A 134,952-nucleotide genomic window follows, 5' to 3' on the forward strand; every position below is an offset into this window, starting at 1 on the left:
TGACACATGTCCATTTTCTATTGGCTCAATGTATTATTATTTTTGCCTTTTTATTTACTATTAATTATTGATTAATCACTACTTTATTTATGTACATGTTTTAAAATTGTATACTATAAATATGAAATGTAAATATTTTAGATAATCACATTTTGAATATTTTGAACATTGTGAATTTACGATATTTTTATTACTTTTAGTTATTAATTTAATTTATTTAATTATTACTCCCTCCGTCCACGAAAATTTGTCCCAGTTTTCCATTTCCGTTCGTCCCCCAAAATTTGTCCCATTTCACTTTTACCATTTTTGGTAGTGGACCTCATATTCCACTAACTCATTCCTACTCACATTTTATTATAAAACTAATACTTTAAAAGTAGGACCCACAATCCACTAACTTTTTCAACTCACTTTCCATTACATTTCTTAAAACCCGTGCCCGGTCAAACCGGGACGAATTTTCGTGGACGGAGGGAGTATTATATTTGTCTTTATATGTCATTTCAAAATTCATGTGAATTATTCTTCCAAACATTCACGTGAGCTCCTCTTGTGAAAAAATCACGTGAATGAGTTCATTTTATTTATGACTAATTATTATTTTTAATTATTTCTTTATTATTTGCTACTTTTTTATTGTGCTTAAATTTTTCTATATGTATCCCACTACGCATGCAAAACTCTTCACAAACAGACTAACTTTCTTTTCGTTCTTGTTTTGATAAATTTAGTTTCATGGATCCAAATTATCCAGACTATCGCCCTTGTTTCCCAAACCATCAAAATTCCTAAAATTATCAACAATTATCAGAATATCCAAACTTCCAATTTTTTTCAAATCCGGAGTATCCACAAAACCTTGAATTTTCTCCAAATCTAAGCCAAATTCCCACATCTACTGAAATTCCCATGTCTGGAAATATCACCTGCAATTTGTTCGGAGATGTCCAACAAGCAAACAAAAATCAGAGGAGCTCAAAAAATTTAAGTTGGGGTGTGAAAGAAGATATAGCACTTATGTCTTCTTGGATCTAAGCAAGCGAAAATAGTGTGCGTGGTAAAAATTAGAAGGGAGATACATTATGGCTACATGTCCATAAATTGTATCATGGATGCCAAGCAGAAAATCCTGGTGAAATTAACAAAAGAAATATGGACTCTTTGAATAGTCAATGGAAACGACTTAACGAAAACGACAACAAATGGGTGGCTGCTTGCAAAGAAGCCAACGCCCGAAAGAGGAGTGGCATGAGCAACCAGGATGTTGAGAATGAAGCTCATAGCATCTACAAAGGAGACGAAGGCAACGACTTTCAAGATTTGATAGTGCTTAATGAAGTTATGAGTAAAACATCAGAAGTGGAGTGTTCATGATGCAACACATGTATTTCCTGACAATGAAAATTTAGCTAATGAACAGGATGATGGTGGCAACTCAAAGAGGACAAAGACTTCTGAATCCAGCGAGTATACTATCCCTTCAAATCTGGAAACTCCCACATTTGGACATTCAACTAGTTCCCGACCTATAGGCTAGACAAGGCAAAAAGAAAAGGAAAAGACAAGGTAACACAATCTAATTCTATTAATGCACAATGTGCTGTAGATCTTCATGCACTTAGGCTAGCTAAAGATAATGAAAACGAAATAGAATAGGCTCGATTGCAGATAGAACGTGAAAAGCGGGATAAGCCCTCTATGAAGATATACCAAAAAATGTTGATTAAGTTGTTGGAGAAAGAGCACTTGTCCCCAGAAGATCAAGACATGAAACGCAAACTAACGGAGATTGTGTTTGGAAAATGAATGCTTTTAGTTTGATATGAGTTTGGTGTGAGAATAAGTTATGTAATACTCTCCCTGTCCCATTAGAAATGAAACGTTTTCCTTTTTGGTCTGTCCCATTGAAAATGAAATGTTTCTAAAAATGGTAACAATACTCTCTCTACTTTTTCTTCTCTCTTACTTTATACTCTCTTCACTAACTAAAAAAACAACACTACATAAAATCCCATGCCAAAAAGTAAATGTTGCATATTTAATGGGACGGAGGGAGTATTAGTTTGGTGTGATCTTAGTTGTAGTAATATTTGTATGGTGTGCTTTTAATTATGTAATGTTAGTTTTGTGTGATCTTAATTTGCCTCATTTGGTGTTATCTTTGTTTGCACTTTATGTAATATAAATTAGTGTCACATGCATTTTCTGCAAAAGTAAGTGGGATGTCACAAACACTATTTTTTACCACATGCATTTGCAGATATGAGTTTGATATCACATGCAAATACTAGTAAAAATAATTATTAAGATGTCAGTAACATTACTTCTCTATCACATGCAAAAGTAAGTGGGATATCAGAAACAATGTCACATGCATTTTCTGGCAAAAGTGATTGAGATGTCACAAGCGTAATTTCTTTATCACATGTATTTTCTGGCAAAAGTGATTGATATGTCACATGCATTACAGCAATTGTGTCTATCACTTGTCTTGTTGGAAATATGAGTCAGATATCACATGCATTATCCTACTAAAGTTATTGATATGTCACATGCATTACTGCAAATGTGTCTATCACATGTCTTGGTAAAAATATGAATTTTGTGCCACTTGTAAATAGTATTTAGTTTATAAATAACTTGTGAATTCTTTTTGAAGATAACACCAACTACTCACTCCACTTCTAAAAAATGTCTTCCAATGAAAACTCATACACTTTCATCAGATTCAAGTTCTATGATTCAAATATCATTACACTCAATCAATGGGAAGAACGAGTTTCTCAACAAAATCATCAAATTTATATAGTTGTTGAGAATATGTTATCTAACATTCCCAATCTAACTGCAGGGGTTCAAGCTTCTAGAGTCAGAAAAAGGTATTGCAAAGACAGCGTGAGATTGGTGCTGAGCGTTTGATCAATGACTATTTTGATCCCAACCCGACGTACAAACTAGAGGTGTTCTAACGCCGATTTCGCATGCACAAATATGTATTCTTTCGGATAGTAGAAGCTGTAACTGCTAAGGATGAGTATTTTCAGGAGAGACGCGATTCTGCTGGAGACAAAGTGTGTTCTCTTTACAGAAGTGTACATGAGCTATACGGGTGTTGGCGTATGGGACATCATCCTATGTCGTCGATGAATATTTGCGGATGAGTTCAATAGCAACAAGAGATTCTCTAATGCATTTTGTTGATGGTGTTATTTCATATTTTGGTGCCACATATCTTAGAAAACCTACCGAAAAAGATTTGGCTAAACTTCTATATGTAGCAGATCAACGTGGTTTCCCAGGCATGATAGGGAGTGTAGACTACATGCATCGGCATTGGAAAAATTGTCATAACGCATGGGCTGGACAATGTACAGGGAGAAGTTGAAAACCAAATCATTTTGGAAGATGTGGCATCATACGACTTATGGATATGACATGCATTCTTTGGGACTTCAAGTTCGTGTAATGATATTAATGTACTCCATCGATCTCTTATTTTTGATGATGTCTTAGAAGGTCGAGCACCATATGTTAATTACGTAGTGATCATCAGTATAATAGGGCATATTATCTTACTGATGGCATATATCCTGCATGTGCTACATTTGTCAAGTCAATCACTTCTTCACAAACTCAAAAGCATAAGTTGTTTGCTTAACACCAAGAGTTTATTAGAAAAAATGTTGAGTGAGCATTTGGAGTCCTACAAGCACGTTTCGCATTTTTGCAAAGGCCGTGTCTTGTATGGGATAAGATTTTGATGGAAAAAATTATGATGGTTTGTATCATGCATAATATGATAGTATGAAAGTGATACATATCAAAATTATTATGACGCCACTGAGTTTATTCAAGATACACATTCAATAGTACATGAAGAAAATATTGAAGGCTTTTGCTATTCCACTCAACGGATCGAGAGCTTGTCATCATATATGACTAATCGAGCTCAACTCCGCAATAGAGAAGCTCATATTGCTCTTCGAGAAGATTTGATTGAGCACATTTGGATTAGATTTGGCACAAACAATTAAATATGTACTAATGTTTATCTCGTTTAAGCTAGCTTTTTTTTCACTCTTTATTTGTATTTTGGTTTGTTTATTCTATTATCGTATTGTATTTTTTAATGTGTGTAATTTATTATTATATTGTGCTTTAATTATTTGAATATCTAATATTTTATGTTTTAAATTTGAATCATATACTTTTTTATTATAATTTTTAGACATTATTTAATATATTTAAATTAATTATAAATCAAAATATTAATATAAAAATATATGAAAAAATATATTTCATTGGGTTGGATTGAGGTCATTGATGGAAGTAAAACGGTTTATGGAGGTTGAATTGAGTGAGGGTTGTGTATGTAGAGGATAGAGAAATGAATATTTTATTAAAAAGTTGATTGGAGTTGAGTTGGGTGAGGATCACGAATGTAGATAGGCGTTTGTCTTTAATAAAAAGTTGATTGGAAGTAAAACTGTCAATGTCTATATTATATCTTATAATAGGCGTATGCTTTATGATATGAGAACTGACTCATCGCAGCTAATGTCTACCTTCATGCATACGCCACTTAATAGTAGTAACATTCTAAAGAGCATTGTTTGCTCAATTGTTTGAGTTTTGATGATTTTTCCGATGTGCTTATAATTTAAATTGCTTCGGAAGTTTCTTTATTTCTGGTAATGATAGAGAGCATTGGTCTAAACGAGGATCAATCGATATCTCCATAAACGAAAGCTTTTCTTGGCTCCATGGCTTGAGTTATTGACGGTCTCTGGAGCTGATTCTTTTAGGTGAAAATATGTCATATTTTTATGAGATTTTACTTTTAATTACCATTTTATTTTTGTGTGAAGTCTTACAGAGAGTTTTCCAACACGACTCATGCAAACAACGAATAGATACGAATTCATGAAAATGTGTTTTTTATGATGGATTCGAATGTTATACCAATTGCTCTAATGATATATAGTTTCGTTTTAAATGGAGATGAATTCTAGCTGTATAAGGATAACAAAAAGGTTCTTGTCTGGTTTCTACATTCTACCTGGTAAAACTGGATTCCCGATCTGACAGAAAGTATAAATCCACAAGGCAAATGAGAAGAAAAGGACTATAAATAAGGGAACAGGTTGATTTATAGGCATATATTGGTCCAGAAAATAAATACCATAGCTCCACTCAATAAAATCTTAGGTAAAAAGATTACTATAAAAAAATTCGGTCTCCATTGCACGAATAGACATGAAAAGGAACTCAAGCTTATCCACCAGGCTGCTTAACATATCCTGACCCGGATCTACGCAATCAGAGCCTCTGCCTGTTCTTCTTCTTGGCTCCGGACTTGGAAACCTTGAGGCTTCTGTTAACAACACTTAGCCTAGCAAGTGCTGCCTTCTTTAGGTCCGGCCTGTAATGGTTATCAGCCACCTGCAATCACAGGAAAAGGTGTTAATATGACGTGCATAAACATCATTCACAAGGACTCAAGCAATAATAATTAACAAATATGATTGTTTTTAGTTAAGCAACATTATCAACTTGATCTATTTCCTTTATAAAGATCATTATCTGAGAAGAGTGTTATTTAGCACAGAAAAGGATTCTCAAAACTCAAGAGATAAGACCATAAAAGAGAGCTGAGCATATAAACAACACTAATACTCACTCTGTCCCATTCAAGGTGTCCACCTTTCCTTTTTAGTTTGTACCACTCAAGATGTCCACCACTTTCTATATTTGAAAATAAATCCTCTCTCCTCTCTTCTCATTAAAGTATTCAATAACATTTTTCGCTCTACTTACTCCCCCTAACAACTAGTCCTAAAATCCTGTGGCACTCAAGAATGTGGACATGGGTGGGACGAAGGGAGTAACATTTTTGCTAAGACAGTTTGGTCACATTAAGAGTTCTCGTTGATGAGTTTATCACTAGTGTAGACTCAAACTTCGCAAAACACAGAAATAACATAGATTAAGCACTAGCAAAAACAGGGTACGTGTAATATTACCTGATTGACGACAGCCTTTGCCATACGGTTGAATTCCTTCTTCATGAGAGACTTGTTAAGCAAAGTGGAGGGCTTGTTCTGTTTCTTGGTCTTAGTTGTTGCAAGCAGCACAGACTGATCCTTTCCTGGTTGAATGGTCACAGTTTTCTTGTTTGCCAACCCTATTAATTAGGATTCATTAGCAAAATAAGATGTGCAGAGTAGAGTTCAATGTGATGGACAGTGCATAAATAGCCGACTTTCAACAGATATCCATTCGATAACAAATTAGAAAACTTCAGCAAAGGTAGCACCAAAAAAATCAAAACCTCTGAATCTCTTTATTTAACAATAAGCAATACTCCAAGTGTCCGTACAAATGCTAGGTACACACAGATTTGCGATATGAGAAGCCAGAATTTCAACTGGTAACAATTAAAACGGCGTAAGCTTGATCAATTTTATGGCGAATAATAAATCCAAAAATCATGTAAAATAACCAAATTATTCCGAACACAAATAAAAATTTCATGGAAGATGTTTAGCGTATATTTCCATCAATGATAAAACATATCACGCTACAAGGGGAAAAAGTCGAGAAACAAACCAGAGTGCTTGTAGGAGTGCAAGTTGTAGAGATTGTTAGGCTCCTTGCTGAACTTCACACTGGCGGTGCCGTTCCCGAACTCCTTCACCAAAAACGAATTGTTCTTCTTCACGATCTCCCATATCAGCTGCCCAGGAACCGTCGCCATTTCTATTACAATACAAAAAGAGGTAGAATCAAATAAGAGTAATCATTGCTTAAAATCGCAGCTATACAGTGTTGATGAGCGAGAATCGACCTGATAGAGAGAGGAATGGGGAATCGAGGATTTCACAGTGAGGCGGCTTGAGAAAGAGCGACGGAGACGATGTTGTGAAATATATGTGTGATTTGGGAATCGCGGGCATAACCCTATGGGCCTGTTCAGTTTCCATTTTAGTTACGGCAGAATTGAAACATGGGCTGATTTGAGAGTGTTTGGCCCATACAAGTATGACCCATATCTTGGGTTTAGTAAGGAATTATCCCAGATTTGGTTGGGGGTTTAATTTTATTTTATATATTTTCCTATGTGTTGTGGACCAAAATAGCCCTGTCAACAATCTAAATCCAACACTACTCTGCGAAAACGAAAAAATTTGGGGGCGATTTTCACATAATTTCACAGTCCTCCGTCCTACAAAGAGGGACAACCTCTGAATGAGGAAATAGTTCGCCTTCAAGAATACGGAACGGGGCTTCAACTTGTGATCATGTATGCTTGAATTTCACGTTTTCATTGTTCAATTGCCGATGAATCGATTGCAGCTGGTGAGCTCTGTTGAGCTTTTCTAAAGGCTACTTGCTCTTTATTTTCGTAGATTTTTTATCATGCACGTTATTTTGCTGGCATGACCCAATTCGTAATACTAATAATAATTGTTATATCTAATCAAAATTATATCAAAGTAATATAATAACAATAAACAATATTAAAACCTCAAAAGTTATATTATTGCATGCCTAAAATAACAAAACATTAAATACTGGAGTATAACAATTGTCTCTACAAGCATAAACTTAAAAAAATTCAATATCTCAGTCATTTCTGTGTATTCAGAAACCATTAATATTTGGTGTGCCCCATTTGTGACTGTGTTTGTGTCGCACACATTTGGAGCCTACTCCAAGTAGGGAAGTCATGGATCCCATCCCAATGCACAAGCATAGGAGACAAAGTCGAAGTTATATAGAACCATATAATTCCGTTGCTCTATGTGCAGTGTAACTAATCCTTCCGATTCACGGTTGTGTATGCTTTTAAAATTATGAACTTTCTAAACTAGTCTAAATAAACATTACTAGATGCGGACTCTACTATTCATTAATATTAATTTTGTTACCTAGTTTCTTTCTCTTTCTTAATCTATAAACTACACAATAAAAGATAATACTCCATCCACCCTACAATAGGAGTCACATTTGGTGTTTGCTACGGATTTTAAAAAATGTAAAGAATATTGGGTTGGAAAAAGTTAGTGGAATATGTTGTCCACTTTTTTATATTGGTTTTATAATATAATGTTAGTAAAATGAGTTAGTGGAATGTGACCATTTATGGTAAAAGTGATATGTGACTTTTATTGTGAGACTGATCGAAATATAAAAATATGACTCTTATTATGGGACGGAGGAGAAAATATTCAGTGCTCCGGACACACCACGTGACATGATGACGTGGTGTATCCCACTAATTAAAAGCTGACAAATGGAAGTAGTAGAAATATAGAAATTGCACTATATAAGGTATCTAATTGTTATAAATAGAATAAAATTTTGAAATTTAAAAACATTTCAATTTACAATTTAAACTATTAATATATATATATATATAATGATAATAAAAAAAATCATTTTTTTATTTATCTATACACATCGTGTAAGACTAATTTATATAAGTATTTTTTATATTGTGTAAGGTAAAATAAATTTATATAATTATTTTTAGTTTCATGCCTATAGTATTAATATGATTAATTATGATTTAGTTTATTAATTTTTTTTATTTTTAATTTATTTCATATATAAATGCAAAATAAAAAAATTTTAAACTTAAGTTAATATATTGTGATTATTTGAGATACATATACATTACTAAGTCAATTTTTTTTTATTTTATGTAATGGTAAAATAAAATTCTATATATATTTTAATTTCGTGGCTATAGTTCTAACATGATTAATTATGATTTAGTCTATTACGGAGTATTATGTTTTTATTTTTGATTTTTTTTCATGTATAAAGACAAAATGAAAAAATGGTAAATTTAAATAATGTATTGTGAATTTTGAGCTATATATAATACGTTCACATAGGTTTGTGTTAAAATGACAACCCCTCTTAAAGTGACATCGTGACACAACTTATACAGCAATATTATAAACGCTATACAACAATATTACAAACACTACACAGCAATCTATACATTGATGTATAGTGCGTTGGATATTGCTGGACAAGAAAAATTGCTAGATAAAGAGCAACAAATTGCTGGCCGTCTTTTTCAGATTTTTTTTCTTTTTTTTTTCCACGTGACAGCTTATTATTCATCCACGTGTACAAATGATTGGCTAGAAATGGTGATATGATGTTATTTTAAGGGGTGATGGCACCCTAACATGCCCCATTCACATATATAGATATACTCCATATAATTGGGAAAAAGAAAAAGAGAATAGTCTCATCAAATTTTAAAAAGCACGCCTAGAATAATGTGAATACATAATGAAGAAAAAAAGATGAAATATAAATATATGTGTATTAATAGTTTATACTGTAATTTGAATAGTTTTTAAATTTCAAAATTTTATTCTACTTATAAGAACTAGATATTTTATATAGTGTAATATCTATATTTCTACTACTTTCATTTGTCAGCTTCTAATTAATGGGACACATCACGTCATCATGCAACGTGGTGTATCCGGACCACTGAATATTTTCTCGGGACGGAGGGAGTATGTCTCTTCAAAACTTTATAGCAGTACTATTTTTACATGACAGATGGAATATATTGATGCATGGATACAAATTTGTAGGCTTTAAACTTTTGAGAATTTTAAAAGTTTTTTAATTCATGTAAATTTTTATCATAATTAAGAGGTGAAAGTGAAAGGTTTTTGAAGAAAATTATAACTTTTTTTGTTATTTATAATTTATTTTTTACTATATATATAAGTATCTGATAGTTTATAATCACTCATTCACTGTTATTTTTTTCCATTATATTATTCACTGAATTTTCTGCAAAATTTTGTCTCGGTTAACATTGAGTCAGTTTTATGAATGATGATTTTTTTCCTTTGCCTATTACCGACTTTAACAATAAAATAATCTATGTTGTTTGAATCTCTCAGAGAAAAGATTATAATTATCTGTGTGACACGATTTACAAGACAATGTATAAACAAGAAATTAAGATATACAAATCCTTAATTAATTAAATTGGATGTGGAATAACTATTTTGTATGGAGGATTCCACATGAAATGATGATTTTTAAGAAAAAGTGTAGCAATGTTTAGAGGTGCACATGGTTCAAAATTTGTCGGTTTCGATTTCGAACCGACGGTTCACCGCTTATCAAATCATTGAACCTGAACCGGCCCGGATAGGTGTTTGGCGGTTCCGGTTCACGGCCCGAAACTACCGATTTAGGTGGCGGCTCAGAACCTTCGGTTTTGGGGCCAAAACCGGCAGTTTCAGGCCAGTTCGGCGGTTCAATTTATTTTTGTCTTTTTAGTCTTTATTTATCTATAAAATGTGCATAAATAAAATTCACACAATAAGGATGAAAATTACAATTTTATTGATATAAATTTCAACAAGACTACAAGTTACAACTCACAACTTATAACCATTACAATTTACGGACTTGAAGTCTTCAAAAATAAATTCAAATATACTTGTAAATTTTAACGAGACTACAACAAAGCTATTTACAAATTGCAAAAAAGACTTGAAGTTTTGATCAATAAATTTATTAGTATATCCTCTTAGTCGGCAAAGGAGATGTTTCTGCATAACTAAATTGAGGACACTTTTAGCAATTCAACCTTAAATGTTGAGTTTATTCTAACAATCAACAATCAACAACTACAATTATTTAATTGTATTTGAATATTTTTAAAGTTGAAACAAATGCAAAAATAAATAAAGGAAGAATGACTTGAGCTCACCTTAAATTTAAAATTTAACTTTAAGTTGAGGTGTCTTCGTATCCCCAATGCTCAATTGCATTGGGAATCAAAGCCAACATAGTTCTTTTACCCGACTTACCTAGTTGGTGGTAGGGGCATGCCCATATTCGATCGGATGAATTGTCTTCAAATGACATATGAGAGTAGTCACCATTATTAAATTTGTAGACTTTGTTGCAGTAGTCACAATATGCATTAAACTCCAATGTAATATCTTGAGATAGCGGATCAGCACTACTAGACACTATTGGGACCTTCTTGTAATGTTTAACAAATATAGACATAGTAGATGATAACTTAGAATTTTTACTGATTTATGGTAAGGGTGAAGGAGGGAGATGCATGTCCTCATCACAAGAAGAAGACATATTGAAATTGAAGTATGAGAATAAGAGTAGAAAATATAGATTGAGAAGAGAAATCTTTGTTAACACAAGAATGGGGTGATTAAAAATGATGGGGAAAGGGTATTTATAGGAGAACATTGGGAAAAATCTAATTTTTTTAAAAAATCAAAATTTGAAATTTCAGTCGGTTTAATGCCGGAACCGGCGGTTTAGGGCTGAACCGGAGGTTCAGTCGTTAGTTTCTGACCACTTTTCTGCAACACTACACATGAAAACCCTAGGACCTAGCCGGAAAACTTACTTGAACTGTTGAACTGCTGGTTCGGACCGGCGAACCGGTGGTTTTGAACCGCCGGTTCCGATTTCTCAAATCTTTGAACCTGAACTGAACCGAACCGTTCGAACCGCCCAACTATCCGGCGGTTCGAACCGCCGCAGCGGTTTCAATTTCCGGTTTGGTTTGTGCATGTCTACTTCTTGCTTATTGATGCATACATTCTGAATATAGTTTCCAATTAACAACATTTTCTGTATGTATAATTAACAACATTTTCTGCATGTATAGGCTTGTGCTTGGTAGGCGTTGCTAAACTAACTAGTCATCCATACACTGTAAACAAAGTTCAAAATCTGTAGCATATCGTTGAGAAAATTGGAGTTCACTAATACTTTGATAAGTTGATTGGATCCGACATTGGGGAGGTAACAAATTTATTTACACATATCATTATTAATATAGTTAATTTTTTGTAATGGTTTTTCATTTTTTCCACAGAACAATGAAGCGGGCATTATTGTTCTTTCAAGCTCATCATCTCTCCCCAAGAAGACTAGCACTACACATATCACTGAAAGGCCAATTTTTATTCTTCTTCTCCTTTTCTCCACTCTCAATCCTTTCTCCTAAAAACTCGAGCTCCAAACATCTCTTTGTTGATCTTTCATTGTGATCTTGTGACATTTTGCAATGCATTTTTCCGATGCTTTTTTTAAGCGATAAATTTGGTATAATGAGGGGTTCTATCCTTGAACATATCGATATGATTAATTTTGATTCGGCGCACTTCAGTATAAGTAGGCCAACCAGCAAGGATCATGTCTTGTTTTTTTCAAATTGATAGTACAATAGTAAATACTAAAACCGAAAGCAAATAAAATGTATAGTCGAAATACAGCATTAGCTGGTTAACAAAATATTAAACTAAGAATCGATGAAGCCTAAACCAATAAATCCCATTCCGTCAATAGTGGTGGAGGGTGAAGGGATTTCCGGCAGAGAGCGCGGGCGGGTCGTACTCACAGACGATGTAGACACCCCCCTGATTGTTGCAGTAGACGTTGCCGCTGCAGCCGACCCTCTTCGTGTCCCGCCACACCACGTTGAGGAAGTGGCCGCACTCGCAGCCCTCCCTCTCCGGGGCGCAGCGGCACCGCAGCTGCCGCGAGTCGTACATCTTGCTCTCGCTGAACCACCACTGCACCACGTCCTTGGGCGAGAACTCTCGGTACTTCATGTAGAAGATGTTCTCCCCGTACGGGCTGCTCGAGTGCATGCGGTAGTCGCAGTCCCCGCGCCGCTTCTCCGCCCAGTCGTGCGCCGACGCCGCCAGCTTCGCGTCCCACTCCAGCGGCGGCATGCCTGCCGACTCCCGGAGCTCGTTGTGGGCCTCCAGGTAGTCCTGCTGCTCCAGGTTCATGGTTGGTATGTATGCCGCCTGGAATACTGCGTGCTTTTGGTGGGTGGTCCGCCTCCTCAGTTCCGTTTTCGGCGTGTTGTGGACCACCTTCGCCGCTGCTGAGGCCGCCAACACGGCTGCCACAAGGATCACGAGAGTACACACCCTCGTCATCGCTCTTCCCATATTTTCTTTTGGAAGAGGACTTGTTTTTTTTTCTTTCTTGTTTTTAGGTTTTTATTTCCTATGTCCTTCCTCTTTGCACGCCAAATTTTATGGTTACAATTCATTGCTTCTTATTTTGCGGAAGGAAAGAGGTCCATTAAAAATAAATTCATACAACAACTATGAGTAATTCATTATATCCATACATGGAAATAGTGAATTTGGGAGAGGTAGCTAGTAAGAGAAGAAAGTGTCATACACATTCCAATCCCAAACAAGAGGCCAGCTAGCATCAACATCGTCTTCCAAAGCACCATAGCCAACCCACTGATAATCTTCAGCTCCGAGCCATCTCTCCCACTCGCTGCTTTGTTTATCATCTTCGTCTGTGCACCAATTCTTAGCTGTATAATCCTCAATATGGTCGTAAGTCAAGTAGTACGAGTCATCATAAGATCCATGATTATCAGTACAAGATAATAACGGACCTCCTGCATCACCGTCGCTGCTGCCGAACAAGCTCACACACCACGATCCATAGTCTTGCGTCCAAGATTGCATCTTTCGCAGAGAAGCGTAGCTCACAATGTTGTGTACACAGAGGGATATGGGAATCTCACCACTAACTAAATAAAGATGTTATCATAAAGGAATCATGGAATATATAGACGTCAGCGAAAAGAAATCAACTTCTTTTCTTTACCAAATGTACCGCAGCTGTTGCCCCTAAATTATTCCCATTCAGGTAGGAGGAATCTCTCTGTTTAACTATGGGGACCATTATCTAGGCGTTAACACCAATATAATGAAATCAAAATTTTTGCCATGGAAGATTGACAGGTTCGTAACGACCCTACTTCATAGAGGTAAACTGGCATGGCAATACAACCCAATAAAGTTAAAATGACGAGTACAGTTAAAAAGAACACAACATATTTGACAAACTAATAATAAGATACACAACTGAGGCTTGAGAATTCACCAATTCTTCATCAATTGCTCTAAAGCTTGACGATAAATCAATTCACATAAAAGTTTTGAGTATTCTGCAAAGACAAACTTCTGACTCTAGTTTTGGTACCTCACAAATGACAACACAAAAGTTTAGAACAGAGACAATACATAAATCCCTAGTTCCTCAGGGAGAGCGTACTGCGTCTTCATCCTCAGCAGGACTTCTATCCTCTCCAGGGCTAGGGCTGCGATTGCGCCCATTTTCCTCGTAAGGACTCTCATCATACCTCCTACCAGCAGGACTCACAGGGCTACGGCTAGTCTCCTTTGGGCTATCACTATTGTACCCATCTTGCTCTCTCTCCACTCTGCCTCTACTAGGAGAAGCACTTCGCTCTCTTGGCGCATCCATATCAGGCGTTGGACTGAGCTTCCTTGATTTAGTAGGAGAGGCAACCCTTTTAAGATCTGGGCTTTCATCACGAGGGCTTCTTGACCTCTCTTTATAATCAGCATCACGTCCTCTTCTGGCAGCAGGGGACCTTGACCGGCTAAAAACCAAGTATAACATTCAGTAAAATCAGAGGGGATCAAGGAACCGACATCCCATTTTATTAAAATGCGAACAGCTCAAACCTGTAACTGCGGCTTCTGCTGAAGCTTCTACTCCTACTGCGGCCACCACGGCGAGGGGAACGTGACCTCACAGGAGATCGTGAGTAACTTCGACCACGTCCACTACTGAAGCATAAGCAAGACATTAAGAAGAATTAGATGATATGAAATAATGTTAAATTCAACAAGATCTGGTCAAGGCTACAACAGGGACAGGACAAACCAAGAAACATACCAAATTGAAGTATAAAACAAGATGCGAACACGAGTACAGATGAAAAAAATCATGAAGCCAGCAATAATTCAAACCTATTCTTTTTAGGACTGTTTTGGCAGTTCCTCTCAATGTGACCTCTTTCCCCACAGCGGTAACACTTATTCTTCCAGTCTCCAGCTTTACAATCACGAGCCCAGTGACCATCAATGCCACAATTGAAGCAGCGACCAGAACCTGGAGCAGGACCTCTGCCCTCATACTCCCGAACTCCTCCAGGCCCACGTGGTACCTGTATTCATATCATACAATGTCAGAGGCAATAGTGGAGTCCGTGAAATCTATCTAATATACTCCCTCCCTTCCGTCCCATAAAAATAGTCTTCTTTTTTCATTTTGGGCCGTCCCACAAAAATAGTCATCTTCCATTTTTAGTAACTTTTCTCTCTTATGAGGTGAGTCTCATTCTCCACTAATAATACTCCAATCACTTTTTCTTTCTATCTCTTTCTTACGTTACCAATTTTGCATTAAAACTCGTGTCATCCCCAAAGTCCCTATTTTTATGGAACGGAGGGAGCAAGTTTCTAAATCCAGATGGGTCCGAAAATTCAGGCAGGTCATACTGGCAACATTATATTCTACCATAAAACCTATATTGAGTGCCAAAAACTAGACATGGATCATGATGACTTAATCCTGAAAAGCAGCAGCTGTGTTACAAAAGGAAGTTTCTGTATTTTCACAGATAAATGATAAGAAAAAGAAAAGCAGCTTTTATATATCTTAAACGTGGTCCTATAACAAGAGAAGGCTAAAAGTGACTTACACCCTTGGCAAATTCCACAGTAATGCGGCGTCCATCAACATCACGCCCATCCAAGTTATATCTAGCATCATCAGCATCCCGTGGATCACTGAATTCCTGAGCAAATCAAGAAGAAAAATTCCCCAACAAGATACCCACATTGTAATTGAGAAACATGTGATCAACTGAGGTTCCAAGTATTTAAAAGAAACATTCACAAGATTTAAGAGAGATGGTACATACAACAAACGCGTAGTCACGCTTCATATCCACATCACGTACTCTGCGTAAATGTTTCCAGAAACAGTAAGGCCATCAAAACTACTTAGAACGCAGTGCATGAAACTTGGTCCTCAAGATGAACTAAACACCAGTTTGATTGTGGCAAATTCCATAAAAACATGCAAAGACAACACAGAAAATCGCCAAAGGCTTCTAACAATCGGCAAGTAATCCCACCAAGTCCACCCTCTCAGAATTGACCACCAGGTCAGGCATAGTCCATTCTACCACCATTGACCACCAGGTCAGGCAAAGGCTCGGAAACCTTCAATAGAGTCATCAAAGTCAAGCTCAAAGGAACTAAGACACATTTTTTTCCTTGACAAAAAAAACATGATCACAATGATGCCCAGGCAACAAGCATGCCTGGAAAGCAACTACGCTCTAAGTAAGAGGTGGGAGGCGAAGCTATGCTCCATATAACAGACCTCTGATGTATTAAGATGCCAGGATGGAGAATTAACCAAAATCATATATTCTTGGACATGCTTAGTTCATGCGAGATATAGAATAAATATCACGATATACATATTCAAGTAAACGAGAGTAAAGTACGGATTTTCACTTTCGAAAGGATCAAGAATGGATAGGAAGAGTAAACCAAAAGTATATATTCTTGGACAAGCTTAGTTCAGGCAACTCATACCAGATGTAGAATAAATTATCACCAAATACAAATTCAAGGCAAGACTAAAGTAATCTTTTTTAGTTTCCATGCTATCCACTTCAAATGGATAAAGAATGGACATAGCAAAATATTCTGCATATGGTACAGGCAGGGAGCTAGAGGTATCAGTAAATGTGCATGCATCCACAAAGTACAGAAAAAATCAATTCCAGTTTGAGAAAGGACAATGAAGCATTAATCTTAAAAATTTCAATGGAACCCAAACAAATTAGACAGCAAGATGAGGAATGCCAATTAATTACCTTCCATATCTACTAAAAACATGCTCAAGATCCCGGGATCGGGTCCGTGAGGACAAGTGACCAACATAGAGGCGAGTACTGGTCCCATATCTATCATCATAGCGCGGCATTGTAGAGCTGAATATTCAAATTGAGACTTATTAGACCCCAGTGCAAGATGTGGGTGCATTAGAAGGATTAAAGATAAAATAAGCCCCAAAAAAAGTAAAAAAAAAAACACTTCATAAGAGAACAAGAGTGTATATGCAGGAATTTATTACTCGCTTCGTCCCATAAAAATAAAGACACTTCCCATTTTGATCAGTCACAGAAAAATAATCAACTCCAATTTAAACTTATTTCCACTTCAATTTTTTATATCTTCTATCTAGAGTCTAGACCCCATTCTCCACTAACATAGTTCTTTCTATCTCTCTCGTGCTTGACCAATAATGCTACCTCTATTTTTATTGGAAGGAGGGAGTACATCACTATGGTTGGTCCTTCAGAATAAAAAAACACACAAGGGTTTCACCACCCAATTACACCAACTGCAAAGTTTTTCGATTCCGTTTTTTTTTTTTTTTTTTTTACTTTTTTCTTGTTTTCACCCTTGCGATGTAATGACGCAAAAACAAATTATCCACCGATGGAACCATGTTTCAAACACCTTGATGCCCACAGCCATATATTACAACGCCCGAAACAAAATTGAAATTAGAGGGTGAATTTAGTAGCCCTAGTTCTGCAACAGAAGCAAATCCAGTCCCCCAATCAAACATTAAGAGGAATAAATGTAAACCTAACCGCCAGATTGAATGTAACACACAAGCAGAACATCACAACACAGTACAACAAGCAGAAAATTAAAATAAATAACAAATCAATTCAAGAATTTAGTGAAAGTTTTAAAAAAAATTGAATTTATTTATACAAAGAGTTGATAGGAGCATGAAATCCAACCTTGTAATATAAAATTCCGAGCTTCAGAAGGCAACCCTGGAGCGTAACACTGAGGACGAGATCTAAACCCTTTTATAATCGATAAATGACTAATTTAAACGGCTAGGATTTAATGGTTAAATCGAAGGGTGCAGAAATTATAGATCACCTTTTTAAATACTCCCCCTTTCCAAAAAATATAAAAAAATTTAGAATAACATGAATTTAATGTGCAATTAAAATAAATAAGAGATGCATATAAAAAAACTGCTTCCATCTCATAATAAAAGTCAAATAACCCTATAAATAATATTTTTTCCCTTCCCTAAAAATATGAACTTTAAAAATATGAACTTTTAAAATGATACAAGTTTTGATACAAAATTAGTAAAACAAAAGAAAGATAGGAAAACAAGTTTTGATACAAAATTAGTAAAACAAAAGAGAGATATGAAGAAAAATGTGTTAGTGAAAAATGGATTTCACCTTATTAGAAATAGAAAGTTTTTATTTTTAGGAGACGAATCAAAAAGGAAAGAGTTTATATTTTTACGGATAAAGAGAGTAGTATATAAATTTTGTTTTGAAAAATTATTATTGAAATAAAAATAATACTATAAACATAACTCTTATACTGATTTTATTTAATAAGTTGCATATAGAGGTGTCAAGTGGGTCGGGCCGGCCTAGCCCGGCCCAGGCCCGATGACATTTAAGCCCAGCTCTGCCCAGGTCCATGTCAGTGGCGGTCCGAGCCGGGCCTGGGTTTTGGTTTTCACAATGGGCCCAGCATGAGCCCGGGCCCAGTTAGTATGTGGGCCGGGCCGGTTCTGGGCTGGGCCAGGTTCAGAATTTTTATTGTGCTAATTAACCATTAATTAATCTATATTGGAATAGTATAGTATTTTTATTGTGCTAATTAACCATTAATTAATCTATATTGGAATAGTATAGTACTCCAAAAATGATGTATAAAGATATATTCCCAGGTAAGAATGTGTAGACATGAGTTTTATATTGGAATATATATTAATTGACAGGGGAGTGATCAATTGCTAACTCATCCCTTAGTTGCTAACTACAATTAATTTAAGACCATAAGATTTTAGAAATCTTGTGGTCTACAATTTGCCATGTGTAATTTCGTTTTTTATTTTTTAATACTAAAAAGATAATAGCAAGTATCAAATTTAGGGTTTAAAATATAATGTCAATACAGTGTTTGAAATACATCAATACGAAGATATAATAATGTCAACACAATTTCATATTGACATTTTACAAGCATAATATTGACATATTATGTGAGGTGTATTGACATAAATCTGTTCGTAAAAAATACGAAAATTAAAAAAAAAAAAAATTAAATTTTTTTCAAATTTTGACGTCGGAACATATGCATGTAGTATATCGTTGGAATCCTTATAAAATTATCTTTAATTTGATATATGTTATATGAATTTAAAATTTTGGGATTTCTTTTAAAAGTTAGTTATAACTAACTTGACATTAATACCCCTATTGATATTTATTAAAATTAATCCTATAGCCTTATTGACGTTTTTGTTGATCGTATTGACATTTCGTGGTTGATGATCTAGGCCTTTAATTTGAATATCTAATGGCTATTATTGAGTTGTAGTTAGCAATTAAGCATTGAGTTAGCAATATAACACTCCCCCTAATTGATATGTGTATTATAGTGGATTGATTACACACGCATATGCTATATAATCCCACAAAATTAGGAATTATAGTATACTATAATTATGGAACTATTTTTAATTGAGATAAATCAATAACAACTAACATATACGTATAACAATGCAAATCAAATATAATAATGGAAATCAAATCTTATAAGTTTTGATTTAGGTTGAGTAAATAAATTAATTGTTTATTTTTGCATAATATAATTAATAAAATTTATAATTATTCTAAAAACATACAAATATAAAATAATCATGAATCTAATAGTACTATATTAATAAAATGGATAGGTATGAAAATAGTATCCAATCTTCATAGTCTACACATATATACATATACACGTACGGGAATATATACATAGAACAGCTTGAAAACTAATCAATTACAACTATATTTGTGGAACTATATTGGGTAAAGATAACACTTCAAAAATATCACATTTAAAAAAAATAACTTCCCACCAATACCAACCAGTCGATTTTTGGAATCAAGGCACATGATTGTGCCACGTTGAACACCAATAAAACAAATAAAAAAATAGATTTATGTGTTAAAAGGCAGTTTAGGTACCACATAATATTGCAGTTATACTACCCCTAATTTCTTGACGCAATAAATGTCTTTTTGTACGGCAAGTTGTATAAATTCTATTTTTATAGTTATTAGTATCACGTCTATTCTATATGCAGATTAATATATTTTTAAAATATTAATTTTAAATTTTAAATTAATTAAACAAGTTAGAATCAATATTAACAATGAACAATATGAGTAACAATTTTAGTTATATGAGAAACAAAAATCTATACAAATCAACATTGAAGCATAATAAATTTGAAACAAATCACATAATATAATCATTAAACATTAAATCATGTAGTAAGAAAATAAAAATCTATCACAATAAAGAATTAAATACAATAGATAATTTCTCATCATTTTTAAAACTTCTTTATACACTACATTAACTTTAAAATTAAAATCAATCCCATCATTATAAACTAAAATCTTCAATTCTTCAAATTCGTCACTCTTCAACAGAACTCGTAGGTAAAGCCGCCTGCCTCACCTAAAACTACAATAGAATAAGGAACAAAATCAATATGCAATGCACAAAATCAATAATCAATATGTATTAAAATAATCATCCGTAGAGCAAAGCATAAGATGTATGAGACTCATGAAAATACATAATTGAACAATGAACACCACATAATTTTGTGGAGGCTTCCTTAGCCATCCAAATTAAGAAGATAAATCCAAAAATCAACCTGTTAATTTCACCAAAATCAAATATAAATATAGTAGTAATTGTATACTATCAAATTAAAGAAAAGAATATTAATTAGAAAGAGAAATAGAAGTACTGCATAGCCAAACTTGAGAAAAACACCTGAGTGTAGGAAGAAGAATAGCCACGATAATGTCGACCCAGTTGGCTCGTAAATGTTGTAATAATCCGATTCACACTACTAAAAAGGACGGTTCATAAGATGCAAAATAAGGCATACCATATATTTTTGTTTGAAAGTGTTAATGGTATGTTGTTTAATACAGGCTGCCTGCTTAGAATGATCATCTACTGTTTCTGAATGAGCTCTAGCAGTTGCAGAAATTTTAGAAATGGATGCTCTTTCTTGTTCCGACAGCCCTGAGAATATAAATGATCTAAAATTTTCTTCCACATAAATCTCTTAACAGATATTGTGCGAGTAAAAAGTCTTACTCCATACCACAGTGACCTTAACAAATCATAAACAACAATGTATGTGCGTGTGTCTTGGTCTAGCATTGGAGTGGTTAATGTCCAACAACATAGCTCTCTATATTTAACATTACAATTAACAAATAACACAATAGTAAGTGTAGAGTAACTGACCGTCAAAGCAACGAATAATATCTTTGCAACTCTCTTCAGCATAACTCTCGCAGATTCTATCTCAGCATCGCGTAGTTCATTACTCTCACTGAAACTCCTGAAGAGAAGGTTCCAGAAAAATTGTCATGCGGTATTAAGTTATCACTAAAAGCATGGCTTCCACTGCTAGTATATGCACATGTGCATTTAAGAATCTTAGATTTTGAGCAAATCCATACAACTGCATGTCAACAAATGCATGAAAAACATCCACTATTGGATACCTCAATAAAACTGAAAGTGCACATACAACAAAAGATGAAGACCAAAAGAAGCTGACCATCTGTTTATGTCTACGCATGCAGTCAGAAACTAAGGTGGTCACATCAGCAATAAGCTTCTGCGCATCTGTCCTGGACTGTTCCTGCTTATACAAATCTTAATAAGCTCGAAGAAATACAGTCAATTTCATTCTGACAATTAATCATTTATTCATCAAACCTCATAAGCTTTGGAAAAGTCAGTAATGCACTTTGTCTGAACTTCATCAACTTTAGTTGCATGACTCCCAAGCCTGTTTTATTCTTCAGAAAGCTTTACGATAAATCCATGAAGAGATTCTGAGGTATTCATCATGTGCGCATTTTAATATAGGACGACCATTGTGATAAAAAGATGCAAACCTTCTTATTTTGCCAATAATATAATTCTTAGTGTAAATAACCTCCCACTCACTCACGTATGAAACATGGGAAAATAACCAACTAAGTGGATTATATATTTATTAGAATTAATTTCTGAATTTTATATTAATTGCATTTACATCCCTCACCATAAAATGATTATTCAAAACCTTCCAAAACTCCCCTTTCATATATTGTATAGATTCGATATATTTTTAAATCATATTTTATGAAATTTGCCACTAAGGGCTCGTTTGTTTTCCATGTTAGACATAGATAGCCCTCCTTATCTACCCTTATTTCCATGTTTGTATGCCATGTTAGCAATCAAAGTGACCCGGACTTGAATCTCAAAACCCGACACTGTAGGCGATAGTTATTGCAAAAAAGTAGCTAACTCTAACTACCAATGAACCTGCGATTGGGGAATATCAATACTTTAGTGAATTTAACTTACAACATGATAATACTTTAATGCCCCTTTCATTTACTCCATCTCCCTTCTCCTATCGAGAAACAACCAATTCTCCACCCACTCCAAATTCCACATATCAGATCGGCGGTGAAGAAACTCCAATTCGAAAATTTTGGTGGGCATATTTGTTGGGTTTAAATCATAAATTGAGAAGGTTGAATTCAATCTTATCGTCTTTGCCGTTGTTTGTAGGTTGATTCCAATTGAACCGGCAAAATCGAACGCCGAGGACCCATGGCTGACCAAGATGCGATTCAAAAGGTAATGTTTTTCAAACCCTGTAACAGAAGATTATATTGCGATTCGTGTACCGCTGTGATTTTGTAAATAAGTCTCAGAATTTTCCCCTGTCGAGCACCCATCGCCTTTTTTGTTGGTTCCTAATGGCCGACTGCAAAATTTAATATGTGTTTGGAGTGTGTTTATTTGTAATTTTTTTTCACCTAATTGAATAGATTTAATACTGTATACATTGGTGGGATTGGGATTCATTGTATTATGTTGTCGTCTGAGCATGTGTTCATAATGGAAGCTTGAATTCACTTGTGAATTAGGTTAGCTTCAACAGGATACTAATTCAGATTCCCAAAATTTGTATGCCTTTTGTTTAGAGCTTGTGTGCAAGGTATATGTAAACACATTCCAGTTTATTCTGCCTAATTTTGAATGTCTGTTTTGAGCTGTCATGACTTATTACAGATTGGTTGTATAGGTGAAGCTGTGATATTGAATAGAGTTGTTATAATGCTAGTTTGTTCATGAAATCTGAGTAAAATTGGTAATTGCATCTTCATGTAGGATAATAAAAAGGAACTGCCCACCGTATTGGTTTTGCTTGAGGAAATACTAAGAGACCAACGGACAAACCTGCTCCTCGCAAGTATGCTAATCAACTTGGCAGGACCCAATGCACGTAAAAGGAAACGGGGTGGTAGAGATACACGAGAGGAGCTCATTGATTACATTCCTGCTCACGTAAAGCAGTTGGACAGGCTTGTCCGGGTAAGTGACCGATCATGTTTAGACAATTTAAGGATGGATAGAAACACTTTTGGTAGATTATGTCGTCTATTGCGTGACCGGGCTGGATTAATAGACCAAAAATTTGTCACCGTAGAAGAACAAGTTGCTATGTTTTTGTCCATTCTATCACACCATAAAAAGACACGGGTTGTGGGTCACGATTTCATGCGCTCTTCTGAAACTGTGTCCAAATACACACATATGGTGCTCCGTGGGGTGCTTACTTTGCATGAGTTGTTATTAGTCAAACCTGAACCGGTTGATGATGAATGCACGGACCCAAGATGGAAGTGGTTTAAGGTATGTGCCATAACTTGTATGCCATTTTGTCAATGTTTTTATAACAATGTCTTGCCTCTTTCATACTATTCTAAAAAATGTTGTAGGGTTGCCTAGGAGCTTTAGATGGTACGTATATAAACGTGCGAGTGCCCATTGCTGACACACCACGGTATCGTAATAGGAAGGGGCAGGTTTCTACTAACACACTTGCTGTATGTGATCGACGACTTCGCTTTGTATACGTGCTGCCAGGATGGGAAGGTTCTGCCGGTGATTCGAGGATATTACGTGATGCAATAAGCAGGCCTCTCGGACTTAAAGTGCCAAAAGGTATTCAACTCGACATTTTATATAATATAATTGGTAGTCCTTACACAGTTACCTTATTTTCAATTCGTAGATTGCTATTACCTTTGCGACAATGCTTACGCAAACAGCGAGGGCTTCATCACACCATACAAGGGCGTTAGTTATCATTTGAAGGAGTGGGGACCTGGAACCCAAGCACCGCAAACTCAAGAGGAACTGTTCAACTTGAAGCACACTAAAGCTAGGAATGTGATCGAGCGTTCTTTTGCAGTGCTTAAGATGCGGTGGGGAATCCTTCGCAGCCCAAGCTTCTATCCTATCGAGGTTCAAACCGGGTTGATCATTGCTTGTTTCTTGCTTCACAATTTTATTCGTACGCAAATGGAGGTGGATCCGTATGAGGAATTGATAGGCAGTCAACATGAAGACGGGTATGGGAGTGAGAACGATGACCCGGTAGTGCCTACAATCACTACTGTCTCGCCAACACCTGAATGGACGAAGAAGAGGGACGATCTAGCTGCTGCAATGTGGGGTCAGAGGACAAACGGGTGATCGATGTTGGTGAGGTTATTTGTGTTAAAACTTTTTAAATTAAATTCGTGCACTTGTCTATGACGAGCGACATTCTGACATATGGTTTGTATGAAATACTTATTTGTTCTTTTATTAAGATACACTACCTGAAATTCCTAACTCAATTCTTATATTTTTCTTTTTTACTTTTTTTATGCAATCGAGGGAATGTATGAGAATGTACAACCAAAATATCAAGATTACATATCTTGATTATAAATTTTTACTTGTTTGAAAATAAAAACAAATCATTATCATCGTTAACTGTACTCATTGGCAAATATAATGGGAATGATAATGTCATGTGAATACATTATTATATGCTACGTGGCAAATAATAGAATTACAAGCAATTCATACATATGACCTATTGAACTTATAATATTAATTTAAATAATTTGATACCTTTTGGTGACATAATTTATACGTGGCAATGCAACAATTTTGTTGCTTAATTAATGGAAAAACTAAATATTAAAATGGAGTTCATTTACCGATCATAAGGTATGCTTAAGCATTGTATTTTTTTAAATTAATTACTTACGAACTTTGAATAATTTTCAGCCCAAAATTTCATCACGACATAAAATACAATTTTAGGCAGTAAAGGTGAAAATTTCGAACTTATACATAGTTTGGTTCACATAACAACCAAATTACAAAAGATCTTGACATTACAAACCATCATACGAACCCACTCACAAAGCATAACAAGTTAAAATTTGACATGATCTAATGGAAAACAAACACCATATAACACACATGCATACATAATAGGAGATCCATAACCTTAGTACTGCCCTATAATCAGTTGCATAATCCCACCATCTCTAAGGACGCTCAAACCACACAAAGAATTGGACATCATCCGCATCAACGAGCTTGAAATGGCAGCGCACTCCTTCTACCAGTTGGTTATCAGTTTTGAATTGTCCCCACCCGTGCTTCACCCATATCTTTGATCCTTTGTGCTTGAGAGTAACCCGCCATGTCTCCCCTTCCGCCAACAAAAAAACAGCAGCTTCAAGTGCTCCCATTCGGATATGGCGTTGCCAAAAGCGGTAGGGAATCTCAATTGTGCGGTTGATGTTTGTTTTAGTGAGTGTTAGCACGAAAGTGGGATAGCCATCGACATCGAGGGCACCACTGTCATCCTCATAGTCATCATCTTGTGATGAATCAGTTTCCACCTCCGATGGACAATAGTCATCAGAAGTATCGACATCGGGGGAGTAGCATTCTTCTAGGTTGTCGTCCTCAACAACTAATAAGTAATGTCAATGACACCATTAGTATTGCGAGACCAATTAACGAAGACTAGTTGAAGTAAGTATAATGCCAACAAAATAAAACTTACGATCGATATCATCCTGCGGGGGCAGTGGGTGCCCATGTCATACCGCCTCACGTTGAACGTTCCAACATCCACCAAGGTGAAGGTAAGGTAGTCACCATGTTCGATGCCATTTGCATGTACAAATTGTGGCCATCCGGTGCAGAAGTAGAACCCATTAGCGAGTTTCAGTATGCGTACAATGTGTCGAACTCGATTAGGCCAAACTAACCTACAGTCAAACGGAAGGTCCCCTCCATGGATCCCAACAAATTCCGGAGGAAGCCGCTACAAATACATAAAAGGAACATGTTGGCATCATTTTCGTATATAGGATGTTATCTTAATTGAAATAGAAAATATCATACCATTTCCTCCTTGTGTTTTTCTAGGCGATACACCTTCAGAAATGTAGGAAGTCGGTGGTAATCGTCAGGGCCGTTCGGGGGGTAGTTTGCACCTTCGCCTCCCATGTGAACTTTTTGGATACGTGAGTATGGAAGAAGATTGTTTGAGGGTGTGTATTGCGTCACAGGAGGCAGAACTTATAGACCATTTTTCTACTGGTGATGATATGATCGGCCTTAAAGGGAAAGTGGTGGAGAAGGTGGGTTGAAGTTATGAATCTGAGAGGTGGGTGTGAGCAATTAAAATTGCGTCTGAACTTCTACAAACAATGCTTCTCGCCTTTCCGGATACGGTTGTGAGAATTGAATGCATTTTTTAACGTTATAAGTCAATAGGTTAAATTAAATATGAAATACTCCCTCCGTCCGTCATTAGGAGTCCCGGTCACTTTTGCACACTCATTTTATAAAGATGATAATAAATAGTTAAAGTGAGAAATGGTAAAGTAAGAGAGAGAATAACGTTGAGAAGAGTCTTCTTAACATTATTCTCGCTCTTACTTTACCATTTTTCCACTTTTATTATTCATTATCATTTTTACAAAACGAGTGTGCAAAAGTGACCGGGACTCGTAATGGCAGACGGAGGGAGTATATTGCTAATTTAGGGGATGGCATTGTCACTAGTAAAATTATACGGAGTAATAAATATATTCATTACATCACACTTTAAACTATACATTCCAATAAAGTAATTATAGTTTATATATGATCATCATTTTTTTAACAACAATATAATTAGTAGTAGAATCATACCAACACATTCTTCGTACAATAATATTTAAAATTATAAAACAAAGCATGATCATATTTTATTAAAAAAAATCTCCCTCTGTTCCTTGTTATTATTATAAACGTTTCTTTTCGCGTAGGAATTAAAGAATAGTGTGTGTAATGAATGGTGAAACAAGTAAGACCTAATAAAGTAAAATAGATGAAGAGAGAATAAAGTAAAAGAAGAAATTATTTTAACAAAAATTGTAATGACTCAATGAATTTTGACCTTCCCAAAATAGAATATGTCTCTATTAACATGGAACGGGGGGAATAGAAATTAAATCATGACCGTATATAAGTATCCAAATATATTTGTATATATAAGAAGTTCAAAATTTGCAATTTTATGCAATATTTCGTAAAAGTATGTTAATGAACATTTCATCCCTTTAAACAAAAATTCAGATATCAATGTGATAAATTCGATCATAAAATATTATGGTAGATATACTTTTATATATATATATATAGGGGTGTATTCAGATGAAAACCATAATGTATATTAAAACATCAAACCATGTAAATAATGTATATTATACACACTAATAATGTACATTTTATTCATTTATAATGTACTGTTCTAAATATTGTACACACTAATAATGTACATTTACATTATATGAATTCTGTACATTATGCTGACAGTACATTATACATGAATAAAATGTACATTATTAGTGTGTATAATGTACATTATTTTACATGGTTTGATGTTTTAATATACATTATGGTTTTCATCTGAATACACCCCTATATATATATATCTATATATATATATATATATATAGGGATGTAATCAAATCATAATCCATATTTATGGTGATAACCTAATAACCCTCATTTTATGTACGTAAAATATCATTTTATGGAACGGAATATCATTTTATGGAATAAAAGTATAATTTTATGCGTGCTGAAAAAATATCATTTTATCCTGTATAAATTTCATTTTAAGTAAAAATGAAACTTTTGACCCATATATATATATATATTATTAATTTCACCTTTTCAGTGATAACTTACGATGTCGGCTCCATATGTATCTATTTTTTCAAAAGATCATGGTAGATACAGGTAAGTAATATTTTAATGATTCCAAACAAAAATAACCTAAAGTATCGCCTACATAATTGGTGCCACATTTCCATATTCTTAACCGAATTAAGCGACGAATATGAACACATATTATGAACCGATATGCATTAAATTTAGAAGATATGTTTTGGAATGGAGAATATACAGTTGTCCTATTAAAGACTTCCTATTCACACGCCGGAGTAATCGCCATAGTAGGGCGGCGAGGAAACCTAATGTGTGTACTTAACCCTAATAGATTTGACAATTATCTACCATGTTGTTAATGCTCTTCCACCGCATTCAATATTTCTTATGAGTTGTTGTACATGTAATTCTATATAACATGGTTAGCTTAGATCAAGTGTAGACAAACATCCCTCTGAAATATGAACTCTAACATCCCAACACAGGCAACGTTCTTCTACAATGGAAAGTGGATTCAACTGATGGATTCGATGCTCCTCAGAACTCTGATCGACAAGAAGAAGAATTGGCTTGGTTGGGTCGATGCATGTGTTCCAAAATATGTGCTTCGTCTGGCTGTTAGGTTGATAAACTCTCAGTTCGGTTCTGATCTAAATTGCAGTGATATCACGCTGCGCCTCAAGCTTCTTAAGCAACGCTACGAGACGTTCAACGAGGTGGTTGCCACACACGGCGTGCGCTGGGACTTTGTCAACAAAGTCGTACACGCCGATGAAGCAATATGGCAGACCATCTTCAAGGTTCACATTCTAATCTCCTATATTTATATCATGTCATTTTGGCCTAACATAAAATGTGGTGAATGTTTTGTAGAGGAACTCATACGCCGGAGCGTACTACCACCGTGACGAGCCAGAAATTAACCTCCTATCCACCGTGTTCGGTTTGTTTGACGTCAAAGTTGAGGACTCCACCGAGGTCATAACCCTATCCGACAACACGGAGGTCATAGTCATATCTGACTCCGTCGAGCCAAATCAGGCGGTTCGTAGGAACGCAGCCGCTATGTCTGTCGATGTTGATGAAGTTAATTCCCCACCGCGGGGCACACCCTCTCGGGTTCGTCGAAAGCTTTTCCAGGTGAATGAGGGTAATGTGGACCAAATATCCTCCACGAAGTCACCTAGTCGCATGGTCCCGGCGAAGAAGGTTTTAGGATCATCACCGAGAGGTTCATCATGTGCTTCTTGGAGCCCCCTCCCAACTTCTCGTAAAACAGCACCATAAAGGGGTTTGTAGTCGTTCCACTTTGTTTTCCTTAGCATTATAAATGGTGTAATGTTTGTTTTGATGTGCACAGGTGATGCACTTAGTAGGCTATATCGGATATGATATTTGGTATTTTCTATGTTTTAATGATTAGTTAATGGCTATGGGTAGCTTAAGTAGTGATCGACGAGCATGTATCTCGTCGGTGTATTAGTATTTAGGGGGTGCACTTTTTTTTTGATGCGTTTGTTTGTAAGAAAAATGGTGTAGTAACCATTGAATTTGTGCACTTACTAATCGTAATTCATGATCTATGGTGTAGCTTCTTGCTTGATTTGACATGCTTCGTTTGCTAACAAAATTTTTTAATGCAAAATTAAAACAAGCATTTGATTATGATGCAAAAATTAAAGAAGCATTTGATTACAATATTTTTGAATGTGAAATGAAATAAGGAAGCATTTGAGTACAATATTTTTGAATGCAAAAGCCAAAGAAGCAATTGATTACAATATTTTTTAATGCGAAATGAAAAAAAGAAGCATTGGAGTACAATATTTTTGAATGCAAAATCCAAAGAAGCAATTGGTTACAATATTTTTTAATGCAAAATAAAAAGAAGCAATTGCTTACAATATTTTAAATTCAAAATCAAAAGAAGAAAGTAATTGATTTCTGTTTTAATGCAAAAACAGAAGAAGCAATTGATTACATTATTTTATAATCCAAAATCTAAAGTAACGCTTGCTTACTATATTTTTGAATCCAAAATCAAGAGAAACGATTGATTACAATAATTTTGAATGCTAAATCAAAAGAAGCAATTGCTTATAGTATTTTTGAATGCAAAATCATAAATAGCAATTGATTGAGTAAATGGAGCATATTTATAATACTATGCGATTTAAGAGTTCTTAATGATGATTCAAAAAGTGATTCATATAAGTGATTCATATAACATACTGTCGATGTTGATAGTAATGGTGTTGTTAATGAACGTTCAAAAATATAGCAGATAGAATGGTGTTGTTAAGCAGTACAGAAGCAGTACCACATACTGTCGATGTTGATAGTAATTAAACAAAATACAGAGCTTGTCCATACTTCGCATATTACATGCGCAAAAAAATACCAGTTGACATACTACATAAGAGTGCACTGGCACTAGTTACATGGATTGGATCATTGTTTAAACCATGTTAAATAACAAAATACTACCAAAGACATGGACTCCACCACGTTCAAATCTTACCATCTGTCTCCAGAAGATCGAGAATAAAAGTAGGTTGAGCAAATTCATCCAATCCCCTAAACAAGTCCAGAAGCTCAGGCTCCTTCACCAACTTTTTTGCAGCATAAAATTGTTGCTTGATGGTCAGCCCGGGCATACCTTTCAGTTGATTGAAGACCTCGGTCCTCTTCGTACTAAGATCGAACTCATAACCAATTCGAGTTGCGATGTCCTTCAGGCGCTCATTCGTGTCCTCATGGATGCGAGTCATGAGAGTAAGGACACTGTCCATCTTGTCATCAGCCTTCCTCTTCTTTGTTACCTTGGTTGGCACCCTCGGACTAACTTTGACAGGTGCCGAAGTGCTCTCATCAACCATCTCCGGTAGAACACCGGTAGGAAAAACTTCATCGGGGAAGAGTTCCTCTAAAGTCATTGGAGAATTTTCGTTTACACCAGAACCAGACCCATAAATTTTGCGGACTGCATCCCCCGTGTCCATAACCTTAACCCCTTCCGCACGGTCCTTGCCAAAAATCTCTTTCCAGTCAGCGAACATTGGCCAAGACTTGTTCCTCGTATACTTGGCATTGCTATCTTTCTACAAAAGATATTAACCAAAAAACACAAATTACGAATGTATTATCAAAGAAAGCATGTATATATGGTAATAAATATATAAGCAACTAGATTTAACAAACTGAATTTGCATCAGTGGCTCAAATCTGGATTCACAAATCTAATATAAACAAAGATACTAAGATAAACTACGATAAGCAAACATAATCACCAAATCATTCCATTAGTCTCCACCACTTGTCCTCACCCAACATCAGAACACCATTTAACCTCCTCACCCAACATCAGAACACCCTCTAACCTCTACGGAGCAATGTTGGATGACAAAACACTCCCTAAGCAATTTTTCAGATTTTGTTGGTCGACACAGCAAGCGTGTAAACAATGTTATGGCATACGAAACAAGGGTAAATATAGCTAAATGTTACCTGTACAACTTGTGTCCATTGTTCATCATCGATATCTATCTTGTAGTCACCATCGGTATTGAAACCAACACCACTACGGTCAAGTATTTGCATCGGGGAGTAGTAATTCTTTTTCCAAGATTGGATCCTCGACTTGATGTGAGGGTGAACACAAATATCAGTTTTGGGAAATTCATGTTTTAGTGCCTCCAATGCACGGGTCAAATATCCTGCACGATAACCATTTTCCGACTTCCATCCGGTTGCCACCAACTCCTTCATGGATGACAAAAGGATTTGCTCCTCGCGTTGTGTCCACACACGTCTAGATCTGTCTGCTAGCACCCCTCTGCCGGTAATACTATCCGGGTTACCTGCAAAAAGGATATTGTCACATGCCCTCTCGTGTTATCACGGAGAAGGAACTACGAAGAGTAAAAGCTGTTAAATGAATGCATTACCCTCTGGTAATGGACTGCCATCGGTGTCGTTACCACTCTGTTGTTGGGAGGCCATACGAGCAAAGCTGAATTGATGAGAATAGAATAGAACCACTAAGGCAACAAAAAATTAGAGCAATTACACTCTAATCAATGAACTATTATAAATTCTATGTAACTGAAATATACTAAAACAAAGGCTAAACATAAGCTTGGCCACACAACGAAGATGAATTGATTGAAATAAACCAATTGCCCAACTTGAAACCATTAACGAGCTTCAATAAGTTCACATAATGCAAACTGTAATTAATGTAATTCATTTGAAGTCCTATTGTTTGACACTCCAATACAAGAGAGAGCAGATTATAGAAGAAATATCCGACGGCAATATCGTCGTATACATATGAAAAGATATACAATCCATCTACGACAAAGATACGAGTTTAGACTACCTTGAACTTCAGGCGAAGGTCGTCGGCTCAATTGATAGCGTCCACCGTTCTGAGTTTCGCAATTTGGTATAGAGAGTGCAATCTATATTTGGAGGAGGCGTTGAGATGGGGGGGGCGGGAATTAGGGTAGATGAAAAATTTGGGTTGATTGGAAAATTTGGGTTCACCGCCAAAATGAAATGGATGAGGACAATCTCGGAAATATGAAAATGCAATGAGGATAAATTTGGGAATACATGGTTGTATCTTGTGTTTGGACACCTCATACCAAACATAAAAATAAGAAACTAGGGATATGAATATGTACAAACAAACATATGGTAATTATTGCTAACTCTATCCTATAACTTGATTTTTGAGTTTACTATATCTAAACATATGTTGGGCCAACATAGAAAACAAACGAGCCCTAAAAATATGTAATGCAACCGGTGAATCTACGTGATGCGGTGACTAAGTAATGCAATACTATTTTACTGTCGATGCAATATTTGTATGTTGTGAAGCTATTAAATATTTATTAAAGCTAAATTCAGATTTTATGGTATTCATTGATGAATTCAACCATTTTGTATTGCAGGGACTACGCAATGCAATGCAATACCGTCTTACTAACAATGCACTATTTGTATGTTGTGAAGCTATTATATGTTTTTTTATCATTAATTCCGTATCATGTTTTATCAATCAGTGAGATGCATGCGGATGAGCTGAAGCCAATATTGGAAAGAAATTTTAAGACATTCGAATTTAGTATTTAATTTGGTGTAATACCATGCACATGTATCACTGAGACACCATGGTTCTGTAGTTTATGTTGTTGCAAATTATCACCCAAATTAAGCAACCTTTCCAACAACTTAAGCAAATTCTCGCCCAAAATAAGCGATCTTTTCAACAACTTAAGCATATTCTCGCTCAAAATAAGTAATCTTTCCAACAACTTAAGCAAATTTTTACTCAAACTAAGCATTATATCGAATAAATCAAACAACATTTCGAAGCAAGCAATCATCAACTAAGAACATGGTATAAACTAAGAGCATAGTACAGAATGCAACTTCTCAAGATCATGAAACATTTTTTGAAGTTGTTCCATCCCTCAATGTCTGTGGACTGCGAACATCTAATTCTCGACATTAGGGTCAAGAAGTTGTATTCCGTCTTTGGCAATACAATCTGCAATCCCGCCTGCATACGGGTGACCCTTCAAGGCTTTCCTTCCGTCTAATTGGTAAGGAACCTTTTGGGAAACCAAGCGTCACATGGACGTCTTCCGCATCAATATGCAATGATTATTTTCTGCTAGCTTGACGCTGCTCGACGTGATATGCTGATTTAACACAATCCAGTAAACGAGAGTGCCCCGTAGGTCGGTCAATGAGAAATGCAGCAGTGGTCCGAAACCCAGCTCTTAGACTGCATTCCTCTGGTTCGAATTAAGTCTAGCAATCATACCACTAAAATGTTAAGTAGAGCTCCTGAAATGGAGTGATTTTATTTCGATTTCAATATGCTGAATCTGTTCAGCCTCGGGATCAGTTGCCTTATCAGCCTTAGTCTTTCCTTTCTATTGCTTTTTACTGGAATGTGTAAAAAAATGATTAAGTCAGTCCAAGATAGTAAGCAAATTTCTGAAGTAAGCAATGTATCCCAAAAAAAGCACACTCTCAAATAGAATAAGCAAAACGTTCAACAAATTAAGCAATGTCTACAATAAGCAATTAGCAACTTGTCGTACCAAGAATAAGCATAGTTTAGACAAAGTAAGCAATCTTTTGTATAAAATAAGCAAACTTTCACACCACAATTGCAAAATTGAGTAAATTGTCAATCAAATTAAATAAATAAAAAAAAACGCTTGAGTCAGTCAAGGATAGTAACCAAGTTTCTGAGGTAAGCAATGTGTTTCAATATTTAAGAACAAACTCGAATAGAATAAGCAAAACATTCATCAAATTAAGCAATGTCCACAATAAGCAATAATCAACTTGTCGCACCCACAATAAGCATAGTTTAGCACAAAGTAAACAATAAAATAAGCATACCTCCGCACTAAAATTACAAAATTGAGCAAATTCTCAAACTAAGCATATTGTCCAGCAAATTAAGCAACATTTCGAATTTATGCAACATTAAGCAACATTTTCATCAAAATAAGCACATTTAAGAAGGCATTAATTAAGTAAAACATCAGTCGCAATAAGCAACAACAAAACACCGTTAACCAAATCCTGCACACCAGATCAAATAATCTACTTGAAATCGCGCAGAAATTTAAGAAACACCATCGCAATATTTAGCGGACAAATAAACAAATTAAGCAATTTATAGAAAGCTACAAACAATAATCCTTTTTTGACAAGGAGTGAACCATCAAATAGAAAATAACGGAACAAGAACCCAAACAAAGCAAGAAATTACCATTTCGTGAAGATTCTTCGATGTCAGGCTCTGTGGTGTTCGACATTTCTCGTCTTTTAGACATTTGTCGAATTGGTGGTCGGTTGATGGAAGCGGTTTGCGCTATGCTGATGAAATTGCTGGATTTTAGGGTCTACGCTATGCTGATGGAAGTGGTTTACTGTCGCCGGAATTGTTGTGAGCGGTGGGATTGAGTTAGGGTTTTGAATCGGGAATGTGTTTTTGGAGGTTTTTGGAAGTTAAAGCGGCGGAACGGAATTGAGAAAATGAATGATTTGGAAAGAGAGTGGAAAGGTTCGAAATGAGTTGAATGAGCAGACGGATCGTGTAACCCTAAAATCTCGCGCCTCAAATTAGGAGAGTGGGTTAAATACACGAACTGACTAATTTACCCTTTAATACAACAAAAATGCTAAAAAATGCAATCTTAGTTGATGAAATCACAACTCCATATTTGTCTATCTAACGGTTCATATCAGTAGGATGTTAGAAGTGTAAGTGTATAGGGAGTGTAGTGCTCCTAACAACCAATCTCTACAATTATGCAAATCAAAATTATTATAGCACAATCAATTCTAGGATCCTCTATTTTTCTTCAAATTAAATATATGTTGTCCATCGAAAGTGCCAACGTGACAAAAAGCGTCGAGTATGAAAACAACGTCGTTTGAATTGAAAAGGGTAACTTGTCTAAAAATACACGAACTTTCGACGTTTTCTATAACTTTCCCTAAACTTTAAGGTATTCTATATCCCTCAAACTTTTGGAAATTTTCTTATTTTTTGCCCTAACAATAGATTTTTTCCAAATCATTAAATTTAGGCATGAATATTATTTGTTTAAATTTATGGATATTTTTAAATAACAATTCATTAAAATTTTAAAATTATACTGTATCATTTAAATAAAGAAGAATATATAATCAAAATAAAATTTATGTGCAAATTTTTACATAATCATTTTAAATTACAAAAATAAAGCATTACTATATAAAAATGAAAACGATCTTCATTCCATCAAAATGTAATCTAAAGACAAAAATCACAAATATCTCAATTTACAATATCTCTTAAAAGTATTACTTTTTCAAGATATTAAACAGTTCAATATAATTTTAAAAAAATATTTTCTAAAACAACCAAAAATTACTATTTAGAAAAAGGGGTTAAAATTATAATAACTTTTATTTGGCGGGATATTTAGTTTTGGGGAAATTTTTTTTTCAAAAAAACTCAAAATTCATGTATGTACATTCAAAAATGAAATTTAAAAGAAAAATCATAAAATGCTGAAAGTTCGTGTATTTCTATACAAATAACCCTAAAAACAAAAAATGAAAGATTCAAGAAATAACAAATTACAGGATGCAATCTTTTTTGTTACATAAGCTATTAAAAATGAACTGATTAAGAATAAAAAACGAAAAATCATAAGCTATTAATAATGAACTGATTAAAGAAGGATGCAAAATGAAATAGTAACAAATTACACGATGAACTAAAACTACATAAGTACAACCTATTTATATCTAATAAAAATTCAACGGCTGGACATTATGAAACCCCATGGTGACGAGCGAAATTAGACTTGGGGTATAAACACCAATGTTGGAAGAATGACGTTGTTTAGAACCATATGTCACAACAGCTCCAGTGTTTTTGGGATTGATATAAAATAGTCGATCATGAGATGCGTCCAAAGTACCAGAACCTGCTATCGCTAACAATAAGTCACCATTTGTCAAAACTTCGACCACGTCCATACTTAAATATTTTTTGAGTAAGTCAAAGCTATATTCCTTTATCCAAGAATTATCATCCCCATAGTTGTTCATCTTCCAAATAATGACATGATACCAATCTAAAACAACGTATAAACATAGCCGACCCTCCAAAATACATACCCACCTGTTGCCATATCTTTCGGCAATATAATCACAAGGAACTGAAATTCTAGTAAAGAGCTCAGTTTCCAAATCAAAGCAACAAACAAAGTAATCTTCTTCCGAATCCAATGCCAACCAGTGAAGATTTCCATTCAAAAATGCAGCATCACCAAGATACAGTTGACCAATACCTAGTGCTGGCGCTGGTGGTGGTGCGATGGCTCTCCACAGTCCTGCACCTCTTCCTAGAGTGTATACATAACAACTATGGGAATCAATACACAAAATCTTATACTGGCCACTTGTTCTGCTCACTCCAAATCCAAAAAAGCTAGTAATTTTGTCCTTGGATAGAGGAGGGAGCTCGACATACTCACGAGTCATTGGATTGCATATAAATATAGTGTTAGGGGGTGGATCCCACACCGAAAGCAAACCATTAGCTGAAGCAATTTGAGCACACCAGTGAACACCAGATAATCGATGGTCAGAAGGCAAACCAAATCGGAAAAGTGGCTTTAAGGCCTCATCGCGGACAGTGTATCCCATTTCCATGTCCCGATGAACGAAAGTCAGGCCTGGTTTGGGGGTATATGACATCGCAAACTCATCCCCCTCCATTAGATGGCGCCATGATTTAAGAACACACTTGCACGTCATAACGCTCCTAATGGTGAGCCTTCCTAAGATCTCTAACGTAATCTCTTCTGGTGGATTTGCAAACACATCTTCCTTGGTTGTTAACAAAATATCTCTCTGCTTTCGTTCTTTTCTTACAGCTACACGCCTATCTTTCCGTTTCTGCTCTTTTATTACAGCTAAATGATCCTTTTTGGCAACATGTCGATTACTTGTTCTGAGTGCAGTAGGAGCACTTTTATTAATTATGCCACACTCAGACTCACATATAGCAGAATCCCCTTCCAAAAAGTTAGTGATCTTCATTAATACCTGAAAATAATACAGATGCTTATTTATATAGATGATTAATTCTTTTCTGAAAGGGATGCGATTGATTCTATCAAATGTACACAAGAAAAGAAAACATACATAGCAAGAAGCAAAGGATAAAAGTTAAGAGTCTTTGGCCGTATCAAAACAAGCATAGGGATAAAAAGAAAAAAATCAAATCTTGATTCATAATCAAAATAGAAAGGTTAAACAATTCGCTTGCCCTAATTCAGAGTAAAACAAAGCAGGCAACTGCTCATACTTGCATTCATCAAAACAAATATCCCAACATCTAACAGATTCAAATCACAAAAATCAAATCATTAACATCAAATTCGATAGATCTCAAATTTAATTAAGATTTCCAGCCACATTCAACCAAAAAAATCAAATTATTAACATCTCAAATTCAATTACCTTGTGTTCGGAACCGGAGAGAAACTGACGGGTCACCGGAGGGTTTCGAGCCACAACAAGAGATGCAGATGCGATGCGATGCGATGCGGTGCGGGAATAGCACAGCACACCATACCGTGCTTAAAACGCAGAAGACTTGGCATAACGTAGGTTAGGTTTTATTATCTCCATTTTCCCTTTCAACATTTTCGTTCTTTTTTTTTTTTTTTTTTCTCATTTTCCAATATTTTCTCTTTTGAAATTATCATTACATTACATATGATTAGCTAAGAGTTATTTTAGAATTAAGAAAATAAAATTAAAAACAAAAATAAAAAGACCATCCTACTATATGATCAACCAAATATTACTCTATCAGCCTCATACAATAGACCATTTAAGATTACCATGAGTTTTAACGTGTAATCAATAAAGTAAGAGAGAAGGAGAAAACATAGTTAAATTGTGTGGCGGATCATAGTGCTCATAAATAAAGTAAAAGAGACTGAGAAAAATATTATCGTAAATGGATAATAAATATAAACTATTTTTATGGGACTGAAAATGAATATAGAGAGTAGAAGTATTTTTCGAGAAAATACGAACTGAAATATTGGACGGCTATCTACTAACTAAAGTTATCAGCTACCGAAACACATTTGCCTCATTTTTAATCACAATATACATATATATATATATATATACACCAACACCCAAAATAAGTACCGGATAAAACTAAGGGTATATATTGTTGCGACAGCGAAATGCAACACTAAGAAATGGATTAAAATATTGTCTATATATATTAGTTGAATAAATGTTCAAAATGGACATACGAGAATCAACAGAATGTACAATCGCGGAGCTCTAAGTTTAGTCCTATTTATCAGCTGGTTGGTGTTTGTTAATGGAGACTACTTAATAGGTGTGGGGAGCCACGACATGACCGGCCCAGCAGCCGGAGTCAACATGATGGGTTATGCTAACATGGAGCAAGTCACCAGTGGCATACATTTCCGGCTCCGGGCACGGGCCTTCGTCGTTGCTGACACCGCCAAAGGTGGTGCTCGGATCGCCTTTGTTAATCTTGATGCTGGGATGGCTTCCCAACTTGTCACTATTAAAGTCCTTGAGAGACTAAAATCGAGGTATATATATATATACACGTGTATATAGTAGGAATGTCAAACTCTAAATATTGTACAAATTCCAAATTATGATCTGGCCCGTTAGATTATGTCAACAGGTGACAAAATAATAGTGTCAACGGTTGACGATGTGTTGACATCAAAATCTTGAAATTTTATAATATGTTGACATTGTGTTGACACTCTATTGACACTTGTGTTGAAGAGTTTGAAGTTTGTAACACGTAGGGTTTGCATTTTACCACTATCCATATAGTACTCGTATTTATATAGAGTTTGTATTTACTTGAGGTCAGAGCAAGTAGAACTAATTATGAGGACTTGTATGTGCATGGTACCAAAGATATGGAGAGTTGTACAATGAAGAAAATGTTGCGATAAGTGGCACTCACACTCATGCTGGTCCAGGAGGCTACCTGCAGTATGTGACATACTCGATAACTTCGCTCGGCTTCGTCCCCCAATCTTTCGACGCCCTTGTCACTGCAATCGAGCTTAGCATCGTCCAGGCTCACGACAATCTCAAGCCCGGTTCAATTTTAATCAACACGGGTAAAGAAAAAAAGAATTGACATGCCTATATATATTATGATTAACTATTAAAAATATAAAATCTGCAGGGAATGTGGAGAATGGTGGGATAAACAGGAGCCCGAGCGCGTACCTTTTCAACCCTCCAGAGGAAAGGAGTAGGTATCCAAGCAACGTCGACACACAAATGACTCTGTTGAAGTTTGTGGATAAAAGCAGCGGGAAAAGCACGGGCGCCTTCAGCTGGTTTGCGACGCATGGGACCTCCATGAGCAAGGACAATAAGCTCATCAGCGGCGACAATAAAGGCGCTGCTGCTAGATTCTTCGAGGACTGGTTCACTTCTACTACTACCAACCCTTCCTCTTCTTATCATAAAAGGATCAAGGCTTCATGTAAGTCGCCTGACCCGATCATTCCCCTGCTTGCACTTGCATCTCCTTCTTAATTCTTTTTGTCTCCTTTCTATTGGGATGAAAGTTGCATCGAGAATCAAGGCCACGGGAGGGCAGCCGTGCTCCAAGACAGCTAGCCAGAGTGCCAAGGTGAGGAAGAATGACGGGTCGCGATTTGTGGGGGCATTTTGTCAGTCGAACGTGGGAGATGTGAGCCCCAATGTGTTGGGAGCTTTTTGCTTGGACAGTGGAAAGCCCTGTGACTTTAATCACTCTTCTTGCCATGGCAATGATCTGCTCTGTGTTGGCCGCGGTCCAGGGTACTTTGCTACTAATTCCTTGTTTATAATATTGGAATATGAGAAACACTAAAACTTGTTGATGTAGATATCCAGATGAGATCTTGAGCACCAAGATGATCGGCGAGAGACAATTCCACAAGGCCGTGGATTTGTTCACGTCTGCTGATAAGGAAATCGCGGGGAAGATTGATTACAGGCAAACCTACTTGAATATCACAGATATAGAAGTTGTGTTGGAAAATAAGAAGGTGGTGAAAACTTGCCCTGCTGCACTAGGTCCCGGTTTTGCAGCCGGGACTACCGATGGCCCTGGAGTTTTCGGTTTTCAGCAAGGTGATACCGAGGTCAGTCAGACCCAGCTTTCTTGCAATCATACTTAGGTAGTACAAATTTGATGGCATGATTGTAATTGCAGATTAATGAATTCTGGAAGAAAGTGAGGGATGCTATTGGAGAACCTAGCCCATATCAAGTTGAATGCCAAAAGCCCAAAGCTGTCCTTCTTGACACAGGAGAAATGTTTTGGCCTTATGCTTGGGCGGTAATAAGTTACTTATATTATAAATTTATGAATTAATATGAAATGGGATGGGATCATAAATTGTTTGAATGTTGCAGCCAGCAGTTGTACCAATTCAAATTCTGAGATTGGGGAAATTGGTGATACTTTGTGTGCCAGGAGGTCTAGTCTAATCATTAACACTTGTTGATTTAGTTTCAAAATGTGGCTTTTGTTATTGAGGTTATTTGTTAGCAGAGTTCACAACAATGGCCGGCAGAAGACTGCGGGAGGCAGTGAAGGAGACACTGACGAGGTCGGGAGGAGGGGAATTCGACAACGCCACTCAGGTGGTTATAGCCGGCCTAACAAACACCTATTCCCAGTATGTAGCCACGTTTGAGGAGTACAAACAGCAGCGCTACGAGGTGACCCAGTATAACCAATCATTTCATTTCTCACTATGTACATATATTTGGAATTGAAAGGATGGCCCAATGTGAAAAAAACAGGCTGCATCAACGCTCTACGGCCCTCACACGCTATCCGCATACATCCAAGAATTCAAGAAGCTGGCCCAAGCACTGGCAGGAGGCGATAGCCACGTCGTAAAAGGTCCTTCGCCTCCTGATCTCTCCTCACTGCAGCTGAGCCTCTTGCAAGACCCCACCGGGGACTCTCCTCCGCCTGGGGTGAAATTTGGTGACATAAAACACGACACGAAAAGTGGGCCCTTCAAGGCTGGGGATAGGCTTAACGCTACGTTTTGGAGCGCAAACCCGAGATATGATCTGCTGACAGAAGGCACGTTTGCGGTGGTGGAGATGCAGCAGCAGGGTGATAAATGGATACCTGTTTATGACGATGATGATTTCTGCGTTTTCTTCAAGTGGAATGGTCCGTTGTATAGTTCGAATAGCACGTATGGGCTTGCCACGGTCGAGTGGGAGGTGCCGCAAGAGGCGAGCCTAGGGGTGTATCGGTTGAGACATTACGGATCGTTCAAGACTACTAAAGAATCCCCAGTGAAGTATTTCACAGGAGCTTCTTCTGGATTCAATGTTGTCGTGAATTAGTTTTAGTATGTGATGAATAAATTACTTGCACCAAACTAGGGACTGCGGACTATAATAAATATTTTGAATGCATAATATGTGATCAAATCTATGGACCGTTAATGATATTAGTGCAATGTGCTCTTGAAAATAAAATGGCGACAATGCGCGCATTCCTCCTTCACGGGGCTGTTAGCCTGTTACGATTTCTCGTCGAACCATACCGATGATTTCGATCTGGAACCGACGATTTTTAAATCGTTGGCATTACTAACCAGCTGCTAGTTCCTATTCCGAAATTTTGCAGAATTGAAATTAAATTTCAAATGGATCTTGTTTTGGAACAAAAAAAATCTGTGATTTTTTACGATTTTCAATTAGTATTTTTATTTTTTATTTGAAAACATATTTTGTTAGTAAGATTATAAGTTTGAGCTTAAACTAAGACGATTTTCAATATAAACGGTGGTTTTTGCAGATTTTGTTAATAATCAATCCCGAGCTGAACCGTCGACTCTCATTAAAATTGGCATCACGTATTGCTAGCCACATGGCGACGATGATAAATATGGTCATATAAAATTACTAGTACTATAGTATAATATTGGGAAAGTGACCACGAAGGGTAAATTGGAAAATTATGTTTTTGTCTTGTTAATTTGTCATAAACATCTAATAATATCCTTAGTCCAAATTTCGATGCTATTCTTGAAAGAAGATGGAATTTGATATTGTTCGGAATTGGGTGATTCTATACAGCCAAATTATAAAATGGAAGATAATTCAAGAAAACTGCGAGCGAGAATGAAGCTTATATTCTAAATCTTGAGACGATTTTACATTCACATTTTGGAGCTGTCAAATATATTTGACAGATCTATTGATTTATGCCGAAGCTCTGCAATTTTCACGCACATGTAATTTCCGATCATACATTTATATTATTCTTGTTCCCTTAAAAAATATTTGAATCTAATGTTGGTGGTTTTGTTTGTTCAGAAAAAATTCTATGCATGTGCAAGTTTCTGCAAAATTCTTGCATGCGTAAGTTTCTACAACACATATTTCATGATTTTTTTTTAAATATTTGATTTTATGCTGGTTGATGGGTTATTTAACAAAAATTTATGCACAAACTCATATTCTTATGGGTTTTCCTTGCAATTATTCACATGATGATTTAATTATCTATTTTGTTGATACATAACAGAGATGGTGCACGGCCTGGATTTCGAGTGGTGTGGTGTGGATTGTGGCTTAAGAGAGATTGATGTAGTTGTGCAATAGATACATTTTGTTTATTTTTTCCTTTTAAAAAGTTTGGGGGAGCTTATTTATATACATATTAGATATGGATGTGGTTGGTAGAGTTAGCAGCATCCTTACTCAAGGCATGTACTCTGTAGCCACGCCATTTCATCCGTTTGGTGGGGCTGTCGACATAATTGTGGTTAAGCAACAAGATGGGACGTTTAGGAGTACGCCTTGGTACGTACGATTTGGGAAATTTCAGGGTGTTCTCAAGGGCGCGGAGAAGATAGTACAAGTTGAGGTTAATGGTGCTGAAGCTGATTTTCATATGTATCTTGATAACTCGGGCGAAGCATACTTTGTTAGGGAAGTTGATGAAGGTTTGAAGGACTTGGACAATCTCGAAGGTGGTGGTGTATGCAGTAACCATTACAGTAGTTTTAATGACGGTGTAGGTGAATTTAGTGGCCAAGATAATGACATGGAAGACGCACACCTAAATGTTCGAGCGGAAAAGCTAAGGAGAGTTGACTCTGATGCTGCTGCATACGTGTTCTATGAGTTTTCAGATGAACACTCATCTGTGGAGGGTTCACCTAAAATTTCTGAATATAGTCCAAATAGATATGACACTTTAGATAGCGTGGAGCATGCACTAGAATCACAAGAGTCAAATTCCGAGGTAGTTTTGGTGAGCGTGGATGGCCATATATTGACTGCGCCCATATCATCATCCGAGAAGACGGGTGAAAATTTGCAACTAAGCACACCCCAATTCCACCTTGGTCCTGGTGGTGGGACTGAGGAGTACAATTCAGGTGAAGGTAATTGGGCTTCTGATAGCTTGTCTGATATCCATAGAGTTGGAGACACAAGTGAGACAAACAGTTTGTCTTTCAAACACCATCAAGCACCCTATGAAGGAGATGCGGAGCATATGCAAAGTAGTCCTGATAACAACAACTCAATTGATATGAAGAGGAAGGATACCTTTAAAAGTTGCTTGGAGCTCTCACAATTGGCCATCGACTCCAATCAAGAAAATACATGCTCGTCGATTAAGATTGATGAGACTACTGGATGTCCAATCAACAGCTCTCCTCCAGATTCGCATGTGGAAGCAACAACTCAAGGAAAATATGGTTCTGGTATGGATCACGATGATCGGTTGTTTGTTCAAATTCCTAGCAACAATCAGGGATCACATGAGCAAGTGGATGTGAAAAAAAATCAGAGGGACATGGAAGAAGATCATGCTCCTGAAGTTGAATCTTGTAAAGGCAAACTTGTTAGAATAAGTAGAGAAGCTCCGGTGGAATTCCCTAGATTAGATGCCACTACAGGTGAGACATGGTTTAGCATTTTATGTTGAGCTTATGAGTATTTGATTGCATTTTCTGTTTGCTGACAGCGTTGGAGATATCTCTATGTGGAAACTTGCTTCATGCTGGAATGGGATCGCGTGCTGCAGACAACGTCTTTGATGCGAACCTCATATCACCCGAGGAATTTAAAGCTTCTGGAGAATTTATCATAAAGAATCAAAACTTAATTGTTAGAATACAAGGGAAGTACTTGCCCTGGCGCAAAGCTGTACATGTTGTTCTTGGTATAGCAGCTTTTGATTTGGAGTTACCGGTAAACCCGAATGATGTAATACCTGTGGAGTTAGGGATGACAGATGGAGAAGATGATGATAACGGAATGCCTTTGACTCCATCGCGCAGATGGAGGCTTTGGCCAATCCCATTTAGAAAGGTTAAGACACTTGAGCATACTAGTAGTATGTCATCTGATGAAGCTTATCTGGATTCCGAGGCTGTCTCACCCAGCCATTCTACATCATCAACATCCGCATGTCCAGGATCCGAGTCTCCTCGCAAGCAAATTATAAGAACCAATGTCCCTAACACTGATCAAATCGAATCTTTAAATCTTAAAGAGGGACAAAATATGGTGAATTTTGTTTTCTCGACTAGAGTCCTCGGACCCCAAAAGGTTAGGAATTTATAATTGCACAGACATACTCCTATGTGTGTTGATAAAAAATACTAGTACTAGTTATTTGGAGTGGAACCGAACCCTTTGATTGTGATAAACGCACTTTACAATGCGCAGGTTGAAGCTCATATATACTTATGGAAGTGGAATACACGCATTGTAATTTCAGATGTTGACGGGACAATTACCAAGTGAGTTTTTATCAATCAATTTTAGATTTCCATTGAAAAATATTGCTTGATTAGTCTTTTTGGCAAGTTATCACAAATATTATGTCCAATTTCAAATGAATGGAATGGAATTGTTGGATCATGATTAGCTTTCCGTAACAAATGATTTGTATCGAAGTAGAACTAATGTTATCTATTTTTCTTCTTGTATCACTAAATGCGCATACCTATTTGTAGGTCTGATGTTCTTGGTCAGTTTATGCCTTTAGTAGGAAAAGACTGGACACATTCTGGGATAGCTCATCTTTTTTCTGCAATAAAGGTAATTCCTTTTTTATTTTGCTTTGAATGTAAAGATACCAAATTTAGGCATTATTCATGCCAGGAGACTTGAACTACTATAGTTTCTAAGTTTCTTAAAGACTTGAACTATTGTATAACTTAAGGCTAGAGGCTAGAGCATTCATTAGTTATAGTAAAGTTTGTGTTGATAATTATTCCTTTTGTTTCGGAGATTCCATGTTATACTATTACTTTGATCAACTTTCAGTAGGTATGGCATGAGAGACAGTCTCTACCCATGTGAATCAATTGTCTACTCTTGTTTGATTAACTGTTTCTTCTTCAACAGGAGAATGGATATCAGCTTCTATTTCTAAGCGCACGGGCAATTGTCCAATCGTACTTGACAAAAAGTTTTCTATTCAATCTCAAACAGGTTTCACTACTAAACATGAGCTAGTTTTCTTCCAAAGAATCACAACAAGTAATAAGAATAGAGTTGTACACTATAATAATTGTTGAATATCATCTTTGTTCATGTTTTCACTATGTTTTCTTTTATGTTACTCTTTCTTTGAGAAAATGTTTTATCATACATGGTACACACCCTATGACCTATTACTATCATGTAGTTTTAGATAAACAATCCTCTCTTTTTTTTATTAATCTTTCAAATATAAATTTGTCCATATCATTTGCAGGATGGCAAGAGCTTACCAACCGGACCTGTTGTTATTTCCCCTGATGGTTTATTTCCTTCATTATATCGGGAGGGTGATGACTTAACTTTTTTCCTATAAATTATGTAATTATTTTCAAGCTCTGGAGCAAGAAAATGCAATGCATCTTATGTTTGGTTGACAAAAGTATTTTATGGATTGCAGTGATAAGAAGAGCTCCCCATGAATTCAAAATCGCATGTTTAGAGGATATAAAGGCATTGTTTCCACCAGATTACAATCCATTTTATGCTGGATTTGGAAACCGAGACACAGATGAACTCAGTTACCGTAAGATTGGGATTGCAAAGGGAAAGATCTTCATCATCAATCCTAAGGTAGTCATGTCATCTATCCACAAATTCCATTAAATAGCAAGTTTATGAAAGCATGTTGTGTGCATTCTTACAGGGGGAGGTAGCCATCAATCATTGCATCGATCTCAAATCATACACTTCATTGCACACACTCGTGAACGATATGTTTCCCCCGACCTCAATGGTGGAGCAGGTATATATGCCGAATTCAGTTGTAATTTTGTTTCATGAATGTGACAATACTGTTTTTCTATGCAGGAAGACTATAACTCGTGGAATTACTGGAAGATGCCATTGTTCGACCTTGACAATATGTAGGTCGTATTTATGTTCGTGTCGTTGGTTTGCGCCTCTCGAAATTTTGTTCACGGTTTTTGGATTAGTGAGGAGTTGTGGATAGCAAATAACTGTAGGAAACTCATTATGTACCATAGAAATGAAACTCCGACCTAGGGAATTTGTAAGGCTCCATTTGGAGTGGGGAATTCGAAATTCATTTTATAAAGTTTCATTTTTGGTTTGTTCTAGTTTAAAAATGTTCGTAGCTGGAAATTCACTTAGTATATATCTTAAAGAGTTGTTTAAGATAAGGTTGCAAGAACTTTTATTTTCATTTTTATGTTACATACCATCCATTTAAAAACTAAAGAAGTTGTGAATTGTGATGACCAGAAAATCTTATTTTATTTTTTAATCATATAGAGACTTGAACCTCAAAATTAAATCAATTCAAGGATTAAATTTGATGTGATGAAATGAAGTGAAATTGTTCTACAACTTTTAATTTTTTTTTAAGGAGCTGTCAAATGACGTTACCGATTACAAAACAAACCAGGAGCAAGGTAGCACACTTACGAAATACTCCTATAAAGTACTTTGCATATTCCTTTTTGGTCATCCCACTATAAGGAGACATTTTCATTTATGAAAAAAAAATAACACTTTATGTCTTTCTCATCTTTTCTCCTACTTTTTCTTTCTGCCTTTTTACTCATTTTCACTTTATTCTCACTTCATTTAACCACTAAACATCACTACCTAAAAACTTGTGTCAATACTTACTCCATCCATACTTACTTTGTCCCATTGAAGATGTCCATATTTCTTTTTTTTTTTAGTTTGTTCCACTCAATATGTTCATTTTCTATAAATACCTCTCTCCTCATTAAAAATGTTCAATTACCTTTCTCTCTTTACTTATTCCATCTAACAACTTCTCCTATAATCTTGTGCCACTCTAGAACGTGTACATCTTGAGTGGAACGGAGGGATTACATGATACTTTCTCTTTCCCTCTATAGATGAGTCATATTCCTATTTTTTACTGTTCCATTGCAGTTGAGTCATTTCTTTTTTTGACAAAAGATAATGCATTTTTTTTCACTTAGAGCATCTCCAAGGAGGGAAGATATATAGAAAAAGTATATTATGTATTTATCTTCTTAAAAAGTGAAATATACTCTTAAAAAAAGTAACACATTCCAAAGACTAAAGGTATATAGAAAGGTAAATTATTTAAATAAAATAAAATAATGGTACAAAATGCATTAGAAAAAATATAAAGTGTGATACCTTCTCAAATACCTCTCCCATTGGAGAATGGTTTTTCATAAAAAGAAGACAAATATGATAGTTATTAGATTTTACTTCTTCATTGATAGAGAGGTAAAAATACCTCTTCAAAATGAGAAAAAGGTATAATACCTTCTCAAATACCTCTCCCCTTGAAGAATGATTTTTCATGGAAAAAAGGTAAATACATTAGTTATATTACTTTGCTTCTCTCCTTGAAGATGCTCTTATTTTACTATTTGTTTATGTATTCTCTCTTCATCTTTATACCTCTTTTTCTTTCCTACTTTATTCTTTTTACTTAACTCACTTGACACAATTTTTCATAATTTTCCGTGTTGAAAAAAAAATGACTAAGGCTAAAAAAAGGATGAAGGGAATATTTATTAGAAAAAAAAATGACTAAGGCTAAAAAAAGGATGAAGGGAATATTTATTAGGACCATAAAAATGTGACAATAGATAAAACACCCATTGTGTCACAGTAGGTGGTGAACGTATTTTGCGTTGTACGTGACAATCACGTGAGATCAACTGCCGAAGGGTATTAATGGGAAGACACAGAGAAAGAAGGCGCGAAACCAATGCTTTCCATAATGCTTACTCCTCTTTCTCAACAAATCTATCCCCTTTTCCGATTCAATTCTCTCTTTTTTTGCCTTCGCCGCGATTAATTGACACGAATAATAAAACACCAAATATACCGCATTTCGTACGATGTCGTGGCTGCGATTAGCGGTGAATAAGGCCGTCGAAGTCGGTGGCCAAAACAGCGTCAGCCGCGCCGTGCGAAGCTATGCTGACACCGTCGTCAATACCGCTGTTGGTGGTTCCAAGCTCTTCCTAGATGCCGCTGTATTATTCCCCAATCTTTCTACGTCAATGTTCTTTGCTAATTCGACGTGTGGATTTCTAATTAATCGTCTTAAATTTGTTAATCCTGTTCCCTCGCAGTTGATTGACAATATTGAAGAAAACCAGAGCTTAGAAGAATTTGTTGAATATTAGGATCCTTATTTGTGCAGTACAAAAAATACAAGTATTGTCATTTTAGATTGGTGGACTAATTAGATTTCTTTTATTATCGAATCTGACTTTATTTTGCCAAATCCCTCGAACTAAAGCTTGGTGATAGATTGGTATTCTATAAGTAATCATAATTAAATCAATGTGCATATGTTTGTTCCGTTAATTTGCTGGTGCTTTAGGATCAAAGGCATAGTTTTACATCATTCTCTTCAATTTGTTGGTGCTTTAGGGCCCTTGGAATTTCCAAAACTATAAGCTTGCAGTAAAACGACTGGAAGAAGTTTCTGATTCTTGTAAGGGAGCAGAAAGAGTTCAGTTATTAAGAAGATGGTTGGTTTCCTTGAAACAGATAGAGATACTTAATGAGGCTATCGACTCCGGCCATGGTCCAAAGCCAACTTTGGTATGTTTTTGGTATAACTTTCACCTTTTGCTCTATTTTTGAGATTTTTCAATTTTTATGGAAAGGGCTCCTTCTGAATTTTCACTTCTGGGAGCTTAAGAAATCTTGTTTCATGTAAAGTTTGAAGATCCATAGAGTCTGTTGATAGGCTCATCTCAGCCATTTTCTGTTTTCACAAGACATGGTCTGACCTGTATATGTCATAAGAAAATCCATTTAACATGGTCTATGTGGTCACTTGAATGTAGTTTTTCACAGGTTATGTATTATGATCCTGATCGTGGGGGAGAACCGATGGATTTCCGTGATGTGTTCCTTCAGAGTCAAGCACTTGAGGGCATTACACTGTCTTTTGTAAGTGCTAAAATTTCATTTTCATAATCATGAAAACGTATTGTTCTTCTTATTTTTCTTTTCCTGTTTCTCCTGTATATGGGTATCTGTCGAAGAGATATTTTTCATATTTCCTTGGTTTTTTTCATCTGCAAGTGTGTTAAGCCATATGGGTAATGATGTTTTCTCTGTAATAGCTGGACGCCAGTCAAGCTGTTTCTTTTGCTTCTTGTTTCTCTGACACAGATTCTCGAGGAACCCAATCAGGAGGAACTTTCTTTGCTTCAGGGGATATTCAGGTAACTTGAGAGTGTCTCACATGTAGGATAAAAATCAACCAATCACTTAGGAAAATCATGCGATTACTTTGCATACTTTATTTCCCGTGTTATAGAAGAAGAGTTAAAAAAAAAAGAAGCATGAGAACCTCCTCTCCCCTTCTGTTTTCAGGCTCACTCTAATGAGTGGAAAAGAAGCTCTTGATGTGACAGTGAACAGTGTACAAGATTTAGCTAAAGCCTTCTCGACCTACAATGAAGAAGTACTGGTATAAGTCGCATTATCATTGTTAAGTCATCCTTGTAATGGTGGAATATTGATAAATGTGGTGCTTTATTGGACATTATATTCATCTTTCTTTTTCTAATTCCAGGCAAAGAGGGCAGAGCTGCTTCAATTTGTACAAGATGCTATGGCTGGACTGAAAGTAAATGCTGAGATAGTAAGGTGGTCGGGGGTATACCTCCCACAGTTTCATTGATTAGCTTTTTAGCTATAGCACTATACTGTACAGGTAGGGCGAATATTAGGCATGTAACCCCAGACTGGTCACTCTGCAAAAATGTGAAACAAGTATTCTAATTATTGATTTCATTTTACTTTGAAAAGGTTAAGTGAATTTTGAAGACTTCCCCCATAGCAAATTAGACACCTTAAGAAGTTAAGCAACTACAATTCATCTTAAGGCTACTTTAACTCTATTCCATGAGTGCTTTCAACCACTTCAAACAATTTGTTTCTTCCATGATAAGAGATGAATCTATAAAACTACTGGCTATCAGAATTAAGAGAAATCAGTTTGTTGAGAGACCAGGGCTTCATTTACATGACTTTTTATTTCTTTTTTAATCATTCTCGGGGCTATCATCTGGATGCCACTTGTTTTTGTGACAAGTTAATGTACTCGGAGCTGTGAATGCCGCTTTCCATCTTCTTGACTAGAATAACTTCTATCTGCTTAAGATCTTTCTTTAGACCTTTGACTTTTAATATGAAGTTACTATTTTAATTATTTCTTTGTATGTCTTCTTTGCTATCAGAATAGATTCTGAACTCTCAAGTATAAATAAAAGACTACAAAGTATGCAAATCGAGCCTAAACAGGAGGGCGGGATATCATCTAACATGTCACAGGAGGTATGGTGATTTTCCTTATCATCATTAAAGAAGGAATACAGTTATTTTAATTTTCAAGAATATCAATATTGCACATTTGTCTGGTGATTGAGCTATAGTTTAAGAAGATTATCCTAATGGATCATAGCTTAACAGCAGCTATAAATGTGACATATCTTTCAATTTAAACTGGTGATGTGCACACAGTGCAAACTCAGGTTTTGTGGGGGATCTATGCTTATATTAAAGAACTTTAGACACTTACTATCCCAATCTGTACCTAGAAATTCATTCACTGATATTCATTCCCCTCTCATTGGACCTAACAATGCTTACGCAAAAGAAAACAGACACCCTGAGCATATTTTTTCTTCAGATGGCTACTTGAGAATTGTTGTTTTTCAATTCATGAAATTTCTGAAGTTCAGTAATTTTTTTCTGTTCTTACAGCATCTGAATGAAGTGCTCGCACATGTGAGATTGTGTTCCCAATTGGTGGAGCTTCTATCGCGTAAGAAATTAATAATGCAAAATGGGGATTGTCTCGCAGCACACAAACAAAAGGTGCTTCTCATGATTCAAGATCTAATGAAATTACGATATCAGTCAATATAATAATGAGATGAACATGGCTCTAGTTTTAAGAGTTTGTTTGAAAATGAAGAGTTGTTTAAATTATGTCAATATATGTATAAATCATTTAAATCTGTATTTTCCCAGCCTTACTTTTCATCTTATGCATGCATTTGATTTTTGTGCAGGTTGACAAGCTAAAGGTATTGTCAGAATCTCTGGCAAGCTCTGCATCCCAAGCTGAAACGCGCATTTTAGATAATAGGTTCGTGTTTTTTACTGTCTATATCACTTGGACGTTTTTATCATTCGAGTGCAAACACATAGACAATATAATTCTCCAGAATATCAGAATCTTCATCTTTTTATTCTGCACAAAATCTTTAGGAATTTGCGGCAGTGTTATAATATAGTGATTGAAATATTGATTTTCAGCTAGCAGTGAAATGTAGCTCGCCTCCACATGGTAAAATCTCTGCAGAAAAATTGTTCTCTTATGCAATAATATGTTCATTAACAGATTACAAAAAGAAGAAGCTCTTAAATTCCGTCTCACTAAAGCTGATGAAGTACTCCAAATGGAGAAGGTAAAGTGTCTAGCAACAACTATTCGGTGGCTTGCAATATTATGATCATCAATTTCCTTTGTAAATGGATGTGAAGCTTCTTGTATGTTATTGATGCCTAGATGTTTTCTTGTGCTGTGCATAATCTTTATAAACATTCATTGCTTTTGTTTAGTTGTAAATATCCCTTATGACATTGATTTCTTTAATTTTTATTTGCATGCATTAAAACCTGTAATTGTATGATTCCTAAGCCTGTGATTTTCTCTATTCAATAGATTTTCCTCTTTCTCACTCATTCGTTTGTCAAACATTTTGCAATATTTTATATTGCGAAGATGAAATAATTGTTTCCCCATTTTCTCCAGATTTTTATGTTTTGTGAAGTGTTGATTGTGCATTTGTGATTGTCATCTGCTTACAATTAGGACAGTTGCACTTAAAAGATGTCATAAAATAATTTTTAAAAAAAGTTTATACCGTGAACATGTGACATGGTTAACTCAAAGGTTATTTCCCAGGATTTGCATAATGAAATTAAAGCTCTCCAGAAGAGAAAAGATGATCTTGAAGAAGAACTGAAACAGGTAATATTTAATATCCTTTCCCAATCCATCGTAGATGTTTTAAATTCCATATTTCGTCTTGGATATCGGTTTCTTATTCTAGGATGTGATGATTCCAGATATTCAAATAGTGTGTTAAAAATACCTTAATAACTAGAGAATGCTGTAGAACGAACAACACAACCTCGATATATTTTAGCTTTTCAATTTAATATTTAGTCTACTAACTAGATAATCAGAGATGCACCTGTAAGCTGGCAAAGTTGCATATGGATGTGAAAGAACTCTGAAGTGAAAAAGTGATAAGAAATAAAGAAAATTCTTAATGTTGAAGCAGACCGAGAGCTTAAATGTTCTGACTGAACCACTCTTTTGATCCTTCAGACTGATTTCCTTCTTTATAAACATTTATTAAATGAGAACATTTGAATCAGTACTCTCTGTCTGGATAATGAAGATTGTTAGTGAACATGTCTTTCCATCTTGAGCAATAGTTTTGCTCCTAATGAGTTCATATGTAGGTTACGGCCGCTTTGTCTACTGCCCATTTCCGCCTTCACAATGTCAAGGAAGAAAGAGATCAATTTGAAGGTGCTAGTAATCAGGTTGTGGAGCATTACAACGTGAGGGTGAGAGCTCTTCTGCAAGCTGGGATAATTCACAGGCTGAAACAATTGTTTCATTGTGAGATTATGGTGTATTGCATAACTTCTAAAGTGATGATACTACTCAGGATGACGAGCTTGCAATATGTATTGCTACATACAGAGCAGAAGCAAAAGTTTGCAACACCTTCATCAATTTTCTAGAAAGCACCTCGGCTTTCAAGTCAGCATGTCTTGTGAAAAAGAAAAAGCGGGTCAAGTAGGTTCTCTGCTTCTTCACTCGTCCTTTTTCCTGAAATATATCACTAGTTGTAATTGCTATCGCGTGCCAGTCTGACACTAAATATTTTCAACCTTTTGTGTTAGTGATGAGCTGGTAAGGCATGGAGAGTACTTTATGGATTGGGCTACAGGAATTTTAGAGGCAATCAAGGTATGCAACAGTTTGTTTTTAGGCAAATTTGGCTGATCAGATTCCCGGATATCTGAATAATCTTGGTTAATCAGGACGAGATGGAGCCGTGTCTTTCTTCATTCTACGAGATTGTGGACGAAATGTAAATGTATTCCCTTAATTAATTTGGAATATGATCTCAAGTAAAGCACATAACTAATATCCAGTTCTGCCACAGGTTAGATGAGGTAACAAGCAGTGAGGGTAAAAATGATGCAATCAGTTCAAGGAAAATGCTGCAGAAAAGATACCAGACTGTGGAAACCAAGGTAGGATGTATTGAAGAAGTAAGATATGCAGAGTTGCATCTATGGTGCAATAACGCACCTCATCTCTCATTTGCTGAATTTAAATCTCTTTTTGGTTCTTGCTCACCATGTAGATGAAACTTACATTCAGTGTAGTGGATCGCATTAAGACACAGTATTCCATTAATCAAACCAAGGATTCAAGGTGAATCAATGTCTTATCATTTATATGTGCAAAGGTGATCACCAAGGCATGACATGACTCATTCTTACCAGAATAAGTGATGGAAAACTGAAACAAGTGTTGGATGCACTTGCCAAGATGAAACGTGAATTTGAGTCCATCGAGAGGCCAACTTTACTACCAGAGACGCCTCTAAGGGCGCGGATTCCAGGACTTCCTTTCCTGTCAAGACAGTTGTCGAAAGTTGAATACAGCCTTAAATCAGAAAATGAGAACGAGGCGCAAAGAGGGTTGCTGCCATTTCCTTTCAGACCAATTGTTTCTATTCCTTTGGTTCATAGTCTGTCGACCAGAGTCCCGAAGATGAGAAAGGTAGAGCATCTAGAGTCTTGTGGAGGTCACCGCAGTACTTCATCGGATGCAGAGGCACTACTGTCTAAGTTGAAGTGGGAGTTGGAGCTTGAGGATCATAGCAATATGGAGGGGGTTATTGAGTGGGAGTCTGATGAAAACTTTGACAAAGAATCAAGAAAGAGTATATAATAATCATGCAGCCCAATAATCTTAATCTCCCCAAGCTTCAAGGTTGGATGATTCCACTTCAAAGGCCATGTTTTCTTCCTATGAAATTTCACCAAAAAAAACGAGGTTGAAATTTGAGTGCAACATTTTTTTCATGAGAATGTGATATCTCATCTGTTCTTTTATTATTTTAGTTTTGGCTTTTAAGAATTACTCCATATTTGTACATATTGAGGGGAGTTGTGACAATCACATTTGTTTCTTGCATTTAATTATGTATGGTGACAGGAGGTGTAATTTATTTGGACATCTGTACCAATATATTTCTGCATCTATTGAAACGGAAAAAGGAAGAGTGTTCAAACCTCAATAGTATGCAACACTGGTTTTCAACCCACCATCTTATTTTATTAGCTCTCGTGTCTGTCTCGAAAATCATATATTATTTGCATCCTATTCCCATGTATCTCCCAATAAAGTTAAATACTCCATATTAGACTTTTGAGAAATTTTATGCTATTTCGTCTTAGAGAATAACACTGTGGATATCAATATTGATAAAAGTCATGTTCTTTTTGAAATTTGAATTCCATATAATACTTATGTGATATTAAATTCGAAACATCAAAACTACCGTCGAGGCCAACACTAACTTCACAATAGAATCATTGAAAACTACTTTTACTATAATACTTATGTGAATTTCAGCGAATTATTGGTGAATTTTTGTGTGGAATCTATATCTACACTGCCAAAAGGGAGAATTGGATGGAAAGTCAATATTGCCCCTTCTAGAGGGAAAATATAAAGCTATTTTGGAATGAAAATCATTGGATAGAAAATTAGTTCAATTAAATGATAGCTTCTCAATCAAGATTTGGAACAATTATAATATTATGTAGTTTTAAAATTAAATTTATTTTAATACAATAATTGATTTATTAAATATTTTTTATAATCCTTTAGATATTAAAATTATCGTATGCAATATTAAAACTAAATTTATTATTTAGATTTAATATTAAAGATATATAGTATGTAAATATATTTACATTTAAATGTAGTGTACATAATTACGGAATAAGATGATATTATATATATTTAAAATTAAATCTAACTTATAAAGTTTGTATAACTTCTTAATATAAATAGTAGTGTAAATTGTTACATTATTCAAAACAACCAAGATGCATAAAATATTATCGTTATTTTAAGTGATAATATACTTTATATACGTATACGTGCCAAGAAGTAAGAAATTTATTCTTTCTAATATTAAAAATTCATTTAGTCTTTGGCCATGTATATCAAGTTATGCTATGGTATGAAGTTAAACAGAAGAAACGAATAATCAACTAAAGTTTGATTATTGGATAATACAAATTTTTTAACTTGACTTCTCAAAGAAATTTTAAATTTTTAAGATTTAAATTATTCATATATTTAATGTGGATATGTTTAATATTCCAGAAATTTTTCAATTAATTTTTTTAATTAAGCTATTAAATTTTAATTTACCTTTTATTTGGATTAATGACTACCATAGCACTATCAATAAATATTTTTACTCACACATATTTTCTTTATTTGTATATTTTATTCTAATTAAGTCATATTATTTTAACATAGTTACACATCTTTTTTTTTTTGTCATTAATTTTTATTGTTTTTACTCCATTTAAATTATAAATTAAAATTGTATAGATATTTCATTCATTAAGGAGTAGTAAATTCTTCATTTAGAGTTAGACAAGATAAATATATTTCTGTTTTTTTAAATTTTAACATTGATTAGAATTTATATTTTCTTTATATTTATTATATTTTGTATTCATTATTTGAAACGCTTATATTTTGTGCATAGCACATGTGTTAAGGGCATCCGCATCGCAGAAGCGATGCTGTCTCGGTCTCGTCTCAACGAGACAAGACAAGACAGCATCGAGACAGCGTTTCGACGCTGGTCTCGTCTCGACGAGACGAGACATCTCGTCGCGCGACGCGTGCCGCGAGGCCGGCCGCGAGCTGGCGAGACGACGCGCGCGCCCCACGTGGTGCGCGGATGGCGTGACTCCCACTCGCCGGCCCGCGAGTGGGCGTCGGAATTATGACGTAATAATTTTTTTTTTAAATTCGAAAAATTCCAATTTAATAAAAAAAAAATTTAACGGTCAAATGACCGTTGCATCAAACGGTCGAATTTTTATTTATTTTTTCTTTTCTTTTATTATTCTATAAATACTCCATACTCTATTCAACATTTTACACACACAAACACCACTCTCATTCCTCTTCCATTCACTACACTCATCTATTCTTTTCTCTCCAATTGTTGAAAAAATGTCCGGCGATGGAAACTCCAGCGGCGGCGGCTCCGGCAGGCGGCGCTCCGGCGGGCTCGACTTGAACTCGTTCGACGATTGGGCGAGCATGTACAACTTTTTGGGTACTCCCGGTTCGTCGCCGGGCACCCAAGCCTCGACCACTCCGCCGGTGTACCAAACACCACATTTTGATGTGGATGCATACTATCGTCCCTCGCCCCCCCTAGAGGTACGGGCAATCACCGGGATTATCCCAAATTTCAGAGAATTTTTTGCCGTCTGAACGCACTTTGCCCGACTGGCCAATAGGTGGAGGCTTCGGCTCCGGCAGGATCGGCGTCAATGCCGAGGAGGAAGAGGGCGACCACGAGGTTGTGGTGGACGGCGGCCGTCATCCATACAGCCAAAACGAGACGTTGGCTCTGTACGACACTTGGATCAGCGTCTCGTACGATCCTGTCGTCGGAAATCAACAAACCAACAAGTGTTTTTGGAAAAAAGTCACCGAAGTTTACAACGCACGAAGGCCGAAGAACACCTTTGCCCGCAACGTGAAGATGCTCCGCAGTCATTACCGATGCGACAAAGATGTCAAAATTTTTTGCGCGATATTCAAGGCAGAAGAGGAGAATTATCAAAGCGGAGCCAGTGGAGCCGACATTCTGAGAGCGGCGTTGCAGGTCTTCAAAGACGACGTCTATAAAGATTTCAAGTTTGTCGATGTTTGATCGCAAGTCCACCACCTTGAAAGGTGGGCTGGCGGTGTCGAGTCGGGCTCGAAACGCACGAAGTACACGGCGCGTGGCCACTACTCGTCTAGTGATGGCGGTGAAGGCAACACCTCACGTGAGGGCACGCCAACCGATACGCCAATCGATGATGCAGGGGGGTCTTCTTCTGGTGCACGACGTCGGCCGCAAGGGACCAAGGCGACGAAGGCAGCGAGAGCGAGGGGGAGAAGGATAGGGAGGGGGAGGGGCCGCGGCGAATCAAGCCAGACGAGCTCGAGCTCGGGCTCGGGCTCTGGCACGGGCACGCTACAACAACCTAATGTCCATGTACCTGGTCGCCACGATGGCTGACACTTCAAAAATGAATCCTCGCTAATTTGAAGCCCATATGGATGGAATTGAGCATCTGAGAGCTCAACTTAGTATTCGGGATCGATCTAACTTGGGTGCACCGCCGACTTCGGGGGATGATTCGCCGGCGGAGTAGTTTTTATAGTTTAATTTAGAGTATTTTAATTATGTATTTTTTTATTTTTTAGGATTTTAAATTATGTATTTTTTTATTTTTTAGGTTTTTAATTTGTAGTTTTTATTTTATTTAATGAAGTGTGTTTTTATTAATTGAATTTGTTGGAATTAAAAATAAAAAATGAAATTGAATGAATAGTTAAGAGATGGTTAAGAGATTGAGGGATGCAAGTGTTGTCTCTTAGTTAAGAGATGGGCTGAAAAGTATAATGAAGCCCATAAATAATGTAAAGATGAGATGGTTAAGAGACGAATAAAAGACAGTGATGCATATAACCTAAAACTAGTATACAGTGATATTATACAGTTATACTCGGACATAGTAGTTCATATAATTACGGTTACATTTGAAGGCCAATAGAAATGGGCCACATTAGAAAAAGAGGTCAGAGTATTCCCTTTTTAAATATGTCAGATGACATGTGAATAATCTGATGTACTACAGTCAGACCCCTATTTTCCTTCTTTTTACTTAAAAATATAAGGATGCTTTTCATTAGTGCAAGAAAAAAAAAATATTCACTCCGTCCCATGAAAGATGACCCATTTTTTGGGCGGCATGAGATTTTATGCAACTTTATTTTGTGTATTAATTGTAGAGAGTAAAGTAAGAGATAGGGAATAAAGTAGAGATAAAAGAGTTTTCATTTTAAGTAATGAGTCATCTTGATTGGGACAAACCAAAAAGGAAAATGGGTCATCTTTAATGGGACGGAGGAAGTACTAGAAAACAAAGTAAACCTTCTTCTCATAGATCATGACAAAGACTTAATTAGTGTATGGAAGTCATAGTCACTGAGTCATACGCGATTATCACAAAACTCCCAAAGACACAAAACAAAAAAAAGCAATGCATATAAATTATTTAATTTGAATTTTGAACTATGTTAAGACAAGAGAAAGACACTGAACCCAAGGGTAGTTGTATTGGAAAAAGAATATAATCATCATTTGATCGATCAATTAAAATAAAGGAAGATGCCCATGTTTTGACCATAGTCAGCTCTCAGATCTATAACTTATACACAAAAAATAGTTTCGAGGAATGAGAATGGGCAGCTGAAATTTTTGTAGCAGACTAAGTTGTATGATGCCGCAGTAGACACTGCTATTCAAATTAATTCATAAATTATAATACTACTATACTATAGTACTAAGTTACTAACTTAACCCCAAAACAAAACCTGTTCAATTTTTGGGTGCTCAATTTGCTGTGCTTGAGAGAAGTCTTTAATACGTGTAATTATTTATCTGACACTGTGTTTTATCCATTTTTGGAAGTATGTTAATTTGAAATTTGCCACTTCCAATCAAAAAAAAAAAAGAAAAGAAAAGAAAAAGAATATCTGAGATAATAAGGTATCATGAGAGAGTAGTTGGCATCATCCCTCCTTCCTTTAAAGGATGCTCTGTCTTCCCTTCCCAGTATGTTTTAGAAAGAGAGAGAGAGATGAAGAAAGAAGAGAGTGTTACAGCAAGTGAATATGAAGATGAAGATGATGAGTACATAGACATGGAGCTGAGCTCATCCTCAGACAGCAGAGAATTCGAGTTCCAAATGACCGGCGCCGCCACCCTCACTCAAACAGCCGACCACCTCTTCCACAAAGGCAGACTCCTCCCCCTCTACCTCCTTCCATTCACAGCCGCCGCCGATATCTCCCCATCCGAATCATGCCGAGCGAGCTGCGACCTCAGCTCCGACGACTTCTTCTTCGAATGGTCAAGCGACCTCATCAACCACAGCCACCACCACCACCACCCCACCAAAACCTCGTGGCCCAAGAAGATAAAAGCCTACCTCAAATCACTCTTCCTCAAATCCGCCAAGTCCCAAGAAAAAGAAAGAAACACCACTGCAATCGATGACGACACGGCGCAGCAGAGGAGGTCGTTTTCCAGCGCCATCAAGCGGCATTCGCCCGCAAAGTGTCTGTCGTCGTCTTCCTCGAATTCATCATCAGCATCCTCATCTTTCTCGCTCAACTCCAACGAACTGCGGAGGAGCAGCAGCGCCACTGAAGCCGAGGGCTCCATTGAAGCCGCCATAGCTTATTGCAAGAAATCTCAACACATTTCTTAACATTGTGCCTATATAGTTTACACCAGGATTTATGAATTTTACTGTACATCTATATTTTGTGCGATTATTATGGTTATATAATAAAGTTTCTTAATAAACTACTACTATCATCCAATTTTAAATGTTTTGTTACCCACCCGATTTGAGCTTCACACACACCAACGGGACTATGAAATGGCCTGCCAAGCCAAACCATTTCTCGTCCGTTCCACCAAGCCCATGTGCACCACACACAATCGTCTCACTCAACGTCAAATTTTGGTAGTTTTATTTTTATTTTAGTCTTTGTAGAAAATCAAAAATATAAATTTTCTTTTAGTTATTTCTCTATTTTACTATTACCGGGTTTTTCTATACTCCTCAAACAGTTCCTTTTGCATAGTTGCTTCCTACTTTTGTTTCAACTCTCATATTATTTTCAACTTTTTCTCTAAGAGCATCCACAGTGGGGCGGACTATTGTCCGTCACTGTAGCCATGCAGATGACTAATCCATCGTCCGCGCCCTATAGATCGTTCGCGGACGATCAGCATTCTACCATCTATCGTCTGCGGTACCGTCCGCCCCACTGCAGGCGACGCGAACGATAGAAGGCGTTTTTCTTTCTTTTTTTAAAAAAAAATTTCAATTTTTTTTATCTATTTCACTTCCATTTCACACACAATATATTCTCTCCCATCTCTCACTTTCCAATATTTCTCTCTCTAAACTTTCTCACTAAAAAAATGAATCCCGACAACGACTGGAGTACATCGGAGGGCATTAGTCCTGACTCGGGCCTTATTCGATTGCGTTCACGAGGTTGCGGCGAAATGCTTGGCAGAAAATAGAGCGCGAGAGCGAGGCGGCGAAGCAGATCCCGAGGCCTATTCGACGCCGGACATTTGTCCACCGCGAGCACGACGTAGCTCACCAGCGTTTATTCGCAGACTATTTTGCCGACTAACCACAGTGGGGCCCGACCGTTTTTCACCGTCGTGCAGAATGCGGCGAGACGTTTTTCTCAGCATTGTCCGAACTTTGGAGGCTCGTGATGAATACTTCCAGTATCGGAAAAATGGCATCGACAGACCCGGACTTACGCCGTTGCAGAAGTGCACGGTTGCGCTCCAGCAGTTGGCCTACGGCACCACAGCGGATATGTTCGACGAGTACTTTCACGTCGGGAGACAACTGACCGCAAGTGCTTGAAGAATTTTTGTAGGGGAGTTGTGGAGGCTTTTAGCAACACATATTTGCGAAAGCCGACTGCTGTGGATTGTCAGGCCCTGATGAAGATGCACGAGACGGCGCACGACTTTCCTGGAATGCTAGGGAGCATCGATTGTATGCATTGGGAGTGGAAGAATTGTCCGACGGCGTGGAGAGGCCAATTTACTAGTGGATACAAGAGCAGCCACCTGACGATAATCCTCGAAGCCGTCGCTGACCATCGTCTCTGGATCTGGCATGCTTACTTCGGTGTAGCGGGGTCGAACAACGACATCAACGCCCTCAACTCATCCAACCTCTTCACGAGCAATGCAATAGCCGCAGCCCGGCCATCGAGTTCACTGTCAACGGACGCCAATATCATATGGGGTACTACTTGGCCGATGACATATACCCAAGGTGGCCTGTTTGGTGAAGACGATCAGCTGCTCAATCAAATGTTAAATGTTTGAAGTCAATTAGTTTGGGTAAGGATGTGGAGCGGGCATATACCCAAGGTGGCTTGTTTTACGCGCAAAAGCATGAGGCTGCGTGTAAGGATGTGGAGCGGGCATTTGGGGTGCTCCAATCGCGGTGGGCAATTGTGAAGGGTCCGACGCGCTTCTGGTACAAGGACGTCATAGCTGATGTCATGTATGCGTGCATCATCTTGCATAACGTAATAGTCGAACACGAAGGTGGAAGAGTCACCGATTGGGGCGATGATGAAGATGGATCTAGCTCCAGCAGGGCGACCCCGGCCCACGTTCGAGGATTACCGATGGGCTTCAATGAGGTTCTATCTAGACAAGCCTCAATGCGCAACCAACAAGATCATGCTCAGCTCATGAATGACATGATTGAAGAAGTTTGGAAGCATAATGACCATTGAGAATTTGTAGTTTTTTTTATTTCGTACTGTAATGTTTGAAACTTTCAATGAAATGATGTTTTTTTCCCAATTTTTGTAGTGTTTTAAATATTCAAATAAATAAAATGCTTAGAGCGAACTATAGGGCGGACTTTAGGGCGCCCCACTGCAGGTGAAAGAGTAAGAGGATAAAATGCTGATGTGGTGGAGCATAGAACGTCCTATAAGGTGTACTATAGGGCGCTCAATCGTGGATGCTCTAAATTCCACTATGACGAATACTAACCAAGAATTGATATAGTTACAGCAAGCATTTACAACCCAAACGATATACCATAATATAAACAATCAATCATTTAGAATGCCCACTGAGCTACTCTAGAGTATCAGTATGCCTACTCATCTCCTCAACCCTTCATTGACTCATCGTCTCCCCATGTCTGTAACACCTAATTTTCAGATACATCGCCGAGAAAACTATGCATCTTTTCAAATTTAATGTGAATACAAGTAAAGATCCAGTCATCAATAGTAACAAACAAAAAGCATAGACTTTATGCGAGAAAACCGTCAATATAGGTTCAATGAGATGCGCCTAGAAGCCATCCTACACTGCACATGTAAAATGCTTCTAGCCCAATTTGATTGATTAAATCCAGAAATTCAAAAGTGATGTGCCATCTACAACAATTTAATTTCAAGTTAGAATGGAGGAATGACGCTAGAGAGACAAATATTCTTTGAGCCTTGAGGTGATAACCATCTAATAAATGGAGAACAATAAAGGTCTATTCGAAACATGTAATTGGAATTGAAATGGATTATAATTCTATGGAATTAAATTATTACTCTAATTCAATTCCAAATCGTTTGTTCGTGAAACGAAGGAATTGAGTTATAATTCAAAGTGTGTGCATGTGCGCATTTTGGTGTGTGTGTGTGTGTGTCACGTGTGCATGCGTGAGTGTGTTTGTATGTAGTGTGTGTGTGTGCATGCCTTGTATGTGTGTGAAGGTGTCTGTGTTAGTGTGTGTGTATAATACTCTCTCTGTCCGCTAGGAGTCCCATTTTTTCATTTTGGTCCGTCTGTGAATCCGAGACCCGGTTCATAATTATCATAAATGGTAAAAAAGCCTCACATTCCACCAACTCATTCGACTCACATGTCATTCACAACTAATATATACAAGTGAGATCATATTCCACTTACTTTATTTCACTCATTTTTTCTTAATATTTGTCGGAAAGAAATGAAACTCCTATTTGCGGACAGAGAGAGTATGTATTTGTGTGTAATATGTGAGATGTCCAATCTTAAAACTATTTGGAATTCTTATATATTATCTACTTCCTAGTTTTGATATGGAATTCAAATAGTGAAATTGAGAGGAATTGGAATTTGTATTTCGATTTCAAATCCAAAGATTTTGTGATACAGAATATTGGATTTGAAACTAATTAAAGGGCCTAATTCCATGATACCGAACCGAACCGTGTTTCAAATATTAGGCATATATATGTTACCTTTCCTGTAAGATATTGTAACAAAAAGCGAAAATGTAAAACCCTTGGATAACCTATAAGTGGAGATGGTTGTTTCTGCCATTTACCCAGAGATCACCTCCTTTTGAAAGGAAAAAAGTTATTATATTTTTTTCTTTTTCAATGCAGAGGAGCAAAAGTTATTCAGGGAATCTTCTCATCACTTGGAAATGCAGCACCTTTTTTATTTGACAACAAGTACTTGATGGTATTATGCTGCTACTCAGAAAAGGTTTTCATATTTCTGTGTTCCATCTCCATCTCTCAGACTCGCAGAATTATTAACATTTTCTGCTTTTAAAATTTTTTAATTAATTAATTAATCTGCAGCAGTCTAGAAAGCTAAACAGACAAAATAGTCCAGCGCATTAATTAATGAGTTAGTGTTATATATATCATCATTCCAACCATTAGATTATAAGTGAAATAAAAGGGACATGCATCCAAAAAAACTACAGTACACTTAGTTTAGTGGATAATTTCCATTTTGAGGGAAAATACAAAGAACCTATCCATCTCCGGTTTATGCAAAATTCTCTTAATCTATCCTCGCAGTGACGCCTACACAGTATCAGTATCACAAACAGACAAACCAAGCAAAACTCTAAATTTGCAAATTCACACACATCTAAATGCATGCATAATTCACAGTCACACAAGACGGAGGAAAAGTTCGACATTCATAGCTCCAACCAACAAATATTGGGTTTTCATATTAAAAAAAAAAAAAGAAAGTAAAAACTGCAGGACCATATTCCATTTTTGTTGTGGCGTTTTTGGATTGATGCCTTTTCTTTTCTGGCTTGTGTTGAAACTAACATCATGGTCCATATATGAAAACGATTACTCATTTTGTAATCCAGCGAAAACAGAAACGCACCCGTTGAGACTAATTAGGTGGCATTCGGTTGCCATGACTAAGTATCATGAGACTATCCATTCAGGATTAAGTTGTGGGATTATTTTAGTTGGAGGGGAGGCTATGACTAATTATCATGAGACTATCCATCTAGGATTAAGTTGTACGGCTTAATCTTATGAACCAAACATGATACATCTTTAATCATGAGATTTAATCTTGGCAACCGAACACCCCCTACTTTATTAATTAATCGTGCATGTGCCATACTAGATTAAACTAGATTTAACTGATTAGTGTTTATTTGGAAAAAATAAAACAGTCAAGTTTGATCCTATATCCTGCTTATAGAGAAGCTTAAATAGGGCATTGTTTAACCGTTGTTGTATGATGATCTAATCAACTTTAAAACAATTTTATCAAAATAGTTATATCACTCTGAGCTGGGCTTTCGCCATTATGGATTGTGTTAGTGTACTGATTAATTTACAGTAATAACTAATAACCTTCAATTCTATGTATTAAAATTATCAATATTAAACATACAACATGTAAATTTAAATATTAACACAAAGAAATAAATTTATCAATATAAAAAGATTGATAAATTTATATCTTTATATTAATATTTTTAACTTACAAAATTAATATTAATTATTACCGTAACTTAGTTAGTATTTGATCTCACGACTCACTATTATTATAACTTAATGGGCGGAGGTGATATATCCTTAGCTAATTATATTTTCGCAGAAGATCTCCCTTAACTATAAACCCAACCTCTATTGAATAGTAATTCAAGCCCAATAGCCCGAAGCCCAATAGCCTAATATAAAAGATTTGCATTTTTTAAAATATTACTACTAAAATTAGACATACAGACACTATCCCCAATTGCAATTGCAATTGCAAAGCTTCAGCTCAGCCTACAATCTAACATTCTAACCGACTTGGGTAGAAAATCGAGAGATGTCGTATTTGCTGCCTCACCTTCACTCCGGCTGGGCCGTCGATCAGGCTATCCTGGCGGAGGAGGAGCGCCTCGTCCTCATCCGCTTCGGCCACGATTGGGACGAGACCTGCATGCAGGTAATCCCTTGCCCCCAAATTTACTGATTTTGCGACTCTTTTTTTTGTTTTATTAGGGATTTTTCTTGTTAATTGGAGCCGTTGGCAGGCTTAATTTGTGATCACTGTGTGTTTCAGCATGTTTCTAGGGTTTTAACTGCAAATTTGTGTCACCTAGGGTTCGTTCAGGTTGATTGCTTTGGTCGAATTGTAGGATTCCTATTTTCAGTTGACGAGTTTTGACATTGTTTGCACGTCTTAATTTTCTCTAAACATGAGTAATTTGTAATTCAATAGATATTTTGCGGTACCAAACATCGGATTTGGAATTGAAGGCTCCAATTCCAATTCCAATTCAATAGCCCCAATTCCGTGGTACCGAACAGAGCCTAAGAGTTTGTTATTGGTTACACAAATTGATTTGCTGTAAATATGGGGTGGTGGATTTGATTATTAAGTATTAACACACCCTCAATAATCAATACGGGTACCATGTGGAGTATATTTATAAATTACTAATTTATGAAGGTTTTGTAGCTATTGACCAGATGGATGGCCTATCGTTTAAATTTCCTAGTATGATCTGCGATTATCTGACCGACAACCATAGACCTTTATTCTACAAGTGAAGTTGGGTAGGTAATTTAAATTAGCACTTGGTCTGTTATCCACGGTATGTGTTTTTTTGAATTACTTGAATGTATTACATAGCCTTAATTTCCATAATATTCTGCGTATGAGGGTTATAGATACTATGGAATTGTGGATCACTTTTTAATCATTATCATTATGAATCATTAATCCTACTTGGGAGATTAGCTACATGATATATTTGCTCCAAGTTACTTGATCTTCTACATACTAACATACTATCACCAAAAGATCTAGAATGTCTTCTTAAACCTTCTTTATCCAAGTTCTCGACGGCCTACCATCCTTTTATGCTTGCCATTGCCCTAACATTTGGATATCGCCATTTTCTGGTCTTGTTTATGAGGTAGTATTCTCCCCTCTTACAAAATATATAACTGTAACTTATATGACCCACTTAGTCCTAGCATCTTATACGTAGTCCCATCGTCTCACACACAGACATATGCACAGAGACATGAGCTAATTGGCTTTAGTTGACTGCTGAATGAAGGTTTGGATTAGCTATTTCTGTGTTTAACAGCTTCTTATCCCTCATTCACAGTGTCCTGTATCTTTATAATTTGGCTCATCCTTTCTCTTAGGTCTTGCTGTGTAGGTATCAAGAATCTGTTATTGGATTCAATTTCTTGCTCCCATGATAACTTACCTTGTGATTTGTAAATTGTAAATCATTTTTTTCCGCTTGGTAGCAATGTGATAATGGCGGCTTGTTTATGTTGTCCCTAATCTTCAGATGGATGAGGTACTGGCTTCTGTTGCCGAAACACTAAAGAATTTTGCTGTCATATACCTGGTGGATATCACAGAGGTCCCGGATTTCAACACAATGTACGAGCTGTATGACCCCTCCACCATCATGTTCTTCTTCAGGAACAAGCACATTATGATTGATCTTGGCACTGGAAACAACAACAAGATCAACTGGGCCATGAAGGATAAGCAAGAGTTCATTGACATCGTTGAGACTGTCTACCGTGGCGCCAGGAAGGGGCGTGGTCTGGTCATCGCCCCTAAGGATTATTCCACCAAATATCGTTATTGAAAATATCATGCTATCCTCTGTTATGGTACGTTTGACTTGCAAATGAAGGTTTGCAGACTCACACCCTTCTAGTTGTTGTAAGAGTCCGTGTATTCTGCTGCGTTGCATTCGATGTGATTAGCCATGATAACATAACTATTGTTTCTGCTATTGGTGCTCCTTGTTCGCTGGTCGAACGTAATTTGGGATTTATCTAAGATTTGCTACATTAAAGTACTTGGGTTTCGTTTGTAACTTGTAAGTCCTATAATCACATACAAATCGTCTATATACATCTCAATTGGTAAGACGTGCAGTGCACTGAGCTTGAAACTGGTAGGTCCACTTGTTCACTTTTATGTCCTACATTTTCGTTTTTCATTTTTCATTTTTCATTTTTCATTTTTCAGTTTTTACCTACGGAGTTTTTTTTTTGTGTATTTTATTTCTTAGTATCCACCCAGGTAATGCACGGTCCAATATATCATCCGAGTTTTAATTACGAAGTACTCCTATTTATAAATTATAACTCCATCAATTAATAAATTGATAATATAAAATTGATATCATAACATCTATTTTAAACACTACATATAGCCCGTACATTAACTATGAGCTGTATAATAGTATGTTTTTCAAACAACCACTAAAATAGCTCGTACATTTACTATGAGCTGTATAATATCAAACAACTAAAAACGTAGTAGCATTTAAAATCCATCAATTAATAAATTAATAGTATAAAATTGATATCATAATTCATAACATCTATTTTAAAAACTAAAATAGGTAGGGGTCATACAACCCGTACATTACTACGAGCTGTAGTATGTTTTTCAAACAACTAAAGCCGTAGCATTAAATAATTTTAAAATTAAGACAACACATAATTGAATATTAAACTTATGCACCACTCTTGTAAATGACGGCAGTGGTCCAAAAACTAACAAAATATGCAATATCTGATAAAAAATATTATTAGAGATTTTATAATAAAAGCTTAATCACAACATATTTTTTCACCCAAACTTGTCTGCATATATTCACTTTTTCAAAAGGATGATGACCAAAATCCGAAAAAGGAAAATTGATTATGTAATAAAGAAAGTGTCGGTTTGAACTGAGTCATTAACATCCATACATTACAAAAATATCAAGTCGTTCATTTACGTTTAGTCTCAAATCCGCTTTAAATAGCATTAACACCTGATTGATTGATTTGGATGAGCAAAAGATGGGGTTTGAGTCGCCGTATGGAAGCGTGGACTCCAGCTTACGTGGTCTGGCGGGGCAAGCCGAGGGCTTTGGACGTTTTACAGTGGGGGGCCAAAACGGCGACGTTTACTCAGTGACGACTCTAGCTGGTAAACCAATTTGAATTGAAATTAGGTGAATTTAGTTGAAGCATTTTGAATTTTGAATTTTGAATTTTGAATTTGCATTTGCAGATGATGGGCCTGGTTCACTACGGTATGGATGTCGGAAAAAGGAAGCTCTGTGGATCGTATTCCAAGTGTCGGGCACAATTGAACTCCGATCTTATCTGAGCGTCTCCTCTTACAAGAGCATCGACGGGCGCGGTCAGGAAATCATGCTGACCGGCAAGGGTTTGAGGCTGAAGGAGTGTGAGCATGTCATAATCTGCAACCTGCAAATCCAAGGGGGCGTTGGAGACGACGCTGATGCGATTCAGATCAAGCCTAATTCCAAGCATATATGGATCGATCGTTGCAGCCTCAGTGATTTCCGCGACGGCCTCATCGATATTAGCCGTCAGAGCACAGACATTACTATCTCACGGTGGTTACCGTTAGTTATCTCTCAACTCTTGTTCAATCTGCTCTGTTTGTAATATCGGTTTTGGTTTTTGCAGGTGCCATTTTGCGAATCATAACAAGACAGTTTTGATTGGAGCTGATGCTTCGCATGTGGGGGATAGATGCATTAGGGTTACGATTCACCATTGTTTCTTTGATGGTACTCGGCAGAGACATCCCCGCGTCAGATTTGGGAAAGTGCATTTGTACAATAATTACACTAGAAACTGGGCAATTTATGCTGTTTGTGCCAGTGTCGAATCTCAGGTCTCCACTCTATTATCCAAATCCAAATCACACTAGTATTATTAATGTTTATGTGTATAATTATAATCGTCTCCTTATTTTACTACTACACTTGTAGATTTACTCAGAGTGCAACATATATGAAGCAGGGCAGAAGAAGATAGCCTTTAAGTACTACAAAGAAAAGGTATATTACTACATTACTCCCTCCTATTTACTATACTAGTACGGTAGTACCTATTCTTTTATGAAATTGCAGGCAGGTGATAAGGAGGAGGAATGCAGTGGGGGCATCAGGTCTCAAGGGGACTTGTTTGTTGGCGAAACAAAGGCGGGCTTGGAAGGCGGCGCTGGCGACTCATGTGTATTTGATCCTCGCGAATACTACGACAAATGGACTGTGGCACCGCCAACGGATGAACTCAAACACTATCTCCAACACTGCACCGGATTCCAACATATCTCCCTTCCTTCTCACTCATTATGATGCTCATCTTCTCGGCCTTTTACTATTAATAAATGTTGTTTTCTTTTGGGACGGCCTTATATAAAAGAATACGAACCTTGGTATGCTAGTGCCACACGAGACCTTTGCGTTGTTCATTGGTCAAAAATCAAATCTTGTAATTCAAACTTTGATTTCAACCTCCTTATTGTCTTAAGTAGCCAATGATTGGGTACCCAAATACCCGGCTCTTTATATATATTAATAATTAATTATAAATATATTACAAGTCATCACAAGTACGGATGTCAATCGGGTCAGTCCAGTGGATTTTGGGCTAAATCTACTTGGGTTACGGGTCAATCGGATCTGGGCTAATCGGATTGTAAAAGTTCAACTATAACTCTAAAGATTTGGGTCTCGGGCTAACCCACCGGGCTGATCGGATTATTGCCGATAAAATTAACATATGATAATCAATACATAATGATGAAAATTAGTTATATATATAGGATGTAAAATATTTAATTATAATAAATTTGAAATATATGCTTATACTCAAACATGGGAGCACTAGTGTTCTTTCACTCTTAGAATCACAACATTCTTCCAACCACACGTGGCACTTATAAGCATCAAAACAACGTTATTAAGCAACAAAATTAATGAATGACATTGACGGATTTCCACAAACTGCATAAAAAACTATTTATGTTGCATTAAATGCAGTTTATTTTGCATTTTAGTCTACCGTGCAAAATAAATTGCATTTAATGCAACATAAATCTTTTATGCAATGTACTAAAATCCATCAATGTCATCCACTAATTTTGTTGCTTAATAACGTTAATTTGTTGCTTATAAGTGTCACGTGGCAGCATATGGTTGGAAGGATGTTGTGATTCTAATTCGAGTTATTTTTTAAGTACACCCCTACTCAAACATGATCAAATATTTAATTTAATGCTTTATATAAATAAAATAAAATATAAACAAATTTCAAGAAATTTTAAAGCAAAATTTTAATATTTTTTTGGTTAATTTGAAGTTACTAATTTATTTATTTATTACTTATATTGAAAAACTTAACATATAAATATATAATTTCAATATAAAATTGAAGGTTATTTTTTTTAATTATTTATATTATAAAAATAATCAGTATTAATTAAGAATCAAACAAACAGAATAATAGAAATATTATCGGGTTTTCAGGTTAGACCTATTCAAGTTACGGGCCAATTGAGTTATGATTTTATCGGACTAAAAGAAATATCTAATCCTAATCCTCTGTATTTAACAGACTATTCGTACCTGCCCACGGGTCACGGGCTGCACTGTCATCCGTAATCACAAGTTTTACTTCATCTTTTCTGCTATTAACGTGATTTATGATTGAATTCCGGATAAGATTTTGTATTTCATTTTTAATTCCATCTTTAACTTATTTTTTACATATAATTTCTCTTTTTTTTTCTCATTTTAGCTGAAATTGATATTTGCACTTTTTATGGCTATACAGTTATTATTCTATTAACTACTCTATCACTTTACTGTAACTAGTGTCACGGGCCAAATGATATTCAGAAAAAAATATATATATATTTAAAACGAAATAAATTAAAGTAACTCATATATAGAAAAATGTAAAACATTATTGTAATTCAAGAATAGAAACTATCTAAATATTTGAGCTCTGATTATTAACATTTCAAAAACATACTTCTACTTCTACATCTATCAATCTATCAATCCACTATAACGAAAAAATGTGAGGAAAAAAATACAAACAGAATAGGATATACAAACAAAAGATTGAGAAATAATAAATACAAAAGTAAATAAATAAAATCATTTGAAAAATTAAATAGTTCATTATAAATTCAATCAACAAAATATAGAATTCAAACATTTTCTTAAGCTGGAAAACATTACAAACTCTCTCTTACATCAATAATTCATACATTTAGAAAGACTTCTTTATAAACAACATTATGAGTAGAATCATTTCTACTATCATTATCATCCCCACAAACTAAAATCTTCAATCCTTCACGACTCGTGACTCTAGATATTGCAACATATAAAGTTGTCCATGACTGAAGACCGATTTTTTCAAAAATAATCCAACATGCGACAAAGATTACTCTTGACTTTTGTTAGTGGTCATTGCATATAACACAGTCAGAGGAAATTAGCGTCGTTGGAACCTGAAAGGTAGCGCTTGATCAGATGGTATCAATGACATTCGCAGAATCAAGACCTTATCACCAATATTAGCCCCCCCCACATTACAACATCATGAGTAGAATCATTTCTACTATCATTATCATCCCCACAAACTAAAATCTTCAATCCTTCACGACTCGTGACTCTAGATATTGCAACATATAAAGTTGTCCATGACTGAAGACCGATTTTTTCAAAAATAATCCAACATGCGACAAAGATTACTCTTGACTTTTGTTAGTGGTCATTGCATATAACACAGTCAGAGGAAATTAGCGTCGTTGGAACCTGAAAGGTAGCGTTTGATCAGATGGTATCAATGACATTCGCAGAATCAAGACCTTATCACCAATATTAGCCCCCCCCAGATGGACACGGGCCTCCAAAACATAGCCACCTAAACGGGTAATTATCAATCTGGTGTCATTACACAAACCATTAGAATGATCTATGTTTCTTAATAACATCACGAGTTCCAACTTTCAACATCAATTCATGATTAGGGGTACCTGAACATTTCAAATTATTTAAAAATTCAATGCATCACCAATATCCCAATAAAGAGCGTTATGAGCAAAGAAATGATTAAATATAATAATTTTAATTATCAGTTATTATTCAAAAATATTAACTACTACTCCCTTTGTCCCCGAATAAGAGTTACTAATTTTCATTTTGGTCTGTCCCCAATTAAGAGTAGCACTTCATTTTTACCATAAATGGTAAGTAGGTCCAACATTCCACTAACTCTTTTCACTCACATTTTATTATAAAACCAATATAAAAAAGTGGGTTTCACATTCCACTAACTTTTTCAACCAATTTTTCTTTACATTTCTTAAAACCCGTGCCCGGTCAAAGTGCTATTTCAAGTGGGGGACGGAGGGAGTATCACTTTACTGTAATGAACATACGGTATATACTATATATTGTTACATTTTGTATATATTAAGATTAATATGTTCGGTTTCTGTTACATTCGATATATATTGTTATGTTTTGTATCAATTTACCAATGCATATACCGATATCAATACCTGTCGAATCCATAATATACACGATATATACTAATTTTTAAATGATAATTTTCGGTATATATGTATAAGAAACGGTATGGCATAACGGTATAATATACCGGTACATCAAACTTGGTACAATATGAGGGTAAAAGCGGTACTATAACATTATTCGAATTATTTGATACCGAAACATCGGTATACCGAAAAGTTTGATAAGTAACGGTATGATATTTTTTTATAACGATATTTTTGGAACGGTATACGGTATGACACCTTGCAGTGCGGTATATCGTTCCGTTCCAACCTCAATTTGTATTAGTACTGTAGTGGAGTACTACTGGTTACAATTAATAAATCGTAATTATGGATTATTGACTTCTAATTAATTCTTAATTATATTAGGCTGCAAACTCTGCAGTTAAGTTTTTTTTCAAAAATAAAATTTTCCATGCGGTCCATTTGCCCGAAGCCCAAAAGCAATAATTAGAGAGAGGGAGAGACAGATAAAAGAAACAACAGCAAAGCGAGAAAAAAGTTCATGGTGATGAAAGGCATCTGATACCATTGTTTTCTGAACATTTAGTACATGCCCAAATATAACAAGAAAAAATCAGCATTATTGTATCCTTTTAGACAGAATATGTTCCAAAAGCATCTTACAAACTTCAACTTATTCTCGTCTCATACTCAATTACTCCCTCCATTAAAAAATCACTATGTCACTTTTTATACTTTTTGTTTTTCTGTTCATGAAATAATCCCTCACATTTATAATAATACTAATACAGTAAGATTTATGGTATAACTTTCTTTGTTCATTTTTTATTTACAATATTTTTTAACCATTACTAATAATTTATTTATTATACTACTACTTCATCCGTCCACAAAAAATAGTCTCATTTTATCATTTTGTGATGTCCACAAAAAATAGTCGCATTTCTATAAATGGAAAGTCTGTCTTATACTTTACCTATTTTTTCTCATTCTCTTTACTTTACCTATTTTTTCTCCATATCTCTAATTCTCTATTAAGTACTTTACCTATTTTTTTTATATATATCTCTTATTTTACCTACTTTTTCTCCTTTTCTCTTACTATACCAAATTTCTCATTAAAACCTAAAACTATTTTTTTGGACGAAGGAAGTATAATTTAATTTATACCGATATTATTGTAATCACTTTTATTAAAAGTTGTATTATACCTCATGTCATTATTTTTGGTGGAGGGATGTATATCCTTACTTAAGAAACCAACCCTGTTTATTTTGTCCACAAAAAGACGCCCAATTAGACAATACTACTATAATTGAAAAACAAAATGACGCTTGTGTACTATTCGAAGCATGATACATTTAATACATTTATGATTTTAATATTAATTGAAATCAATAGTTCAATTAGCTTATAGTGAAGTAATTATAAATTAAAGATTGCAGCCATCTGGGTTGCTTATGCGAGCTTGGTTATTTAGTAAGTGATGAAAAATTATACTCCATTTTTCGGAATAGCAATAAAGCATTAATATACTGTACATAATCAGGATTATTGCACTATGTATAATATAGGAAAAATTTACTTTGTCGCGGGATTATTACAACTTATAATGTACTCGTTTTTAATTGTAAACAAAAGCTCCATATATTTTCACTTCAAATCCAAATTCCTTTCTTTCTGCCAATTGATCAATTTGGTCAAAATTAAGCGACCTAGTAAAAGTCTGAATAAAATACAAGTTGCTTTCTTATCTTATTTTGATTAAATTTCACCTTGGCGATTGTCCTAAATCATATATTGAATGACGAAAATTTTGGGCTGAGTAGATCATTGGTGAATTAACCTACATTAGCAGATAATCTTAACGCATTAAAAACAGAAATGAAACCTAATACCAACTAAATAATACTCCCTCCGTCCCACGTTACTTGAGGCATTTCATTTTGACACGAGATTTGAGAAAGTTGTGTTTAGTGAGTTAAATAAAGTAGATGAGAGAATAAAGTAAGATAATAAAGTAAGAGAAATAAGAGAGGGTAAAGTAAAAGAAATAATAAAGTAGGTGAGATTAATTAAATGTTTTGTTTTTAACTAAATAAAGAAATGACTCAAGTAACTTGGGGCAATCCAAAATGAAATACGACTCAAATAACTTGGGACGAAGGGAGTAGAGCTGTAGTAACTTCAAATTTGACGGACCAAAATCGAATTGAATATGATCTGCTACCAAATCGTGAAAGTGGGTGTGCCTTTTTACATGATTTATGTTGTATATGTAGATTAGTAATAAATACTCACTCGATGTATTTACATAATTAAATGTCTCATATTTGATCGACACGAAAAAATTATTTAACTTTATAAAGGAAAGTGCATAAAAGAAGTTAGGGAAAAGTGGAACCTATTTTTATATATTAGTTACTCCATATAATTAAATTTGAGTGGAATGTAAGATCTACTTATAAATATAATACTAAAAGAGAAGTGAGACATTTATTGAAGAAAAATGGAGGGGGTAAATAATTGGAGATTGCAGGCCATTGAGTGGGTCGAGGCAATAATACAGGCAGTATAATTCATCAACATGAAGAATTTCATTTAATTATTAGTCATGCGAGTACTATTTTCAATACATAGCGGTAAATGATGATAATTGGATTGAAAAGGCAAGACTGAGACATATATGCGTGTGCATGCGTTATCCTGTTTTTTCCAAGTAATATATATTGTCAAGGTGCAGAAAATGTTGTTGAATCAATCGATATATACGCACGCATATACATGGCTTTTAGTTTCTAAAATCTGTTGAACAAGTTGCTGTTATTTTTATCTAAGGCATAAAAACTGAGTAGGAATCAAAATATTTAAGCAGAGGTGGTTGTGTTGTGTTGTTAGGCTGTGAGGATAGAAGGTGAGAGGAATCTGATTCTAAACCATCAATCGCTTTATTCCTCTTTTCTGAAACAAATCGGATTCCCAAAGCCACTACGATTTAAAGATGAAAGGAATGGATATATCGCAAGCCATCATGGAACAACAACCATCCAGCAGCGTTCTCAGCGGCAGCAGCAGCCCCGCCATCGACCGATACAATCCCATCATCACCGACTCCCGCAGATGCGCTGCCACCCCTCTCCCGCCCATTCATCGGAAGATTTCCCCCTCAACTCCCACTCCAAGCCGGAAGAGCTGGAGCTGCACCAAGCCTTCCGACTTCATCAGCCCGCCCGGCTCTACTAGGTACTTGCTGAACGGCAAGGAGCTGCTCACCACCCTATCCGATTTCGAGCCCAAATTAGATGAGACAAAACTGGCCTCCTCCTCCCCCTCGCCCGATCAGGTGGTGGTGCTAAGGGTGTCGTTGCACTGCAGAGGCTGCGAGAGGAAAATGAGGAAACATATTTCTAGAATGGCTGGTGTGTGTTTTTGTCTATTTTATATTTGTGTTTGTGTTTTTGGTGAAGATGTTTATTTGTGGTGCAGGGGTTAGGTCGTTCAACATAGATTTTGCAGCGAAGAAGGTGACGGTGGCCGGAAAGATCACGCCGTTGGAGGTGCTGTCGAGCATATCCAAGGTCAAAAACGCGCAGCTGTGGGCTCCCACCATAGCATCGGAGTTCAAAGGCGCTTGGCTTAAAGACAAAGGGACTTTTCTTCACTCTTGAATTTCATCAACCATCATGTCATCTTCATCTTTTACATTTAATTTATTACTCTCTTGGAGTTTACTTCTCAATTTCTTCACTTACTATCTCTACTAAGTATGATATTCAGCTTCATATTTACAAATATTATAGGATTAATTTCACAATGATAAGCTAGCCAAGATCTATAAATTCAAATCAATTAATTGTGAAACAGAGGTTGTAAAAATTCCGAAATGATAAAATTAATAACCCTGTCGCCAAGCCGAACTCTGTCGACAGATAAAAATTAAAATGAAATCATTATTAAAATAATTTGAAGCTATGAAAAATTCCGACCTAACGGAATATAACCAGTGACCTAGGGATTTAGGTATCATACTACAGTCCTCCATTCTTCCAATTGAGCTAAGGTCGGGATATGCTGAGCGTATCACTAATTTAAATACAACAATTATGTTTGAAAATATAACTTTTTTAGTCCTTAATCAAATATGAATCATATTACCGGTAAAATTCTAGAAAAGTTGAAAAAATTCGAACAATTAGTTCCAACAACATCTTGTGACCGGTGAGAATGAATTATTAAAAAGACAATTTAAAATGAAAGAAAACAAAAGTTAGATCAACTCTTAATGGATGTGGGGGAATATATACATTAGGGATCAGATCGAAAACAAAGGAAAAAGTGAAATCATAGATTTTGGAATATGGCTCAGGTCACAGCAGTGACTGCACTAGGCCAAGGACCTCTCATATCTCAACTGATTGCCACAAAAGGAGAACCGCTGAACGGACAAGACCACTAGAGACCAGTCAGCCCTAGATCTCAGCAATTACCGCATACCACGACCAACTCGACACGCTGATGCGCTCGGATTTTGCATTGTTTTAAGCCTTTATTTGGTCAATTTTTAATGTCAAAATCACAATTTATGTCCATATTTTACATATTTTGTCTATTTTGATATTTTGACGTGTTTTGTGAGAAATGTGCATATTTGAGCCTAAAATGACAGCAAAAAAATGAAGTTGGAAATCTGGAGCATTCGAGACGCCCAACGGTCCGCTGCAACCCATACAGAGACCGCTGGGGCCCAACGACCTCTGAGTCAGTAGCGGTCCGCTCCAGAGAAAGATGTGCTGAAATGAAGAACACGACCAACGACCGCTGGGGTGTGTGTAGCGACCGCTATCCGAGAGGCAGAGGCTACGAATCAACTCGCAGCGACCGCTGGCCAAGGTGCGGCGGCCCGCTGGGAAAATGCGACGCACGACAGCCTCTATTTAACATCAATTTTCTGGCGATCCTGAAGTCCGACAAGGAAGTTCTACATGTCATTTTCTTCATCTTCGAAAGTGCTTCGCGTTGGTACCAAGATTATCTCAATCGGAGTTCTGTGGAGAAAGTTATGGCCGTTCTACCAAAGTCTCGCAAAGCTGTCAAATGCAATTTAGGCGGAAATTTAAAGAAGGAAAAAATACATTACCTTGAGAAGCCAAATCTTTTCCTTCGGGCACGAAAACTCCATCTTTAATATTGCTTGGAGGAAACTTTTTACCAAATTTAAATGCTTTCAAGCCTATATATACCCCATAACCTAATTCATAATATTCACCAATTCATATCCCCAAAAGGGGAGCCTTCATGGCTCCTCCTCCAACCTAATCCTTCATCTATATCATATTTTTTCCAATTAATTCCATAGCATAAATTTGAGAGTTCTTCATTGTGCAAGGGGTTGGAAAAAGAAGCAAGAGATCATCAAAGAGCTACAAGGATTCAACCTTTGGGTTTTATTTGCTTTAGCACTTATGTTCATTTTGTCTTCACTTCAATCTATGTTTTTAGCTTATTTAATTATGTGTAACTAAATTCATAGGATTCTTTGGATGTGTTAGTAACTTTTATTGGTTGATACAATTCCGTTTTGCTATTTAATATCTATTTGTTATTACTTCGTTTCTTCCTTGAGTTGTTGGATAATGCTTCAAGTTTGAGTGACATATTCTGTGATGAATTAATATAATTTGCTAGTTGCTACATAATCGTGAGAGGAGGTGACGGACAAGGTTTTTATGGGGCGGCGACTCTTGTGTGTGCGTGTCAACTGGCCAGGAGGGTACCTAGACCTAGCTGTGTCGTTGGGTCTGTGCCTAAAACCTCTGTCAACAAAAATACCTCAACCCACTTCTACTGATTAGTATAGTGGAGTAAGGGTCGATCCCACAGAGATGGATGTAGGAGAAGTGCAATTGCAAAGACATTCTGAGAGTGGTTGGCTAGATACCACGCTTTTTGGGTTGAGTTCTACCTAAGCGTAAAATTAAAATGAGACTCTACCTATACTGACCAGTAGGTAACTAAATGCTTAATGCTACTGGATGTGTACGTGAATGTGAAAGTTGGACACCTAGTTATGCATATGAGAAGCTACTAGACGAAACTTACTAAAAATGGCTAGACAAAAGGTAAAGGGAAACAAAGGACATGCTGGCAGACTGGCTGCTGGGTTTGCAGAAAAACTGAAAAAAGTGCAAGTACAAAAGCAAAAAGTAACAAAAGCAAAATATCTTTGATTTTGACATTTTCTTCTTCACCAAGCTAAACTAACAGGATCTAACAAACTCCATTGATAAATGCTCAAGCTCAAAAATTCGTAAATGCAATATTTGACTTGAAATCAAGAACGAAAGCAAGAAAAACTGAGATTACGCATACTGGTCAACAGGACAGGGTGACAGAAACGAGTAGAACCGAATTCCATGCATTTTTTGGAGATTTAAACCGATTAAAACTTGTAAACACTTAAGGAAAGATTAGATCTAACTGAGCTAGGCAGATTCAAGCACTTAAGCAACAGAAATCAACATAAAACTATCAGATCTAGCTAACTAGAGAGATTTAAAGCAAAAACAAAGCTAAAACTCGAATAAAACCATAAAAACTTAAGTTCATTCAAACATTCAAACCAAAAGATGCTTCAAACAGATTAACTATTGAAATTCGAGACAAATGCAAGTAAAACAAGTTCTTAAACTAAGAAAGCATTAAAAGAAAGCATGTAAATGGCTGATGGCCTCTTCTGAAACTGGAACTAGACTACGGCGGCTGGAATGAATCAGGCATGATGACTCCCCGCCGGCTGGTGGCCGGAATCTTCATGGCAGGCTGCTGGATTTAGAGAGTGGAACTTAGAGCTAATGGAGCTATTCTCCCAAAAAAATGAGTTGTAAGTGATTTCAAAGTGATGATAAAGTGATAAGTCTCCTTATGTCCAGCTCCTATTTATAGATTGGCTTGCCCTAATTTCTAGGGCTGCCTCTTCCTGCGAAATGATAATTTTGCCCCTCTTTAGTAGTTGATTGTTCCAAGCAAGTCCTTCCTTCTCGTGTCCAGTTCCGTAGCATCCATCCTGGCTAGTTTGCACCTTTTCTGCCTATAATTGTCAGTTTGCACTTTTTTCTGCTCATACTGGCCAGTTGCACACTTTTTGCTGCTTTTTCACGCCAATTCCTTCTGATCCTTTCCTCCTGATTTAGTACCTCAACCTGCACACTTTAGCAACTATTTTGCAGATATTATCCAATAAAGCACGTTATACTGATCAGTAACCAAGGCCTAGAACGAGACTCATCAGGAGGTTGGCGAGTTAGGTACACTTTGTAGACACTACAATTATCTTCCCTTAAAACGACACTGTTAATTGAGAGTGATGATTTTTCAAGGGTCTTGGGAGCTTTTAGGAGTTATTGATCTAGGATTGACAACCCTAGTGTTAGTAATCTACGCTTGTGCCGCATGGGCAAAACTTATGTGACTCGTTCTATCGAAGTATAAACTGTGCTAGGGTATTGTAGTTGAAATTTGTATAACCATAACTGCGAATGCACATCCCTAGAATTTTCTTATCTCTCATACTTTAATTTTGTGATTTAATTGCAATTAGTTGTTTACTTGCCTAAATTACTTGCTTTATTCATTTAAACGCAAAACTTCACCGTTTCTCTAGATAGTATTTGACACTTAATATATTATAGCCAGTTGCAATTATATTTCCCGTGTTCGATATCACGGTACTGACCTTTAGCTATACTAGATCTACCATGTATACTTTTTTTTAATCAAAAGCACCCATAGTGGGCGGGGGGTTTAGATAGACCCCCAACCCGTGAATAAAATCGAAATATAACGTTCCAAAACATGATCCTAGCCCAAAAGTGACTAGTATCCAAAACCAGAACATGAGAAAACAAACTGAAGTTCCCACAAGTTTAGATACTCCATGCTATCAAAACTAAACTAGGGACCATATGAAAAAAAGGAAAAACTAAAATAAAGAGAACAACTATATAGTCACAGTCAATCCACATCTCTGCGTCGGAAACGAAAGTTAGGATATCCCAGTTGGTCAATCCTAACCAGCGCCTTCAAGTATCGAGGCGCAGAAACTGAATCATAATATGTGTTAGCAGTGCTCCTATGTCGAGCAATGCCGCCATTGAAGAAAACTAAAACTCTGATCAAGAAGTAGCCAAAGAGTAGCAAGCTTTCATGATTCTGCAATATTGACGTTGGAAAATATGATGAGCAAGTACTACATTCAACAGTGATGGATCTCAACCCACAACTAATCTCCTACACTCTGGTGGGCAACCAAGAGATCAACCAAGAGGAAGTGGACATACTTATGCTAGAGGTGAACGAGGAAGAAGTGGATTTAGGGGAGGCAGAGGTGGCCGAGGCAGGTTTGGAGGCAATCGTTTGATCTGTCAATTATGTCAAAAGCCAGGCCACACGGCCGACAGGTGCTGGAACCGTTTTGAACACAATTTTTCTCCTCAAAGTGCTTCTGTGAGATCTTAAACTCCCACTCGCGGTCCACACTATGCTAATCAGAATCCAGTGGCTCACATGGCTCATATCAGGCCATACCAGAATCCTCAAGCCCATTCTTCTTATCACACTCCATCCGAGTACAACTTTGACAGCATGTCTTCTTCGACTTCCACTTGGTATCCAGACTCCGGGGCTTCACACCATGTCTCCAATGACATATCCAACCTCAATTCTGCTTCTGAATATCAAGGAGGTAAAGCTCTCTATCTTGGAAATGGTGCAGGCATAAAAATTTCTCATATTGGCAACTCTATTATGCATCATCCTTCATCATCTAACTCTAGATCCTTCTCACTTAAGAATCTACTTCTTGTCCCTCAAATCACCAAAAATCTTCTTAGTGTTTCAAACTTCTCTAAAGATAATAAGGTCTTTTTTGAATTCCATCCTGATGTGTGCTATGTGAAGGATCAGGTTTCCAAGGCAACCCTCCTCAAGGGCATACTTGATCAAGGGTTATACAAATTCACTCTTCACAAGTCCTTGAGTTCTCCTTCAAATTTCAATCAAAGCAGCTCCTTTCCTTCAGCATACCTCGTGTCTCTGCGCACTTCAACTCCAGCTTTCCCTAAAGTGCCTGTTGGCAATACTACTTCTGTTAGCATAGACCTTTGGCATAAGAGATTAGGCTATTGTGCTTTTCCTACCGTAGAAAAGATCTTACACAGTTCTAATGTTCCTTTTACTTCAATAAAAAAGAGCATATTGTGTCATCCTTGTTGTGTTGCTAAAAGTCACCGACTTCCTTATTCTCCATCCTCTTCTTATTGTACTAAACCTCTCATGCTCATTCACAGTGATTTGTGGGGACCTGCTCCCATCGCTTCCCGTAATGGCTTTTTATATTATGTTAGTTTTGTGGATCAATATAGTCGATTCACTTGGATCTATTTTTTAAAAGCCAAAAGTGAAGTCCATGATGTCTTCATTAACTTTAAAAACATGGTCGAAAATCAGTTAGATCACAAAATCAAATCCTTACAAACTGATTGGGGAGGAGAGTATAGAAGCCTAACTACCTTTCTCCAAAATTCTGGTATTCACCATCGTGTATCATGTCCATACACACCCCAACAAAATGGACTTGCCGAACGTAAGCACCGTCACATTGTTGAGATGGGCTTAGCTCTTTTGGCCAAAGCTAGTCTCCCCACCAATTTCTGGGATGATGCTTTTGCAACCTCTGTTTATATAATTAATCGCTTGCCTTCCAACACCATCCAACATCTCTCTCCTTTTGAAAAGCTTTTGCACACTAAACCTTCTTATCATGATCTTAGAGTCTTTGGGTGTCTATGTTATCCACATCTCAGACCATATACTAAGCACAAACTTCAACCTCGTTCAGAATCAGCAACTTTCCTTGGTTATAGTCTTTCCCACAAAGGATACAAAGCCCTCTTGTCCTCTGGAAAAGTTGTCATCACTCACGACATTCTTTTTGATGAGTCTATTTTCCCTTTCCGTGAATATCCCATGAATAATCCTTCTCATGTTCTCAGTCCAATCTATGTTGATCCTCCTCCTCCTACCTATTCTACATTTCCCACCCCTTCAGACCCTCCCTCTTCTTTGGATCTTCCCACTCCTTTAAATCCTCCAACTCCATCAAGCTCGAGTGGTACCAGCTCTCCTTCTCAGGCTATTGAGGTGCATTCTCCTATCCCTCTAACTACCGTTCCTTCCCCTCAATCTACTCACTCTACTTCTTCTAAATCCTCATCATCATCTTCTCCTAGCCTGCCATCTCCTCCTACTGTTTCCACTCACCATATGACGACGAGAAGTAAGGTAGGCATATTTAAGCCTCGTGCTCTCACTATTTCTTGCAGCAATGATCCATCTCTCACCATTCCGAAATCGGTCATTGTTGCACTGGCTATTAAATGTTGGAGGCTGGCAATGAATGCCGAGTATCTTGCTCTTTTACGCAACAAGACTTGGATTCTTACTTTTCTACCTCCGGGAAAGAACTTGATAGGTTGCACATGGGTATTCCGAATTAAGAAGGATTCAAGTGGCGAGATTGCTCAACACAAAGCTCGTCTCGTCGCCCAAGGTTTTTCACAAGAAGCCGGGTTTGATTACCATGAGACTTTTAGTCCTGTGGTAAAGCCCAATACTATTCGTGTGATTCTCACTTTGGCTGTATCTTTCGGATGGTCTGTTGTTCACTTGGATGTGAACAATGCTTTTCTACACAGTGATCTACATGAAGACATTTACATGCGCCAACCTCCTGGCTTTGAAAAGGGCCCTCCTGGTATGTTTTGTAAACTGAACAAGTCTATATACGGTCTCAAGCAAGCCTCTCGGTCGTGATTTCTTGCTGTGCAGAAAGTCCTTCTCGGGTTTGGGTTTTCTCAATCATGAGCTGATACTTCTTTGTTCTACAGAATCCGTGGCAAGGAAGTTCTCTACCTATTGATTTATGTCGATGACATGCTCATTACTGGTAATGATGCCACTGCAGTTCAGAAAGTCATCTCCGACCTCAACTCTCATTTTTCTCTCAAGAATCTTGGTGAAGTTTCACATTTTCTGGGCATTGAGGTCTCTAAAACTGCTGATGGTTTGCTTCTTAGTCAGTCTGCATATATAAAAGATATTCTAGTCAAGTCTCAAATGCAGGATGCTAAAGGTGTTGCTACCCCCATAATTTCCAGCTCTCAACTCAGTAAAGCTGATGGCAGTCCTTTGGTTGATGGCAAACTCTATCGCAGCGCTGTCGGAAGCTTGCAATATGCTACCATCACACGACCAGAGATCAGCTTCGCTGTCAATAAAGTAAGCCAATATATGGCTTGTCCTCTAGATAATCATTGGAAGGCGGTGAAATGTATCTTGAGATACCTTGCAGGCACCATTGATCTTGGACTCCATATTCGTAAATCTGCCTTGGAGCTTACTGCCTTTTGTGATTCAGATTGGGCAACTAATCTTGATGATCGACGCTCGGTTTCTGGTTACTGCGTCTATTTTGGGAAGAGTCTCATTTCTTGGTGCTCGAAGAAGCAATCTGTCGTTTCCCGCTCAAGCACCGAAGCTGAATACCGTAGTTTGGCCCAAGTAGTTTCTGAAGTAACCTGGTTGAGTTCTCTTCTACATGAACTCAGGATTAAGCTTCCTGCTCCTCCTATTGTTTGGGTTGACAATCTCAGTGCCATTTCCCTCGCATCAAATCCTGTTCTTCATGCTCGGACTAAGCATATTGAGCTTGATATTCACTTTGTTCGGGACAAAGTTGCAGTTGGTGCTGTTGATCTTCGACATGTTCCATCCATTGATCAAATTGCCGACATTTTCACAAAACCTCTATCGTTCCAATTCTTCTCCCGGCTTCGCAACAGACTTGGGGTCTGTTCTACATCCGCGATCGAATTGCGGGGGAGTGTTAGCAGTGCTCCTATGTCGAGCAATGCCGCCATTGAAGAAAACTAAAACTCTGATCAAGAAGTAGCCAAAGAGTAGCAAGCTGTCATGATTCTGCAATATTGACGTTGGAAAATATGATGAGCACCAATCTCACTGAGATTATTTGTTACCATGTTGAGTTAATTTGTTACCATATACCTTTTCCATTGGACGATCTTAATTGATTTTGACAGCTAGGTTTTGGTCCCTTTAATCTAGCAATTCTAGCTATAAATATGAGACTTGTAATACTCCTTCATTATTGAAAATCAAAATAAAAATTTAGATCATATTTTGCCTTCTTTCTCTCAATGAATGTTTACAGCTTATCTTTCAATATGTCATAGTAGGGGTCTGAACCCCCTACCTGCAAGGAAATCGGCAGCACGATTTCCTTCTCTGTAGATGTGTGAGAATCGAACCTGCCACTAAGAAGTCATTCTACGTATCAAAGCCATATGATGCCTAAAATCTGCAGAACCAGGTTGTCCAGATAACAGTAATGAAACCAGAGCCGTTGAGTCAAGCTCTATCCAGATATGTGTAGAAAACTCCATGGCCATCTCCAAGCCTCGAATAAGAGCCATAAGCTCCGCCTCAAAGCTTGACGATGCATCCACTGGAGAACAGAAGGCCAGCAGTAGCCCTCCATCAGCACCACGAACCAATCCTCCCTCTCCCGCCTTCAATGTCGCCGAAGAGAAGACACCATCTACCATGTATACTTGCAGGTATTTTTAGTGCTAATAAAAAGTGCATCACACGCAAATCATCACACAATCTTAGAACCACCTTAGAAACACTCAAGAACACGACGGAATCTCAGATCTCACAAGAACACCGAGCCAACCCCGCTCCAGCTTTAGCAGATCTAACCTTGTGGTTAGATCAAGCGCTGGAATTCACAAAGCAACCGAAGGAGATGCTTCTGTTAGGCAAAACACCAGTCAAATGCTCATCAAACCGAATAAAATGTTGGAGAAAGAGAGATAGCGAGAGTGGAGTTTCTAGAGAGAATGAGGAACACCGCTTAGATGAATGAGAGAGAGAGAGAGAAAGAGCACGCATAGAGAGAGGATAAATTATCTCACTCAGAACAAACACACCTTCAATCGGACGGCTCACACTCAGGATCCTCGCGGAATGCTAGGTGGCAGCCATCGGCAGCATCAGGTAAGTGGAACGTGTAAATGGGTTGATTTATGGTTTTGGCCAGGACTAAAACTCAGCGGGCTTCACAAATAATTTAGCCAAATGTTCAATGTGGTCCAATATTCAACATATACTATTATATGCTAGTCTCTTTTTTTTGCCGGATTGAAATTAATTTGTAATAAAGTGCGTTATATGGAGTAGCAGAAAATCGACGTTTAGCTCATCCCATCTATTGTATAAGAGCATCCACAATAAGGTGGACTATATCCCGCCATATACCAATTTAGAGTCCTCCACGTCAGCATTTTAAAGTCCTACCTTCACCTGCAATGGGCGGACTATAGCTCGCCCTATAACGCGCCCTATCTTTTAATAACCATTTTATATTTATTTTAATTTTTTTATTTTTGAATATATTAAAATAACGAAATATACATAAATTTAAGATCACAATATGAAAATCTTCGTTTTGTTAAAAAGCCGAAAAGTACAACGTGAAATACTAAAAGAAATTATAATTTCAACGGTTAAGTGACCAAATTTTTTGATGAGAAGAGAATTGGGAAAAGAGATTGGAAAGCGTGAGAAATGAAGATAAAATGTGATGTATTTATAGAGTGGAAAATAGGACAAAAACAACAAAAAAATAATTAAAAAAATTAGAAAACTATAATCCGGGTGCCCGCAATGGACGGACTATGGGCGAGGCTAATTAGGACGACCATCCCATTACGGATGCTCTAGAGGTGTTGTTTGAAGTTAGTCCTATAGTGAAAAACCCATATTTTATATATACAAATTTGGGTATTATGTAATCTTTATTCGGGTAGTTTTAATGTGTAGCTATAATATGCTAATACTGCTTCCGCCCCTAAAAATTTATAACTTATTTTCATTTAGGTCCGTTCCTAACAATTTATTATCTTTCATTTTTATTATTTTTAGTACTAGACCACATATTCCACTAACTCATTCTCACTCACATTTTATTATAAAATCAATATATAAAAATAGGACCCACATGCCACTAACCTTTTCAACTCACTTTCTATTACATTTTCTAAAACTCGTGCCAAGTCAAATGGTAACGAATTATTAGAGACGGAGAGAGTATTAACCGATTATCTTTTTACATCCCAATCATTCGGTAGACTCGGACTCTGTTCAAAGATAGCAAATATCTCCCTTTTGTTCCAATGCATGTAATCAAGGTTTGTGACGTCATCTGATGAGCAAAAAAGGCCATTATAAGAAATTTCATATGACCAGCTTTACTTTTTAATAGCCTACTGAAATTGGAATGAGATCTTTATTTTAAATCAACAATTATAATTGATGTTATGACGCTAACTCCGTATTGCAATGAACCATTGTGATCTCTATTCTCGTAATATAGTTGCACACAATTATATTGTTACTTGCGAGATCACCGGTAGATTCAGTAATAACTTTTAACATATGAGAATTCCAAATTTCAAGTGGCCAAACAGTGAACAACCAAATTAAACGGAGAGAGAATATTTAGATTACTACATAGATGAAGATAAGAGATAACGTGTGAATCTGCATCTTCAATGGTTAAAGGAAGGTTTTACGATAAATATATAGTAAAAAGGATTTCAATACACAACCAGTGCCAACAAATAATAAATATAGTAGTCAAGGCTTTCTTAGCTATTTCAATAGTCAAAAGCAAGATCTTCTCCTAAATCACAGCATGCTTTATTATAATTAGTGAACATCGTTGTTGTTAATATTTTGATGCTATATTTTTGTGCATAAGTTTGCTTCCTAGGTTGTGCATGCAGATATAGTAGCCAAGGCTTTATTAGCTATTTTCATTAGTCAAAAGCAAGATTTTCTCTTGAATCACAGCATGCTTCATTATAATAGTGAACATAGTTGTTTTCAATATTTTGATGCTATATTTTTGTGCATAAGTTTGTTTCCCAGGTTGTGCATACAAATACTTCTATTTGGTGTGTTTGTTCTCAATATTAAAATACACTGTAATCAAATACAAATTCTAAATAATAATTCAAACTATGATTTGAACTGTTAGAAAATGTCAACAGGTGGCAAAATAACAGCAACAAAAAAAATCAACACAGTATCAATAGTTGGCGTTGTGTTACATCAAAATTTTGAAAATAACTGTGTTTGGGAGTTTGGAGTTTGTACGAGTTCGCATTTTATCACTGCGCATATGTATATATATAAATACTTCTCACATATTTTAGAAGTTTCTATTCAATTTTTTATATTTTATAATTTCTATATTCCTCATAATTAAAATCTATATGTTTTATTAGATAATATTTATATCTAGAGAAATCTATAGGTACATAGAAAATTCTGATAAAATTATACTCTTATCATATTCTACTACATAATTCTACTAAAAGTATTTAGATATTCTACTGTATAATTTTATAGAATTCCACTCTATAATATCTAAATTAATAGATATTTTATCATATAATATCTACATATTTCTTCTATAATCAAGTTTATTTTCTTTTAATTGAACATTTTTTATTATAAAATCAAGTCAAAGTAAATTTATTATCGGCGGACATAGAGTAAATGACAGAAAAGAAAATATTGCTTTAATAGGGTCTTATTCTAATGCTTATAGCACCCTAATCCAAAATCAAGATTAAATCTTCACCCTTGGATTTTAAAATGAGTGGATGAGAATAAAGCTCACAAATCTCAATAAATAGTAGACAAAATATCAACAAAAGGGTAATATCGTCATTATGTTATCATATGATAATTTTCGTGGTGAGTGTTTTTTTATATCAACATTGTGTATTACAAATATCAACAATATGATATAAGAATATCAACATTAGTACAAGAAAATATCAACACGTATTTATTGAGATTTTTATATGGTTTTATTGAGATTTTTTGATGTATTTGTTGATAAAAATTTGGGTATCAACATTTACGAAAACTAAAATAAAAAATATCAAATTTCATCATCCGAACGTCGTCGGAACATATGCAATTGAGATCTCGTTGGAATCCTTATTAAATTATCTTTAATTTGATATATTTTTTTGCGAAAAAATAATTTAAATTGAGAGAGTTACGTAAATTTAAAGATTTGAGATGATTTTGAGGAGAGAGAAAATAGTTAGTTATAATTACTACATATAGGATTTGACATTAATACCCTTTTAATTTAATTAATAATTATTTAAATTTAAAATATATTACACTTGGCATTATATTAATCACAAGATGTTCTAATCTAATGGTTGAAAATTGATCTCAATTTGAGATTGGTAATTAGTTAGCAACATATTTCCTATACAAACAAATTAATGAGATATACGGGGCTGATTTTTCTACATAACAAATAACTGAAAATCGATGAATTCCATTAATTTAAACAGTTTGAACATCTTTTTTCAAGCCATTTTCTCTGGCTTGTCTTCCACCAATGACTATTCCAAATCTGAATCCCGGCGACGCGGACACCGACGAATCAGACATGCTCATCCTCTCCCTCTCAACAACTCCCGCTAACCCGGGCAAGGAGGCGATCCGACCGCCTTTTCCGTGGGCGACCGACCGTCGCGCCACAGTGTACAGCATAGAGCACCTGCAGGCTAGCGGCATCGCCACCATCACGGGCAGCGTGAAGTGCAAGCGATGCGACAAGACGTTCGAGGTGGAGTACGATCTGGCAGCCAAATTCAGTGAGGTGGCGGAATACATCACGATGCACAGCCATGAAATGCGCCACCGCGCGCCGGCGGTGTGGAGTAGCCCCACGCTGCCGGACTGCAGGTTTTGCGGGCAGCGGAATTGCGCGAAGCCGGCGGCGTCGGAGAAGAAGAGGGAGATTAATTGGTTGTTCCTGTTTTTGGGACAGATGGTGGGGTGCTGCAAGCTATCTGAGTTGAAGTATTTCTGCAAGCATACCAAGCAGCATAGAACGGGCGCCAAGGATAGGGTTTTGTATCTTACTTATCTCCAGATTTTCAACCAGCTTAGTCCAGCCCCTTGATCTTCTTCTCTTTTTTTAATAATAAATACTACCTCCGTCGATTTTAAGAAATGTAAAGAAAATAAGTTAGTGGATTATGGGTTAGTTTTATAATAAAATGTGAACATTAATATTAGTTTTATAATAAAATATTAATAGAATATTAGTTGAATGTGAGGTCTACTTACTTAAAAAATGAAATATGACTTTTACTGTGGGACGGACGCTCTATTAAGATTAACAAGATTTTCAATTTGTTTTTAAGTATGAGAGGAATATGATACAAACTACTTCAATTAAACTACATTTGCATATAGCAATTAATTGTTTTACAAAATAAACTTTTTATTCAATTTATAAAATTATATAATCAAATGAATTAAAATTACACAGTTGAGGTGTTTAGGAGTTGGTCATGGGCATCGTGACGGATGAGGAAAAATGAAATATTTATTAACGGACGAATAAAAAAAGAAAAAATGAAACATTTAGTGGCACTCAAGCGTATAAAAATAGTGTGAAAAATGAAAGTGATATTATATGCAATGAGACGAAAAAGGCAAAATTGAATCTACAAACATGTATTGTATTTGTATGTAATGAGATGAAACACACACGCAGTGAAGGCTTAATTAATCACTTGTAAGTTTTGATTAAGTTTGAGATTTATTCTCAATTCTTGTACCACAAGCTTTTCATCTACCTATGTTATCAGCTATTCTATTCCAGTTCAGTTGAAAAGCTAAGCATTAGTTACATATAACCTCAGTTATCATCTCATCTAACAACAGTCTCTCGATTTCATTACCTAACATCTCAATTTCTGCTCTACATTCTGACCGCAGCATATCTCTATCAAGTTCTCCGTCACCGCTGATGTAGTCTTGGTTGATCAATCTCTCAAGATCATCTTGAACGCCCTGCCATTGCAGATTCGACCCCGACACTTTTGGCATCACCCAGGGGCACAGGTTCACGCGCTTCTGGAAAATCTCCATCACTGCTGAATTTATCTCGTCGAAGAGCAACCTTCTTTCCCACCTCAATCCGGTTGTCTCATCATCATTGTATTTCTTCTCAAGCTTCTCAAACAACTTGGGGTCTAATGGGCTATTTGAGGAGTGCCACGGCGTCCTTAAAATGTGAAAGTAGGATTCTTCAAGACCAGACTCTATCAGCACGTCAAGCGCATAACAAGTTCTCCAGTTGTCAGCTGCTAAGAGAAGGTCACCTTCAGAAACTACTGGAGATGGTTGCCCTTCTTCTTCCTCGATAGGAACAAGTGCGGATGTCTCAGCATATGTGCCTGACTCCAACTTGAGGAGCTTCAGTTGCATTCGGAGTTCTACACCGGAGGGCAAAAATAAACAATTGACAAGATTATCATTGTTGAAATCAGGAATGTAAATGCACTCATGTCACACGAGGTGCATCACACAATGAAAACATTAGTTATCAACCTTTTAAAGATATGTATGCATTATAAACATAAGTAGAAGCTATTTTATTTAATACCATAAAGGCTTTTAACCAGAACGAACGTTGTAAACAAATTTTGGCGAAGAGCCTTCTCTACAATTGAATTATCAACTTGTAACATGAGAGCAATCACCATCAGCAGGTAATTAAGGAATGCATATCTAAAAGGCACAATTAAGTAGCCAAATCAGCATAATTTGAAGAATTTATTAATTGGGCAGTTGCGCTAGCTCCAGAGATTCACTTTCACTTATTCAATGTAGGGAATACAATGAACCTGGTGAACATAATCCATATGCTTGAGGGGACAGACTAGGCTAACCAACTACCATCAAGTAAAGCAAACATATTTATATCTCGAGTTGAGGAAAGCTAGCAAATATGCACTATAACTATCTGCCTTGCCAATTAACGAAAACAACAGTAAACAATTAAAAGTATCATGCACAAGAAGGCATGCCTCTGTACACACACACACACACACAAAGCTACAGGTTGATAGAGTAAAGAAAGCAGGGGCATTCCACATTCCAAGTAAAAGTAGGATTAACAGATATGAAGCATCCTATAATAGTATGCTATGGAGTGAAGAAGGAAACTTAAGTTTAAGGAAGGTCAAGACCAAACCTGGAGACTAGAGCCCTCTTGGTTATGATCAGCAACTTTGTTAGTTGCTATAGTTAAAAGTGACTGCTCTGGAAGAATCTCGGAAGATTTTGAAGATATATTGGTGCTACCAGGATCCGAAATCATCATTACATCAACCACAGGGACTTCATAATTGTCTGCCTTTTCAGCCATTGAAAACATGGGCTGTTGTTCAGATGATAAGTCCTGGGTGTTTGGTTCCAACTGAATCTCAATGTTGGCTCCTGAAGAAGAGTCTATCTCATTAGCAAACATGTGTTGACAGGAACGAGACGACTTGATACTGGATTGTGAATCTTTAGCTGAACAATTTTCTCTGTGACTCAGATTTCCCCTTTCAACCTTACTTCTGCTACGACGTACAGAATTACTATGCATCAGGCCTTTGTCTTCAGCCAACTTATTATGATTTAGGCTTCTGTGGCTTCTCCCTCTCCCACCAGTGGGTGGAGGAAGTGACCTAGACCTAGAGGAGTTTCTAACTATTTCATCTTTCCATCCATCCCTACTGCTGATACCTAAAGGAACATCCAAAGTAGCAGTTCCATTGTTACCAAATTCTTTACTTGCTCGGCCAGGACTCATTTTAACATTTGATTGGCAGGGCCTAGTTTCCCTATTGGGCAAAGAAAGCATTTCCCCTAATGTGTTTCCCCGACTCATCATTTGCAAATCTTGATATTTGTGGGTCATCTTCCATCTCTCAGAAAGTCGCTTCTTTGCTTCTGTATTTACAGGTGATTCTCCCGAATGAGAAGATGGATATCTGTACATGCTACTAGCATCAAAGGATCTTCTAGAAGCAAATATAAACACATCAGACTCACTATCAGAATCACTTTGATTGGCATCGTATGAGCTCTCATCTCCCACATAACCTCCCACATATCCGCTGTACACAGTAGATTTGCCACCTGCATTCTCATCGTAGCCATCTCTCATCCTCATGGTAATTTCTCTAGCTATTTCTCTAGCTTCTTTCGACGTTGACATTGATAATCCTGCATTATGAGATGAGTCTTTCCTTCTCCATGACACCATTTCAGCACTACCAACATTTGAGTATTCCTTGATTTTCTTGGATCCAGTCTTATAACTGTGTGAAAGATCTGGTGACGACAAAGATGTGCCAGCATTCTGAATTTTCCCAACGTTTGGCTTCAAAACAACAATCCTAGTAGGAATAATATTTTTGTCTTTCGGCTCTTCCACTTGAATCCCTGTTGAACTGCGAACTCTATGGCGACTGTGTGGTTCAAGAAGAAGACCATCTTCACGTTTCAGCTGAGAAGTATCACGAGGCTTATTAGAAGTATCTCTCTCAGATCTCCATGCTTTGGCTTTACTTTCAAACTTCTCAGAGTTAGATGGCTTTAAGACTGCTATGTGACTGCCAAACGAATTGCCAGGATCAGCTTGTAGATCATGCAAATGCTGCACAAATAAAGAATCTGACTGACCAAGAAACTTCAGCAGTAAGTCCTTGTTGGATTCCAGCATCTCTAGAGTGTCGTTGAGCTCTTTCGAACCTTGAAAATTTTCAACTGTGGAAAGACGCTTTGCATCCATAAATTTCTGCCGAATCAGTTCCATCTCAGGTTTTGTAAGAATTGAGTGTTCACCCCATCTTGAAGAATACTGGCGATTGACAACATGGGATGCTTCTAAATCTTCATAGACATCCTTGAATTCTTGCTGATCTATTAGGCTTCGCTCTGATTGGCTATCATAATGTTGGCTACTTCTTTGTTTATTAGTTGAAACGTTTTTCTGTTGGTAGTTCTCGGGGAACTTCTTTTGTTGTCTATAAACATGCCGAGGGGATGGAAGCCCTTCAAGACCCATTAATCTAGCAATAACACTTGGTGATCTTTTCTTGGATTCAACATCTTTTGACATCTCTTCTGCCAGCAACTTCTTCATTGGGATCCCTGTTCCTCTTCCTAAGTTGCTCTGCCCCAGCTCAAGCATGAACTGTAGATGTCAAATTTAAAAGTTTATAAAATTTTGAAACTGCTGAAGAATTGGAGAATATTAAATATGTCACAAAATTGGAAATTAAATTTCTAAATACAAATAGTAGAAGTAGAACTTCATTATCACAGACCATTTCATCCCTGTTGCTCCCATCAATATAAGAACGAGAATCTGAAGACAATCTTGGAACTGTTTTCTGCTTTGAAATCGGCCGAATACCTGGGCAAAAGCTCAAAAAGTAATGGTAAGATTCATGAAAGTAGAACGATACAAATTGTAATCAGAAATATCTCCGTTGATCCTTGCCCCAAACTCTAGAAAGAAGGAAAAAATATAAATTCAAGACTGCTAATCACCGTGACGGACACAAAGGATTCAGTCAACTGCGTTTGTGCATCAGACAAACACCTCCATAATTGTAAGAAAATGGACAATTCATCAAATGGAAAAGCAAAATGAAAATGGCATTATCTACAGATAAACAGTTATACCTGGAATTAAGGAGAGATACAAGAAAATTTAAAAGCAATGCCAATGCTTAGATAGCAGCTACTAGATATTAAGAAGTTCATAGAAATTTTGTAATGGCCACTCCAAAACACTATTTCTAGCAATTAAACCCGTCATAATAGAAAATCAAAAGAGGACAAAATTATGATAACACCAATAAAGAAAAGTTCTTTTTCAACCACAGCCAACAAAACTAGCTTTAGTAAAGCATGAGCAAGGCTAATAAGTATCATTCAATACCATTTAGCGACTTCACGCTTCACTGAAGCAAGAGCACAGAAACTAAGCATGTCGACAGGTAAGACCGCCTTTGGCCTCCCACAATATTGGTGAATGGCATAAAAGTCTTTAAATAATATAACTAACATTATCATGCGAGTTCAACACAAGGCAACCAAAGACTGCATTAGACTTCAAGTTTTTTCTTAGAAGCTAGAAAGGGAAAGGCTAGTGTCAAAATTGAAAGTTTTATGCTTGAGAAAAGAGGATTCGCCGTGGCTTGAAGATGAAAAATGAATAGGATGGCCCAACCGAAAACATAGAGATAAGTCGGGAAACAGCCATTAACCATTAGTTGAGATTAAAATCAACGTTTTAAGCTAAATTCGGGCTAACTTAAAGCTGCAACAAAAAAATCTCTGGCACGTTGTTATCCTTTTCTGAGAAGTGTTTTAGATTTTCTTGTAAAGGAGTTAAAAGGAGGAGTGCGTAGCCAACAAAAGAATTTCAAAAATTACTATTTCCAGAAAAGCAACATGAGCACAATGTAAAATTGCAGGCTCTAAACATATTTTTATCTCGCAAAGAAGGCAAATGCTATTAGCTGAGAATTCTTCAACAATTGAAGCATAATTGTGTTTTTCTCAACAAACAGGTATGAGAATTGAGATTAAAAAAAATTACCGTCAATGCCGGAAGCACTTTTGGTTTTCCTGTGTCGAGCTCTCTCCATTTTCTATTTCAAAATTTCAAAGTAAGCAGCAGCGAAAAGGTAAAAGAAGAGGAAAATTTATTTTCAATTACAATAATGAAGGCCTTTATTAGGTCTCTTTTTGGTTTGAGAGTGAGAAATCAGAGCGGAATTATCGCAAAAAAGCACGACGCCACCATCGCCACATACAACCTAGCTCATTTCGAGCGGAAAGAGTTGAAAGATAAGGAAAATCCTCTCGGAGTAGATCCTGTTAACATTGTAGAGAGGGAAAGGAAAGGGCGTGTGTGTATACAGAATTATGATAGTTATCGATAGGGGAAGAGATGGCTAGAAACAAATAAAGAAAAAGCGGTATGTGAATGTTAGATACAGAAACTTGTAGAGAGAGAAGACAGCCGGACATTAATGACGGAAGTGTGTGTGTGAAAGGATTTGTAATTTTGAAATGAGAGAGAGAGAGATAGAGAAGGGAAGAAGGTTGAAGCAGTCGACTCAATATGTGGGCTGGAATTTTAGGTAGGTTGACACACGGGCGGGAGGGATTGGTGCTATCTATACGTGGACGAATAATTAATTTCCACCTAATATTATTTATTATTTATGTAAATCTGATTGTATGTGTTATTACTACAGTATTATTTTTATTTCTAAGATAAATTTACATAAATTATATTGCAATAATATCCTTTAATTTAGTTCCATTTTTAGGATATCATAATACCCTTGAATTTCATGACTAATTTGTCATTTACATATAAGTCTCAATAATCTTAAAATGAAAGTTCATAGCATTTTCACCTTTGCGATCCATATAATATTTCAAAGTGTTAATAACTGTGATCTCTGTGACGAACTGACCCTCATTTATGGGCTTACATTGTTAATCATTTTCTATTTTATCCATTGACTAACAGATAACACACGTAGTAATCCATTCGATCTCTTAACTATTTACGGGACCCATTATTGCATTCTTCAATTTTAAAACAAAATTAAAAACATAATATTTCATTAATAATACTCCTAATTCATTAAAAAATCCAAAAATTACATTACAAACTCTTAAAGATTAATATTTACATAATCAAAATCCTAAAAACTAAAATTAATAAAAAAAATTTACTCTTCCGACGACGACAACGGCGGTGTATTCAAATGAAATATGACGAGCTCAATTGTTTAGTAATGTGTTACTCGTTGTGACCGCGTCATACGGGAAGTGTCAGCCGTTATAGCGGCGAATAATATTTGCATTAAAAAAATTATGAATGAGTATCTATAAATGATTTTGGAATGAATTGAAGGATTAGAAAATTGAAAAATTTATAGAAAAATAAAGGGAAATGGTAATAAAACAATAATAATTGAGGAAGTTGGAAATTTTTATTGATTAATTTTTTCTTGATTTAAAAAAATTATAAAAAAAATCAAATTTTTAACTGCTAAAGCGACGCCAACTTATCCCTAATGAGTAGGCGTCACGCGCCACCCGGGAATGCCACGCCGGCCCGGCGTGTCATCCCGTCAGATAGGGCTAAGCCCTCTGTCAAGGGACGCCCGTCCCGGACTCCCGATGGAAAGTTACATATTAGTAAAAAAATCATTAGATATATTCATTCCTAGACATTCCCGATGGTAAGATTTATAAAATTGGCAATAAATCTCACGTTTTACACTTTGCACAGATATTAGTAAAAATATCATTAGATATTAATATTAATGAGATATATATATGCATTCCTAGACATTGTCTACACTAACCACTCTCATTTTATCTATTATGACGTACTATTGGTAACTGTGAATTAAGATAATAGATGTGCAAAACCTCATTACTATTTTTTTTATTGAAGTAACTTCAATAATGAGAAAAAATTATTGTAATACTATACTGGAATTACAGTGAATGTATAATAATAATTTTACGTAACGTAAATTTCTGTTAATCTTTTTAATAATATTTGTATAGAGTGTTCAATCATGTATAAATTTTTATTTATATTATTTACCCTTTTATTAATTTTATATTTTGATCTACATTAAATAGTTAGAATTTAAATATGTTAAATTTGAACACATATCATTAATCGGGCACGGTCGAAGCATCAAGCATACACCAAAATTTGAATTCAATCGGCATTTATCATTTTTGGTGAAGTTAGTTTTACCATTATTGTTTTTAGTTCGTAATAAAGGTCATGTATATTAGTAATAAAATATGTGAGAATGTAAAATGAACCTAGCTAGTTATTTTGATATTTCGACCCCATTTTTTATTTTTTATTTATTAGGGCTTCTTCAATCGATGGCATAGTTTAATATGCAATTGAGAACTTCTTAGTTTAATTCTTTCCTCTTGTTAGAAAAAATTTGCAAAGACCGGTCGACATTACAAAATTGATATAAATTCATCATTTATTTTTCATTTGCGTACCCTTAAGAGTGGTAAAAAAAATCATCATTTTGCATAACATATAAATTTAATAAAAGTGTACTCTTTAAAAAATAAACACATAAATTTGTTGTTTCCTCCTAAGTTTGTGGTTTTTTCAACAAATATCTTTTTATAGTTTTATCCGGGTTTTTCGATATGAAATGCTAGTTGGCAACTAGAAAAATGGGGTCTTTAAAAAAATAAATTTAGTGAAAATTGATATTATTATCATCAAAAGTGTGTTAAAAATGACTTTAATAATTTGCACACATCAAATGTTGGGAAGATTGGCATTGCTATTTTTGAGCTTAGAGAATGGAAACAAGAGGATTGAACCTAGATTTATGATAAGGAGTTGGACTATTTAGATGCCTTCAGTTAAATGTGAGAATTAAAGGTTGCCTTTTGAATCGCCATTCATGATATCTGCTGCATTGATTTGTTTCACTGTACTAATTCCTTGGTTTTAGGGTAGGTTCAAACAAAATTTATCAATGCATTCAATATGGTATGTGGTGTGCTAGTTACTGTTGAATATACTGTTTATTAGTATAATTGAAAAATATTGTGGTATAAGTTTGAATTTTATATACTACTATATGCTATCGCGAATTGAATAATGAAGTACATAAACCCACACGTTGGAGCTGAAAATGAACAACTGTCAGGCTAATTTGTCTCAGAAAGAAAATGAAAATTTGATTCCTTGAACTATGAGTTAATAATGCATCAAATAAATTGTTATGATAGAGAAAAGTTGGTACTATATGTTATGAAGATTGAACTACGACAGTATAAAGCACAATATTATTTTTTATCCATCTACTACCCAATAGTAGTAGTATGTTTTTCTTAACAATCATGAATGGCCTATTTATTAAAAATAAAAAATTTTATCCTGTACACAACTAATTTATAGTAGTACAAGATTTTACACACATGTTACCAAATATAAACGTCAATAATAGTATTCAATTGCACATAATTTAATGGTTACACGTTTAAATTACTAATACATTATACAGTCCTTGGTTATGCTAAAGTGGGCAGTATATATCCACGTTTTCAATTTTAAATTAATAAGTTTGCACACAATATAAGTTCAAAATAAAAGAGAATACTGTATTAATTATAGAGCCTAAATTGGTCACCGCACCACACAGTGTTCATAAATTCGGATCGGTCACGAAAATGAATTTATAACCATCAAGTACCTGCACACTAGCATATATTCAATTTTAATCAACTTTTAAGTTATAGCAACGTGATGTGCGATCCCTTTTCAATGAAATTAAATGAAACTATTTATTTGATTTGAGGCTTGCAACATGATTTCTTTTCTAATTTCTGTCACACATCAGATTTACAATTTAAGAATCTTCTTAAGACAACCAGTAAAGGTAAATCATCTTCCTACTGTCATGATCAGAGGCCAGGTTTTTACACCAAGAAAAGAAAACCAATGCCTAATGTTACTTACGTAAAAAGAAATAGAATTGAAAATGGAAGTTAATTTTAAGATAAACGAGAAAGAAGCTAATGTGGCATAGCATAGGCTCACAATTATAGCCACCCTAAATAGTCAATAAGTGATATAGTAAAATAGTGTGGTTTAACATTAAATAAATAGGATTAATTAAAAGGATAGATATGTTTACCTGAAGCACTTTGACTTAAACAGCAATCATAGTAAAAGAGAAAGGTTAAAGTTAATTGTCCAAATAAAGTGATAAGAGTAGGTCCAAACCTACCTGCATTGCTTTAATTGATATTTGATATAATTACCGTGAAAATGCCACCTTAACCAACCGATTGGTATATCATAAAATGATAAAACACATATTAATAAAGTGAAGATTCTGAATTGTAGATTTGTAGTAGTATTTTTTTAGATGCGTATGTATAAATCTTAAAAAGTATTCCCTCCGTCACAGAAAAGGTGTCACACTTGGAAAATGGCACGGGATTTTAGGAAATGTTATTTTGTGTGTTAAGTGGTGAGAGCAAATATAATTTTATAATTGGTGTGAGAAGGAACTTTTTCCAAAAGAGGAAATGTGACATCTTTTGTGGGACAAACTAAAAAGGAAAGTGTGACATCTTTTATGGGACGGAGGGAGTACTACTACTACTACTCAAAACATACTCTTACAGTCTTACTATATTTCAATAGAGGAACGTATTTATAATTAGGATGTAAAATATCAGTAACTTTTTACTCAAATTGTAATTTCATTGTTGCAATTATAGATATAGTTGGATAATCAACCTTCCAATGGCGTGCAAATCAAGTCACATTTACGTAACTAAGAAATTATTAGTGGTTTTCAACTTTTAGTTTATTTTTGATGATGTTCCATTTCTCCTCATCCCCACTACTTACTTTCCCAACTTACTAAATCATTTTTTTTACAATTATTTGTGTCTTTATATTTAAGTTCACATGCGTTTCAAGTGTGCCACCAAATAAGCTAGGATCGGAAAGGGATGATTCTCAAATTCTCTAAACAAACAAAAAAAAAGAAGATGAAAAAATAGGAAACGTATGAGAGTGTATAAAAATCAGTAAATTTTTGTTGTATGGGGGGTGGGACCCACTGCTTGCTTCCATTCCTTTAATAATTTTGAAAGTTTCCACTCTTGTTATAACAAAAATTGAATTTTATGTACGAATGTTCTAAATCCGAGTAAGCCAAGGGAAGGGTGATTTAGATTCTCACATCTTGGGCTGAAAATTGTAAGATTGGAAAATGTCACAACGCCCAAGATTGTGATTTGTCACATATCATACAAATGTATCCACATTTTCAACCAAAAAGGTCTACTCCAAAGCTCCATGCTTACATTATTTGAGATACCACTCCGCAAAATCAGTTCGCAAACCGCCAATTCACAAAATATCAAAAACCATAACCCCTCTTCCTACGCAATGTAACGCAACTTCGATATTTATACTTTTATCCTATAATGTAACAATAAATTAAACATTCAATTTTGCCCAAATGAAATATCTCAATTTAAGAGTAAATAAGCTTTACCACCGAATTCTTTGTGCGCATATGCTCTCCCGTTTTTGCAGTTACTATGTTGCAATCATAAAATCTAAAAAATACTACAAAATTAATACAACGCCGAAACAAAATTCACTGCAACAAATATTCTAACTTCTATTTGCTTCTCTTCGACTTGAATTTGGATCAAATCGAGAACTTACATTTTCCTAAGGGCAATTTTGTCTATAAATTATTTACAGAATAATTTTAAGTAAAAATTAAAACGTTGGGTACTATTATTAATCTGAAGTGTAGATATTATTGTTAGAATGCTATACAAATGAGACAAAATAAATATTTATATATTGGCCGGGGTTCAGTTATGAAGTTAGACCACTGTTTTTATATACTACTACTACTACTACTACTATATAATAAGATATCAATAGTTTTTTTATGATCTACAATGGCACTGCATTGCAGTCCTACTTCTATAGACTATAGTATTGTTAAACAATACTTGGTGTGACAAGATTTCAACATTTCACTCGTTTAAGTTTTAATATAATGTCAAAAATGTATAATTAAAATTGAAATGGCCATCCACACAGATTGACATGACAACCCCCCACCATATCATGTATGACAACGTACGCTTGGTAAAAACAATAGCAGCATATCAAGTCTATCAAGATTGTTTCAAAATTTTATAATAACAAAACAAAAAATGTTATATCAACATCAAATCATAAAAACCTTCTTTAAAGAATTTTTATGTTTGTATGAATGGGCGAGATATCAAATAAATACTCTACTCGTTAATTTATGCAACTGGGTTTGCCAAACATATCAACAAAATGAAATTTAAAAAATGCTTTTAGCCATTGTTTTTGGTAATTAAAATAACCTGCGTAACAAAAAACATTCTTTTTAGCCATTAAGAAGAGTAAATTTTAAGTTTCTTCTAGGCATGATTTAAAGTCAGAAGCCGGTATTTGTTGCTACTTAAGAAACATAACTGATACCCCGTTCCACTGTAATAGACGTTTCATTTTCATGAGCATTTGTTTTGAAAAAATGATAATAAAAAGTTAAAGCGAATAGAGGGTAAAGTAAGATAACTCTTAATTTACTAAAATGAGGGCTTAAAAAGAAACTTCTCTACTACAATTAGACAAAGGGCAAAAATAGAAAGATTAAACCATCTGTGGACTGGGAATAATGTACTATTCTATAATCTATATATTTGTGAATCTATTACAGAAAATATAATACTATAAAATAAAAAATACTCCCTCCGTCCTAGATAGTTTGTCCCATTTTTCCATTTCGATCCGTCCCACATAGTTTGTCCCATTTCAATTTTTACCATTTTTGGTAATCGAACTCATATTCCACTAACCCATTCGTACTCACATTTTATTATAAAACTAATCTATAAAAGTAGGACCCACGTTCCAGTAACTTTTTTAATTTACTTTTATTATATTTCTTAAAACTCGTGCCCGGTCAAAGTGAGACAAACTATCTGAGACGGAGGAATAATACACCGAAGAATATTACTTTGGCATTAGAAATAATCAAACAATGACTTATTGTTTGTAGTTATTGTTTCGCACTCTCAGTGGTTCAGCCAAATGAACCTGTCGTACAATGAAAACTTCACCAATAACGTTCAAGATTATAAATAAGCATAGCCCAATACTATTGTAATTATTCGGGCCCATATAGTGATCAGTGAAATTATACTATATAATAAGAATACTACGCCCATTATTCACATTAGCGGGGATAGCTCAGTTGGGAGAGCGTCAGACTGAAGATCTGAAGGTCACGTGTTCGATCCACGTTCACCGCAATTCATTCTTTATTTTGTAGAGCAAGCTTGGGCTTTGTTTTTAATAAAGAGGCCTTTAGGCCCATTGCTAATTTGCATACCACTATTTGTCACTATTAATTCATATTCATACAAAAAAATAAATTGGCTCCTGAGACGACTTAATATAAAATTATCCAAGCTTATGTCATGCTGAGTTGATGAAGACCTCTTTTTTCGAGATGAAATAGATCTGATAATGCTTTCAGTTCAGGCGAGTTGTTTCTATAATTATAATAGCTATGTCTTGTATGTCGTAGCATTATTGACATAATGAACTCTGACAAACTATAAGAGGCAAGAGCTGAATTTCGATAATAAAGGATAGATATAAAGATTTTTTTTTTGTATGCTTTGTGATATGCAAAATATGTAAGAAATACATGGAATGACAATCGTATTTATAAACCAGCCTTTTTACATGTGGAACATGTTGGGGTTCATGTATTACTAGTATTCAAAGGTGGTGTTCAGTTTTCAAGATAAATTAATACTAAAATATAATCTAGTATTGAATTGTAAGATTCTTTTAGTAATAGGAGGTTAGCTATAATTAATTATTCCATGATTATCTATCTAGGATTGAGTTATAGGCTTGAATCTCATGAGTCAAACACACTACAAATTTAACTCCGGATATAATCCTGCAATCGAACACCCCCAAAATATACTATCATGACTAGTGTAATAGAGGGAAATTGTATATGTTTCTCGTCATGGCTAGGAGCCGTGATGGAACTAAAATTTCAATCAAGGGGTGCTGAAATTTTAGCCACTGTAAACTAATTACACATAAATATAACTCATAAGTGCCATAATGCTACGAAGTATAATTAAGAATATTTGAAATTTAATAATTTATTTTCAAATTCTATAGAATTAACCAATATTTATCACATTTTTTGGTATAAGTTTTTTTTTATAAGATTATTTGCCTGTAAGTATATGAACTTCCATTATTTTCTAGTTTTCCCCTAAATTATAATTTTTAAATATAAATGAATGAATTTTGAATTTTTCTAATTTTTTCCTTAAATCAAAAATCAAAACTGAGGAGGCAAAAACAAACAAATAAAATTCCACCTCACCCATCTCCATCCTCTCTTTCTCTGCCTTCATTCTTCTTCCCAACCTTCCATATTTTTTTTTTCGTATTTCTCTTTCAGTTGTTGAAAATTTAAATCTACAAGCTAAAATACAACTTTCATCCTTGGATTTTCTAAATGCTTCTGCTATCCATCACATTTTTATTTCTGTTAAGCTTGAATTTTATCATGGTTAGAGACTTAGAGTGGTGAAGCACATTGCATCCATTACAGTTATAAACGATAGTTTAAACTTGGATGATATATGAGAGTGTTTTACAACAGAAAAGATTAGTACTTATTAAATTTGGATAGAAGAAGGATGAATGGTAGGGAGGAAGGGAAAGAAAGTTAATTGCCGCGTATGTTTTGATTTGCTATATCAGTTTTGATTTTGATTTAGGGAAAAAATAAAAAAAATTCAAAATTCGTATATTTATATTCAAAAATTAAAATTTAGGGGGAAAAATTAAAAAATGGTGAAAGTTCGTATATTTATAGACAAATAACCCCTTTAAGTTTTTGTATAGGTTTGTGCTTTTTTTATTTAAATTGGAAAAAAATCACATTTTAGATATTTGAAAAGGGAAAAATCATCATCGACCGATTTGCCCCTGAGGCCATTAGGTTCTTGTAAATCTTTTACATGATTGGTTGAGACATCATCTGTTTTGTGATTTATCTATATTCAAGTACCTAAAATGTACTAGTAATATTTATAATTCACTCTTATTTAAATATAAAGGAGTAAGTTATTTGAATATCTATTTGCCCAAATTTTGACACAACCGCCCGAAATAAAATTTGAATATCGCAGCGGCCCCACCGCCTACAACACACAGTAGCCGTTAAAGTAGAGTTTCTCTAAATTCAAACAATTCTCCATCTGAAACAAAAAAGAAAATCAATTCTCCTAAACAAACCCCTCTTCCTCTTCCTCTCCTCTCCCCTGCATCCAACCACTCGGTATGAATTCCCGTCCGATTCAACTCCAAAATTGTTTGATTTTTCGTGTCTCTGATCTCTTCTCGTTTTTTCCTAGGCGCTCATTTGAAAAGGTGAAGAAAAATGGGCTCGTTGACGCCGGATTTTCGGAAGTCTGTATCAACCATGGCTCCTTCTCCGGCACCCTTTCTAACGCCACGGCCCGAAAGGAGGCGCCCGGATTCAAGAGGTTCCGACTGGAATTACAATCGTTCAGATAAGGATAAAGAGATGAACGTCCAGGTTTTGCTTCGATGCAGGTATATTCTTCCCCTTAGATGTTTTGTTCGAATCTATGCTTCATGCTGATGTTTTCTGGTTTACAAGTCTTTGATCGGTGCCATGAGCTTTTTTACTTTAGAATTTCCGATGATCTCTGCCTTTTCTCTTTCTAGCTGAAGCAGTGTTTAGACATGCTTTTTTCTTTTTATATAACAAGAGGAATAATTTTCATGATTACGGAACTGATAATTTAGTAACCAGGCCTAATTTGCTGCAGAAACTATTGATAAGTTTGTATGATTTGAAATTCACCTCAGGCCCCTAACTGATGATGAACAAAGGTTGAACATGCCTTATGCAATTACATGTAATGATAGCAAAAGAGAGGTTACTGTTTCGCAGACAGTAGGTTCTAAGCACGTGGATCGAATCTTCACCTTTGATAAGGTATGGTTTCCCTTTCGAACAAGTTTGTGATTGTTTGCCTGATATTGCAAGTTCTTGCCTCGTAACTATACATATCGATTTCTATTGTTTGAAAGGTTTTTGGGCCAAAATCACAACAAAGGTCTATATATGATCAAGCTATTTCTCCAATTGTGGCTGAAGTACTAGAGGGCTTCAACTGCACAGTCTTTGCATATGGGCAGACCGGAACAGGAAAAACGTATACAATGGAAGGGGGCATGAGAAATAAGGTATGGATTTAGATTTCATGACACTATCCAATTTATCTGGCACATCTGATATAATGAGTTCCTTTGTGGTAGGGTGGTGACTTGCCAATTGAGGCTGGTATTATTCCTAGAGCAGTTCGTCAAATATTTGACACCCTTGAAGCACAAAATGCTGATTACAGTATGAAAGTGACCTTTTCGGAACTCTACAATGAGGAAATAACCGACCTGCTAGCCCCAGAGGATCAACTAAAATCCACAGAAGAGAGATCAAAGAGGCCTATTTCTTTGATGGAGGATGGAAAGGGATTGGTGGTTGTAAGGGGCCTTGAAGAGGAAACGGTGTACAGCGCTAATGAGATCTACAGCCTATTGGAACGAGGTGCTGCAAGAAGACGTACAGCAGACACCTTATTGAATAAGAGGAGCAGGTTTACTTTGCTTTAGTTTGGAACAAGTGTTTTTCTTAAGCAATCATGAAAATAAACCCAGTTACCTTTCTTTTGCAGTCGATCACATTCTATCTTTACTATAACTATTCACATAAAAGAAGGAACAGTTGGAGAGGAGGAGCTCATCAAATGCGGGAAGCTAAATCTTGTTGATTTAGCCGGATCAGAGAACATCTACCGCTCGGGTGTTCGAGAGGTAGAAAAAATCCCATATGCAACTCTTAAAATTTTGATTATGATTGCAAAATTTGGTTAGGGATCTTTTGCCAGAAGCATATAATCACATGGAAATAACATCACAATGGTGGTATTCAATCGAACTTACCACTTGAGAGATTTCTCCTAGCTATATTTGTAACTTCATTGTTCACAACGAATGCTAAATTTCTTGTGTGATATATAACTTTTTGTTCAATTATTTATGTGAGTACAATATTCTCACAGGCTCGTGCAAGAGAAGCGGGAGAGATAAATAAGAGCCTACTAACTTTAGGCCGTGTCATTAATGCATTGGTGGAGCATTCTGCTCATGTACCGTACAGGTGAGAGCAAGTGTTGATTTTTTGGTTGCTCTAGAAACAAATACTTATGTATTAAATTAACGGCATCTTCATTTGTCATGCAGGGATAGCAAGCTTACTAGGCTCCTAAGGGATTCATTAGGTGGGAAAACAAAGACTTGCATTATTGCCACGATCTCTCCGTCTGCTCAATGTTTGGAAGAGACATTAAGCACGCTAGACTATGCATATCGTGCTAAAAGCATAAAAAACAAACCAGAGGTTATTGAAGCTTTTACTATATCAGTTTTTCATTGAAACTTCAGTTGCTGCATAAACTAAATTACGTTCTGTTTTGAAGGCAAACCAAAAAGTAACCAAAACTGTGCTGCTTAAGGATTTATATGTGGAAATTGAGAGAATGAAGCAAGGTTTTCTTTTTCTTCCTTGCCCATATAATGGTTTAGATTAGTTATACGTGTTTAATTAACATTTAGTCATTTACTCTACTTCGAATGTGTTCAGATATTCGAGCAGCAAGAGAAAAGAATGGTGTATACATTCCACATGAAAGGTTTCTCCAGGATGAAGCAGAAAAGAAGGTCAGTTGCTAACAGTAAACAGTGTAGCTTAGTTCTGGAACTACAAAATTCTTTTATGCTAGAGTTTCCAGTCTCATTTCGCTTCTATGTGCTCTAAGTGAGAGCGTCTGAACATGATGTAATTTATAGATATCTAATTTGTTTAGTCTGTTGGTTAATGGATGAAACTTGCAGGCTAAAAATGAGAGAATAGAACAGTTGGAGAGTGATCTTAATGAGAGTGAGAAGGTATATTTTTACTCGTTTCTCATTACTCTTTCCTCTATTAATTTAGGCTGACTTGTCTAGTTATGCAGAAAGTTGATAAATTCCGTGAGCTTTATCTCACTGAACAAGATGAGAAACTGAACATCAAAAGTGAACTTAAAGACTGCAAGGTAATAGAGAAGATAGAACATTGGAAAATATTATACTTTGTGAAAATTTCTAGTCATTCAAATTATCGTTCAATTTTCCAGAGGAATCTTGAGACGACCCATAAACTCTTAGAAGATCTAAAAGAGAAATATAAGATGGCACTTTCCACACTGAAGGAAAAGGAGGCTCTCATCTCCAAACTTCAAAGTTCTGGTACAAGCAATTTTTTTAGCATCTAGTCATGTACATTACCCACTTATCATTTATTGAAGTAAACGTTAACATCTCATTGTGCAGAGAACAGTCTGATTAATTGTGCAAAGCAGTTACGAGTCAACTTACAAGATGCATCTCAAGATATTTCGGCTCTCTTTGGAAAGATAGGTAATAAAGTTTCCCTTTTGAAATATTATGATATATTCTCGCTTTATATTTCTCATTAAAATGTACTAGCACTTTAAAGGTAGCTGCCAACTAAGTTTGCACCAAAATTTCATGCAGATCGTAAAGATAAATTAGAAAAAGAAAATCAAAGCATTCTCCTTGCATTCGAAGTACAGCTTGGCAAAAGTTTGAAAGACCTACACGAGATCATCAAGAGCTCAGTATCCCAGCAAGAACGGCAGCTGAGATGTGTTGAAGAGTACATCACCACATTTCTTGCTAATAAATATAAGGTATAGTTTTTTGGAAATTAAAATGTAGCAGTAGTTTAAGTTTTTCGAGAAGCTGAAACATTTGGTTGGCAAATTGTTCATACTAGTCAAATGAGGCCATGGAAGCAAAAGTAAAGAAATTGTTAGAGATTTATACTACAGGAAGTCTGGACATGAAGAAGGTTACATATGCACTGAAGACAAAAGCATCTTCTGATCTGGACGAAATAACATCTGTGATGTCAGCCCAAACTATTGCAGTTGAGAATGTACGGAAAATCTAATTGTTACTTGAAATTGTTCATTGTTGATAGTTTGTAGAGATATTGTGTATCACTTATAAATATGTTTCCTTAATTGTCTATGCAGTTCTTCCAAACTGCAGCCTTGGAGTCAAAGGAAGTCATTTCTGACATTCAGAACTCCTTAACTGAACAGAAAAGGATGTTGGCTTTCTCTGCCCAACAGCATACGGAGGTTAGCATCAGACACTCATAGTATTTCGCTGTTCCTTCTGTGGACATCTCCAAACTTATGTCTTAATACCCTCAGGGACTTAATAAGAGTCTGATCTCGGCACAAGTGATATCAAGTGCTGCCATAAATTTTTCGAATGATCTCCACCAGCGAGCTTCTGAACTTATGACACTTCTTGAACAAAGTCATGCTGAAAAATCCCTCAGACTGCAAAACTTTGAACAGATGTTTAAGGTCAGGCTTTAGAATTTTGATGCAGCAATTATTTTAATATGAAGTCCATCACACATTACCATTGTGTTTCTCTTGCAATAGGAGGAAGCTTCTAGAGAAGAAAAATTAGCTATGGACCAGATAGCAGCCATATTATCAACTCTGACATCCAAAAGAACTGAAATGGTTAGTACTTTATTTTCATAAATTCAATATCATGCTTGTGTTATCTGATGGTAAGTGCTAATGTTTGAAATATGCAAAACCTCAGGTATACAAGGCCTCAAAGTGCTTTGAAGAATCTAACACTGAAGAAAGCAAGAAACTGCTGCAAGAGCTATCTAACATGCAGAATCTTTTGAGTTCGGAAGTAAGGGATTTGTGTGAATACGCAGAGAAGGTCAAGGATCACTACATGGAAGAAACATTCCTATCAGCTGAGTGCGTTGTTGCTATGGAAAATAGCTTGGTGGAATGGTAAAATTCTTTCTTTAAAGTCTGGCAAACAGCAGTAATTTGAGTAATTGGGGGAAATGGAAAGCATTCTAACATTTTACATGTGCACAGTGCTGAAAATGTGGAGAGGTCTAGTCAACAGTGGCAAAATGCACAACTGGGCACGACTCATCTTGCCAAAAACAATCTTCATGGCATAACATCTGTTATGCAGTAAGTTTACTGAATATATAGTATCCGCTGTGAAATAAGTTTCTGAAGGACATGTTCTCCTGATCCGTCATCTCCTGTCTATTGCAGGACAAAAATCATCGAAACTCATCGCATGCATGACTACCTTGCTTCTGCGTCTTCATGCATGGATGCAGAAGTTGATTCGCACATCAATGATTTAATGATGGCTACAAATGGTAATCTAATTGTTTCTTAATTTTTCCATAGGAGTTTTCAAGTTTAGGCGGCCTAACTAGACAACTCGTATGTGCTTTCAGAATCTTTGGCGTTGGACAAAGGACATTCTAAGGAAATAAACACTATAACACTGGCCAGTTTGGATCAGCTCAATTCAATGAGATTGAATCATGGTGAATGCATATCACATATTTCCAGCAAATCAGAGCAGTGCATTCATAAAGAGTACTTGGTAAGCATTCATATCTTATAGTAAGAGATAATATGTGCTTATGGAAGTCTAAAAAGTAAATAAATGCCTCTAGATTCACTTATCTTAAAATAGTAGATAGCAACAAAAAAAATGTTAAAAAATTATGGCATTTGCATGAAAGAACCAGTAACTAGTTCGGTTTTTATTAGATAGTGATGGTTAAAGGGATATACTCTAATTTCAAATGCTACAAAAACTAGACGTCAATTAGGGAGTTGATCCATATATTCTTCTCAGGTCGAGCAAAAGACCAATGTGACTCCTAAGAGGCGTGCGACCGCAGTTCCTAGCTTAGAATCAATAGAGGCGATGAGAACTCCTGTTCGTGATCTTGATTCCAAAAGTAGGTTGAAATTGGATAGCACTGATAACAAGATTATGCAGGATCCACACAGAAATCCATTTCAGGATGTTAATGGAGTAATATAGCAAGTGAATTAAAGAAGTAATACTGGTGTATGTAGTTTGAAACACTCATCTACTGATGAGTGGCAGTAGTCTCTCCATATTGCTAATATCTGATGTTAGAATTGCATTCTTCTTTTAGCAGTATGGTTTTGGAGAGAGAATATGGAATTTAAAAATTGTGCTACTACAACGTAATATACAAGTTATTTTTTATTCTATTAGCACCCTGGCAGTTATATGTTTTTTAACTAGTTCATTATTGTGAATAAATGGATGGACAGTGATAATTGTTAATATGGATATTCACACCTAATACCATCAAATTTTCAAAAAATTTGTTTTTTATCACCCAACTTTGAACTTGGCATATAATATCACCAACTTTATTGGTGGTTGAAATTTCACACTGATTGAAAAATTCTGGCCAAATTGAACGAGGTGGATGCTGAGTTGGCAAACTGGAAACTAGTTGGCAATTTTAAATGCCATGTATTAATTCTACATAAAAAAAACGTTTTTACCCCCCCCCCCCTCTCTTAAATGACAACAAAACAAAAGACTCGAAATGATAGCAACTTTCAAAATAGGACTTCAAACCAATACTGGCTCAGATAAATCTGAATTTTTTTACCAACGCCTAAGACGATGATTTAGCTGCAGGTAAAATTATAGAGTAAACAAAAATGTCTAGGTCGGTTAAAATGGTCTCGCAAGTTTCTGTCGAACATAGTTCTTATTGACAGAGTTTGACTTCACATCAAAAACACACGGAGAGCATAGGGAAATTTTAGCACTCCCTCCATTCCACTCAAGATGACCACATTCTTGAGTGGCATGGGATTTTAGGAAGTGTTGTTAGGTGGAATAAAGTAGAGAGGAAAAAGGTGGTTGAATATTTTAATGAGAAGAGAGGAAAGAGGGGGATATTTCCAAAATTGAAAAGTGGTCATCTTGATTGGGACAAACAAAAAAGGAAAGGTGATCATATTAAATGGGCCGGAGGGAGTATATCAAAAGTTCGGTATGGTAATGGTATGCTAATTTCTCATACTGGTATTTTCCATACAATACGGTATTGAATTTTCAAACCATATACCCCTTAGTAAAATCGTGAGTATGACTCATATATCATTTTGTGTTGTTTCATACCATACGAGGCTTAAATTGTGAGATTATTGATATAAAGCGGGACAAATAACTTGTTTACAACCCACCCAAGCTGAACTCAATGAAAGATTATAATTTATAGCCCTAAATGTTTATATTTTTATAGCTAGTGAGAAAACATTATGATGGGGAAATAACTTGTTAAAAGATATGCATACAACACAACAAAATTCCTTTTGTTACACTAATCTTTCATCGGTATCAACAGTAGTAGTAAACACCTCCAACTTTGATTTCGATGCATCGCATAGCTTTACCGGAATTTCTTCTTTGTAGTCTTTTTGTTTGCCCCATACTACAAAGTAAAGGCCCATCACGATTACACCCGCACCAACAACCCTGCATTTATCATAACTAAATTATTAGTCATTCTAACAAATTCTTATCTTTTAAGAATATATATATATATATACCTTCCCAAATACATTTTCTCAGAGAAAATGAAAGAGCTCAAGACAGCAACGATGATCATGCCTAGAGGACTAAACGCAGTGACAAAAACAGGCCCCCTTTCTTTCATAACAACTCCTTGCACGTAATAAGCAATGCCCGAACAGAATATACCCTGCAACCCGTACATACATATATATAGTTAATTAATTTCACGTATTACCTTAAAGTTTAAAATTATGAAAATAGGTTACACTGTAGACGGCCGCAAGAAAGCTCGTGTCCCATTTGATGGCCCAGGCTGCAGCATTTCCCTTTTCCGCCACTAATGCGACCGCTGCTCCCTCTGCAGTTCCTAACAAGCATATCCATGCAGTGAGGGACAGTTCCGCAGGGTACGTACGCAGCGTCACAGCCTACAAATCCATAAGAATAGATGGAGAAAATTAATACTACACTTAGTTGTTTGAATTATCCAAATTAATCTATGATTAATCAATCAATTACCTGCAAAATCATGAAAGCAGCCCAACTAAAGCATCCAATGGTGATCAAGAGGGCACCCTTGATTGTGTGTTGAATAGAAATTTGAGGTTGTTGACGATGAAGATCATGCGTGGGTCCTGATCTGGTCCACGGAAGGTCAAGATTAGGGCCGCTTACCAATGTCATGATCATGGCTCCTGCAATTGTAGCCAATGTGCCTAATATTTTTGCTTGGCTTCGGACGCTCATCAACTCTACCTTCTCAAGCCTCATTTAATTCATGCAAATAAATTACCAGTAATTAATTAATTAATTAGGAAAGTAAGAAGGTAGGCTTCATTAATTAAGTGGCTTACCTGAAGCACCATGCCATCACAAATGTAATTGCCGGAAGAACGTTAGCCATCGCAGCTGCAAAAGTCGCTGTCGTGTACTTCATCCCCAAGAAGTAAAGATTTTGATCTATAACTGGCCTTTAATATGTGCAGTACATAAGTTTTGTATCAAATTATATATTCAGGTCAAACACCATAAATTATTCAACAAAAATTGAAACTGAGATATATTTACTCAGCCATAAATTATTCAAGATTATCCTTTGTGTGTTTGGGAGTCACATACCATATGTCCATATTAAGAAAATAAATTGACATGATACATGTAAATCTAATTTATCTCTTTTTGTCACATATGTCACGTCAAAATGGTAAAGTTTATGGTTTTGTGTGTGTAAGAGAGATAGAGAGCTTACTCCAAAAGACTCATTAGCATAATCTTGAGGAACGTAGATATGGTCATTTTTGGTCTTACTTTCCTGTGTAATAGTAAATGTCATACAAATTAGATTGAGAAATATAATAAAAAGATCTTAAACTTAATTGCCTGCGAACTAAAACGTTATATATAATTAAATACATTTATACTTATATAAGTATTGGTTCTTGAGAACTTTTTTAAAATAAGAATTTTGAGCACGGAAAATAATATCGATTCTATAGGACATTAATATGAGTTGGTATTAAAACATTATGTATACTAAATTTAAGAAAAATTCCGTCGTGATCCATCTCCTGTAAACACACACAACACAACAAAAGATGTAACATAAAAATATATAGAATTGATTAGTTGTGTGTGATGAAGGCAAAATTAAGATATACTCCATAATGGATGTGTAAATACTTGTCTAAGATGAAGGCAAAAGGAGCGATGACTAGGGTGGCGACAGCGTGGCGATAGACGACGAAGACGTAGTTGCTCATCCCCTCGTTCAAGGCAGCCTTAGAGATGATGTCCATTCCTGCCAGCCCCGCTTGCAGAAAAACCACTGCTAAAAAGGGTTTCGCCTTCAGAAACACTAACCCCAAACCCTCTCTAGTTATCTTCATTTCCAACTCCCTCGTGACACCAAAACAAGTCGAATAATCGATGTAAATACAAAAAATATCACATGCAAATTGTCATGCAAATATGTTTTACCAAATTTCCTCTCCTATGATATTTTTTTAGCTGCCACTCCCCTCTTATATATATGTGTACATGCGTAGTACAGACAGCAACTCATGATATATGTGTGTGTGGTTCTCTTTTCTTTCCTTTAATAAAGAAAAAAAGATCGATTTTTTTAGTGTATTCGTCTGCGAGTGTATGCAAATATGTGTTAATAACAGAAATTAGATCTTCGCAAACAAGTGGCGGATAAATAGCATCAAATTAATTTATATACTATGAATATATATGATACCACTAACACTCTAACTACTTTTTATTTCTCAAATTCTGTTCTATCATTCTATGTTTCACTTGTACAGGAATGTAGTCACAATTACAAATACAATTGGGTGCCTTAAATCATTTAATTAATCCCAAATTCCTTAATTATAAATTATACCGAGTTTTAATTACCGACTAATTGTAGGATTTTTTACAACTCTAATTAATTATAGAGTTTATTAATCTCAAATTTGAATATCTATGATTTAATCATTTGTTTAGTTCAAAATATCTTAGTAGATGTCCAGTCGTGGTGGATTTGTCCACAACTAATTAGATTATCGTTTCGGCTAATTTATTAGAACCCTTTTAATATTTGCTGATAAATGCTCATTTTGGATACTTATTTAAGTAAATTGCAGTGATAAGCGTGGTTGCATCTTTTGATACACGTATGATGCAATATTATGACACAACAAGTGCCCAACTAAAAGAAAACTATCTCTGTTCGGATTAAACGTCTCAATTTGATTCTATACATTATTTTTTTATTAAAATGTTAAAAGTAAAATTAAATATTTAGTGATGGATATTCCAAATTGTAATATGAGATATTTGATGACAGAATAAATAGATTAATCGTATTTTATATAAATTGTTGTTATTTGTATATGTTTATTTTAAGATTATAGATTGTTTCAATATGTCATCACGTATTGAAATTCTAAAGCAAAGTGGATTAAATTGGTGAGTGCAACAATTAATAGTGTCACGTCATGTGTCGTATTATCTTTCTAAACGATGAGAATTCTTTTATTTGCCGTGTCGTCTGGTTTGTTTCATCGTTCATGTGTTGATAATATCTTCATGTTTAGATTGAGGGTTGTTTTTTTATCGAAAAGAAAAACTTTGAAAAATCTATAATTTTAATGCCTTTTCAATTACCTATTGTCTAACAGTAACTCACTCCAATAAAACGGATAACACGGATGTTATTTTATCCTATTTAAGCGATGGTACTATAAATAGAAAATTATACATAATTTTAAATAAACATGTCACTTGACTACTCGCAAAATTTGGATTGTTGCGTAACAAACTCTTTAAAATATGCACGAAATCATTTGAGGACTCTAACAAGATTTAAGAGCAAAAAAATATTAGATGAAGATTCCTCTCTCATCTCACACACATAAAAAAGGTATTCTACTAGACAATCCAAAAAAAGATGCTTGAATTTGTATACAATAATACATGGAGTTTTTTAAGTGATTCTGTGGATTCCATTTTTGTATTCGTTATCCATATATGTTTTGTTTTATGCCATAAAAATTGTTGGGACAAATGCATCGTAGATAGATGTATATAGTATATTAATCTCATAAAAGACATATTGTTCTTAGCCGGAGAGACATTTCTTATTCATTTAAATTTGATTTCTTTTACTTACTTTTTTCCTCATCATTATTTTATTTCCTTCGCATTTTAATTTTTTTTAATATCTTTTCATCGTTTTATTTAAAATTTGAAAAGAAAAACTTCCATACATTGATGGTGAAAGATGTAACTCTGCCCAATAGATTAGAGATTGAATTAGAGACACTTGATCGATTACGATATAAGAAAATAAATCTATCTCAATTCCATCAAATTGCTATAAAAACACCAAAATCATTGGTTTAATTTTGTGTCGATATTTACCCACAAAAGCAAAAAAACACAAACAAAACAAAAGAAAGGAAAAAACCACACCCTCTATCAAATGATCGAATTAGACGATTCAATATATTTTAGCATCAGTCTTGAAAGTTGTATTTCTTCTCAAAGAAATAAATTCATAGAAAAAAAATGGGGAATAACGTTAAGGAAGGAGAAGGAAGAAAGATATTGACATATATTGAAACACTATTTTTAGGAAAGTTGCTATCTAAGATAATATATTTGTCTATAAAAGACGGTTAAAAAGTCATATAAATACAAATTTCAATACCTTGAACTCATTCATCTACAATCATTTCTTCTCAACTAACATACACACTATTTCTACTTCTCGATAACCTCCATGATTCCACTGCAAGTAAAACATTTATCAGGGCAATAATAAAATGCAAATTCTAAATGTTGGAGTATAAATTTCAAACTATGATCTGGATCGTTAGAAAATATCAACAGATGACAAAATAATAGCAAAAAAAAAAAAAAACGTAACATATTGTCAACACAACATCAATCGTTGACACTGTATTGTATTGACATTTTCTTTTGCTACCTTTTATCATCTGTTGACATTTTCTAACTGTCCAGATCATAGTTTGAGTTTGTACAATATTTAAAGTTTGCGTTTGATTACCTCTTATGTTACGTCAAATAAGATTAATTTCATGAACAAGTAGATAATAATAAAATCTATAGTGCCCTACACATATTAGCCTTTTGATATGTATAATTGATGGGTAGACACCCACGGAATTCTAAGGCATTAGTTTCATGCTATATTAATTGTAGCTTTTGTACTTTAAAATTTGATTGTGGTATCTGCATTGGCATTGCACCAAACATTTCAAATCTTGCTTTGCAAAATATGTCCCCTGGAATCTTCTGCCCTGCCCATTACAATCAAAATTATACCAGCTGGGAATTATGCTTCCCATTGCACTTTCGCTTTGGATAATAATGCTGGAAACAAATGGCTTTTGGACTTTCGATTGGTTGTAACCGTTAAAGTTTTGTACCATGATGGTCATGTTTTTTTACGTTCCCCTATAGGCACGAGGACTGAGATTACGAGATGAGAACACGCGTAACACTCATCCCAACGCACTCTTTTTTTGTCGAAGCTCATGAGCATTTATTTGCATCACATACATTCATCATTTCGCATTCTTAGTAGCACTGTTTGCTCGATTTTTATAACTTTGTCGAGTTTGTCGAAGGTAGCTAGGGGCCTAGCAGATTTAGGTTTTTCTACACACTAAAAGAAATTCGTTTTATCTTTGGGAACAATAAGAAAATCTGTGGGCACTAGACGCGCGAGACATAATTTATTTTGTGAAAGAGGACTTTTCGACTCGGCTTACTGTTTGTTTTATTATTTTCATTGTGATTTTGGTTTCATCTGTTTTGTTCAATTCCTTTCGTTGTAATGAATAAAGTGTCTACATTTATGTGTGTAACAAATTAGGTCTCATTTGATTTTATAGGTTGAATAATTACAAGATAGTTAACCTGAGATAGGATTTTTGGGATGAAACAAAGATAGTGCCAAGATATGGTTTATATATATATATATAGGGATGTACTAATTATATATATATATATATATATATATATATATATATATATGTTGTTTGGTTACTAAGATAGTCGGCGAGATTGTATAATAAAATAAACACTAATTTCTTTATTGATGATAGAATGACTTTGCATTCAATTGGTGAATAACTTTGAATTTTTCGTAAGTCTGTTTTATATATTTATAAAAATAATAAAGTAATTAAAATAATAAGGTAGACTAGTCAGGCGGTTATATATTACATGTACATATCTTTAAAAAAATAACCCAAACCGTAAAGCACATTGTTTTAGAAATTAAAGAATTATATTCTCTCCGTCTTAAAAAGTATGAACTTTTTATCTGTGAAAATTATTTTCTCTCTAATGAGGTGAGACTCATTCTCTAATAACAATATTATAATTACATTTTATTTCTATCTCTCTCTTACTTTACAAATTATGTGCGAAAACTCGCGTTGAACCAAATGTTTATCCTTTTCAGAGACGGAGAGAGTATGTTAGTATAACCTATATAAATTGGTATTATTGTTGGAAACAAATAATTTTATTTTTACTATTTCTTCCGTCCCACTTTAAGTGACACATATTTTGGAATGTCCGCTCTAAATGAGAGTACATTTAAAAGAACAGAAACATCACCCTCTCTACTTTTTATCTCTCTTACTTTGTTCTCTGCATTTAAATCACAAAATAATACTACTAATAAAATGTTTCTCTTTACATCTAACTCACAAAATAATATTACTGTATAAATCTGGTGCCAAATATAAAATGTTTCACTTAAAATAGGATGGATGGAATCTTAGTTTGTAGAGATAATGTATAAACGATAAATTAATTTCTTAATTTCAAGATATTCTAGCGTATATTTTCAAAATTTCAGAATTGTATAATCCACTTCCAACGTACATTATGTGTTAATGAGAAATAAATTAAAACATAGATTTTAAATTATTAACTAAAGAATATTTATTCATATAATCATGGTAACCAAATCGTCGCAGATGCAACCCCCATAGATGTCATTGGTGAGCTTTATAACGTGATCATGATATGCATTAGCATATATAATAAAATGGATGTGAATCACTTGCCAGACTTTCAAATTTCCATGAGAAGATGAACGTGAATCATTAAGTGTGGAATTGAAATCGAAGTTTTTAATTTCAAATCTAATATTTGGTATCATAAAAATATTTTAAGTGTGGAATAGAAATCAAAGTCTTTAATTTCAAATCTAATACTATTTGGTATAATAAAAATATTATTTGAATTTCATATAGGAAAGTAGTAGAGAATAAGAGGGTCCTCTTGTAATGTTTATAACACCATAATCCAAAGCTAAGATTAAATATATACCCTTAAATTTTGAAATGAGTGGATGAGATTAAAACTCACAAATTTCAATAAATAGTAGACAAAATACAAACAAAAGAGTAATATCGTCATTATATTATCATATGATAATTTTCGTGGATTTTTTGTTATATCAATATAGTGTATTACAAATATCAACAATATGACATGAGGATATCAACACAAGTATAGGAATATATCAACACAGTTTTATTGATATTTTACATACACTATATTGAGATTTTTTTTTGCATTTGTTGATAAAATCTGTTTGTCAACATGTATGAAAATTGAAATATAAATTACAAATTTCATCATCCGAACATCGTCGGAACATATGCAATTGAGATCTCGTTGGAATCCTTATAAAATTATCTTTAATTTGATATAATTTTTGCAAAAAAATAATTTAAATCGATAGAGTTACGTAAATTTAAAGTTTTAAGAAGATTTTGATGAGAGAGAATTGACATTAATACCCTTTAAATTTATCTATTAATTATTTAAATTTAAAATATAATATACTTGTCATTATTTTAACTATTAGATCGCATAATCTAATGACCAAGAATTGGTCTTATTTTTGGATTGAATTAGTTAGCAATTGATCATAATCCATTTTAAATAGTTAGTAATATCTTCACTGCAAATATCCATAATACACATACTGCACACACGCAAATACACAAAATACACACTACACATATTGTGCATGTTACACACACAATATACACACGTTGTACATATTACACACAGTATACACAATATACACGCAATGCACACACAATATACACAATACACATATATACATAAACTGTACATACTACACATTGCACAAGGTACACACACTATACACACTGCACACTATATACTAATGAGTAAAGGCCAAAATTGGTCCTGAACATATGACCATTTTACCTTTTTGGTCATAAACTTTATCTTTTAGATTTTTTGGTCCTGCGCATATAGAAATTTGATCATTTTAGTCCTGCACATATGGAAATTTGATCATTTTGGTCCTCCCGTCAATAGTTTCGTTAAAAACTAACGGTCAACGGGTTTAATCCTGATTTTGACCAAATTAAACTCTTAATTCTAATTTTTAAGTCACTAATTAATCTCCTAATTATTTTAACAAATATCCATTTAAAATTAAAATTAAATCTTGGGTGAATTTTTGAGAGATTTGAGATCGGTTTCGTGGATGAGAGGATCGCAATCGATCGAAGAAACCTCAAAATTCTTCATGTTTCTCTGCTGAAAGCGCTATTTTCAGCGCTGTTTGGGAGCGAATCAGCTTAAATTGTTGTGGATTCTGCTTGTTTTTGAGGCATATGTGACAGTGACGCCAATTCATTTCTTCTGAAGTTTTTTCGAGAGGTTCAACTCTGTTAACATCCAAGTTGGAGACCAAGGTAATTTGTTTGGGATAATATTAGAAAATTGGCGTATGATTTACATTTTGTGCGCGTGACGAATTTTTTTTGGTTGTATGTTGTTGCAGATTTGGAGGACTCCGGCTTTACTGATATTTATCAGATTTTATCGGCAGAGGTTGTAGGTTTGAGTGGAGGAGAACATGTAATGGCGATTTTTCTTTCCTCCGTCTCCTTCCCTCTCTCTCTCTATCTCTCTCTTTTGGAACGTGGTATTCAAATCGTTTCAGCTTCATCCATTGCCAGTTTCTTCATGTTTGATTCAAGTGCTCTATCTCAAAGTTTTGCCCAAATTTCTTCGTCCTCACAATTCGAATTTTGTGAATCTCCAACCATGTTTTTTTTTTCCTGAAAAATTTCCTCTTTCTGAGAGTTTTGACCTAAAAATCCAAGAGCTAATTTTTACAAAAAAATTGTTGTTTCTTCCTTTGTTATACAGAGTGCAACAGAGTGCTCTGCTCCCGACATTATCTTTTTTCAGAAAAAAAAATCTCTTCATTCAGTACCACTCATTCAATTCTAATTATTTGTATTTCATTAAAAATCTCTTCATTATCTTATTTGTATTTCATTTTAATTTTTATATTATTATTTATTTTAATTTTAAATGGATATTTGTTAAAATAATTAGGAGATTAATTAGTAACTTAAAAATCAGAATTAAGAGTTTAATTTTATCAAAATCGGGATTAAATCCGTTGACCGCTAGTTTTTAACGGAATTATTGACGAAGGACCAAATTGATCAAATTTCCATATGTGCAGGACCAAAAAATCCAAAACATAAAGTTTAGGACTAAAAAGATAAAATTGTCATATGTTCAGGACCAATTTTGACCTTTACTCTATACTAATCCACATTTGATAGACTGCATACACTACACACACAATATACACACAATGCATGTGTTATCTGTGTGCACAAATTCTTCAAATTCAATTTCATATCAATTACTTCATTTAACTAAATACTCTATCCGTCCCCAAAAGGTATGAACTTTGAGTTCGACACGAGTTTTAATAAATAAAGGGAAAAGTAAGAGAAAGAGAGAGAAAGGGTAGTGAAAATAATATGAGTGGAGAGTGGGGTCCACGTTATTATAATGGTATAAGTGTTAATAGTAATAGTATAAGTTGTAAATAAAGTGATGTGCAGGGGACGAGTTTTAATAATCAAAGGGTAGTATGTTGTTTGAATTTTTTAAAATTAGCAAGTTTATACTCTTTAGGAACAGGCGAGAAATAGTTCATACTCTTTGAAGACGGATGTAGTATATAATTGGAATTGAATCCATAGAATTCTAATTTCAATTCAATTTCAATTCTATATACCAAATAGACTAGCTCTTAGTTCTTTATCCTAATTTGATTTATATGTGTCGTTAGTTTGAATATAACATAACCACTCATCAAAGTGCGTTGCAATAATCAAAGAGTGATCTGAATAAATATGACATAATCCAGCATACTTATGAAAATTAAAGTCTCTTGTCACAAAAAAAGAATTTAAACAAAGTATGTTATGTGGTAGGGCAGGAAGAGGAGAGAAGATAATCGAATTTTTGTTGACCATGTGGTCAGATAGACTTACTTTTTCGGTTTTTCTTTTTTGAAAATCTCAATAGTTCCGTGGCGTCACAAAACAGAGAGCTGCATCAAATTATTGAGGCCTTTTTCTTTGTTTTTTCTTACTCAATAATGAATAATGAATAATGAATAATGAATGGAACTTTATTTGAAGCTGAATATTTGGTTGACGGCTGCAAAGGTGCGTCGGTATCCCAATTTACGTACCACAAACTAACAACTTTATAATTATTGTGTTTGCATGCTACTACCAAAACCACACCTCAACATTATCCTTTTACAATTATTGTGTTTTTTACTTTGTGCAACCAAAACCACACCCACACATTATCCTTTTTCACGGTATATATTTGATACCATTACATGTATTTGTCTCACATGTATTGATGCACACCCATTTTTATATCTTTAACACTAAATGGAATCATATTTAAAGTACATGAATGTGATTTTCTCATGTAGTATACTATTCATACATGCTAGTACTAGCGAATAAATGTAATATAAATGTTAACGGTGGGGTGTGATCAATTGGTAACTTTCTTAAGTTGTTAACTCATCAATACAGTGTATTAAAAATATCAATACGATGACATTAAAATGTCAACACATAATTTTGTTGAACTTCAATATAATGTGTTGATATTATGTATTGACATTTTGATGTCACCGTGTTGATATTTTTAATACACTGTTTTGATGAGTTAGCAGAGTTAGCAATTTAAATAGTTAGCAATATAAGGCACCCCTTAATAATAATGGTGGACTATCTTTTAAAGTACATGAATGTGATTTTCTGATATAGTACTATGCTGCTACTAGCGAATAAATGTAATATAAATGTATAGGGTTGACTATCTTTTATTGTGTAAAGTGAAAAAAATCATATTTAAAGAACATGAATGTGATTTTCTGATACAGTACTACTATATGCTTGTACTAGCGAATAGATGTAATATGAATGTATATGGTTGACTATCTTTTATTGTGTAATGTGAAAATATTTTATTGAACGTATAAATTTATTGCATTTGCTGTTTAATTTAAAAAATAATTTTTAAAAATGAGTTGCTTGATATACCAAGAAATTGCATCCATACATCAATAAGATTCTAGCACTATAGTACTTCCTCCGTCCCTTTGTAGCTGAGTTGTATATCTTTTTGTGTTGTCCCAGTACTGTAGCTGAGTTATTTTCTATTTTGGTAAAAAGCAAAAAAAATTTCTCTCTTACTTTACTTTATCTTACTTTATTCTATCTTCATCTATACTGTTTTCCTTTCCTACTTTATTCTTCCTTTACTTAACTCACTTTTATCACAATTTCTTAAATCTCATGCCGAAAAGAAACGCCTCCACCACAGAGGGACGGAGGAAGTATAATTTTCTTTCTTGGCATAATATATTGAATCAATTATATATATTTGTCATTCTTTCGCATATAAATATATTAGATCAAATCACGCAAATTATATTTATAAATTTAGCATAGTTTTTACAATGTTGTAACACATTCAATACTTTAATTTTGCACTAATTATAATTAATTAGATTATCGCAATCCAAAGGCTGAAAATGATTTCTGGTCATAGCAATCATATATTTATTTAAACATCTTCATAACTGATTTGGTTAGGAAATATGATGGACCACACCATTCCCATCAAAAGATTCAGTAATAATGTGATCATCTTTGCTAGTTGCTACTATATCATCTCGGCTGTAGTATATTGAAATTGGTTGTCCATAACAGAATGCACTAAGTTTATATATTAAGTTTAAAAATCTTTTAAATATATTTGATTGTTATTATTCTAAAATAAATACAAAGTAGGAGTAGTTACAAGTCAAAGAAAGCAACGACTAGTGTAATAGATACACTTTGTGCTTAAATCCCATGCTTATGTTTGGGATATTTAGTCATTTAACTATTGATTTCATCTAGATTCAAATTAAATATTTGTAATTTAAATTTGATAATATTAAAGCAAACTAGCATAAAGAAAATTAACCTATACTAGAATAAAATGGAAAACTAAACTATAATTAAAAAAGTGAAGTACAAAAATGAAATTTGAAGTGGAGTTACCCCCCTCTGATTTTCGCCTTTGTTCTGTGTGTGTATATACAATAATGCATATGGATTCTACAACATTATTTTTTTCTGTTGAGATTTCCCGGTTGTAATTAGGTAATGCCAAAAAAAATTTAGACTCTCAATCATAACGAATTAAAATATGCAACGTATATGAGTAAAAAGGTATTACTCCTGTTATGGACAGCCACAATAAAAGGTGTTAGATACTGCCTGCAAAATTTTTTTTTTTCAAAATAATATTGCTTCCAAGAAAGTGTTAGTTGCAAAATTTTGGGGTTCCACCTAACTAATTTAATGTTTATAGCTATTTTTTATTTATTTTATGTGATTCATTAACGATTAAGATTTGGCTAAAATACGGAGCATTTAATTTGTCGTGGAAATAAGTATATCTCCAATTTCCTCTTGTCACAGCATTTCATTTAATCTATTTTAGTCTATCTCAATTTTCACGACACTATCTCTATAACTCATTTTAATTGTTGAAATACTAAAGTCAGTTAATACGAAAATCTTTGTTGTATTAGAATTTTTAGAAAACATACAACGAGATTTGAGTTAAAATGACAACACCTTTTAAAGTGACACTGTGACACCATTTATCCAGCAATATTACAAACGCTGCACAACAATAGTATAAACGCTAGACAGATTGTTGTCTAGCGTATTGGATATTGTTAGCTGAAAAAAATTGTTGTATAGTATATTGGATATTGTTGGCTGAGAAAATTTACCCTTGAGCATTTTTTATGATTGTCACATGGCAGCTGATTATTTGTCCACGTGTACAAATGATTAGCTAGGAATGATGATATGATGTTACTTTAAGAGGTGTTGTCAATTTAACGCACTTTCATACAACGATAAAGAAACTTAAAAAATATACAAATGCGCATCAGTGGTTATGTGTCCTACGTGCCCAAATCTCTTCAACCATATTGTTCTGAAGTCGATGATGGGCTGGTTTCAGGCGGGTAGTATTAAATGCGCGGAGCCTATGTGACTCGTCATGCGGTACACCCTGATGCACGGGCTCGCTAGCCACACTGTGGCTAGATCCGACAGCATCTTCATCAGCCTAATGGTGATTCCTGCACCTTCATATGCAACTCTCATGTTGCATTTGTCTAAGATACTTAGCCTCCTTCATCTTTGGTAATAGTTCACTATTTTTTCTCGCTCTCTCTTTTTCTCTATCTCTATTTCTTATTTGCTCATCTCTAATAAAGTTATTTGAATCCTTTTTTTCTTTATTTTATATTTTACTACCAATTTTACATTAAAGTTGGCGCGATTCATTACTAAGCTTATTGAAATGGGTTGTATGTAGAATAAAGTTTAGTTTATTTGGAAAAAAAAAATTAAATTTAATAAGAAAGTAAGAAAGCTAGATATTAGTATTTGATTTACAATACTACCTCTATCTTTGATTTTTTTTTTTTAAATAGCACAGATTTAATGTAAAATTGGTAAAATAAAAGAGAGGAAAAAAATGAGTAATAGAGTTAGTTAATTGTGGTGGTCAATTTCTAAAATAAAAAATTTAAAAAGTTTTTATTTTTAAAAGACAATCTAAAATTAAAATAGTACAGTAATTTCTAGTAGTTTCTATTTTTAAGAGACTGTGATATTATTAGTCATCCAATTAAAAAACTGGAATCAAAATGTGGATCGAGGAAGTAAACCAACTTTTCTAGTTGTGCAAATAATTTAATATGACTGCCTTTTTATCATTAAAGCAAAGCTCCATTATATACTAATGTACCCACAAAAAAGAAAAGCTGCATTGTATTTGTATATTTAATTTATTATATATAAGCCTCATGGAACTAGGAAAATGGCTTTCATATTACTGAATCAAATCATGCATTTTTCTTTTCTGACTCTGAGAGCATCATCGTATGAAGGGGCCTCACAACCATCACCAAAATCACTAAAATAATTGGACCAAAACCAGTTCCGTAGTCAAAAGGAAAATTTGTAAAGTAAAAGTAAGTTAATGTCATGCTTTTACATAAAGATGAAACTTTTTATAGAAACCTCAAACATGAATTGGAAATGATTGCCGATTAGGCTAGGTCCATAAAGGGTCAATTTCATGAAGGTTGATCAATATTTTATTTTTCGATTTTCTTTTCATTATTTCATGGAAACTGATCACTATGTATCAAATAAATACTGCAAATGTAATAGCGATAATTTCATAGTTAGGTTCTCGTTTACAAAAACTATCTAATTTTTAGTATTTTTTTATTAGCAAAGCCCCTTTTTCCATTACTATACATAGAAAGATAACTGCTGCAGCAGTCCTCCCATCCTTCTTTTGTGACTTGCGTTGGCAGATAAGGTATTAAAACATCCTAAAATAATTGCACCAACCTCAGATTGAGACTACTTCATCTTGATACCAAAATGAGAAGAAAAAAATAATATTAGCATCTGAAAAAATTGAGGGATAGCAAATACAAGCAATACCAATATTGTCATAACAAATTGATCGACTAAGGGGATCACTGCCCACACTATCTTAACCACAGCAAGCTGATTTTTGAGAAGCTTGAGCAGCCCCACCGTTATGGTCTGGTTGGTTTATCTTTATAGTCTGAGGCTGCATTTATGTTGGAATACGATCAGATTCTGATGTGGCAGCCTTAAAAAACAACAAATATGCCATCTTATATGACTAGCAACACTTAGTACCTCAGCCTTTGAGTCAGAGTCCGCGAGTCTTTGCTTTATGTCCCTGGCGATTGAGAAGAAAACCTCCTCTACGTTCATGTTTGTCTTAGCACTCTGTTAACATGATCATGTTAGACTGTCTTGCTCTGTATCAGATATTGATGTAAGCCAACAAGTGAAGCACTTACAGTCTCAAAAAATTTGATTCCATATTCATCAGCTAGTGCTTGACCCTTGGAGGTAGGAACAGCCTATGGAGTTCAATTAATTCAGAATATTGTGGAAAACAAGCTAAATAAGAAAATAAACGCACACAATATGCACATGTTAGAGCACCCATTAATACTGGTCCCCAGTCGTCATTCTATTGTATTTCTAATTCTTGAACTTGCCAAGATTTATTGCATACAAATACATTTGATTCGTCTGATGTACAAGCATGATGATTTCAATTGAATTGCAACTAGATGTAACCTAGGTAACATCACACTCCGGCAGTCAAATATAGCCACAAATTTATATGCTCATAAGTATGTGATTGTGTGCGTCTGCAAGAAAGAGAGAGAGAGAGAGAGATATAACAGATAGAGACAGAAAGAGTACCCTTTTGCTTTCATCCATATCAGCTTTGTTTCCCACCAATATCTTGTTGACGTTATCAGAGGCGTGTTGTTCGATGTTTCTGATCCAATTCCTGATATCTGACAAAAGGAAGAGGTCAAAATTTGACAGCAAAGAAATATGGTTAACTACCACAAGGTTAAAACAGTATTCACAATCAAAGATATATGTGGAAATTCTAAAAGTCCTACAACAGCTATTATGATTATATAATTATAACAAAAAAATCGAGTGAACAGTGATTGCTGTTGAAAGATTATTTAGAATCAAAGATGTATGTGGAATTCTAAAACTCATCCAATAGCTATTATGATTATATAATTATATGTATAAAAATCAAGTGAAGAATGATTACTGTTGAAAGATGCCTCATCAGTAACATCATACACCAGCAATATACCCATTGCTCCACGATAGTAAGCTGCAAATGAAGAATTTCTTAGGCAATGATATTCTATAACATGTAAGATATGATAAGTTATGACAAATTCTTGAAGTACATGAACAGAAAAATAGGCAGAATCATTCCACAAATAGTTAAAAGATTTTTGCTTCAGCAACAATATACAATAGCACTGTAGCAGTATTAAACCCAACTCATTGTAGGCAGACTAATCTTTCCCAGCCAATGCAATTCATATTTCTTTACTGCAACTTAGTGACTTACCATTCTAGCAAAGAAAAAATTTTGTACATGCCACATTATATCTGACTGGTAAGTATAAAAGAGTTGCAATTAATGAGATTCCTATTCAAGTTTTCTCAAGAGAAAGGAGAGGGAAAAGTCCTGCATCATTCAAACAGTACCAGTTGTAATAGTACGAAATCGCTCTTGTCCAGCAGTATCCCATATTTGCAGTTTGATTCTTTTACCATCAAGCTCAATAGTTCTTATCTTAAAATCAATCCTGTAAGAGAATGGCATGATCAAATACAGCATGCAGGAGAACTTTTTGAGACTTAAACTGTATCAAAAAAATCTACAAATGACAGGAACCAACCCAATCGTAGTGATGAAACTGGTGGTGAAAGAACCATCTGAAAAACGTAATAGAAGGCAACTCTTACCCACACCTGAGCAAGCCATCAAAACAGATAAGACTCAAATCAGTTCAACAGTACATTGAGATTAGTTTAGCAAATTGATAAATAAAAGGTTAGAAAAAAGTTTTGCGCCATGAATATACAAAAGGAACAAATAAAAAATAAAAAGATAGCTTAAAGAGTTTCCTATGAAACACTTCTTGTCATAGAAACATGAGTTCTTTGATGTCCATGAGAGTGAGAAAAAGAGAGGGTTAACTAACCATCAACCAGTTTGAAAACAACATACTGGACAAGCGCGGAACACCTGATCAGACTGATATCTTCATTCACGAGTGGATACATTTTATATAGATCATAAAGCAGCAGCTCATTTTACTAACTTGCAATACGCTATCAAAAGCAGCCTAACTAACAAGTAACTCCAAGAACTCCAAACAATTATCTGGAACTCATTATTGTCACTAGTTTAACATAAAGCGCACCATTTTATCTATCTTAGCTACGTTACTTTCCTTTATCCATTTTTTTTCTCAAATCTCTCTTAAGATTTAAAAACCAACTTAAACTCTCCTCAAGCCTTAACAACGGAAATCATCCACATGCAATTCCCGATGCCTACTAATCTAAAACTCATACAAGTATCATCTCTGCCTGAAATGCATGTCATTTTCCTTGTCACATTAACAAGGACTCAATCAGGCAGAGCTCTTGAAAGAGCCACTTTACAGAGGCAATCCATCTTCGCCAGTAAATCGGAACAAAAAAAACATGATCGATCAAACAAAATGCCCATGAAATCAACAAAATGGAGATCGTCGGTATACTCAATACATTCCGCATCAAATGCAGCTGAAAATTCCAAAATCCATACAGCTCCAATTTAATCCGCAAATAGCCAGAAATTCTTAGATACAGATTTCGGAAAGAAAAAAAACGCACCGCTATCACCGATCAAGAGAAGCTTGATGAGGCAGTCATAATCGGCTCGTGCTCTGGCGGGCGGAGCGGCCATCTGATTTCAAATCGTATATTTTTATTTCAAACAAACCCTAGAAAACAGAAAAAATAAGACCTAATTAGTTCAGATATATGGCGATGAATAAAATTTGAAACGTAGGGGAAACTTGAAAGAGTTATTACCAGATCGGAAATGGAATACAGAAAAGATGGATCTAATGAATGAGGAAAGAGGAAAAAGAGGAGGGAAGCGGCAGTGGTCGGTCGTTCAACTCTGTAAATTTCATTTTTTTTGTATTTTATTTTCTTCATCGTCATATTATTTTATTCCAATTCCATTTTTTTAATTAAACGTGTTCTAAGTTCAAAAATACTGCGAAAATGATGAGGTAGAATTTATGTGACTTTCTAATTAAAAAAAATCTTTGTTACTTTTCTCGTAAGTCAGCCTGAATGACTCGTTTTATTGAATTCACAAATTCTACTCCAACAATAGAAGCGGTTGAAATGACAAAAAAGTACTCCCATGGTAGAAAAATGTACTACAATAACTTACAAATTAAGAAAAATAAATGTACTACAATAACTTACAAATTAAGAAAAATGTAGAAATAGCCTCTGTCGTCTAATAAAAATATGCATTCTTTTCTTTTTAATCTATCCCACAAAAAATATGCACTTTTTAATTTTAAAAAATTGTTTCTCTCTAATGAGTTAGGACTCATCTTCCACTAATAATATTTTAATTATTTTTTCTCTATACCTCTCTCTTACTATACCTATTTTACATTAAAACTTGTACCAAACCCAAAGTGCATATTTGTTACGGACGGAGGGAGTAGTAAAAAATATTGACATGATATTTTAAAAAAAGTTGTTAGAGCAGTGGCAATGATGGTCGAGCGAGAAGTCAGCCACCCAATCGGCGCTCATGGGCTCCCATTGTGGAGAGGGAGCCCAACTCTACCCCCTAATGCCTTCACCCCTGTGCTAATTAATAGCCTCAGCCGATACCACATCGGCTCCTCATCGGCCCTGCGATGGGCCTCAATTAAGGAGGCTCGGGTGGATGGCGGAGCCGATTTTAATTTATTTATTTATTTAATTTAATTCAAATTTTAATCCTCTATATATACTTCATTCTCCATCAATTCACATTCATCACTTTCCAATCTCAAGTTCAATTTTAATTCTCTCCACGATGATATGAACTTCAGCAACGAGGTGCCCGACATAAAAGGGGAGATAAAGGAGACAGTCGGAGATGCATCTGAGGCTGGGCGGACAGGAGTACCTACTCCATAGAGGAGTCTGCTCTTGCTCATTGTTGGATAGAGATCTCTGAGGACCCGATTGTAGCCAACAATCGCGAGGGCGGTTTCTGGGGGGCATATCACGAAAAGATACGAACAAGTAAAGCCCGTAGGGGCCCAGACACACAAGCCCGACAATCTATGCAAGCATTGGAAAAGCTGCTGGGGTTTGGTGCCCCTTGCACAGCGGAAGACTTGTACAAAATAAATAAATCAGATGTAGGATCTATTTGACCGATTATGCGATTAATCAATTCACATGTTAAACAGATAATTGCATGCTAGAACGCAAATAATTCATGCTTTTAGAAAATAAATCCTAAACATGATTTCTACGGTTTAGAGTTACCGGTTTGATTCTCCAAAGAATCGTCGATTGCTCGCGCCTTCTCCACGATGATCTTCAATACTAGACCACGGATCTTCTCTCTAGTTCCCGAACTGTATCTCGATATCAGGGTGGGCTGATCTTATCAAAATACTAGGACTCGAATAAAGAAGACAGAAGAAATCCTTCTCCAATTAGGAGAGAAATTCGAACTCCTCTAGGTAGAGGGGGACGAAAATTATGAGTAATAATAATGAATGATTTATGTCTCCTTTATTCTCCTATTTATATTAAGTTCCTTTTGGGCCCAGATAGGGATCTATGGAAGGTTTTGGATATGGGCTCCCCCAATTAGCTTTTTACTAATTAAATTGAACCCACAATTTAATACAAGATTATATTGGAATATTACGAGCAGCCACTACAGAAGTAATATTGAGCTCTCCCCATCCAAATCCGAAATTACAAGTAATCCGGGTTTCCACTTTGTTTATTATTTATTTCCCGCGCTTAAGATATAAATGTCCATTAATTAATTAATGTCTGCTATGGACTTAATTAATTAATATCTTATTAATTCCAAGAGTGGACTTAGCGAGAAACACTTATTTATTATTCATAGAGTAATAAAACTCCAACTGGCCAGTTTTCCGAATAATAAAACCTTGTTCGAGCTCCTCTTGAGGACATTATCAAACGAGACTCACCTCGCGCACGTTTCAACGTAATAGCAATCCTAGCACCGCTAGATATTAATCACCACTACCCAATATATCGGGATTATTGGGTTGCGAAAAACCCGCACCATTTGATAAGTCAAAGTAGTGCATAATCAATACCGTATGCTCAATGCTAACATATGTAGATTAAGAAATAGTATTTTATCAAGACCTAGTCTTTCAGTAGATAGCATAAAGACACGTCTTGCTGTTAGATCCGTTCAGTGCTATACCACACCAATGTCATCTTATTTAAGTAAGGCTTAGAAATATGCGGACTGACATTGCAACCTTTCACGATAGGTAGCCAAAGCCTATCTAGGTTGTGAAATTCTTCTTTTTCTTTTGCAAAGCATTGAATAGATCTGACCGTGTTACCTTAAAGTGGACGACGCCCACAACCGGTCTACTAAGCAAAAGACTTAGACTTTGTTTACTTCTTATGCATTTAAATGTTTGTAAAACATCTTATAAATGCACAAGCAAACACAATGTAATAATAATAGTGATTCTTTTGTGCGAGACTGCTCGAATAATACTGAATCGGGTTAAAAGTGGATTGTAGAGTTTTACGTATACAAGCAAGATTCTATTCACGTGAAACTTGCTCGAAACTTGCTTTTCAGTATACCAAACCTAACAAAAGCCTGGTGTACGAGTGCGCTAAATTGCTCGATTTCGATGATGACAATGCAAGACGGTTCAAGTACTAACACATATATCAACAACTGAAGGACTGTGCCAAATTCATAGGATTAATGGGTTGTGTCGGGGAGGACGAGCCGGAACCCGAGTGCGTCTGAGGTTGTGCTTCCGTTGTTTTTTAAGTTTTATATCTATCTTTATCTTGTTTTTTAATTTTTAATGTAGGATGTTTTCTTTATGTTTTATTTTGTTTTTAATGAATTTGTTTTTTGTCGTATATTACGTCGTCTTTAAATAACACCAACAATTACAAGTGAAATATATAAAATTAATGATGATGTAAAAATGAGATGGGCTCTGAGATATGCTCTAGGATGGGCTCTCGTTGCAGGGAGATCGGCTCTGAAATGAGCCTGCTGATGTGGCAGGAAAAAATGGAGATAGGCTCTATGATGGGTTCCGGAGATAGGGTCACCATTGCTAATGCTCTTAGGTGAAGTAAGAAAAAATAAAAAGGTAGTTAAATATTTTAACAAGAGAGGAGAGAGATATTTATTTTCGAATGTAAAGAGTGGACATCTTAAGTGAGATAAACAAAAAAGAAGACATCCTGAGTGGGACAGAGGGAGTAGGCTTTTATGTCAATTGCTATTTTAATCCTTCCATCCCTTAAAAGTATGAAGATTTGCTTCAGCACGAGTTTTAATCTATAATTGATAAAAATGTATGTGTGTGTGAGAGAGAGAGAGAGAGAGATAAAGGGTATAATTCGTGAGCAGTGTTAGTGTAAAGTGGTTTCTCACACCATTTATAGTGTAGTACTGTAGTGTAATGGTATAAGTTGTATTCCCTCCTTCCCGCTTTAGCAATCAGTCTTCTCTACACTATTATCTCTCTTACTTTGCCATTTCTCCATTTTAAATATTTATTATCACTTTTATAAAGCGAGTACAGGAAAGTAACTGGAACTGCAAAAACGGGACGAAGGGAGTAGTAAATAAAATGATGTGTATGGGTAATGTGTGGTTTTACTATTACAAAATAAGAAAGTTCATACTTTTCACAAATGGACTAATAAGAAAATAGTTCATAGTAGGATTTTTTAGGGACGGAAGAAGTATTTTTTTCTCGTCCGGTTTAGTGGAGTATATTTTATCATATTTTTACACGCAAATTTGATTTAAATTTTATTCATAGATCGATATTTGAAGTGGGAGTAGGATTAGGACTAGAGATGATGTGCATGGGTAATGTGTGATTTTACTATTACAAAATAAGAAAGTTCATACTTTTCATAAACGGACTAATAAAAAAATAGTTCATAGTAGGATTTTTTAGGGACGGAAGAAGTATTTTTTTTCTCGTCCGGTTTAGTGGAGTATATTTTATCATATTTTTACACGCAAATTTGATTTAAATTTTATTCATAGATCGATATTTGAAGTGGGAGTAGGATTAGGACTAGGGATGTCAGTG

General features: G+C 35.4%; 22 protein-coding genes and 1 non-coding gene across 31 annotated transcripts; 13 read left to right on the plus strand and 10 right to left on the minus strand.

Moving 5' to 3' along the window:
• Nucleotides 1-5,129: 5,129 nt before the first annotated feature.
• LOC125203327 (60S ribosomal protein L28-1-like) lies at nt 5,130-7,024 on the minus strand. Its single transcript, XM_048101651.1, has 4 exons — nt 6,851-7,024; nt 6,613-6,762; nt 6,027-6,187; nt 5,130-5,445 (listed from the first exon to the last, which is right to left on the minus strand). Exons 1-4 carry the CDS (start codon nt 6,984-6,986, stop codon nt 5,323-5,325), a joined length of 570 nt encoding a protein of 189 aa, XP_047957608.1. The 5' UTR covers nt 6,987-7,024; the 3' UTR covers nt 5,130-5,322.
• Nucleotides 7,025-12,177: 5,153 nt separating this feature from the next.
• Nucleotides 12,178-13,814, minus strand: LOC125205304 (pathogenesis-related protein 1-like). 2 transcript variants are annotated; one of them, XM_048104149.1, is made up of 3 exons: nt 13,466-13,814; nt 13,237-13,363; nt 12,178-12,949 (listed from the first exon to the last, which is right to left on the minus strand). In XM_048104149.1, the coding sequence occupies exons 1-3, from the start codon at nt 13,472-13,474 to the stop codon at nt 12,378-12,380; spliced, it is 708 nt and encodes a 235-aa protein (XP_047960106.1). In that variant the 5' UTR covers nt 13,475-13,814; the 3' UTR covers nt 12,178-12,377. The 2 variants fall into 2 exon arrangements, with proteins under 2 accessions (XP_047960106.1, XP_047960105.1); XM_048104148.1 differs by having other exon boundaries at nt 13,237-13,381.
• Nucleotides 13,815-13,954: 140 nt separating this feature from the next.
• Nucleotides 13,955-17,789, minus strand: LOC125205303 (serine/arginine-rich splicing factor RS2Z32-like). Of its 3 annotated transcripts, none has more exons than XM_048104144.1 (7): nt 17,723-17,789; nt 16,781-16,897; nt 15,812-15,851; nt 15,590-15,685; nt 14,856-15,052; nt 14,568-14,672; nt 13,955-14,482 (listed from the first exon to the last, which is right to left on the minus strand). In XM_048104144.1, exons 2-7 carry the CDS (start codon nt 16,888-16,890, stop codon nt 14,116-14,118), a joined length of 915 nt encoding a protein of 304 aa, XP_047960101.1. In that variant the 5' UTR covers nt 16,891-16,897; nt 17,723-17,789; the 3' UTR covers nt 13,955-14,115. The 3 variants fall into 3 exon arrangements, with proteins under 3 accessions (XP_047960101.1, XP_047960104.1, XP_047960102.1); XM_048104147.1 differs by lacking the exon at nt 17,723-17,789 and adding an exon at nt 16,028-16,115; XM_048104145.1 differs by lacking the exon at nt 17,723-17,789 and having other exon boundaries at nt 15,812-16,115.
• Nucleotides 17,790-22,432: 4,643 nt separating this feature from the next.
• LOC125208354 (protein ANTAGONIST OF LIKE HETEROCHROMATIN PROTEIN 1-like) lies at nt 22,433-24,815 on the plus strand. The gene is made up of 5 exons (XM_048107950.1): nt 22,433-22,542; nt 22,620-22,688; nt 23,226-23,750; nt 23,837-24,062; nt 24,133-24,815. Exons 2-5 carry the CDS (start codon nt 22,662-22,664, stop codon nt 24,594-24,596), a joined length of 1,242 nt encoding a protein of 413 aa, XP_047963907.1. The 5' UTR covers nt 22,433-22,542; nt 22,620-22,661; the 3' UTR covers nt 24,597-24,815.
• A 632-nt stretch (nt 24,816-25,447) lies between these two features.
• Nucleotides 25,448-26,423, minus strand: LOC125206220 (B3 domain-containing protein REM20-like). Its single transcript, XM_048105506.1, has 3 exons — nt 26,319-26,423; nt 25,971-26,238; nt 25,448-25,881 (listed from the first exon to the last, which is right to left on the minus strand). Exons 1-3 carry the CDS (start codon nt 26,421-26,423, stop codon nt 25,448-25,450), a joined length of 807 nt encoding a protein of 268 aa, XP_047961463.1.
• A 4,058-nt stretch (nt 26,424-30,481) lies between these two features.
• On the minus strand, nt 30,482-32,609 carry LOC125208075. Of its 3 annotated transcripts, none has more exons than XM_048107628.1 (4): nt 32,518-32,609; nt 32,084-32,176; nt 31,644-31,996; nt 30,482-31,237 (listed from the first exon to the last, which is right to left on the minus strand). In XM_048107628.1, exons 2-4 carry the CDS (start codon nt 32,136-32,138, stop codon nt 30,647-30,649), a joined length of 999 nt encoding a protein of 332 aa, XP_047963585.1. In that variant the 5' UTR covers nt 32,139-32,176; nt 32,518-32,609; the 3' UTR covers nt 30,482-30,646. The 3 variants fall into 3 exon arrangements, with proteins under 3 accessions (XP_047963585.1, XP_047963586.1, XP_047963587.1); XM_048107629.1 differs by having other exon boundaries at nt 32,084-32,148; nt 32,518-32,571; XM_048107630.1 differs by having other exon boundaries at nt 32,084-32,120; nt 32,518-32,552.
• Nucleotides 32,610-36,372: 3,763 nt separating this feature from the next.
• On the minus strand, nt 36,373-38,382 carry LOC125208074 (putative F-box protein At3g16210). 2 transcript variants are annotated; one of them, XM_048107627.1, is made up of 2 exons: nt 38,196-38,382; nt 36,373-37,796 (listed from the first exon to the last, which is right to left on the minus strand). In XM_048107627.1, the coding sequence occupies exon 2, from the start codon at nt 37,770-37,772 to the stop codon at nt 36,471-36,473; it is 1,302 nt and encodes a 433-aa protein (XP_047963584.1). In that variant the 5' UTR covers nt 37,773-37,796; nt 38,196-38,382; the 3' UTR covers nt 36,373-36,470. The 2 variants fall into 2 exon arrangements, with proteins under 2 accessions (XP_047963584.1, XP_047963583.1); XM_048107626.1 differs by having other exon boundaries at nt 36,373-37,778; nt 38,196-38,381.
• A 641-nt stretch (nt 38,383-39,023) lies between these two features.
• Nucleotides 39,024-42,125, plus strand: LOC125206221 (neutral ceramidase 2-like). The gene is made up of 9 exons (XM_048105507.1): nt 39,024-39,322; nt 39,666-39,874; nt 39,943-40,248; nt 40,334-40,568; nt 40,636-40,894; nt 40,966-41,091; nt 41,169-41,232; nt 41,308-41,477; nt 41,562-42,125. Exons 1-9 carry the CDS (start codon nt 39,024-39,026, stop codon nt 42,123-42,125), a joined length of 2,232 nt encoding a protein of 743 aa, XP_047961464.1.
• Nucleotides 42,126-43,455: 1,330 nt separating this feature from the next.
• On the plus strand, nt 43,456-47,371 carry LOC125203258 (phosphatidate phosphatase PAH1-like). Its single transcript, XM_048101565.1, has 9 exons — nt 43,456-44,698; nt 44,767-45,353; nt 45,474-45,547; nt 45,764-45,848; nt 46,158-46,244; nt 46,510-46,582; nt 46,693-46,865; nt 46,939-47,037; nt 47,103-47,371. Exons 1-9 carry the CDS (start codon nt 43,456-43,458, stop codon nt 47,160-47,162), a joined length of 2,481 nt encoding a protein of 826 aa, XP_047957522.1. The 3' UTR covers nt 47,163-47,371.
• Nucleotides 47,372-49,075: 1,704 nt separating this feature from the next.
• Nucleotides 49,076-55,579, plus strand: LOC125208346 (paramyosin-like). 2 transcript variants are annotated; one of them, XM_048107937.1, is made up of 18 exons: nt 49,076-49,270; nt 49,674-49,847; nt 50,106-50,201; nt 50,427-50,479; nt 50,631-50,727; nt 50,833-50,906; nt 51,500-51,596; nt 52,026-52,139; nt 52,337-52,413; nt 52,669-52,735; nt 53,236-53,301; nt 53,802-53,909; nt 54,014-54,144; nt 54,252-54,318; nt 54,393-54,442; nt 54,518-54,608; nt 54,722-54,792; nt 54,864-55,579. In XM_048107937.1, the coding sequence occupies exons 1-18, from the start codon at nt 49,133-49,135 to the stop codon at nt 55,312-55,314; spliced, it is 2,022 nt and encodes a 673-aa protein (XP_047963894.1). In that variant the 5' UTR covers nt 49,076-49,132; the 3' UTR covers nt 55,315-55,579. The 2 variants fall into 2 exon arrangements, with proteins under 2 accessions (XP_047963894.1, XP_047963895.1); XM_048107938.1 differs by lacking the exon at nt 49,076-49,270 and having other exon boundaries at nt 49,689-49,847; nt 50,378-50,479.
• Nucleotides 55,580-57,633: 2,054 nt separating this feature from the next.
• LOC125206222 lies at nt 57,634-58,345 on the plus strand. The gene is made up of 2 exons (XM_048105508.1): nt 57,634-57,739; nt 57,927-58,345. Exons 1-2 carry the CDS (start codon nt 57,634-57,636, stop codon nt 58,343-58,345), a joined length of 525 nt encoding a protein of 174 aa, XP_047961465.1.
• Nucleotides 58,346-60,278: 1,933 nt separating this feature from the next.
• Nucleotides 60,279-61,060, plus strand: LOC125208242 (probable membrane-associated kinase regulator 3). The gene has a single exon (XM_048107824.1). The coding sequence runs from the start codon at nt 60,327-60,329 to the stop codon at nt 60,957-60,959; it is 633 nt and encodes a 210-aa protein (XP_047963781.1). The 5' UTR covers nt 60,279-60,326; the 3' UTR covers nt 60,960-61,060.
• An 883-nt stretch (nt 61,061-61,943) lies between these two features.
• On the plus strand, nt 61,944-63,042 carry LOC125206223. The gene is made up of 3 exons (XM_048105509.1): nt 61,944-62,142; nt 62,225-62,285; nt 62,634-63,042. The coding sequence occupies exons 1-3, from the start codon at nt 61,944-61,946 to the stop codon at nt 63,040-63,042; spliced, it is 669 nt and encodes a 222-aa protein (XP_047961466.1).
• Nucleotides 63,043-66,299: 3,257 nt separating this feature from the next.
• On the plus strand, nt 66,300-68,473 carry LOC125205429 (thioredoxin-like protein YLS8). The gene is made up of 2 exons (XM_048104352.1): nt 66,300-66,511; nt 67,878-68,473. Exons 1-2 carry the CDS (start codon nt 66,392-66,394, stop codon nt 68,184-68,186), a joined length of 429 nt encoding a protein of 142 aa, XP_047960309.1. The 5' UTR covers nt 66,300-66,391; the 3' UTR covers nt 68,187-68,473.
• A 776-nt stretch (nt 68,474-69,249) lies between these two features.
• LOC125205428 (putative pectate lyase 21) lies at nt 69,250-70,914 on the plus strand. Its single transcript, XM_048104351.1, has 5 exons — nt 69,250-69,529; nt 69,614-69,965; nt 70,039-70,249; nt 70,347-70,415; nt 70,488-70,914. Exons 1-5 carry the CDS (start codon nt 69,400-69,402, stop codon nt 70,713-70,715), a joined length of 990 nt encoding a protein of 329 aa, XP_047960308.1. The 5' UTR covers nt 69,250-69,399; the 3' UTR covers nt 70,716-70,914.
• A 5,917-nt stretch (nt 70,915-76,831) lies between these two features.
• LOC125208104 (protein SODIUM POTASSIUM ROOT DEFECTIVE 3-like) lies at nt 76,832-77,657 on the plus strand. Its single transcript, XM_048107661.1, has 2 exons — nt 76,832-77,337; nt 77,405-77,657. The coding sequence occupies exons 1-2, from the start codon at nt 76,920-76,922 to the stop codon at nt 77,584-77,586; spliced, it is 600 nt and encodes a 199-aa protein (XP_047963618.1). The 5' UTR covers nt 76,832-76,919; the 3' UTR covers nt 77,587-77,657.
• Nucleotides 77,658-90,456: 12,799 nt separating this feature from the next.
• On the plus strand, nt 90,457-91,069 carry LOC125203576. Its single transcript, XM_048101956.1, has one exon. It carries the CDS (start codon nt 90,489-90,491, stop codon nt 91,056-91,058), a length of 570 nt encoding a protein of 189 aa, XP_047957913.1. The 5' UTR covers nt 90,457-90,488; the 3' UTR covers nt 91,059-91,069.
• Nucleotides 91,070-91,665: 596 nt separating this feature from the next.
• On the minus strand, nt 91,666-92,400 carry LOC125207883. Its single transcript, XM_048107386.1, has one exon. The coding sequence runs from the start codon at nt 92,372-92,374 to the stop codon at nt 91,787-91,789; it is 588 nt and encodes a 195-aa protein (XP_047963343.1). The 5' UTR covers nt 92,375-92,400; the 3' UTR covers nt 91,666-91,786.
• Nucleotides 92,401-92,463: 63 nt separating this feature from the next.
• Nucleotides 92,464-97,063, minus strand: LOC125203653. 2 transcript variants are annotated; one of them, XM_048102049.1, is made up of 4 exons: nt 96,675-97,063; nt 96,555-96,606; nt 95,272-95,360; nt 92,464-95,138 (listed from the first exon to the last, which is right to left on the minus strand). In XM_048102049.1, the coding sequence occupies exons 2-4, from the start codon at nt 96,601-96,603 to the stop codon at nt 93,132-93,134; spliced, it is 2,145 nt and encodes a 714-aa protein (XP_047958006.1). In that variant the 5' UTR covers nt 96,604-96,606; nt 96,675-97,063; the 3' UTR covers nt 92,464-93,131. The 2 variants fall into 2 exon arrangements, with proteins under 2 accessions (XP_047958006.1, XP_047958005.1); XM_048102048.1 differs by having other exon boundaries at nt 96,555-97,063.
• Nucleotides 97,064-103,797: 6,734 nt separating this feature from the next.
• Nucleotides 103,798-103,870, plus strand: TRNAF-GAA. Its single transcript has one exon. It is a non-coding gene; the product is annotated as a tRNA-Phe (tRNA).
• Nucleotides 103,871-105,820: 1,950 nt separating this feature from the next.
• LOC125207517 (kinesin-like protein KIN-5B) lies at nt 105,821-111,859 on the plus strand. Its single transcript, XM_048106898.1, has 24 exons — nt 105,821-105,939; nt 106,016-106,217; nt 106,497-106,626; nt 106,722-106,877; nt 106,950-107,287; nt 107,366-107,504; nt 107,753-107,850; nt 107,934-108,090; nt 108,170-108,239; nt 108,334-108,410; nt 108,585-108,638; nt 108,707-108,787; nt 108,869-108,980; nt 109,065-109,151; nt 109,269-109,444; nt 109,531-109,692; nt 109,793-109,900; nt 109,976-110,134; nt 110,216-110,299; nt 110,385-110,590; nt 110,681-110,782; nt 110,870-110,979; nt 111,061-111,212; nt 111,471-111,859. The coding sequence occupies exons 2-24, from the start codon at nt 106,042-106,044 to the stop codon at nt 111,660-111,662; spliced, it is 3,126 nt and encodes a 1,041-aa protein (XP_047962855.1). The 5' UTR covers nt 105,821-105,939; nt 106,016-106,041; the 3' UTR covers nt 111,663-111,859.
• Nucleotides 111,860-112,861: 1,002 nt separating this feature from the next.
• LOC125207518 (WAT1-related protein At2g37460-like) lies at nt 112,862-115,218 on the minus strand. The gene is made up of 7 exons (XM_048106899.1): nt 114,867-115,218; nt 114,436-114,498; nt 114,041-114,157; nt 113,706-113,952; nt 113,453-113,614; nt 113,222-113,373; nt 112,862-113,147 (listed from the first exon to the last, which is right to left on the minus strand). Exons 1-7 carry the CDS (start codon nt 115,070-115,072, stop codon nt 112,988-112,990), a joined length of 1,107 nt encoding a protein of 368 aa, XP_047962856.1. The 5' UTR covers nt 115,073-115,218; the 3' UTR covers nt 112,862-112,987.
• Nucleotides 115,219-127,580: 12,362 nt separating this feature from the next.
• Nucleotides 127,581-130,796, minus strand: LOC125203205 (ras-related protein RABE1a-like). Its single transcript, XM_048101512.1, has 9 exons — nt 130,655-130,796; nt 130,454-130,563; nt 129,469-129,541; nt 129,275-129,375; nt 128,823-128,888; nt 128,450-128,547; nt 128,035-128,097; nt 127,868-127,960; nt 127,581-127,775 (listed from the first exon to the last, which is right to left on the minus strand). Exons 2-9 carry the CDS (start codon nt 130,524-130,526, stop codon nt 127,695-127,697), a joined length of 648 nt encoding a protein of 215 aa, XP_047957469.1. The 5' UTR covers nt 130,527-130,563; nt 130,655-130,796; the 3' UTR covers nt 127,581-127,694.
• Between the last annotated feature and the right edge of the window lie 4,156 nt (nt 130,797-134,952).

Source organism: Salvia hispanica, chromosome 2 (genome assembly GCF_023119035.1).
Source record: "Salvia hispanica cultivar TCC Black 2014 chromosome 2, UniMelb_Shisp_WGS_1.0, whole genome shotgun sequence".
Classification (NCBI taxonomy): domain Eukaryota; kingdom Viridiplantae; phylum Streptophyta; class Magnoliopsida; order Lamiales; family Lamiaceae; genus Salvia; species Salvia hispanica.

Coding starts and splice junctions, on each gene's coding strand:
- LOC125203327 (XM_048101651.1), bottom strand. CDS start 6,986: ATGGAAACTGAACAGGCCCATAGGGTTATGCCCGCGATTCCCAAATCA. Junction 6,763..6,850: donor CCCATTCCTCTCTCTATCAG/GTCGATTCTCGC, acceptor GTATTGTAATAG/AAATGGCGACGGTTCCTGGG. Junction 6,188..6,612: donor GCACTCCTACAAGCACTCTG/GTTTGTTTCTCG, acceptor CCTAATTAATAG/GGTTGGCAAACAAGAAAACT.
- LOC125203653 (XM_048102049.1), bottom strand. CDS start 96,603: ATGGAGAGAGCTCGACACAGGAAAACCAAAAGTGCTTCCGGCATTGAC. Junction 95,361..96,554: donor AAGTGCTTCCGGCATTGACG/GTAATTTTTTTT, acceptor GCTTTTGCCCAG/GTATTCGGCCGATTTCAAAG. Junction 95,139..95,271: donor GGAGCAACAGGGATGAAATG/GTCTGTGATAAT, acceptor TGACATCTACAG/TTCATGCTTGAGCTGGGGCA.
- LOC125205429 (XM_048104352.1), top strand. CDS start 66,392: ATGTCGTATTTGCTGCCTCACCTTCACTCCGGCTGGGCCGTCGATCAG. Junction 66,512..67,877: donor GGGACGAGACCTGCATGCAG/GTAATCCCTTGC, acceptor CCTAATCTTCAG/ATGGATGAGGTACTGGCTTC.
- LOC125208354 (XM_048107950.1), top strand. CDS start 22,662: ATGGCTGACCAAGATGCGATTCAAAAG. Junction 22,689..23,225: donor ACCAAGATGCGATTCAAAAG/GTAATGTTTTTC, acceptor ATCTTCATGTAG/GATAATAAAAAGGAACTGCC. Junction 23,751..23,836: donor CAAGATGGAAGTGGTTTAAG/GTATGTGCCATA, acceptor AAAATGTTGTAG/GGTTGCCTAGGAGCTTTAGA.
- LOC125208074 (XM_048107627.1), bottom strand. CDS start 37,772: ATGAAGATCACTAACTTTTTGGAAGGGGATTCTGCTATATGTGAGTCT.
- LOC125206223 (XM_048105509.1), top strand. CDS start 61,944: ATGCGGCGAGACGTTTTTCTCAGCATTGTCCGAACTTTGGAGGCTCGT. Junction 62,143..62,224: donor CGGGAGACAACTGACCGCAA/GTGCTTGAAGAA, acceptor GTGGATTGTCAG/GCCCTGATGAAGATGCACGA. Junction 62,286..62,633: donor AATGCTAGGGAGCATCGATT/GTATGCATTGGG, acceptor GAAGTCAATTAG/TTTGGGTAAGGATGTGGAGC.
- LOC125206221 (XM_048105507.1), top strand. CDS start 39,024: ATGTACAATCGCGGAGCTCTAAGTTTAGTCCTATTTATCAGCTGGTTG. Junction 39,323..39,665: donor CTTGAGAGACTAAAATCGAG/GTATATATATAT, acceptor ATGGTACCAAAG/ATATGGAGAGTTGTACAATG. Junction 41,478..41,561: donor ACAAACAGCAGCGCTACGAG/GTGACCCAGTAT, acceptor TGAAAAAAACAG/GCTGCATCAACGCTCTACGG.
- LOC125207517 (XM_048106898.1), top strand. CDS start 106,042: ATGGGCTCGTTGACGCCGGATTTTCGGAAGTCTGTATCAACCATGGCT. Junction 110,783..110,869: donor GGCATAACATCTGTTATGCA/GTAAGTTTACTG, acceptor TGTCTATTGCAG/GACAAAAATCATCGAAACTC. Junction 110,980..111,060: donor TTTAATGATGGCTACAAATG/GTAATCTAATTG, acceptor ATGTGCTTTCAG/AATCTTTGGCGTTGGACAAA.
- LOC125207518 (XM_048106899.1), bottom strand. CDS start 115,072: ATGAAGATAACTAGAGAGGGTTTGGGGTTAGTGTTTCTGAAGGCGAAA. Junction 114,499..114,866: donor TTTGCCTTCATCTTAGACAA/GTATTTACACAT, acceptor ACTATTACACAG/GAAAGTAAGACCAAAAATGA. Junction 113,148..113,221: donor GAGAAAATGTATTTGGGAAG/GTATATATATAT, acceptor TGATAAATGCAG/GGTTGTTGGTGCGGGTGTAA.
- LOC125203576 (XM_048101956.1), top strand. CDS start 90,489: ATGACTATTCCAAATCTGAATCCCGGCGACGCGGACACCGACGAATCA.
- LOC125208242 (XM_048107824.1), top strand. CDS start 60,327: ATGAAGAAAGAAGAGAGTGTTACAGCAAGTGAATATGAAGATGAAGAT.
- LOC125206220 (XM_048105506.1), bottom strand. CDS start 26,423: ATGGGAGGCGAAGGTGCAAACTACCCCCCGAACGGCCCTGACGATTAC. Junction 26,239..26,318: donor AAAAACACAAGGAGGAAATG/GTATGATATTTT, acceptor ATGTATTTGTAG/CGGCTTCCTCCGGAATTTGT. Junction 25,882..25,970: donor CAGGATGATATCGATCGTAA/GTTTTATTTTGT, acceptor ATTACTTATTAG/TTGTTGAGGACGACAACCTA.
- LOC125206222 (XM_048105508.1), top strand. CDS start 57,634: ATGTCCGGCGATGGAAACTCCAGCGGCGGCGGCTCCGGCAGGCGGCGC. Junction 57,740..57,926: donor GAGCATGTACAACTTTTTGG/GTACTCCCGGTT, acceptor ACTGGCCAATAG/GTGGAGGCTTCGGCTCCGGC.
- LOC125203258 (XM_048101565.1), top strand. CDS start 43,456: ATGGATGTGGTTGGTAGAGTTAGCAGCATCCTTACTCAAGGCATGTAC. Junction 46,583..46,692: donor TCCTTCATTATATCGGGAGG/GTGATGACTTAA, acceptor TATGGATTGCAG/TGATAAGAAGAGCTCCCCAT. Junction 46,866..46,938: donor TCTTCATCATCAATCCTAAG/GTAGTCATGTCA, acceptor GCATTCTTACAG/GGGGAGGTAGCCATCAATCA.
- LOC125203205 (XM_048101512.1), bottom strand. CDS start 130,526: ATGGCCGCTCCGCCCGCCAGAGCACGAGCCGATTATGACTGCCTCATC. Junction 129,542..130,453: donor TCTCTTGATCGGTGATAGCG/GTGCGTTTTTTT, acceptor TGGCTTGCTCAG/GTGTGGGTAAGAGTTGCCTT. Junction 127,776..127,867: donor ACTCTGACTCAAAGGCTGAG/GTACTAAGTGTT, acceptor ACATAAATGCAG/CCTCAGACTATAAAGATAAA.
- LOC125208346 (XM_048107937.1), top strand. CDS start 49,133: ATGTCGTGGCTGCGATTAGCGGTGAATAAGGCCGTCGAAGTCGGTGGC. Junction 50,728..50,832: donor CCTACAATGAAGAAGTACTG/GTATAAGTCGCA, acceptor TTCTAATTCCAG/GCAAAGAGGGCAGAGCTGCT. Junction 54,609..54,721: donor ACCAGACTGTGGAAACCAAG/GTAGGATGTATT, acceptor CTCACCATGTAG/ATGAAACTTACATTCAGTGT.
- LOC125205303 (XM_048104144.1), bottom strand. CDS start 16,890: ATGCCGCGCTATGATGATAGATATGGGACCAGTACTCGCCTCTATGTT. Junction 15,053..15,589: donor CTGTGGAATTTGCCAAGGGT/GTAAGTCACTTT, acceptor ATATGAATACAG/GTACCACGTGGGCCTGGAGG. Junction 14,673..14,855: donor AACAGTCCTAAAAAGAATAG/GTTTGAATTATT, acceptor CTTATGCTTCAG/TAGTGGACGTGGTCGAAGTT.
- LOC125207883 (XM_048107386.1), bottom strand. CDS start 92,374: ATGCAACTGAAGCTCCTCAAGTTGGAGTCAGGCACATATGCTGAGACA.
- LOC125208104 (XM_048107661.1), top strand. CDS start 76,920: ATGAAAGGAATGGATATATCGCAAGCCATCATGGAACAACAACCATCC. Junction 77,338..77,404: donor ACATATTTCTAGAATGGCTG/GTGTGTGTTTTT, acceptor TTTGTGGTGCAG/GGGTTAGGTCGTTCAACATA.
- LOC125208075 (XM_048107628.1), bottom strand. CDS start 32,138: ATGGCCTCCCAACAACAGAGTGGTAACGACACCGATGGCAGTCCATTA. Junction 31,997..32,083: donor TGGCAGTCCATTACCAGAGG/GTAATGCATTCA, acceptor TCCTTTTTGCAG/GTAACCCGGATAGTATTACC. Junction 31,238..31,643: donor AATGGACACAAGTTGTACAG/GTAACATTTAGC, acceptor TATCTTTTGTAG/AAAGATAGCAATGCCAAGTA.
- LOC125205428 (XM_048104351.1), top strand. CDS start 69,400: ATGGGGTTTGAGTCGCCGTATGGAAGCGTGGACTCCAGCTTACGTGGT. Junction 70,250..70,346: donor GTGCCAGTGTCGAATCTCAG/GTCTCCACTCTA, acceptor CTACACTTGTAG/ATTTACTCAGAGTGCAACAT. Junction 70,416..70,487: donor TTAAGTACTACAAAGAAAAG/GTATATTACTAC, acceptor ATGAAATTGCAG/GCAGGTGATAAGGAGGAGGA.
- LOC125205304 (XM_048104148.1), bottom strand. Junction 12,950..13,236: donor CTTGTTTGGGATTGGAATGT/GTATGACACTTT, acceptor TCCTTGTGGCAG/CCGTGTTGGCGGCCTCAGCA.